Below are 144,179 nucleotides of genomic sequence, written 5' to 3' on the forward strand. Positions count from 1 at the left end.
ATGAGTAATCCCATTTTTCAGTTACTTGTATGATCCTGAGATTAAAGAACATTCAATGTTCATTACATTATTTTTCTGTCAACTTATACAAAAGATAGTTTCCTGGAAGTACAAAATGATCTTCACCATATCTCCCATTCACATATAAGTGATATGTGAGTAGGGATTATTTTATTCATTGCATTTATGTACCCAAATTTTAGTACAGTGAATATCATATATGATACAGAATGGAAAGAAACAATCATTTATTAAATGCTAACTATGTGCTGGGTACTATGTTAAATGATGTATAAAAATCATCTTATTTTAATCTCTTGGAACAATCTTGGAATGTAAGAGCTATTATAATCCCTATTTTAGAGTTGAGGACATTGAAACAGAGAGGTAGAGTGACACCCAGGCTCCCACAACTAGCAGTAGGTGTCTGAGGCCATATTTAAATTCAATTAACAAATGCCTTTTGACTGATAATCTGCTTGGCTAATATTTCTTTAGACATAGTAATACATGAAGGTTATGCTGTTAAACCTAGAGACAGAGTAATCTGGCTTCAAATATTACCACACATACTTGGCCATGGACCTTCAAGAAAATTGTATTAAGTCCCTCCCAGATTCAATTTTTCAGCTTATAAAATGGAAATAATACCCTGAAATACTTACCTTATAGATCCAGGTTCAAGAAGCATTTTGATCTGGCTTTACTATGATTTGTCAGTTTGAAAAACATTGACAATATTAATAGAGATATATTTCATGAGCTAGTAGGGGTTCTCAAACTAAGGCTGAGGGTTATGCCAAATGAGCTGAGGGGCAGAGACAGATCATGAGTTATTATTTTTACTATAGTTTGGCCCTCCCACAGTCTGAGGGACAGTGAATTGGCCCCTATTTAAAAAGTTTGAGGACCACTGAGCTAGATGGTCAGTGGATAGGGTACTGGTCCTTAAATCAGGAGAACCTGAGCTCAAGTCCAGCTGTAGACACTTAACAGTTATTAAGTATGTGACTCTAGGCAATTCACTTAACTCCAAATGCTTTGCAGAGAGAGAAAGAAACATTAAGATTCACAAATAATTTATTCACAACAACTGTATGAGCTTAGTGTACAAGAATTAATCATTTTATTCTGCTTGATTTCTTTTGGAGAAGACTGGAACTTTGGTTGAAAAAAAAAAACTAGTAAAAACTCTCTCTACCAAAGTATATTTGTTCCTGCTTTGGAACTTATTGCCTTAGCCAGTAATCTGGGTCACCCAGAAATTAAAGGATTTGCTTGGATCATATTCATGACTTGAAACCAGGTTATTTTCTGGAGCTACTTTTCTATTTACTACAACATTCTGTCTCTTGTGTCCATTTGAATATTGAAGAAACTAAGACCATAAAAATAGTTCCAAAGATCAATAGTACAGTATTTAAATCTACCTCATCTAACTCCAAGTCTAGCATTAATCACACCACCTCTCTTTAATGAATGTTAGGCAATCAATAGGATTCTAACAACATGAATTTGAAAATATATAAACAAAAAACTCACCCTTCCAAGATGAATCAAATTCAAATTGATACCAAACATAGACTAAAAGCTACAGGAAATGAGGATGACTGCTCAGAGCTATTCAAATGGTCATCCTGAATGCTGTAAAGATAATTTTCTGTAGAAAAGTAGCACCTGGGGACCAAACCAGCACTTTCATCGCTATAGGGAAATTTCATGGGAGACAAGTGCCTCCTACAATCTAAGTTAACATTTAAAGGCCATTCCCAGAGCCATTCAGTTAGGGTCAGAAGTAGAGTTTTTGGCTTTGAGGCTGGACAATTCTTCATTATAATGCAATACTTCTCTTTCTTTCTATAGAAAAATATATATTCTTTCTTTAGAAAATAGATATTCCTAAACAGGATCAGAGAATTAGAAGCAGCACAATGTAATGTTCAGGTTCAAAATACTTATAAGCTTTCCGTGGCAATTTAATCTATATGAGTGTAAATTTCCTTTTATATGAAAGGCAATGAGAATACATGCATTGTTTGTGTCATATTTGTTTTAAGGAAAGTGCTTTGCATGTCTTATAGCCCAGTTTCTTAAATTGTGATTTGCAGCTCCATAACTGAATGTGGGGTTGTGAAATTATGATTTATTATCAATAAATGTTTAGTTTGTATACCTGTTTTATATATTCATATGCAGGATCATGTAAAAAATTTTCAGGTAAAAAGGAGGTGTGAGTGGGAAAAGTTTAAGAAATTAAAGCACCAAATTAATTTTGGGTATGAATATGAATTATTCCAATGGGTTCATACTGATGAGAAGAATATCCCTCTTAAAACAGAATCCTAGGAATGGAGGAAAATTACTTGATTGACATTTTCTGTCCTGTGATCTAGAAAGGATAGTCTCACTATTACAAGAAGAGATTTGTTCTGAGTTGACTTGTAACCTGAGCAGAGATGGCAATATAGCCATGTTGAGAATTTGTGTATGCATCTGTGAGAACAGGCAGAAGGAAAAAAGATTAGATAAACATATTATCTATTACAAGGTGAACTCTAATGGCTGAGGAGGGAATCTCTACTGGTAAGCAATGTATAACTTCTGTCTCCCAACAAGATGTGCTGCTGACAGGCAGGGAGGTCTTGTGGACTGTAGGTAGCAGGGTTGATGTGTCATGAAACCACTGAGACATCAAGAGCAACACACAAGGACTCTGAAGAGCTGCTTGTGGTTGGGTGTTTATTTTTAGACTTTTGATAGAATTTTTTGTGTTTGTTTGTACTTGCCACTGCATTAAAGGCAAAGACTTGGATTTTATGTCTCTCTACTCTAGCTGCCAAGGAAGAACAAACAGATGCGGTTTCTTGAAATTGTATCAGTGAAATGGAAAGACTGGGGTGTATGCCCAGGGCATAAAAACCAGGCTGCAGCTTCCTAATTTCCATCTATCATCTCTCCTCCCCCTCCCCAAAGCTCCTAAGATTTACTGTCTACTATTCTGTAAAAGTCTGTTTTTTTTTCCCTTTTCTAAGAGTTTTGTTATTTTCCAAGTTTTAAGGAAAAACTTGACCTCACTTGGATTGTCCAATTCTCCATGTGTGAACACATGCTATTCTTCCTCATTTTCTTTGAAGTCAAATTTGCTAAACTCCTATAAAAGCATGGAAATTGCTTTTCTCAAACTGTATAGTTCACTCAGATTGCACTATTAGCTATTTCTCAAGTGTGTCACTTCATCTCCAGCCTTTGAGCATATGTACATGCCCTCACTTCATGCTTCTGGCCTCATCTGCATCTCCCAGAATCCTTGTCTTCTTTAAAGGAGTCATATCATTTATAAAGCTCTCTCCCAATTATCAGTGCTTTCTGAAGCTTCAATTTTTACTGTTCTGTATTTATTTGTGTTACATGGGCCAGATACATGAATATATAGCATCCCCTCTGGAAAACTCCTTCTATTCACACTTACATGCTCAGATTGAATTCCAAAAGGATTGTTGCTACTATGAGATCCAAGGGCAGGGGTAGGCTTTGGATACTCACAAATCAATCAATAATCAATAAATCAAATTAGCATTTATTAAGCATCCACTATGTGCCAGGCACATATTATCTCATAAAATGTTATCTCAAAAGGCAATACCTGCTTCAAGGAGCTTACCATTTAATAGAGGAATCAACATGCAAACACACACACACACACACACACACACACACACACACACACACACACACGATGATTGATTATTTTTGAGTGTAGTTCCAAATTGCTCTCCAGAATGGCTTGATCTGCTTACAATTCCCCCAACAATGTATTAGTGTCCCGATTTTTACTCAATCAAAGGAAGACATTAGAATTTAGAGGGGTTGGGGAAGTCTTCCAGTAGGAGATTTTATTTGATACTTAAAAGGAAGCCATGGAAGTCACAAGGCAGAGCACAAGAAGGACTGTGTTCCAGATATGGAAGCCAGCCAGAACAAATGCTGGGAGCTGGGAGGTGGAGTATCTTGTTCATGGGATAGACAGGAGCCAGCATCACTGGATTGAAGGGCATGCTATGGGAAGGAAGGAGTACAAAGACTGAAAATATAGATAGATGGACTGGGTTATGAAGATCTTTGAAAGCCAAACAGAATTTTGTATTTGCTCCTAAAGGAAATAGGGAGCCACAAGGGTTATTAAATGAGATTTGTATGTGATGTAATCAGACCTGTATCCTTCATTGATGTGTTTCTTCTTGCCTGTTGGTCAATAGACTCAATTAACTCTTAGCAAAGGAATTTACTAAGTTGGGAAAACAAAATAGTAGCTACAGAACATATTTTTAATTCTACCACAAATATACCCAGTATTTGAATTAAAGTAGGACAATGAGTCACATTTGAAATAAACATGTGACCCAAGGAACCCAAAATTCCTCTAGTAAAGGGCTGACACTTCCTTTCTTTCTTTGTATGGTCCTTTGAAATTTTCCCTTAGGGGCAACATATTTTCTGGTTCATTCAACTGAACTCCCAGAATTCACCTTTCAGGTCCCTAGCCAGCAAGCTGCTCCTTAAAGCTGCTTCCTCCATCAGGAGTCAGTTGCTCTGTATCTACATCTGTTTGGAATGTGCATCTCTAAAATGCAAATTAAGACAACTCTGAGATACCACTTCACACTTCTCAGATTGGCTAAGATAACAGGAAAAGATAATTATGAATATTGGAGGGGATGTGGGAAAATTGGGACACTAATACATTGTTGGTGGAATTGTGAGCAGATCCAGCCATTCTGGAGAGCAGTTTGGAACTACACTCAAAAGCTTATCAAACTATGCATACCCTTTGATCCAACAGTCTTTCTACTGGGTTTATATTCCAAAGAGATCTTAAAGAAGGGAAAGGGACTCAGGGACTCACAAGTACAAAAAAATGTTTGTGACAACCCTTTTTGTAGTGGCAAGAAACTGGAAACTGAGTGGATGCTCAGTTGTAGAGTGACTGAATAAGTGATGGTATATGAATGTTATGGAATATTATTGTTCTGTAAGAAATGATCAGCAGGATGATTTCAGAGAGGCCTGGAGAGACTTACATGAACTGATGTTGAGTGAAATAAGATCATTGTACACAATAACAGCAAGATTATACAATGATCAATTCTGATGGATGTAGCTTTTCTCAACAATGAGAGGATTTAGGCCAGTTCCAATAATCTTGTAATGAAGAGAGCCATCTGCACTCTGAGAGAAAACTGTGGGAACTGACTATGGATCACAACATAACATTTTAACTCTCTTTGTTGTTTTTTGCTTGCATTTTGTTTCTTAGTTTTTTACTTCCTTCTTGATCTGATTTTTCTTCAAGTTAACACTATAAATATGTATACATATATTGGATTTAACATCTATTTTAACATTCAACATGTATTGGACTACCTGCCATCTAGGGGAGAGGATAGGGGGAAGGAGGGGAAAATTTGGAACAAAAGGTTTTGCAAGAATCAATGTTGAAAAAATTACCCATGCATATGTGTTGGAAATAAAAAGCTTTAATAAAAAAAAAGTCAAGTTATGAAAAAAAAAAAAAAACATATATCTCCCCCGCCCACACCCAAAAAAAGCTCTCAAGAAAAAATAAACTTAAAAAAAAAGAGTATGCTTCAATTTGCAGTTCTTTCTCTGGGTATGAATAACATTTTTCATGATAAATTCTTCAGAATAATTATGGATCATTGTATTGCTGAGAATAATAGTGTGAGAAAGCTTCCTAATGATAAGGACTGCCCAGAAGTGAATTAGGTTCTAGATAAACAAACTTGCATATTCCTTAACTTGACAAACAGCATGTTTGTCTTCACTGGACATCTTCAGACTGGAGGCCAAATGACCTAGTATGGGCCACTAAAAAAAAGGATTTCTGGGTAGCACAAATCACTCTCTTTTTATATACAAAACTCTTGGTTCTATGATTTATGTCTAAATGTCCCACCACTTCAGCAGCCTTGCTCTATATTAGCCAATTTTCCCAGCTTTTCCCTTTTAGCTTATAGCAACTTAATTTCCCTAGTCCCCTAGGCTCAAAATACTGGAGGCATCTTTATCTCTTGCTTTAGTCTTCTTACCTATCTAGTCATTTTTTAAACACCCATTGTTTCTACCTGCAATCAAGGTCACTTGAGTCCATCCTTAACCTCCTTTGCATACCTTGGCCTTCCTTGACTTCAGACTCTTGTGAACATGGAGAGCTGTTTGTACATGCTGTATCTCATTTCTCACTTTCACTATGGAGTAGATGAATAAGGTATCTTTCCCCCATTTTTCAGATGCACAGAATGAGATTTAGAGCTATTGACCAATTGCCTAAAGTTAACTGACTGATGAGTGGAAATTAGAATCCATTTCTAATGTGTAACCTTTAAAGTGTCTTCTTTCATAGATTGTTTCTTACACTGATGAAGGATTGGAATTTTAAGAATATAAACACATAATATGCATGTATATATACACAAACATATATATGTGTACACACATATATATGTATACATACACATATATATCATCATGGTGATATACATAAATTCATATAAATATAAACAAAGGTTAGAGATAAGATTAAAATTATCATTTAAATTGAAAGTAGAATTAATAATAAATAAAATAAACATATAAATAAATATAAATATATAAATAAAACAAATAAATAATAAATTAAACTATAATATTATACTTATTTATATTTAAGTGGGTTTTTTACATTTTTATAGGAAAATGATATAAAATGGGATCATTTGATGTTGGTCTTCCATCATACAATCGCATCATAAAAATGTCAAGTGGGTCATTTCTTTTTCTCCTTTTGAATGATTTCTAGATTTGTGAAATGTTCAAAATATATTATAGCTTGATTTCAGCAAATTATTTGACAGAAATGACTCTTTTGTCTTTATGGATAGTTCAATTAGATGGATATGCAATCAGATGGAATATTGGCAGCATCGCACAGCGAAAGGAAATAAGATTTAGAGTTCTAGGACTATTTAATGATATGATGTCTCAGGTTATAGACTTCTAGACTTAGAGTCAAGAAAACACAATTTGGCCTTAGACACTTAAGAGCTGAATAATCCTGAGTAAATTACTTATCCTCTCTTTGCCTCAGTTTTCTCATTTGTAGTATAGCTAGAATAATCATAACTGCCTTCCAGGATTGGTGTGATAAAATAAGATAATATTGTAAATCATTTTATAAACCTTAAAGTGTTATATAAATGCTGGCTATTCATATTATTAAATCCCAATTCTGTCACTTATTTTGGGTATCATCTCATTTTTCTGGGTTTCTGTTTCCCCATTTATGTAATGAGAGAATTGAAATATATCACATCGAAAGTCCTTTCTAGCTCAAAATCTATGCTTTTATTCACAGTGTTGATTGATGTTTTGTATCGATGGTGACTTGAAGTGTGAGGTCTCTAGTGACATGTTGCAGGACTGTGTTCTTGGCCCTGTTTTGCTTTTTATCAATGACATGATTAAAAGCCCAGAAGGTAGCCTTATCAGACTTGAAAATGATACCAAGCTAGGATGGATAGATAATATTGTAGATGAAAGGACAAGACCTAAAAACCTCAGGTTGTTACAAGAGTTGGGAATGACAATTGAAATTGATAGGGATACATAAAAATCTTGAAAACATAGACTTCTATAGATTGGTTTAACAGCAATTTATTTGGGGGGAAATACATGAATTTTAACAATATCCTATCCATTTGTGCAGTTATAATTTAGTTGTTAAAATAGCTAATGTGATATTAGCCTAATGGAAATGTCATTTCCTTCCCTATCTTAGGATATGATTATACCACTATTTTCTGTATTGGTTACATTATAGCCATGGTATAATGTTGTTTTGAATGCCATGCTTTAAAAGGAATATTGGTGACAAAACACAAATAATATATTGCTGAGACGTCTGAAATGCCATCAGGAGGAACTGCCCATTGATATTTAACATGAAGAATAAGAAAACATCCAGCTATAAGTAGACAGTTATTAAATAACATCTATGTGTCAGACATCACTGTGTAGGGTGCTCTGGGTGGTAGGTGAGAACAAAGAAAGAAAAAGTTGGAGAGCGAGAATGGGGATAGAAAGTAATCCTTACTTTTAGGGAACAAATATAGCATAAACAGGAATGCTTTTTTCATTTTCATTTTTTGTTTATTTATTTTTTGCTGAGGCAATTGAGGTTAAATGACTTACCCAGTGTCACACAGCTAGGAAAGTGTTAAGTGTTTGAGACTAGATTTGAACTCATGTTCTCTTGACTTCAGAGCTGGTGCTTTATCCACTGCCACCTAGCTGCCCCAGAAATGCTTTTACTAATATTTGGTAGAAAGAACTGACTTGGTATATTTTAATCTTGAGGCATTAGTTTCAGAAAACTGGACCAATGACTGGAGGTAAATTTGGGTTTACTATAAGATAGGACATTAGACCAATTGAATTTTTCAACAATAGAACAAATTGTTTCATGAACTAATCAAGCAACATGCATTTATTAAGTGCCTATTGTGTCACAACTAAAATCCTACTTTCTGCAAGAAAATTTTCCTGATCATTCTTAATTTTAATGCATTTATTGAAATCTCTAATTTATCCTGTCTATAACTTATTTTTATATCATCATTTACATGTTGCAGCCTGTTTTCCTTGCAGCAGGATATGTTCATATAGTAGATAATTAACAAATACTTATTTACTCACTAATTGGGTGTGTAAACACAATAAGAAATATAATTTCATGGTACTCTTCATCATCTTTTTCTTGCAGTGATTATTTATGAGTATAAGGAAAAGAAGCATGATGAAGATTTTCTTGGCTTAACCAGCAAACATTAATATACCATGTAGGATGAAAAGGTAGAGAACTTCTATAAAAAAATCAGGATCTTTCAAGTAAAATTAACATGAACTTAACAAAATTCTTGTTTGCTACTCTATATAATGATTAAAAGATAGTCCAAAATAAAGAATAAAAGACAATTGTACAAAAAATCATTAGCCTTTGTTGTGTTCAGGTTTTAAGGATGTATATTAATTTTCCTCAATAGTATTTTATTTTTTCAAATGTACACAAAGATAGCTTCCAGCACCTACCCCTGCAAGATTCTATGTTCCAAACTTCCCTCCCTTCCTCTCCTCCCCCACAAAAAAGCAAGTAATCTGACACAGATTAAACATATACAATCCTTTAAAACCTACTTCCATATTTGTCAATGCAGATTAAATTTAAACAAATATTAAGAAAATTGTCTTATTTGTGGTATCTTTTGAATATCTTTTTCTGATGCTTTCATGTTTTCCTGGTGCTCTTTTCCTCCCTCCTTCCCTCCCCTTCTCTGTCTCTGTGTATCTGTCTATCACTGTATCTTTGTCTTTTTATATCTATTTCTGTGTCTTTCTCTTTCTCTGTCTCTTATCTCTCCATCTCTCTCTATTTCTGTTTCTTTGTGTCTCTGTCTCAGTGCCTCAGTCTCTGTTTGTCTCTATCTCTGCCCCTTTCCCTCTTCTCCTCCTTCTCTCTTTTCCTCTCCCTCTCCTTTTCCTTTCCTTTCTATCTCCCCCTTCCTCTTCCTCTCCCTTTATTTTCTTTCCTCCTTCCCTCTCTCTCCCCCCTCCTTCCTTTCCTCCCTCCTTCCCCATCTCTTTCTCTTCTCCTCCATTTCTTCACTTCCTACTAACTCATCAATCCTACAATTAGGAGACTTTCCATAAAATAAAAAAAATATGGTCACTGTACCTCATCCTGTCATCCCAGCAGTGCTAATAATTATAGTTTGTTACAACTTCTGCAGAAAGGTAGGAAGAGAAGTACCCACCACATAAAGATTAATCTGATATGATATAGGTAATTCATACTCATAAGAAAAAAAAATTCCATAAAAATAGAACATACATAACAGAATGATTAGAACAAAAGTAAGTAACTTACACAACTGCCTTCAATCAGTTATGGGGCTAAGAAGAAAGAAAATGAATACTTAGAAAAAATAAAATTTAAGAAATATTGTAAAAAAGGAATAGAAGATGGACAAAAGCATGCTTTAAAATAACTTAAGTATAAGAAATGAAAGAAGCCAACAACTTGTAAATCACTCAAAAATTTCATTTTTACATGTAATGAACAAATTTTTAAGCATTGGAAAGCATGGGATATTGTGTATTTTTTTTTTAAAGCAAAGCAAAGCTTTGAAGAAAATGACCAAATTCTGATGTATAGTCAGGCCCTAAAATAGTTAGAGTAAAGGTACAGATCAACTTCAAATGAGAAAAAGTATGTTGACATCACTGCATACAATGACAACAGTCCCCTTTATTTATTTGAACAAGTTGTTGATGTCAAAATGAGGAGTTACAACAACAAAAAGCTAAAATTGGATTTGAAGATCAACAATTGCAAAAAATTAATTTATGCAAAGCAATCATCCTAAAAAAGAAGTTAAAATTAAAAGCCTCATACTGTCTTAGTCAGCAAACATTTGATCTTGCCAAGTGGAGAACTATAGCAATGTAGGCAGAATTGAACTCATGTATTTATTATTCATTTTAAAAAGACCACAGAAGACTGTGGCTGAAAATTATAAGTAATACCCACCTGTAAAAGTATTCTGTAGAGGGCCACAGATAGTGGGGGACCTCTGGGTAATGTATAAGACCATTTAACCCAGAGGAAACCTGTTGACAATATATAGTTTGATTCCTTATTTCCCTTGGTGTTCACACTTTTTTCCTGAGAAGTCAGAGAGGGTGTGACCACCAGTGTTCTACCTGAAGCAAAGATACTTACAGCAGGATGGTAACCCAGTGTGATTGATGAGATGATGGTTCTCTAGTTCACATATATTTAGTACTTAGCATGGTGATGTAATAGTTCTACCCTTGATACATACTCAGCATGCTGTAACGATGTAATTGTAATAGGGTATTTAAGGGCGGAGAGAACTGGGGACAAAGTCAAACTCAGACTGAGACTGATTGAGACTTCTGGAGAGACAGACAGCCTGTAAAAGAGCAAAAAATCATGTAAAACTAAAAGCAACTTTATAAAATTGGGTCTTGAAGTGATGAAAATTGGCTCTGGAATTCAGACAACCTGGTTGGTGTCCTGGATCCACTGGTTACAATTAATATAATTGTGGCTAAGTTACTATATATTTTGAGGTGTCAACTTCTTCATCTCTATGGAGTTCATTGGAATAGTATGAAGACTGAGCAATGATGTGCATAAATATTGGTAAACGTTGATTACAGTGTTTCCCTGATACACTTGAAAATTAGGACAATGTAACATTTAGGAAACAAAGTTTACTTGTTTAACTTTTTCTTGATGAAACCATCAAAGCTTCTTCTGATCACTATTTCTTTTTGGAGTGTGCTAATCTGTTGTGACCCTAGATATCTTAGAATCAGCTGGAATCAGGATAAGCAAAAGTCTTTATTCTTGGTCTTTTGGGGTCACCATCGGGGGATTAGATATAGGAATCTACACACCTTCTTTCTCTCCACCACCAAAGAATGATCCTGCTTGTCCTACTCCACCCTCTGATCTCTCTCACCCTTCTCTGTCCACACCCACAGATCTAGCCAGAGTAGTTGAGTAGGGTCATCCTCCAACCATATGTTAATAGAGCATTGTCCAGTTGGTAATTAGCCTTAAGTGCTAGTTTGTCTAAGTGCATCTGCTCAGAGTTTCAGCCCTTTACACTAATCATTTTTAAAATGATATGCTCTAGAATTTTGCCAAGAATTGAATGGCAGATCACTGTAAATATTGTACCTCCTTTTTGTAGATCAGGACTAAAAAGAACCTTCTTCATGTTTAAGCCATTTTTCCAATTCTCTATGATCTTTCAAACATCTCTAACCACTCAATTAATACACCTGCCAGGTTTTTGTTTGGTTCTCTGAGACATATTTTGATGACTTGATCTTGTCAAGAACAACTATATTACAGATTATTTAATCATTTCCTTACTTGCTTTGAATTTTAATTCTCTACTAATCATTTTTCTCTTTCAAGATCAAAGATTTTTCTTCATACAGCTTATATAATATTAAATTATTTAACTATAGTTTTATAGTTGATAGTATTAAACCAATAATAAAATTAAAATAGTATTCAAGAGGCAGTTACATAGCACAGTGGATAGAGCACTGTCCCTGGAGTTAGGTAGAGCTGAGTTCAAATCCAGCTTCAGATATTTAATATTTACCATCTGTGGGATGCTGGACAAGTCATTTAACCACAACTGCATCACACACACCCCCCCCAAAATAAATATAGTATTCTGTAGAGGGCCACAGATAGTGGGGGACCTCTGGGTAATGTATAAGACCATTTAACCCAGAGGAAACCTGTTGACAATATATAGTTTGATTCTCTATTTCCCTTGGTGTTCACACCTTTTCCTGAGAAGTCAGAGAGGGTGTGACCACCAGTGTTCTACCTGAAGCAAAGATACTTACAGCAGGATGGTAACCCAGTGTGATTGATGAGATGATGGTTCTCTAGTTCACATATATTTAGTACTTAGCATGGTGATGTAATAGTTCTACCCTTGATACATACTCAGCATGCTGTAACGATGTAATTGTAATAGGGTATTTAAGGGCGGAGAGAACTGGGGACAAAGTCAAACTCAGACTGAGACTGATTGAGACTTCTGGAGACAGACAGTCAGACTGGGACAAACTGAGACTGTGACAGACTGAAACTGAGTCAGACTGTGATAGACTGTGAAGGAGACAATAAAGACTTTGGACTCTATTCCTAATCATTCTCGTGGTGTCTATCCTTCTGAGATCAAGGCCAGTCCGGAGGACCTCGAGAAAGCTAGCCCAGATATTACAGTATTCAAGCAGTTCTTAATTCTCCCCACCATCCATTATCATTGTCCTATGAACACTAGATGATAATCCCATTCCTTTTTTGACCTTTCTCTTGTACACTAAGAAAAATTATTTGTTTTACTAGCATTTCTCACCAACTGAATATTAGCCCCTTCAGCATGGAAACTAGTTTCCTTTTTGTCTTTGTATCTGTAGTTCCTTGCATAGTGATTTGAAAATAGTAGATCGTCAACAAATGCTCCTTGAATTTGGATTGTATGGCATTTTGTGTTAGCAATCCTAATATCAGCTGTATAGCAACATGACATGATTCTTCCCCATTTCCTGACTCCTTTCCCCATCTTCTATATTTCTGTCTTAAGAAGCTAGGTTAGTTAGTGAACAATCTGAGTATATTATTTCTTTACTCCTAATCCAATGTCCTTTCTCATATACCATAATGCCCATGATTTCTTTTAAAGATCTCAATCTTCTCCCTGACACAAAAACCTGTTTTTATGATTCTGATAATCTTTTAATGATGACATTTGACCAAGAGTCATTAAATATTAGACTGAACAAGTGAAATTGAAAATTACTCAAAAAGTAATAGGAAGATAGAAGTATGTTGAGTCTGAAAAGACTGCAATATGCAAGAGACTATGAATTATGGAGGAGAAAATTTTAAAAAATGAGTTGTTATAGATGTACATGCCTATAAAATTCTATGTGGTTCACTGATACCCTTCTGCTATCAAGATAACTCAAAGAAGTACACTGGGGAGATCACCTATGAAATATCTGTGGATGACAAAAAGGTTTTAAATTGTACATATTCTTCGACCCAGTGAAATTGCTTATATATCTGGTACCCCAAAGAGAGTAAAGGAGAAATGGACCCATATGCACAAAGATATTTGCAATAGATCTTTTTGTGGTGGTGGTAAATAATTAGAAACTGATGGAGTGCCCATCAATTGGAGAATGGCTGAACAAGCTATGATATATAAATGTGACAGAATATTGATGTGCTAAAAGAAATAATGAAAGGAATGGTTTCAGAAGAATCTGAGAAAACTTATATGAACTGATGCAAAGTGAAGTGAACACAATCAGAACAGTTTATACAATGACAATAATAATGTAAAATTAAAAAAAAAAAAACTTTGAAAGACTTAGAGACTGTGATCAATACTATGACTAATCATAATACCAAAACACTGATTATGAAACATACTCTCTACTTCTAGAGAAAGAAAGAATGCTGGTGGACTCAGAGTATAGATTGATATATTTTCCCCTTTCCCTTTCTTTCCTTTCCCTTCTGTTCCTTTTCTCTTCCCTCCTTTCCTTTTTGAAATGGTTAATGTGAAAATTTGTTTTACTTGATTATATATATTTGTAATTGATTTTGTTTTTCTTATCTGTAAAATTCAGAAATAAAAATGAAATTGTTTTTTAAAATATTTTATTAAAAAAGACATTTATATGAAGAGATGGGAAAAAATCACAGTTGTTGATAGACATGGATATCATTTGGGTCAGTGGAGGGAATACTCATATCAATGAGATCACAGATCCATTTATGTATCTGTTAGAAAAAATGATAGTACAGAAGGAAGAAATTTATTGTCAAAGAAGAACTAGAGAACATTATGAAATGAAAAATGGATAATGTTGATCACATTAAATTAAAAAGTTTTTGCACCAACAAAACCAATGCAACCAAGATTAGAAGGGAAACAGAAATCTGGAAAACAATTTTTACAGTCAGTGTTTCTGATAAAGATCTCATTTCTAAAATATGTAAATTGATTCAAATTTATAAGAGTATAAGACATTGCTCAGTTGACAATTGCTCAAAGGATATTAGTAGACAATTTTCAGATTAAGAAATTAAAGAGATACCACTTTATGCCTTTCAGTACTAAGATGACAGGAAAAGAAAATTACAAATGTTGGAAGAGATGTGGGAAAACTGGGCCACTAATGCATTGTTGGTAAAATTATGAAATCATCCAACCATTCTGGAGAGCAATTTAGAACTTTACCTGAAAGACCACAAAACTATGCATACTCTTTGATACAGCAGTGTCACTATTGGGTCTGTATCCCAAAGAAATCATAAAAGGGAGAAAAAGACCCACATGTGAAAAAAATGCTTGTAGAAATTGAATGGATGCCATCACTTGAGGATATATGAATGGAATGGAATATTATTGTTCTATAAGAAATGATGAACAGACTGATTTCAGAAAACCTGAAAAGATTTACATGAATTAATCCTGAGTGAAGTGAGCAGGTCCAGGAGAACATTGAACACAGTAGCAACAAGATTATCTGATGATCACCTGTAGGAGTCTTGACTTATTTCTTAGTTAGCCTTGATCACTGATTGGGCTTTGCCTCAGTTAAACTAAATTATGTTAAAGATCTTAATTTATAAAGGTCAAAATCTCTTACTGCATTGGGGGCCATTTCAAGTCATCCTGATGTATATCTGGCCACTGGAGGAGAAAGTAAGGCTGGTGACCTTGTATAATATTCTCACTTAAATTCACTTGCTTGCCATGGAATCACTTTCCTTATGTGATGTTCTTTTTTGAGAACAAAAGACAAACAACAACAAATGAGCAAGTTACTTTTAGTATTGTGGATAATTAACTACTCAAAGGTTATTAATCTAGAGTTAGTAAATTTGGGCTTAAAATGCTAAATATATTGTAATGTAATCAGTTTTCTTTATAATCTTACTTATTTTACATAAAAGTAATATTGAGGAGCTCAAGACACACACAAAGATTAAGAACTTCTATGAGATTGGAAGTTGCAAAGAAGATGCCAATTCACAGTGGTAAAATGAATTTCCACACCTGGAAGTTCCCTAGATTAATGAAATAATAGGTTTGCTCTCAATCTTTTTCTTTTCTTCTTATTTTATAGATGTTAAAATATGTACCACCAGAAGAAAAGAGGTCACAAAGGAATACATGAAAGAAAACAGTAATTTTTAAAGGATCATTTCTATTGTTTACAACAACTTAAAAATACAAATTGTCAATTATAATTGTCAATTAAAATGATAGTTTTATGTGCAATCTTTAAAAAAAAATTTAAAAGGATTTAAATGTTTCTGTCTATGCTTAGTAAGTTTAGAAGGTAAAAACCTAAGAAGAGAGAATTGTGATGTGTCCTTTGACTTTTGGAAGTTGTCCTTCATCCCATAACATATTTCAGGAATCATCTCTTTATCTTGTATCAACACACCTTGTCTCATATGTTAGACCACCTCTCTCCTCTCTGGGATCCTAAATGGATACTTTCACCTGCTTAGATATCTCTTTAAAATACACACATATGTATGTGCACATATAAACACAGCATCACTGAAAAGGGAAACTCATTAAATCTGTACCAGATGTGCAAATGCACTTTGAGATGGATATATTGTAGATACAGAGCTGTCACTGTGCACCTAATAACCCCCTTTCATTGACCGTTCTCTCATGTGCTGGCCATCTGTGACATGGTGACAATAGAGCAGTAGAATGTTGTCAGATGCTAGACTTGTTCCATAATATTGTTTCTCCTATAGTCTTTGAGACCAAGGGTTGTCCTTGTAGAACACCCTGACTCTCCCAGGCTCCAATGAGGATTAAGCAAAGCAAAGCATAAGGCATCCTCTTAGAAGTAGGAGTTCTGGACAGTTAAGTCTGGGAAGAAAATGAAAAGACCACTGGGTTCCCTGTTCCTTTGTTTTCATTACAGAAATCAATGAATTGCTCAACAAATAGGTAAAAGGGACCTGCTTTATCCTAATCACTGTGACAGTTCCTAGCACAATTGCAACTGGCATAGAGTACCATAGGCTCATAGCTATAGTCCTACCCTTCATTCCTTGAAATTGTGAAAAAATATACACATATCTAACAGTATCTATATCTACTTCCATATATTGTACATTGATATTATTATTATATTATATCTTTGCATATGTATACATCTATTTCTCCCTCTTTTAGAATAGAAATTCATGGAGGATAGGGATTGTCTATTTTTGTATTTACATCCACAAGGTTTAGCTAAATCAAATTAAGACACGTTAATACTTACTATGTGTCAAACGTTGTTGTAAGCACTGGGATTACAAATATGAATACAAGTTAAAAAATAAACAAGTTATTAAAAAGAGACTTAGCCCACAAAGAGAGTCCATTCAGATAAATGGAGACAACATGAAAGGAAGCCAAAAATCAAGGATGAGGGAGGGATCTGTAATGAAGCTTGAAAGCAATAAAGATGTGGGTGATTTAGATATATTAAAATTAATATTTAGGAAGGAATCAATCATAAGAAAAGAGCCCATACAGTCAGAATGAACTTTGCACATAACAAATGCCTAATAAATGTTCATCGTTCATCCATTCATGAATGTGTATCTTAGATGAGGTCTGTAATATGACAACCACATCAAACCCATATTCTTCTACCTTTCTGGGATGATTCACTTGTCCTTAAACATACCTTCACATTGGCAGGTCTAGAGAGTTTTCTGAAAGTATTGTATGAGTGATGATGGAGGGCAGTCATCAATAAAATTATCTATCCTAGAGATAATTGTGATATGCATGGGAAGGGAAGAATGCTGATATTCTTACTGCTCATCACTGTCTCTTCTGGGCCCTTATAGGGCCCTATATCTTGCTACTGGACTCAGATGGCTCTGGAGGAGAAAATAAAGCAAGTGACCTTGCACAACCCTTCCTCACTTAAATCCAATTCACTTATATATAAAAATATCACTTCTCTGACATCATTGAATGAAAAACAAACAATAAGAGATTTTCAGAAAATCAGTCACAATAACAATATTAACTCACATACAAAATATTTATTAAATAATACAGGAAAAGCAAGAATAATCAAAACATTATTCATTAGAAGACTAAAATAAGAATAGTCAAAACATCATAGTCAACCCAAAAACTTAGGCCATATTCTGCCATCAATGCATACATTCATGAGAATGTCCTGAAATGTGTGTGTTTGAAGGAGGAATACACATGCTTATATAAACCTAACAGGGAAGTATAAGAAGTAAGAACATCCATGTATCCAAGAGAACTTATGAATTTAGACTGTAGGTTTTCACATCTCTTGATCTCTTTAGGAAATAGTCTGGCTCATTTATACTATGCTGGGTCAAAATGCTTCTCTCCAATCTACTTTCTTACTGATCCTCATAACTTTCCTGTTTGGTAAATTTGCTTCTGAGGTACTCTTACACTGCTAAAGCAGTGTCTATCACTTCTAGAACACAACTAACCTTATTAGGTTACAAAGTGTTAGACAACATATATCAGTATAGCTCCTAAAAGTAGATGCAAAATCTTTCTTTTTTCTCTCTCAAGTTCTATGAGGCAGTAAAGGGCAAGATAGATATTTTTGGAAGGTTTATCCTCTAAACCTAAGCAAGTTTCAGATAGATTTCCTTCTTTCTTTCAATAAGATACCTGAAGTTACAATGGTCTCCCCAAGTCAACAGCTGTAAACCCTGCCTATCATCTTTGCTTAACTCATATCTTCTCATTTTTGTAAATAGCTTTTCTTGTTACTTGAGTCCTCTGTCTCCAGCTTTCTCTGACTGCTCTTCTGCTAAAGTTCTTCTCATCTCTAGATTTCTATCTTTTCCTATTGCTTTGGATTCTCAAACCAGGCATGTATTTAGTGATTAATTTCCCCCTTATGGTATAAAATTCCAAAAAGTCACCTTTCTGTCAGGTATGACCCCAACAGTCCTTATATTACCAATTTTATATTCCCCAAAGAGCTGTTTGATTTAGAATTTCCCTGTTATAATTTTCAAAACTTTGAAGAAAGTCATATGCAATTGAATTGATGGACCACAGTGCCTTCCAGGAATCTTTATCTCTGTGCACTGCTTTTGTGTAGATTTTCTCAGAATATTATTTTAAGGATAATTTCCCCTCTAGTCTTCAGAACAATCTGTGTCTCTTCTCAAACATTTTTAAATTATGTGGATTGTGCTTCTTTGATTTTTTCAGTGTTCCTCACAAAATTGTCTTTTTTTCTCTGTCTTCCTGCGACCAAGACATTAATATACCAGTCATCATTTTTATGCCTTCTTCCCTCCCTTCCTCCCTCCTTCTCTTCTTCCCTCTCTTCTCTCCTTCTCTACTTCCCTTCCTTCTTTTTTCTCTCCCTCCCTTCTTTCCTCCTTTATTTCCTTTCCTCCTTTTATCTTTCAATTCTTCTTTTCTTCCTTCATTCCTTCTTTTCTTCCTTCTTCTTTCCTTTTTCTTTCTTTCTTCCTTCCCTCCCTTCTTCCTTCCCTTCCTTCTTTATTTCCTTTCTTCTTTCCTTGGCTCCCTCCTTTTCTTCCTTTTTTCCCTTTCTTCATTCTTCCTTTCCTTCCCTCCTTTTTTCTTTCTTCCTTCCTTCCCTCTTTCTTCTTTTCTCTTCCTCCCTCCCCCCTCCCTTCCTTCCCTTTTCCTTCATTTAAGTGCCAGACTTCTTGAATCAATACTATATACTAATAACTTCCACTTCTTCAATATCTAATCACATTGTAAACTCTTGGCTTCTCTCCATGATGCCTGGTACCTATTAAACCCTTAATATTTTCTTCTCTCTAAGTTTTATTGTCTCATAAACATTTTTTCTTTTAAATTCAGTGTCTTTAAGCACTCCTGTCTCTTTTTACTCTCCTCTCCTCTCTTTTCCTCAAGTTGTCTGCCTTCATTATTTCATCTATTGCCACATCTTAAACTATTATTTCTGTACTGATGATTGCTAAATCTACATCTTGATTCTAATGAGCCCTAAACTCATTACTTGATCCTTCAATTTTCGTAGACCAACAGAATATCATTTCTAGCTTTGCCTTGGGATATTTATATAATTTTTATAAAACTTTTTGTCACTTATTCTTTTATAAATTAATTTTATTTTTCCAATTAGCAAAAATCTTTTTTTTCTTTCTCCTGTTTTCCCCACTCGAACTGAAAGAAAAACAAAATCCTTGCAATAAATAAGTATGGTCAAGGAAAACAATTGCCTCATTAGCATAGTTAAGAAAAAATGGATAGATAGACTGACACAGATAGACAAGACAGATAGATAAATCTGCCTTCTTAGTCAATCACCTGTTTCTTAAAAAGAAGATAGAATGTTTCACTCTGAGACAATTGTAATTTTGATTGATCATGACATTGATCAGAGTTCATAAGTTTTCTAAAGTTGATTGTCTTTGCAATATTGTTTTTATTATAAAAATAAAAAGTTCTGGTTCTGCTCACTTTATTCTGCATTAGTTCATAGAAGTCTTCCCAGGTTTCTCTGAAACCATCCCCTTCATCATTTCTTATGCCACAATAGTATTCCTCATATTTATATTCTGTAACTTGTTCATCCATTCCCCAAATGATGGGACTTGCCTCTGTTCTTATTTTCCACTGAAAAATGTATTTTTGTTCATATGGGCTTTTTTCATTTTTATTTTATTTCCTTGGAATATAGGCATGAAAAATTTACCACTTATTCTTATGAGAGTATAGCAGAGTCAGAAGAGACCCTTAAAGAATTATCTATTAATAATAATTGCACAACCTACACCAACCCAAAATCTCTACCTCAACTTCTCCAATGGGATCATCTCACTTCACCTGAAGACTATCCGTAAGAAATATCAATTGCTACCTCTGGGTCAGCCCTTTCTATTTTTGGCTGTCATTTACATTCACGAATATTGTCCCGTGAATTCACAGAGCTAAAATTTACCTTCTTCTGCCTTCTACCTATTGCTTCTGATTCTGTCTTCTAAGGACAATCAAATTATGAATCAGAAGAGTAACTAATCCTTTCTTCATGTCAACTATAAGATCATTTCGAAGTTTTGCTTATTTAAACTAAACATCTCTAATTCCTTTAGTCTTTTTTGAATCCTGTGGAGATTTCCCATTCTCTATTCATATTCTTACCATGATCAATGACAGCAGATTGATAATCACATTGGAGGCAGCCTGGGGAAGTCTAGAGAGAATTAAACTTAAAGTCATAGGAACTGAGGTTGAATGCTGAGGCATTCTTATTTAAATGAGGTTGAGCAAGAAATAAAACAAAAATAATGTAAAACAACTCTGAGCTTCATTTTTGTTATTTTTTAAAATGTTGCATTTAGACAAGATAGACTATTAATTCTTTTTAGCTCCAGATCTATGATGTCCCTGTCTTTTCATTGTTCTAGGATGTGGTTCTCCCAGAGTTTGTAATTTAAACTCATTAAAAGCAGCTAGGTATTCTTTCACTATTCCTTTCCTTTTCTTGGTTTTCAGCTTCTTAGTCATTTTTGCCTCTTCTTTTCTGTTTAAAATCAAATTCCCTTGGGGGAAAAAGAGGCGAAATAAGAGGAAAAAAGTTTTGTCCTCTATTAGGTCATTCAAAGTTCTAGTATGCTCTTGACATTACTCTTTGGGATGAAGCCAGGTTTTTCAATTCATCTTATTACTTATTCAATTGTCCATATCCTGTACAAATTAGATTTAAAAAGCTAAGGTAGTAAATGAATTTCCTGTGTACCCATGGCATTCTCTTTTGAAAACTCCTGCTTTTCTTCCTCAATAGAATTGCCTCTGTTCACATGTTTAGAATTTAATTCCCTAGAGGTTTACCACCCTCTTGGACTGAATTTTGCTATGCAATTTTTTTTCTATAAGATTTTTCTCTCTCTGAAATTCCCTGAACAATGTAAATAATATTTATTCATTTTAATATTTTGATTTTTAATGTTCTTTGTTTTATAACAAACTTATCCTTAGTCATAGACATTTCAAAAATTATACACTATAACATCAAAGCATTAGGACAAGGAATTAATCTTGTCTACAAATATATGAGATAGCATTGTAGTCGCCTTTTATATAGTGATTATGTACCAAAAAAGAGAGAAATAAAAAATGGAACAGATATTGACACACTGATAAACTACTTCCTCAAATAATTTAACCATTGTAAATTAATTCCAAGAGTAATATAGAACAAAGATATCTAGAACTGCCTCTTTCACTGAAGAATTTTTCTTTTTGATAATCAGGGATATATGGCAGCTAACGGTAAGAATGGTTGAGAAGATATGCTCATTTTTATAATGTTAAAAGTATAGGAGACAATTTTAAAGCAATAACATATCATGAAATATTAAAAAGAAATAGTGGGGGAGATGAATATATGTGTTTACAAAAATGATGATGAGGGGAAAAGCTAAATGCAATTCCTATTGAGTACATTTAAGGAAGAAATTAGAAGGAGTCAAAGAATAAACAAAAACTGAATATTTCTCCAACAAATTTTTCTCTGTCAAGAACATTGTGACTCTAACATCACAATCCCCAATATCGTATGTGAGAAAGTTAATATGTCACTAAAGCAAAGAAGAAAAACAAGCGTTAGACCAATTATGCACAGAACAGGTCCATGCTGGAGGCAACACAGTTAAGATGAGATGGAACTACCTAAGAGGAAAAGGAAACCAAATACTTGAGGGATAGAGAATGATCCTTATCATTAACAAAGGCAATTTAAAATTACAGACCCAAATTCCCCAATATCTTTATAGCTACAAAATTGATTGAATGATATGCTTATTGTTTCTAAATTATGATTTTAGAGAGAAAAAATGTCATCTTAAAGATTTTTCTTCAATGAGAAGAGGAGCATGGCTTGGTGGATGCAGATAGATTTGGTCTTGGATTACATGCTGCTGCTTCATTTTCACTAACTTTATAAACATTATCACAACTTCTCATTTTCCTTATTTATAAAGTAAGGCTAACAATATCTGGCTTACCTGCATCAAAGGCCTGTTTTAAGGATCGAGGGCAAAAATAATGAACTCAAAGCACTATACAAACTTTAAAGCACTATCTAAATGTCAGTTTTGATTATTGAACCAGATGTCTTCTGTACATATGTTAAAATCATAGAAAGTTCTTTGAAAGATGAAAAACTGGAGTTGTTTGAAAAAACATTAACAAAGAATGATCCATAAAACAGGAAGCCAAACACCTTGCCAAGTTTTTTTTTTTTTTTTTTTTTTTTTTTTTTTTTTTTTTTTTTTTTGCTGTCGTCAATGAAGATATTCTACTCAATGCCCAGATAGAAACAAGATTCCACAAACTTGATAAAGCCCCTCAAATTATTTCTATTTGTGGATGACACTTTTCTATTCCCTTGATATATGGGAGAATTCTATTATGAATTCTATAATCACTCAAAATAAGTTGGCCTAAATGTCCATTAAGGAATAAAGAAAAGTAGATGGTGATGTATGGTTGTACTGTCTAATGAGTTAGTGAATATCTTTTATACATATTGTGGATGGATAATGAACTGGATCAAGAGTTGAATAGAAGAGCAAGTTAGATTGCTTTCAGGAAACTGTCCTATTCTTAGACTGACCCTGAGGATCTCTCTGAGACAGGAGTCCAACTTGTTCATGAGAATGTTCATAGGAAAATAGATTGTGTTCTGGAAAGAACTTTAAAGGCCATGTAGTTCAGTCTCTTCATTTTTCTAGATAAATGAAATTAAGACTGAGTGTGGTTAAATGACTTGACCAGCATTGCATAGCTAGTGTCCAGGGAAATATTTGAATTAAAGTCTTCTTGGTTTAAAAAAAAAACATTTTATCTTAAATAGTTATTGTTCCATTTAGTTACCTCATTCTTCTGATGATGCTGTATGGCTTCAAGACATAGAATACTATTGTCTTTGATGATTTAAGACTGTATATTATTCCAAGAGCAGAAGAGAGAGATTCATAATACACATGAGGAGGATGCAACATATTCCCTACAAAAATTTGTACAGAAATGGCATACATACATCATCATCATCATCATCATCATCATCATCATCATCATCATCATGGTTGTCAAAGAAATATATGAACAGAAAAAAGTATAAGTTTGTCATGTATAGAGATCAACAGATAATAGTTGCTAAAGAGACCTAAAGAAGGTCCAAGTTCCAGAATGTGGATGGATCTCAACAGGAAGTTTCATGGGAAAACATGGAAAAGACTAAAATAAGAGAGAAACATTGTAGATGAGCTGCCATATGCTTTTCTAAAGGAAGTGCTTGGGAGATAACATGCTGTAGTAAATAGAGCACTCTTTTTGGAGTCAGGTGGACACGAGTTCAAATATTTCTTCAGAAAATTATAAATTCTGTGACCCTGTAAAAATTATTCAAACTATGTAGAAATCAGTGTTCTTATTGATAAAAAGAAAAGAATTGGATTCATGGTCTCTAAATCTCTGATCCTATGACTCAGATTACTAAGATTACATATCCATCAAAGTATCACTGTAGAGGGCTGTGGAAGATTTGTAGTTCATATAGTGACTGTAATCCTAGACTCCTAGATTCTTCCTTCAAAACAACTCATTTTCCACATACCACAAGCTTTTCCCAGTTCCCTGTGACTTTCTTAAATATAGAAGATTACTTAGACTACAAGAAATGTCATAAAAGCACTGCCAATATTTTTCTATCCAGTCTAGGTTAAAATATAAAAACCTTTATTATGAGGAAGGTGGTGGGGTAGCTCAGGATTGGGACAGGGTTCTGCATATAGCCAGGCAATTTAATATTAATGGAACCTCAGTGAATCTCTTAGTGCAGGGAGCTGAGGCTCAGGGTTAGCTTTGGTGAATGGAGCTACCACTTCAGGCAGCTGCTCTTAGACTCTGATGATTCTGGAGGAGTGAGGTTGCATGGTTCTACCTCAATTAAGTCCAATTTACTCACAAGTCAAGAGATCATCCTCCTGATGTCATTCGCTCTCTTCAAGAGTGAAGGATGAGGGCCAACTAGGTGGCACAGTGAATAGAGCATCAGCCTGTTGTCAGGAGGACCAGAGTTCAAATCTGATCTCAGACATTTAACATGTCCTAGCTGTGTGACCCTGGGCAAGTCACTTAACCCCAATTGCCTCAGCAAAAAAGCAAAAAAAAAAAAAAAAGAATAAAGGATGAACAGTAACAATATCATTCCTATCTGATCTTCTTGTTATTCAGTCATTCCATCAGGTTCAAAACTGTGTAATGTTATGGACCATAGCACACCTTTCTATCCCCCACCACTACCTCTTACTGACAAAACATGTAAGTTGTCTTTGGTGTCTCTGGGCTTAGAGGTCTAGAAACCACCAGTGCTACTATTGATTCAGAGGTCCTGCTTCACTGCCTAGTGAAGCACTATGCCTTCACTATGCCTAGACTGCCCTGGCATAGTGTACACTGAGTTTACATGCTGGACTCTTTTTTGTTGACCTTTTATGTTCTCCTTAGTGTCTCTGGGCTGAAAGGTCTGAAAGCCACCACTGATTCAGATTTCCCTCAACCCAGTCCTGCCTTACTAGGGCTAGGGCTGCCTGCTAGACTCCCACCCTAGTGACACAAAGTTTTCCTGTTGACCTTGTAAATTGTCTAGCTGGAAAATGTTCTACTCTATCTTTTGGGGGTTCTAATGTTCTAAAATTTGTTTAGAGTCAATATTTAAAGGAATTTTAGGAATGGTTTGGGAGAGAGTTCAGTGAGTTCTTGCTATTACTCCACTTGCCATTACTCCACTTCCTTCACTTCCTTCCCCACTATCTCTCAACATCTAACCAAATTGATGGTTGTTGCTTCCATGACACTATCACTCTATCTCATCCTATGACTTCTTTTCTTTTTGCTTTCAATCTTTCCCAACACCAGGGTCTTCTGCAATGAAATTTTAAAAGGCACTGGGGCATTAATTTAGATAGGCAAAAGGAACCCAGATAATATATGGTCTTAGAGAATCAAGTTTTGACTTGAAATTTTAAAATTCAACTTCAGAATTTCATCTTCCAGTCAATAGTCTGAATCAGTTTCTTTAAGTATTCACTGAATTGATCTCCATACTGTCCAGGGACTCAAAAGTTTTCTCCAGCAAAATTTGAAAACATCAATTCTATAGCACTAAGTTTTCCTTATAGCTCAAATCTCACAGCCATTTATTGCTACTAGGAAATTTATATTTTTGTCTATATAGAACTTTGTCGGCAAGGTGATGTCTCTGCTTTTCAGATTGCTCTCCACATTCACCATAACTTTCCTTCCAAGGAGAAAGGAATTTTTAATTTTGCGACTTTAATTGCTGTCTGCAGTGATCTTTGAGCTCGATAATAGAAAATCTGACACTGCTTAAAATGATGAGACCAGTTGCCAAGATCTAAGGGTTGGTTTTTTTTTTTTTACATCGTTTCAAGCCAGCTTTTACACTTTCTTTTTTCATTCTCATCAAGAGATTTATTCATTCTTCTTCATCCTCTGCCATCAGAGTGATAGCATCTGCCTATCTGAGATCATCTGCATAATCTGAGCAACTTTAATTCTGGCTTTTGATTTATTAATCCTGACATTTTGCACGGTACTCTGCATATAAGAGAAATAAGGCAACAATATACAGCCTTGTCATATTTTTTTTTCCAATCTTAAACCAACTAGTTGTTTCACATTCAGTTTTAACTATTGTTTCTTGGCTCATATACAAGTTCTACAGGAGACAACATCTTTTCATTTCAACTTTTTCTGAGTGTTCTAATGCTTGTATATAACCTCCCTAAAGGGGTATAGATAGCAAACAGATTGTGACTTCATTGGGATAGCAATTTCTAAAAGAGAGAAAGTCTCTCTATCAAGATAAGCAAGCATATTTTCTATAATTTATCCTTTCTGAGAATTGCCTAGAGAACTGAAAGTATAAGTGATTAGTCCGGAATTACATGATCAATAGTTTTTTTTTGTTAATAATAGGACATAAACCCTGCTCTTCCTGATTTCAAGAATGACTCAATATCTTTCTAAAATGAAGCTTTCTTCATGACACTAGTCAAGTCACTTAACTCTGATTTCCTCAAAAAAAAAAATAGAAAAAAATGAAGATTTTTTTTCTTTCTTTTTTTTCTTTCTTTTTTTCTGAGGCTGGGGTTAAGAAACTTGTCCAGGGTCACACAGCTAGGAAGTGTTAATTGTCTGAGACCAGATTTGAACTCGGGTCTTCCTGAATTCAAGGCTGGTGCTCAAGATTTATTTTTTGTTAGCTCTATAATAAGTTGCATCCAGCTACTTAATAACGTGATTCATTTGGTCTTGTAGTTCTGAATGATGTTTTGTACCTGGTTAGGCTCAGAATTCTGCTTTCTATTCTAGCTATTTCATCCCCCTTTCCCCCTATACCCCAACTGCACCTCTGTCTGGTTCTCATCTCATTCCTCTCCCATCCACCAGGCATAAACATTTTTTTTTTTCCCCTTGCTTACTTGCTGCTGTCCCAACTGGTACCAACTCTTTACCCCACTGCAGCTGGAATTGAGTGTTTGCAAGTGGCTCTCTGCTGCCCTCTCCTGATACTCATAAGCCCTCCCTCATCAATTCAAAGCCTAGTCTTCAACTCCTTGTTAAGCCCATTTGTCCAAGACTCCAAGAGACTATGATGGGCAGAACTGCAAGTAGGATCATTGCAGACCAGCCACCTGATACTATGTCAAACTTATGTCAATATATCCATGTCAAAAGGCCTGTGACCTCATCATTGTGAGTGTCCTTTTCTCCTCAGTACCTAACTATATAGTATTTATGGCAGGAACTTAAAAAAAAAATCACAACTAGGAGCTCAAAGGGAAATAGAGCTAGGGCTATTTTTGTTGTTTAGTTCTTTTCAATTATATCAGGCTCTTTATCATCCTATTTGGGGTTTTCTTGGCAAAGACACTGGAAGGGGTTAACATTTCCCTCTCCACCCCATTTTACAGATAAAGAAACTGACAAAAATAGGGTTAATGTACTTGCCCAGGATTACACAGCTAGTAAATGTCTGAGGCCAGATTTGAACACAGAAAGATGTCTTCCTGATTCTAGGCATTGTGCTCTCTCCACATCACCACCTGTGGTGTACTGTGGTGTACATAGTAATAACATCATAGCAGGAAAATGGTACTGAAGAATCATCTAGTCCTAAACCCCCAGTTAATGGTGAGGAATCTAAAATCCAGAAAGGGAAAGTACTTTATTCAGGTTCAGACAGTGACAAAGACAGGATTTGAAGCCAAATCCTATGATATCAATACTGGAAATCTTTCCAATGTTTTACTCTTATCTTCTCTTTTTGAGAATGAGAACCTTAGAACTTGGCTGAGTTAAGACAAATATCTCTATCTCTATATCTTATAGTAGTCTTCTATAACAAAGAGTCCTGGATTTAGAGTCAGGGGACCTGGAGTCAAATCATGTTTCTATTTTTCTTAGTTATGTGAACATTGCTTAGTTGTGTGTATTCTCTGGGTCTGAGTTTAATACAAATAATATAATAATGAAGGAATTGGAAAAGCTGTTCTTTAAAATCCCTTTCAGGTCAAGGGAGTTTTTTTTTAAATTTAATTTTTATTTTATTTTATAATCATAACTTTTTTTTGACAGTACATATGCATGGGTAATTTTTTACAACATTATCCCTTGCACTTACTTATTCAGATTTTTTCCCTTCTTCCCCCAACCCCCTCCCACAGATGGCAGGCAGTCTTATACATGTTAAATATATTACAGTATATTCTAGAAACAATATATGTGTGTAGAACCGAATTTTTTGTTGCACAGGAAGAATTGGATTCAGAAGGTAAAAATAACAGTTTACACTCATTTCCCAGTGTTCTTTTTCTGGATGTAGCTGATTCTGTCCATCCTTGATCAATTGGAATTGGATTAGCTCTTCTCTATGTTGAAGATATCCACTTCCATCAGCATACATCCTTGTACAGTATCATTGTTGAAGTGTATAATGATCTTCTGGTTCTGCTTGTTTCACTTAGCATCAGTTGATGTAAGTCTCTCCAAGCCTCTCTGTATTCCTCCTGTTGGTCATTTCTTACAGAACAATAATATTCCATAACATTCATATACCATAATTTACTCAACCATTCTCCAATTGATGGACATCCATTCATCTTCCAGCTTCTAGCCACTATGAAAAGAGCTGCCACAAACATTTTGGCACACACAGGTCCCTTTCCCTTCTTTAGTATTTCCTTGGGATATAAGCCCAGTAGTAATATGGCTGGTAAGTATAGTGATGATGTGATCTATCTCTCTATTATAGCCAGAATTAGTTTGGTATTTAAATTTTTTCATTCCTAATCCATTCCTAATTTTCCATTTTTATTACACTTTATTCCCTTACACGTACTCTATGATTGAGCAATATCAGCCTATATGTCATTCCTCAAATATGACATTGTACTTCTATTTCTGTGAATTTTTACTGGCTTACTTCATTGGTGGAATATTCTGCTTCTTTTTTCTTTTTCCTCTTCACATACCTGGCTTCCTTCTGGACTCAGCTCAAATACCATAATAAGACGAGATCTTTTTTAGTCCTCATAGACACTTTATTCAATTTAGTTGCCTTCCTTTTGATATGTATTTATTTTGTATGTGTATTTTTATTCATGATGGCCAGCAGAGGTCCTAGTGTAGAATAGCTAGAATACCCTGCTCTTTGGGAGAAAGAGAAGAATTGTTCATATGTGACCTCTACCCATTAGAGAATGATTGAGGACATAACCTTTTCTTGAAGTCTCATTTCCATATACCTACTCTTCCTCTACCAACCCCTCACTTGAGAAGGAAAGAGAAAAATCCAGAAATTCCTGGTGACTTGGTTTCTGGGAGATAATTACATTAGTCCATGGTGATTTTAGTTGAGAGCATAAGTCCCAGTTGCTTTTCCTGCAAAGCTAGAAAGCTTAAAATATTAAATTCTCTGAGCTCTCAGGCAGTGTTTTGATGAGTAAGATGGGAGGGTGAACTCACAGGCAGTTGAATTTGGTGTAATTAATCATCCATAGGTAGGTTTCCATTATCTTCCCCCTCCTCTTACCACATTTTCTAAAGAAAAAAAAAAAAAGAAACATCAAGATGAAAACAAAATTAACTTTAGGAAACCAAAGACAGAAATTCAAATAATCATTAAACAAAATTTAAAATAGCTGAAAAACATTTATTAATGAATTATGTCAGCAGTAGCATGAAGCAATAAGACAGGAGAAACAGAGTTAAGTAAATTTATCATTGCTCTTAAACTTTCTCCAAATAACCATATTTTAGTCAATTCTTGCTTAAATTTTTAATTATTTAGTAATTTATATTCATTATAAATACTCCTTATAATAGTTTAATGCCTTGATTTAATCATTAGTTAACGCTATTTTTTTTTCAACAAATCCAGGTATGAAGCTAAGGAAAAAGGTCCAGCAGCTGCTAGGTTTAGAGTCTCCTAGAGAGCATTATCATTTTGCTGCCACTGGAAATGTGCCTGAAGCTGCTTTCTCTCTTTCTTTCCAACTCTCTCTCTCTAGAGCAATTAAAAGACTATAACTTTAAAAAAATCTACCACCCAGTTCCAAAACCTTTTTCTTCCAAGATTGGGAAAAATACAACTTTAAAAGTGCTTTGAGTATTAGGCTTTCTTGAAAAGCAGAAAGTTTCCAGGGTGACTGTTGCAGTTACATGTAGGGTACCCCAGTAGAACATAAGTTCCTTAAGAGTAGGAATTGTTTTTGTGATTTTGACTTTATTAGCACAAAGAAAGAATGATGCTTTTTGAGCGATTCCATCAATTCAGAAGTTCCCTTTCATAATTGAGATCCCTATTCATTGATTGATTCATGTCCTTGGTGAGTGTTTCTTAAACATGTTCTCCCATAAGTTTTCCATAAGAAAGGGGGAGAAGATTCACACAATATGTAAAAGACCTTCTTGATTTATTTATGATGCCAGGAAAATGTCAGTGAAGCACTTTGGCCAACTATCTATCCCTAACCTTGAAATATGATCAGTCTATAGTCCTTTGTCATATATTATTTGTTTTACTCATGACCTTCTGGGACTATGCAATATAACTTTCAGGGTAACAGCAAAGGATTTTATTTCTTTGTGAGTTAGGATATGACCACCATCACCAATCCTATTTTGCAGACATATTGTAAACTAGTTGCATATATTTACATGTTTGTTTGCATGTTGTTTCTCTCAACAAAATAAGATCCCTCAAGAACAGCGATGCTTTGCATACAACCTCACACAACATATAGTAGAAACTTAATGAATTCTGGTTGATTGATAAATGGATTGCTATAAAAGCCAGTGAATTTTTTTTTTCCCACAAAGGGAGAAAATATTACCTCCTAAAGAGAGGAAGAGATACACAAAAATAATGAATAAATGTTTTAAAATATTTCTTCTCCTCAGGAATTACATTAAGCTGAGTAGGCCTCTATGTTAAAATTACAAATCCAAACTCGATTGATATTGTTGTCAAAAACTTGCCTTTTTAAAAGTCCAGAAGATGATTGATTGTACTATAAAGTGCTAAATCAACCTTCTATATTGTGATTTATTTTTGGTTCATAGATAAGTTTCCCTTCTCCAATATTTTTCAGCTTGAAATGAGGAAGGGGGAAAGAAAAATCTAGTGGAATCATAGAAAGAGAAGAAAAAGTACTCACTTGGAAGTCCTGCATTAAAGTCCTGGCTCCGATATTTACTTTACTTTGAGAGGTTGCTTTCAGTTTAATTGTTTTTGTCATGTTTTAAATAGAAATGGATGCTATATTTTGTCAAAAGCTTTTTTTGTTTCTACTGAGATTATCATATTATTTCTTTTGGTATTTTATTGATATGGTCGATTACAATAATAGTTTTCCTGATATTGAATCAGCCCTCCATTCCTGGTATAAATCCCATTTGGTCATAGTGTATTAACCTACTAATAAATTGATATAATCTCTTTGTTAATATTTTATTCAAAATTTTTTCATCAGTATTCATTAGGGAGATTGGTCTGTAATTTTCTTTCTCTGTTTTGGCTTTTTCTGGTTTAGGTATCAGAACCATATTTGTGTCATAGAAGGAATTTGGAAGTATTTCTGCTTTACCTATTTTTCTAAATAGTTTACTTAGTATGGGAATTAATTGTTCTTTAAATGTTTGGTAGAATTCCCTTGTGAATCTATCTGGCCCTGGAGATTTTTTCTTAGGGACTTTATTGATGGCTTGTTCAATTTCATTTTCTAAAATGGGACTATTGAAGTAATTTATTTCTTCTGTTAATCTAGGCAATTTATATTTTTGTCAATATTTATTCATTTCAGCTGGTTAGACTTGCTGCTTTACAGTTGGGCAAAATAGCTCCTAAATATTGCTTTAATTTCTTTTTAATTGGTGGTAAATTCAACCTTTTTACTTTTGATGCTGGTCATTTGTTTTGTTTGTTTTTCTTTTTTTCCTAATTAAATTAATCAAAAGTTTATCTATTTTGTTGTTTTTTTTTCATACAAACAAGTCTTAGTTTAATTTATAGTTTTCTTCATTTCAATGTTATTAATCTTTCCTTTGAGTTTCAGGGTTTCTAGTTTAGTATTTAATTGGGAGTTCTCAATTTGTTCTTTTTCTAGCTTTTATAGTTACATGCCCGGTTCATTCATCCCCTCTTTCTCTATTTTATTCCTGTAGCTATTTAAATATATAAAATTTTCCCTAATAATTTCTTTGACTGAAATTTTGATCAGTCAGGTTTTGTCTCATTATTGTCATTCTCTTGGATGAAATTATGGATTGTTTCTGTGATTTGTTGTTTGACCCACTCATTTTTTAGAATTAGATTATTAATTTCTAATTGGTTCTTAGTTTATCTTCCCTTGCCCCTTTATGGAATGTATTTTTATTGCATTGTGGTCTGAAAAGAAAGCATTTACTATTTCTGCCTTTCTGCCTTTGATTGTGATTATGCCTTAATACATGGTCAATTTTTTGTGAAGGTGTCACATAATGTGGAGAAAAAGATGTTTTCCTTTCTGTTCCTATTCAATTTTTTCCAAAGGTCTATCATATCTAGGTTTTCTAGATTAATCTCCCTAGGTTCTTTCTTGTTAATTTTGTGGTTAGATTTGTCTGATTCTGAGAAGGGAAAGTTGAGGTTCCCCCACTAATATACTCTTCCTTCCTATTTCTTCCTGTAAATTGACATAAAATCTTCTCTAGGAATTTGGCTGCTCTACTACTTGGTGCATTCACATTTAGTATCTTTACTACTTCAAGCTCTATGGTACCCTTTATCAATATGTAATCCCCTTCCTTATCTCTTTTAATAAGATCTAGTTTTACTTTTGCTTTATCTGAGATCAGAATTGCTACCCCTGCTTTTTTTTTTTTTTTTACTTCAGCTGAAGCACAATAAATTCTATTCCAGCCTTTTATCTTTACTCTGTGTATATCTCTCTGTGTCAAATGTGTTTCTTTTAAACAACATATTGTAATATTCTATTTTTTAACTCACTCTTTCATTTGTTTCCATATTATGGAAGAGTTTCATCCCATTCACATTCAAAATTATGATTACCAACTCTGTATTTCCCGCTATCCTATTTTCTCCTTTGTATATTCTTTTTCTCTCTCTTTCTAATTTGTCCTTAGTGCTATTTTTTTTTTTTACCAATCCCATCCATAATCTTAACTTCTATAATCCTTTTCCCTTCTCTTTAGAATAATGTTTTTTTTTAACCCATTCACCCACTACCTTATCTTTTATCAACCCTTTCCCCTTTTCTCTTACTTTTTCCCCTAGTGTTTCTGCCCTTCCTTCTTTCCTGTCCCTCCCATTTCCTTCCTCTTTCTCCTCCTACTTCTTTATAGGGTTATATGCAACTGAATGATTAAGTTTTTCACTTTTAGAACCAAAACTGATGAGATCAATCTTCAGACAATACTTGTTTCCCTCCCTTTCCCCTCTCAATTGTAGTAAGTCTTTTGCTCCTCTTAGTATGAACTAGTTGTCTCATTTATCTTTCCTTTCCTTTTTTTTCCATCCTTAATATTTTTTCTTTGTCATTACATCAGAGTCCATTTAGAACTATACTCTTCCATGTGATGCCCCTTTCTGTCTACCTCAGTGACAGATATAGTTCTAAAGAATTACAGATATCATTTTCCCATTTAAGGATATAAACAATTTAATTTCTAAATAATATATTTTCTCCCATTTACCTTTCTATGCTTTTCTTGAGTCCTGTGTTTGTAGATTAAAATTTATGTTTAGTTCTGCTATTTTTAAAAATAAATTATTGAAAGTTTCTTACTTCATTGAAGTTCTATTGCTTTTCCTGAAAGATGATGCTGAGTCTAACTGAGTAGTTAATTCTTGGTTATAACTCCAGGTCCTTTGCCTTACAGAATATGGGATTCCAGGCCTTCCAATTTTTTATTGTAGAAGCTGCCAGATTTTGGGTAATCCTTACTGTTGCTCCTTGATACTTGAATTCTTTTTGTCTGACATCTTGCAGTATATTTTATTTGAGGTTGATGGGGTTTTCCTTGTGGGATCTCTTTCCAAAGTTGATTGATGGATTCATTCAATGAGTATTTTCCCCTCTGTTCCTAGAATATCAAGGCAATTTTCCTTAATGATCTCTTGAAGAATACTATCCAGACTCTTTTTTCTTGTCATGGCCCTCAGGTAGGCCAATAATTTTTAAATTATCCCTTCTGGATCTATTTTCCAGTTTGGCTATTTTTCCAATGAGGTATTTTATATTTTCTTCCATTTTTTTCATTTTTAAAAGTTTATTTGACTGATTCTTGCTGCTGATAGAGTAATTAGCTTCCATTTGCCTGTTCTAGTTTTTAATGTCTGATTTTTTTCAGTTAGTTTTTGACTCTCTTTTTCCATTTGGTTAATTCTCCTTTTGAAGGTACCGTTTTCTTCAGATAATTTTTTCCCTTCCTTTTTCTAGCTGTTGACTCTCTCATGCACACTTCTCATTTCCTTTTTCATTTTTTTTCTATGTCTCTTTTTTCACTTTTAAAAGTTTTTAAGAGCACTTCCAAGAAGCTTCTTTGGGCTTCAGACCAATTCAGATTACTCCTTAAGATTTCTTCTGTGCACATTTTGTCCTCATCTGAGTTTGTGTTTTGGTTTGCTCTGTAACCATAGTACCTTTCTTTGGTTTAGCTTCTTTTCTGTTTCTTGCTCATTTTCTTTCCTTTTCTTTTGGTATTTCTTCTTTTTTTAAAAAAATTTAAATGGTTGACCTCTGCTTCTGGAGTAAAGGGAGCACTGTTCCACGCTTCCTGCACAGCTTTGAGCTTGGCTTTGAGCACAGGAGCTCCTTGTGTTTTGCAGGGGGTAATTTTGCCTGCTATTTTCAAGAAACAGCCTGATTTCCCAGAGTTTACCTTTTGAGCTGAGACTGGAAACTCTTCCCACTCCTATTTACTCCTCTATTAATCCAGGACTGAGGGTCTTAGTTATTGATTTGCTATGATTAAAACCCTCTCACTGGCTTTCCCAGAATCTTTCTGAGTTGATCTGAACACCCTTTTCAGTCTCACCCAATGAGACTGATCTTTCTTGAATTTTTTCCAGTCTCTCATGAGCTGGAGATTGGTTTCATTCAGACTCTGTTTAGAGGCTTGGTTTTATGTGATTTTTGAGGGAAACTGCTTGAGCTCTCCTGGCTTCACTCTGCCATCTTAGTTCCATGCTCGGAACTGATAGTGTCAGAATGCTAAGGATGCATATAGATCCTTCATTTCATCAAAGGAAATAGAGTTAGTGATTCCTATCCCAGTTAAATCATGGAGCAATCAAGCAACTTTGATGAGTTTGGGGAATCATAAACTAGGGGGGCCCTCTCAAAAGGTAAAAGGAAAAGGTGATGGGGCACCTTCTAGTGGTAGTAGGTCTTCCTGTGCCCAATCATCTAGCCTGCATAAGTGCTAATCAGCTTCACTGAGTGGTTGACTTATAGTTACTGAATTTTTTTTGATTAAAGGAAAATGAAATTATATACTGAGATGTGGTAGGACTGCAGTCTCCTTAAGTGAAAGCAGTATCTAGAGTCATTAAATCATCTATTTTCAAGTTTTAAGGAGGTTTTACTCTGACTCTTTTTTTTTTTGCATTTTTTCTAATGTGATGGAGGTGTTTTATAATTTCTATATTATTTGTTTTTCTCACTTGCATTGGGATTTTTCTCACTGAATGTAATTAGTGAGAAATATCCAAGTGTAACATTCAAGTTTGTTTGTTTGTTTTAAAGCCAAATTTGGAAGCACACAGCATGAGTAAAAAGGCCACAGTGATCGCTGAATATAAGAGTTGAAAGAGACTCTAGTAGACTTCTACTGAAACCCTAAATCAAAAATAGAATATACTCTACAAAATGAGAGTTGTAGCTTTCATGAATAAGGACATAATAGTTTTACAACATTACAACAATGACATTTGGATTATTGGAAAATTCTTTTATGAAAATTATGATTTAGGAAAAATTTGATAAGCATTTAAAGAATCCAAAGGAAGTCATGTAAGAGGTGAAAGGCCTCAAACTAATACTATTTGATCATGTGAAAGAAGAAGACATTTATCCTACAGCAAATATGATAGAAAGAATAGTAAGGAACTCAATCTTTCTGCAAAAACAAGTTGCCCAAGTTACTCTACTTCTCAAAAGAAATCCTGCTATAAAGGCCAAAATTCCCATTTTCCTACTAGTGGAGTCTTAATAGCAATGATGCTCCAATTCCCTTAATTTTTCCTTTATCATGAATCAGCAACATTCATTGAACCTTAACCTGACCCTAAGTTCAGGTTCCCTTCTCTTACTTTTTAGGTCCTTACCCTGCTTTACCCAGAAAAGAAGTCTATAAAAAACCTATTAGGCAATATTGTTTTGGGTGCCCACTTCCACCTACCTAGCAGGTGAATCTGCCTTATTTTTTTCATCCCTAATTACCTTTTTTATTATGAGTATTTTCCTCTAATAAAGATGGTTTTCTTTACTTTCTCTTTTTTGTTTCTCATCTGGTGCTTTGATCCTTCTTGTGGTGCTTCCTTGTGTTATATATTGGAATCATGAATCTCATTAAAACTACATGAAGATCACATGATAACTGTCTTAACATATTTGAAGGGCTGTTACATGGAAGAGGAATTAAATTTGTTCTATATGGCCCTAGAATGCAGAAATTGAAGCCATGGGTAAAAGTTGCAAAGAGATCAATGTAGTTGTTCAGGCAACAAATGTCCATTAAATTCCTTTTAAGTGCTAGCTACACAAGTTTAACATTAGGCGCTATGTTAAAATCTGAAGAATCAAAGAAAAGCAAAAGCAGATCCTGCAATCAAGAAGTTCAGATTCAACAGGGAGAGATAACTAGATTTGAAGAGGATCAGAGTTCAAATCATGCCTTTGATGTTTCCTTTTTTAACCTTGGGCAAATCACTATACCCTTGACTCCATTGCCTCCTCTATAAAATGGAATTAGACTGGATGTCTTCTAAAATTCCTTCTAACTCTAAATTTATAATTGTATAAAGCACTGTACAGATAAATGGTACTGTGGCTACATTATAGCCCATAGCTGAGAAGACTCATATTCCTGAGTTCAAATTCAGCCTCAGATACTTATTAGTTGTATTACTATGAGCAAGTCATTTAACTCTGTTTGCCTTAGTTTCCTCATCTTGTAAAATGAGCTAAAGATGGAAATGGCAAACCACTCCAGTATCTTTGCCAAGAAAACATGAAGAGTTAAATATGATTGAATGACAAGCACACATGCACACACACACATACATATTCTCTCATTATATATTGGCAATAGACTTAGTAAGTAGATTCTAATATCTAATATTATCCATGATAAAACATCCTTGGTCATCAGTTTCCTTATCCCTAAAATAAAAGGGTTAGACTAATGGCCTCTTCTAGCTGTATACCATAATCTGGTGAAATTAGAGATAATAGAAATTAAGAATATTTTCAATCTCCCCTAGCCAATGTTTGAGGGGGAATTCAAAAGCATGGCTTTCTGCCTCCAGACCCAGAGAGAGTCCTTTCCAGTGTACCATACTTCCAATAACTACAAGCTAGGTTGATTTAGGAAATGGTGACTATTCAGGACTAATCAAGAAGACCTCAATTGTTAGGGCAAGGGCATAGAATCTTTGTGGGAGCAATAAGTAGGTCCACTTGATGCTAAGCTGAGTCATGGTTTTTTCTATTCCCCTAGCATCAGGGTCAGAGTGAGCCTAAGGCCTGGAGAACAGGAAGTGGATCCAGGTATAGTGATGAGATGGTCTGAAGCCTGGTGAGTCATTTTGGAAGGTCTGGAATTGATGGTGATTCATGTTTGAGAATCCACATTTCTTATTTCCTTTGCACAAACACAACAGACTTGGAGTAGCCCTCCCACTCCACACCCTTCTGCTTCTCTATACACCCATTCTCTTCTTCCATTGAATAGTAGTTAACAATCAGATCCACATGACTTCTTTTTAACATATATCTATATCTATCTACATCTGTCTATCCAGTTATCTATCTATCTATCTGCAGCTTTGCACTGACAAAAACACATGCTGGGGGGAAAATCAGGAATTTCCCCCATTTCCAAAGGAAGCCAGGCACTATTTCCATATGTGGGCACTGACTTCAGATTGGGTGTATGTCAACATCTGTTGTGAAGGGAGGAGGGGACACTGAATCCAAGTTCCCTGCCTCCCAGGGCTTGGAGAGAGTAATTCTGGGGGCAAATAAGTTTCAAATGGTTGAAAGAATATTTACATGTAGACCAACACATGTGGATTACACTATTATTGGATGATTATCTGTGGCAAATTTTTGATCCCAAACTGGCCTCCCCAGCAAACGTATTCTTAGCCAACTTCCCCCTTCCCCTTGCTGTCTTTTCAGGGAGTGATCAAGGAATTCAAACTGAGCTTGTATTAGCCTAAGCAAAATAGAATTCAGGGAAATAAGTCTGCTTCCAAGAGAAATGATGCAATGAATTTCTAACATGAATGCAAATTACTTTGTTTCTATCAGAATGGAAAAAGGAAGCCTGGTGTCATGTAAAGATGATAATCTTAAAGTCAATCAGAAAGGCATGTGTTCAAATTTCACCTCCCACCCAGAGTAACCCAGACAAATGTGTATCTCTAGGACAGAGGATAGAGGGAGGGAAGAAAAAAAAATACTTGATAACTTTATTACGTATTAATAAGGAATAGGAAATTGTATATATTTGTAATTTCATGAATAATCAGCTTTTATTATTCTACTGTTTATTTCATAAATTAAAAATAAAACAAAGAAAATTTAAAAAATAAAAAAGAATGCAAGTTGCAGTGCCAAAACCATGAAGTACTGGTATAAAGAGTTTACTCACCAAGAGTTCCCTGCATCAGTGAAATCTCAAATTAAGATAAAAAATACAAAATAAAATCAGCTAAAAGCATCCTGGCAGTCAAGAGAATTGGGTATGACTTTTGGTTCTTCCACTAACTAGCTGTGCTAACTTTGAAAAATCAATTAACTGCTATTGGCCTCAGTCTTTTAATTTTTTTTTAAATGGTGGGGGTGAGGGTGGGCAAGGAGATCCCTCCTAACATTTATTTCTAATAAGGGATATGCTGGTAAATGTTAAACCTGATTTGAAAAAAAATATGTATAACACACTTTTAATACTAATAAGTAAAACTAATCAGTAAACAACTTATCAAGTCTAGATAATCAACCAAAAAATTAATTAAGCCCAGATTTGTAGCAATTGATAGTTTCTAAGGTATAAATGCTGATGCTGAAAATTTAACAATTGGCAGGAACCCATTAACCTCACTAAGCTAATACCGGAACACCTCTGCCAAATATCACATTCTAGGAGACATTCCATTGTTCTTTTCCCTTAGCATAGATAAGCTGGAATGTTCTAAGCTGACTTTTTATACTTATTATTTTTTTATGAGCTGATGATATCTTTGCACTTTATCAATAAATCTTGTATCATCTTGATATATTCATGAAAAATTCTTGTTTCAGAAGAGACTTAAAGCTATATTTTGCTTTAAGTCTAATCCATTTTTAAAACTGTAAAATAATAAAAAAACTATGACAATTATAGTTTTGAGATGATTTGCAAGAAAGGAAGAATGGAATTTAATTCCATGGAATCCGTGGAATTAAATTCATTAAGAAAGGTTTAAATTAAGTGCTAATTCCAAAGGAATGGGGATTATTAACGATAGTGATAGTAGCAACAAGAGACTATATAAAATGCTTTAAGATTTTCAAAATACTTAGTATATATTATTGAATGACATATTGAACCTAGGTGTAAGAATAGGTGTATTAGACCTTGGTTTGTTGAGAAAATGAGTGGGAGAAAGCAGCAACAAGATGTGGTACCGAAGCTGTGCTCAGAAAGCTTCAGAGGAAAACAGATCCTTATTCCCTGAGCAAGTCTAATAGCCTCAGTAGAACCTTGGGCATTGTGGATCTTTGAATAGTTAGGGACAAAACAGGGAGACCAGGGGTGATTTAAGAATAAAAGGAGAGACAATAAACTGACTTTATAGCCTTTCTTCTCAGATGTTTTACCTAGTAGCAACACTGCTGGGTGGGAGGAGGCTGTGTACCAAGACCTAAATGTCCATCAAACATTTCCATCAGACCCCAAGAACCATTCCTAAAAAAATTCCTTTGGTTGTAGTCAAACATTTTCTCTAGGTTTTAGTCACCGTCCTTTCACTCTATTGTTCTCCATCTATCCCTGCTCCAGTTCAGTTAACTCTAATTGTAAAAAATAAATAGTTCTGAGTTCATCTCCTTTCTTCACCACACCCAATCTAATTTTCTGCTGCTCCAGGGACCATTTATATCCTGGTGAACTGAAATAAACCCAGGGAATGGCCAGCACCTGCTTGCTACTTAGCTAATCCCCCCATCTTCTCAACCTCTTCCTTCACTACTGACCCCAGAGCATCCCCAGTCCATGAGGCAATATGTGGTCTGGCACCAATCCCAGACTGGGATAGAAGTGAAATTGGTAGGTGAGAAGAATGCTTATATATATATATATATATATATATATATATATATATATAAAAAGAGAATGAAAACATGCTAAATTTGCAAACAAGGTCAAGATAAATCAGAATTTGCATCTTGCATTACACTTTGAAGCATGCTCTTTTGTTTTGACTTTTTGGCTCTAGTTCCTATTTCTTCACCATCTAATGACTCCTCTTGAATAAATTCATTGGTTCAGGCTTTTTTGTATTATTATAGGATAACCTACTTTGGAATCCATGACTAAAGATAATTTTTAAAAAAAAGAAAGAAAGATATCAGCAAGTGAATGAAGAATTCCAGACAATCTCAAGGAAAGATAAGAAGGTATTCTTAAATGAGTAATGCAAAGAAATAGAAGAAAACAAAAGAATAGGGAAGACAAGGAATTTTCTTCAAGGATATTATTGTTACAAAGGAAACATTTCATGTTAAAAATGATGATAAAAGACAAAAAAATGGTAGGGATTTAGCAGGAGTAGAAGAAATTAAGAAGAGGTTTATATAAGAACTATATAAGAAAGATCTTAACATCACCAATATTCATGACGATATGGTTACTAATCTAGAGTCAGACATTCTGGAGTAGGAAGACAAATAGACCTTAGGAATCAATGCTAACAATAAGGGTAGTGGAAATAATGGGATTATAGCTAAACTATTTAAAATTCAAAAGATAATACTGTTAAAGTGCTTCACTCAATGTGCCAGAATATTTGGAAAACAACCATTTTTAAATTTTAGTTCCTAATCCCAGAGAACAATGCCAAAGAATATTCAAATTACTCAAAAAAAAATTCACATTTCTTTCTTTTTTTTTTTTTTTAAACATCAAACCTACTTTATATTTCCATATTTGGGGAACTACTTCTGTTCTTCCAAAATATATCATCCCAACTTGTGCCTAGGTTGTTTTATATAAATACTAAAAAAACAAATGTAAAATAGACTCCCTTTATATCATTTCAAAAATTATGTTAATGATAATGGTGATGAGGAAGAGAATGCTAATGATAATTTTTATTATTTTATTTTATATTTTTAATACTTTATTTTTTATTAATTTTATAATTATATATTTTTGGCAGTAGATATGCATTGGGTAATTTTTTACATTACCCCTTGCACTCACTTTTATTCCAAAAAAATATTCACATTTCAACAAAGTTACGCTTAAGATTCTGCAAGCTAAATATCAGTGATAGGTGAAATATAAGAATTGACAGAAGACAGGTTAGTTTTAGAAGAAGCAGAAAATTTGGAGGCCAAATTGTCAACATTTGCTGGATTATAGAGAAAGAAAGTAGTTTTGAGAAAGTAACTCTTCTAGCTTTATTGACTACATACATAAAAGCCATTGACTGTTTAAATAACAACAAAATTTGGCAAGCCTTCAAAGAAATGGGAGTACCAGATCATCCTACTTATTTTCTGAGGAACTAAACAGAGGGTCATAGTTTCTATGATGAATGTTTAAGATATGATTCCAAGACCTATTGAATTAAGCTAAACCTCATTCTACTTTTGCTTTTTAACCACTTATAAGCCTAAAAAAAATGAATGAGGACCAGAAATGTTCAATTGCCAGCATCTCATTCTGAGAAGTGAATAATCTCAAAAGCCTCTATCAATTCACATTATAACGTTGTGAGATAAGTAACATAACCTATATTATCTCCATTTTAACAGAGGAGAAAATTGAGGCTTAGGAAAGTTAAATGTACAGCATCTCACAGTCAAATCAACAAATATTTAATAGGCAGCTATTATGTGCCATGCACAGGGGATATAAAAAAAAGGCATATGTCTGCTTTCAAGGAGGTCAGAGTCTAATGGGGAAGGCGGAATACAAATAACTAACTACAAAGTACATGCAAAAGATGACTGAAGAAAGGCTTCTTATAGAAAGTGGCATTTTAGCATAGGTGGTATGGTGGATAGAATAGTGCTCTTGGAGTCAAGAAAACCTGAAATCAAATCTGGACTCAGACACTAACTGTACAAACCTGGGCAAATCACTTAGCCATGTTTACCTCATTTTCCTTGTCGGTTAAATAAGCTAGAGAATGAATGAGAAACCACTCCAGTATCTTTGACAGATAATGTCAAAAATCAGCAAAAGCAAAAACAAAAAATAGGGTCACAAAAAGTCAGACATGACTGAAAAACAATTGAAAAATAAGAGGTTTCAAATTCAAGTCTTCCAGCTCTTGCAGCGCTAATCACTATGTCCATATTGCCTGATTGCTGAAATGCATTCCAATAGCATTTTAGATAAATATTAAACAATTTGAGTTGCAAAGTTGAAAGTTCAACAGATATACAGGACAATGTGATTTCCAGAGTTTCCTTTTCTTGGGATATACTTCCAAATATATAAAAAATTCAAAAGCAGCTGGTTTAGGAGTTAGATACTTCCAACTACATAAATGAATTATAGCCACAAAGATCATGCCCTTTCCCTGACTGTCTTCTTTTATGCTACACTCAGTGCCTGGATTGAGAAAACTAGATTAAAATTAATCCAGTTTCATCATCTGCATAAATTGCAGAAGATAAATTGAAGTCAGGAGTTGCAGCCATGCATAAATCCATATGAATGCTAATTTTCTTGACCATTGGCCTTGCATTGGAAAACATGGAACTTAATGATGCATTGGTGATAACCAAAACATTTTAATTTTTCAATAGGGAATTAGTTAAGTCCAGTCGTATAGGTACATAGCACTGAACTAAGTCTAAATCTGCTCTACTTTTTCCAAAAAAAGGAAAGAAAAGAATACTCATCTCATAGAAAACAGACATGGAAAAGTCCCAAGGAACTGGCCAGAGAGCCAAGGCTTCTACTGTGAATGTTTAAGATATGATTCTAAAGCCTATTGAATTAAGCTGAATCTCATTCTACTTTTGTTTTTTAAGTACGTATAAGCCTAAATAAAGAAATAAATGAGGACTGGAAATGTTCAGCTGGCACCCTTTCTTTCTGGGAAACTCCAAAAAAATCTTACAAACTGTGCCAATACTGTTTCCACTGGACCATCACACTCCAACTTTACTTTCGAAGGGTGTTGCTGTTTTCACTTGACTTAGTGGGGGTACTGGTGACATCTTCACAATGTCCTTTCTGAAGCTTCCAGAGTTGGATGTGACTCATGGCAGTTGTTCAAAGAGTGACTCTGGGCAACTTGGCTATAAGCTTGTTAGGAAACCATTGCATAGAGATATAAAGATGCTGGATGGCCAGAGTTGTAATGGGTAGAATTGTTTTTTTCTGGTTTCTCTTCCATCAGGGCCTCCAAAGTGCTCTGAGAACCATAATCTCAGCCAAGGCTTTGTTGATATCAGGTTCCCTTCTCCTTGGAAGCAACATAGTTGCTGGCAAGTCTGCATTTTCTGTCAGATCAATTTGGGGAACGGTCTTGGGAAGAAGTACATGTGTGTGGCTTTAAATCAGTAACACCTAATTTATATGTGAATATATACAGATATATTATATATGTTCATATATACACAAATAGGTAGAGATTATGTGCATACACAAAGATGTAGTGAAATTTCAATTTTTCACACAAAATGAGAGAGCTTAATGGCATAGTTGATCCAAATAGCATATTTTACCATTCATTTTATGTATATGTATGTATGTATGGCTATGACTGAGTCTGTGTCTATATCATACATATTTCTTTGGTATTTGAGTGTGTGCATGTAGCTGTATATATTGGCTAATAAGTGTATTTGAATATACATACACACGTATATATATATATATATATTTCTGTATATCTATATCTATGTACAGTATAAAGAAAAACACCATATGGATCTGGAATGAAATAATCTGTATTTATGTCCTGTTCCTGTCACTTGCTACCTTTACACCACCCTGGACAAATCACAATCTCTGTAGGGTCTCAGTTTCCTCAATAATGAGAGTGAGCAGGGATGATTTGACCTTTTAAGGTTTCATCTAATTCAAAATCTATTGCTGGTTTAGGATAGATGTTATATTGTAATGAAAGAGTACTGGTCTTGGAGTTAGTAAACCTGGGTCTAAATCTAAATCTGCCACTTATTATTCTTGACTCAGTCACTTAACTATTTGAATTCTATTTTTCTATTGGTGAAACAGGAATAATAATAGATCACCTAATTAAGAGAATTATTGAAAGGATTGCATTGAGGTATATAAAGTATTTTATAAAATTTAAACTATTATATCTATTGTCAAGGATTATTATTAAGATGTGTTGATCAAAGAGAATTTAAATCAATAAGTAATACTTTTGAAAAAAGTCCAATTAAATACTATTTATTTCATTTCTACAGTATATAAACAGTCCTATGTCAGGTTTTTCAACAGGGAAATAAATCAGAACTGTTGCATTACTTGGGTTGTTTTTTCTCCTCATGAGAAGAATGTGTGGTGAGAAGAATGTATCTAGAGTTATATTGTGTTCCTTAGGTCTCATTGGTCTTTTGTAATACTGGTGGATTCACTGAAATTAAGAACATCGCCATTTCCCCCTCATTTCTGCTCCTCCCAATATAGCACATAATCATCCTGATTTTGTTAGCATCTGTCACTATTGTCATAATCCTCAAAATGGTACTGTTGGATTATTTGCTTTTTAAAAGAGGAAAAACAGTTTTATTGATATATTTTTAATTTTATATCATAACCATTTCTGGACTATCATTTGCACTGCTCCCAAATCTCAGTCCAGAGCCTTCTCTAATAAAAAAGAAAAACAATTATGCATTATATTATATTAGCCCTTATGTTAGATAGTATTTGCCACATTCTGTATTTGTGGTTTTCTATCTCTACTAAGATGAAGAAATTTCTATTACTTATCTTTTGGGTGATATTACATAGGGTATTTAATCTCTTTGTCCTTGATTTTCTTATCTATAAAATATAAAAATCAGATTCAAAAGTAATGAAGGATATTTTGGCATTAAATCTGTGATCTAATGAAGTGATGTCAAATACAAGTTGAAATGAGAACCACTAAATCACACAGAAATGCTCCTGTGTGCTACATATTGACTTTAAAAAATAATAGATTAACATTATCTTTGTTCAGTTTTATTTTTACTTAATTTGTTAAATGTTTTCAGTTACATTTTAATTTGGATCAGTCATGAGATATGTTTCACACCTCTGATCTAATGTTCCAATGATATGTTAAATGATAAAAGTTGTTAAATGAAAGAGTTAGCCAGGAAACTACAATGTAGCAATATGGAGTATAACTGATATTTGTGGTCAAGAGGGCTTCCTTTATGGTGAGTCAGGAATCACTATGTAAATTTTACCCAGGAAATGGAATCCTAATGTTTTCCCAGATAATCCTGAAGCTTGCTTTCCAAGGATGGGTTTTAGAAATCAGTCATGTATATTTTTCTTTTTCCCTATTAAGAAACCATTAGCTACACAATTTTATTATAGCTTGAAGGAAAAAGAGGAACCCAGAAAACTTCACAAATTACTTGTTTTCTTATATAAAAAAAGCTTTATTCCTTCATGTTTTTTCATGAATTGTTAGTCCAAGACCCACATAAAGAACTTTTCTATTTCTCATAGTTATGACTATTCCAAAAAAGAGCACCATGTGTATATATGCACCAATAGAATTATTTGAGTCGAGTGTAACAACTGACAGGCAAGAGGGAAGTTCCCATTCCTAAGACATTTGGCTTTGGAAGACTGAGCTACATATCTCTCAATTATTTTTATAGTTGAATTCATCTTATGTAGCACAAATAGGCAAAAAGAGACCTGTTTCAGGGGCAAACACTACCTTATTTGATTTCATTTTATATATTCCCAGAAGTTGTATAAGAAGGGGGGAGTAGTGTAGAGCTCCTACAAAAAAAAATTGTGATGAAAGGTCCAGGGAGCTGTATTCAATCAATCAAAGAAAAACATAAACTAATTATATTGAAGTCCTTAATCAATTTGAGAGAAATAATTTATTTTGACTTTTGGGTGAAGATGGATAATACTACATAAAAAAAATCTCATGATTAACTGAATTATGTTTTTGCCTTATATAACTTGGAGTTTATATACAGCAAGCTAATTCAGATCCAGTTAGTTAATTGGTAGTTGAATTCAATGGTAAAATATTTTTGCTAAGAAATTGTCCATTTCAGGAAGAGAGAAATCTCTCTCTCTCTCTCTCTCTCTCTCTCTCTCTCTCTCTCTCTCTCTCTCTCTCTCTCTCTCTCTCTCTCTCTCTCTGTGTGTGTGTGTGTGTGTGTGTGTGTTTTCTGACTATCTGTCTCTTTCCCCCCTATCTTCTCCCAATTTACTTTTAAAAGTTAGAATATTTGGAGATCCCATCAGCATTGGTTATATGGGTCTTCACAGTACCAGTAACTAAAGTGACATTTATTTCAGAAGCTATAAGACACACCAAAATAAGAGAACTTCCGGGATAATGACCACTCATAATATAAAGGTCAGATATGAACCCTAGCAAAGATACCAATTACTTCTGGAGATCAGCCAAGAACTACTCCTAAAGTGAATTTTGTGAAACTTATACAAAGGGGAACCAAATTTCCTAAGAACTAGGAATTATGAAGAACTGAGATTGTGAGAACACATTCCTACTTTTCACATAGATGTCTCACTATTTTTGTAGGTTTTTGGGGGGTTATGAGGTTTGGGGGTTTTTAGACCCCATTCTACTTAGGGACCTTATAAAAAGAAATTATTTTTGTGTTAACTGTTCTTACTCTATGTTCTTAATAATTACTTTTTCCCTAAATGCTAATAGAAGCTATTGGTTGACTATCAATGCAAAGCACATGATACTAGAAAACCCAATCTCTTTGGGGGTTTTTCTAGGACCATGAGTAAAGTCATTGCCTTTAAGGAATCAATCTAATTGTGAGTTTGGGAAGTGACCTTATAAGCAATGTTTATACATGCATGCATACATACACACACACATATATATGTGTGTGTTTATTGTATGTAAGTATTAACATATGTATGTGTGCTCATACACACACATATATATATATATACACACATATATGTATATAATGTATTTTGCTGTTTTAAACAGATATTATGTCCTACCCAAGCATCTTAAATCTAGTTCTATGAATATCATAGTTTCTAAGCATTTCTATTGTGGTTAAAACTCTGAATTCTTGAAATGTGACAGTTTTCTCATACATAAAATAAAGGAACTTGACAATCTATGATCACATTGGAACAAATATTACTGTGGCCACAATGATTTAAAAATTTGATTCTCAATGGTCAAAGTTAAAAATGAACTTAAAAGTTTCACTGATCTAGTATTAGAAAGTTATATTATCTTATTAATATGTATTTTACCTCAAGGAGGGTCCTCTTTGACATATGATAATGATGACATTCTCTTGACATTTAAGGGCATTAGTTTTAGTAAGGACACAGGATAGCCATTGAGTTTTCTCTCATTCCCCCAGAGGGAAGAAAGGGAAATGAATTTTGGAAAAAAATCACTGTGATGATATTTTATCCAATAGCAAATTTTCATATTTCTAAAGCATTTTACATTTTGAAAATAGTTTTCTCCACAATAACTTTATGAGGTAGTGCAATTAATAGCAGCAGCAGCAGTAGTAATGGTGGTGGTAATAAAAGGAGGAGGAAAAAGAAGAAAAATGAAAAGGAGGAGAAAAGAGAGGGACAAATACATTTCCCACACTTGTGTTTTCATTGATGCAGGATGCTCTTAGTAAAGAAATTCTGCTGCTAATGCAGATCATCATTCACATAGTCTGTGCTAGAAGTAGGACTTGAACTCAGCTTGTCTAAATTGTCTCTCTTATCTGCGAGTCCACTCTGTATCTTGGTCCAAGAATTGTCATCCTTGATTTTACATGAGGAAACTGAGACTCAAATGTAGTGAAGTGATGGGTCTTTGATTCAACAGCAGATAGGAGCTTAGGTGAGACTGGAACCTAAGTCCTTTGGTAGCAACTCCAGTAAGTTAAACACTATACCACCTTGCCTTGCTTGAGCCATCCAATCTAGTCAGGAGATAATTATGCCTTCTGAATGGCATAAAACACTTGATCTCTCAGGGCCACAGATTTCTTATCTGTTATGGGAGAGGGCTTGGACTTGATCCCCTTAGAATTTCTTCTAAGTTCTATATCCTATGATCCTATTATAGTCCTGTTGCTTTTAAAAATCAAATCTTAGGAAACATTGATCACCTAATCATGCTTAACTTCACATCTCTCTGTTCTGAAAAAAATTTCAAGGTTGCCAAACATCTAAAAAGCAAACCAAAAGAAACTTATTTGACTAAGAGGACATGGAGAGCAATATAGTTTGAGATTACAAAGTATGAACACTCCACTATCCATTATGAAGAAAATAAAGGCTTAACAGGGATTTTGTATATTTGGCATGAATTCATACATAGTAACCACTTTTTAAACAAAGACTGTATGTAACCTATAAAATTAGATTGGAATAAGAAAATATTTTTGAGAAAAATAATCTAGTCCCAACCTCCCATTTTATAGTCACTTAACTCTTCCTGCCTTAGTTTATTCATCTGTAAAATGGAGATAATGATGATATCTACCTTTTAGGGTTGCTCAACTGAGATACTTTATAAAGAGCTCGGTACATCTTAAAGCACTATAGAATTACTAATTATAATTATAATAATTATTATTACTAATACTACTACTGAAGAAAACCGAGACTCCCCTCCAAAGGGAAGAAATTTTCTGAGCTAATTAAAGGGGGATTTATTAGGAGGGTTAAACTTGGATCTTTTGGACTGTTTCTAAGTCACTCTCCACTAGACCCAGCTGCCTTTAATTTTTAAAAGTTCTGACTGCTCCTAGGAGTAAATGTTTCATGTTCTCCCATGGCTTTTGTGGTTGATTTAAGGAGTATATGCTTTATGGGGCAGAAGTAAAACACCAGTATTTATATTTTCCATTTAGAAAGTTGGATCCAGTGGCCTCTGTGGTTGTGTTTTTGCATCAAAACCAACCCAATTGTCAACAAGCAATAAATTGACCAAATGGATTCCAGACCCAGACAAAAGCTTAAAGAAAAGGGTAGATGTATATCCTGCCCTGTAGCCAACTGTCTGAAACTTTGTTATCCTGAAAAGGAAAATAACTGCAAAGAACCACCTGCCTTTTTGACTGTCTCCCTAATAGAAATGATCTTACTGGATTGCTGGCATTCATACTTGATCCTATTCCTAGACACATTCATGAATGCATATTTGCAAACTGGATATAGCTAGAACTCTCACCAATATTCTGTTATATCAAGTTCATTCAAATAAATTCTGCATATATTTATCAATCCCCTATTCTGTATAAGACTACAGTTGGACTGGGAATTTCAAAGAAGAAATTGAAATAATTTTGCCATTTGAAGAAATTATATTATAATCAGTGATTGGAGAAGGGTATGCATGTAGAAAAGTAAATACAAAGAATAGATTTTTTTACCTAGCTGTGTGACCCTGGGCAAGTCATTTAACCCCAATTGCCTCAGCAAAACAAAACAAAACAAAACAAAACAAACAAAAATATAAAGAATAGATTTGGTGGAGTTTACATTTCAATGAATGGATGAAAGATAGATAACACATTTCTTAAGTGTCTACTGTGTACCAAGTCTTGTTCTTTCAGAAGAAGAGAGCACTACAAATCAGAGGGAGGGGATCAGGAAAGATCCCACAGAAATTGTGCTGGTGATACCCAGCAAGTAATTGGTAATATGGAGTGGAAGTTCAGGAGAGAGATTAGAATTGGATGTATAGATCTGAGAGTCATTTCCACAGATATGAGAGTTTGAAACAATACACATTGTTGAGATGATTAAAAGACAGATCATAAAGAGAAGAGAAAAGGGGGCTTAGGACAGAATCTTGTGCATACTTAGAAGAATAATGATTCTGAAAATGAAAATGAGAAGAACAGAAAGATGCACAGGAGAAGCTAGAAGCGAAAGCATGTTAGGACAGCTAAGGAAGCTGGGATAGCACCCAGAAAGAAGGAGTAGTTCACAGCATCTCTAGATTTCACTCGAGTGTCTTGTTATCCATTTAGTGAGAATTGCTCATAATTAACCTGACCCAGACCCACCACGATGTTGTTCTTTTGTCGTATTCATTCCATACCATCCCTACCTTTTATTTTATCTCCTCCTTACTTTCTACCTCCAGCTTTGGGAATAGTGAATCATTTTAATGAATTATTTCATGCTCATTTACTATCCCTGAAAATTTGCAGACCAAATAATTATAATGTTTAGATTTCTTTTTCATTCTAAGATTCTGCAATTCAATCTTGAATTTTGGTGATGGAATAGCCATTAATTCATTGACTTTTAGAAAGGCAGCATGATAATTTGGATAGATAGAAGACAAATCCAAAGAGCACTAAATCAGGAGCCCTCAGATCTCATTCTATGTCAACACATTCCAATGTACCCTTTGGGGGAACATCTTTGTCTCCACAGATCCTATTTTTCTTCATCTCCAAAATGATCTGTCACTCCTAATATTCCAATATTCTATGATTCAATCTTCTTAAGTCAAAGAAATTCACCAAATGCCAAAAACTCAGCTAAATTAGCAAACACTCTAGACAATGTGGAAAGCATTTCCTCTACCACAAAAGAGGATCACTGCAATTGAATCATTAAAAGTTTGGTTTTTTAGTGCATGCTATGAATTGTGAACAGTAGTAAGACATTTTTAACTCATTTCTCTCTAGCGTATTTAATCTTACAGAAGACACTATATCTATTGCTGATTCAATGAGCCAGAAAAGTCCCTTTAGTTGCTATTTCTCAAAACAAAATGTAATCCATTTATGCTTCTTCACACCTTATTTTGGCCCTCCTTCCAAAATTAGTTTTAGGCACTTGGCAAAGTTAAAAACAGCTCCACAATTTTCCAAGGATTTTTTTGTGATTTAATAATAATGTCATACCGATTAGGGTTTTAATATTTGAAAAAATGTTTTACATACTTTATCTCATTTTAACCTTACATATGATATGATGTGAAGCATCAATGAGGAAAGAAGTCAGGGAGATGACTGGCTCATCACTGATCAGGTCAGAGGTAGAATTTGAATTCTAAGTTCTACATGATAACACATTCATTCTTTGCAAAATACTTTTTTTTTTTTCATGCCAACCTGTGGAACAAGAAGTAAAAAAAATTTAACTCTATTTTATGCACAAAGAAATATTGCTTGAGAAAGACTAGGTTACTTGTCTCTAGTTACACAGCCAATAAATGTCTGTCCACCCCAGGTTTTCTTACACTAAGGCCTTTCTTACACCTCTTTTCCATAAACCATATTTCTTGTCTAAATTCTCTAAGGGCTTTGGGCCCAGAACATCTTTGCCAGATGGCAAGAATCTCTCAAACAAATTCTACTTTGAAGATTTGAATTTAATAAAAGATCTGACAACAGCAAAGCTAACAAAACTTTAAATGCATCAAGAACTTGTGGTTTAGTAAAAATGTGGCTAGCCTCCTATGATTTTTCTCCTGCTTAACTCCACTTTGTATACACTTTTGATCATGACATAGAGCTAAGAAAGCTTTTCTGCCCTGAGATGAGGTGTGCCAAAGAAAGAATTTATCTGAATACTTTGATTTATAGTGAACATGAGAAAAAATTATTTTAAAACCACTGTTGTTATACCTAGCCTAAATGAGTCGAGGATTGCTTGATTCATTTGAACTAATTAACATCATGAAAATATGCTGGAGGTTTGGAATGATCAATCCTAACAATACTATTCATGATTTGCCAGTCCAGTTCTTCAAGGGTCATAATAGAATTGACTTTATACCTGAAGAGAAAGTGAGAAAGCTAAAAACCATCTATTGTAAAAGAGACAAATTCAAGATCTCACTTGCAAAGAAAATGTGGTTTGAATTCTTTGAACAAAACAGGTTTATAAAATAATTTATCTATTTTGATGGGTCATCTGCAAAAAAGCAATCCTTGAATAAAACCAGAATGGGTGAAACACATGATTGCTAACTTTCTCCTCCTCCATTTCTAGAGAAGAAAAATTGAAACCTCAAAAAGAAATTGAAAAAAGATGCTAGTGATTTGTCATAAAATTCATAGTACAGAAAAATAATATGGATTCTTACAAACCAATCATAGTATTTAAGGTTTATAAAGGGTTATGTCTGATATCTCTCTTCAGTTGAAGGATAACAGAGAGCAAACCTGTACTTATGTAAATGCTTTAATTGGTTCACATAGATCTTTCAGGACTTAATGTACAGAATAGATAAAATATCCCTGTCTTCTAGAAATACTGAGCTCCATAGTCACAAAGCTCATCCTGTCCTCATCCCGTTTCCCAGGAGTTTCTTCTCCATTTTTTGCCAGATGCCACTCATAGAGTGATCAAAAATGTGCTGATTCTATTACTCCTTATTGTCATTATATGATTATTGACATTTTGGTCAGAGTTCCTGTAATGCTCTGTCAAAGCAAAAAGGGATAAATTCAAAGAGTTCAAGCCATTCTTCAATTGATAAATGGTCAAATAATAGGAAGAGACAATTTTCAGATGGAGAAATTAAAACCATTTCTAATCATATGAAACTGCTCTAAATCCCTATTGATCAGAGAAATGCAAATTAAGGCAACTCTGAGATACCACTACATACTTCTCATATTGGCTAAGATGACAGAAAATATATTGAGGAATGTTGGAGGGGACGTAGGAAAACTGGAACACTAATACAACATTGTTGGTGGAACTGTGAAATGGATCCAGCCATTCTGGAAAGCAATTTGGAACTATGCTCAAATAGTTATGAAACTGTGCATAGCCTTTGATCCAGCAGAGTTTCTATTGGGCTTATATCCCAAAGAGATCTTAATGAAGGAAAGGAACCCACATGTGCAAAAACGTTTGTGGCAGCCCTTTCTGTAGTGGTTAGAACCCGGAAACTGAGTGGATGCCCCTCAGTTGGGGGATGGCTGAATAAGTTATGGTATAAGAAACTACCAGCAGGATGATTTTAGAGAGGACTGGAGATACTTATATGAACTGATGTTAAGTGAAATTAGCAGAACCAAGAGATCATTGTACATGGCCACATCAGTATTATACAATGATAGGTGTCCTCAATGAATAGATCATAAGCCTTCATGAGGAATATCCCATAGGTCATATCTTTGTCATGAAGCAATTGATTAATTTTTCCCTGTCCTTTGTTGGCTGAATTAAAAAGCTTTTGAGGCAGTATAATCTTTTGCAAATTGAATGGAATTAAATCTAACTTGTGCAGTTAAAGAAAACATGGAAGCATGTAGCACAATTTAGCAGGGTCATAGGATCATTCATTTGAATTTCCATTTTCATTTGGCCAACTGTGTACTTTTTAAGAATTTGTTTTCTGCAATGGATTTTTGTATCTGCTTTTCCATTTAGCCAATTTTACTTTGTAAGCAGTTGTTTTCTTTTTCCAAGCTGTTAACTTTTTTCATAATTATCTTTCATCTATCTCATTTCTTTTCTCAATTTTTCTTCTACCTTTCTTATATAATTATAAGCTATGTGTTAGAGTCCTTCCTATCCCACGATTCATCCTACACTTTCCATTTCTGAATTTACAAGATGACAATAAAACAATACTAAAAGTTCTTTATTTTACCTGCTATTTATTATAGTCCACACATAATGCTTTAGAATTTTTAATCCAATTTTTTAGTCCAAAATCTTTTTTTTTTATTTGCTTTTATTCCACTAAGGAACATATAGATTCTACCCAAATACTTTCTGGATTTTTCTCATTTGTAACCCTCTGGTCTTAATTTCGGGGCATTCATCTGCAAAATGAATAGGAGAGGAAAATGGCAAATCACTGCTATGTATTTTCCAAGAAAATCCCAAATGGGGTTATGAAAAGTTGGACACACTTAAATAACTAAGAACAACAACAACAACAACATCAACAATAACAACAACCGTAATTCCTCCCTTGGATTTTGACCTCTTTCATTACTCTATAATCATTTTGATCCAAAGGTTTAGATCATCCAACTGCTGACTGGGGGAAATTTTTTTATTGCATTAAGAGTAGGTACTTCTTTTGCTGACTGCTTTATGGATTTTGTGGTTTTCTTTGTTTTCTCAGCATGAAGCACATTAGTGCTTAATAAACATTTTTTAATTAGTTCTAAGGGAAAAAAACTGTGATGTTTGGCACATAAAGATTGGAAGAGAGCCAGTCACATTCCTAATAAATAGGAAAGATTTTTGGGATGACCAGGGCTGTACCAACAGTATTTCACCAAAGTCATAACTATGGGTGCCTTTACAAAAATGTGTCTTAGATGAAATGTAAGTAGTTTATCATCTGTAACAGAACTAGATAATGAATCCAATATTATGAGGCCCATTGAGCTGTCCTCTAAGTCTATCTACAACTTCCTCCCAAGCTTTATAGGGGAGAATCAAGCAGGTTTCATAGAACTAATGTGCTGTTTGGAAAGGACATTCTCCTTTCCCTCTATAAAACCAATTCCTAATTACAGGTAGTAAAATAATGTGGTAAAACTCATTCAAACTAAGGAGGTGATAAAAATCACTCATGTCTCTCCCCTTACATTTGAAAAGGAAGAAAGAGAGAACATCCAAGTTGAATGGATACAGACAGCTCTTTCCTGTTATAGGACTTTAGCATAATTCTAACCAAGACTACATAAAGGTTACAGAAATTTAAATTATAAATAAATAGCATGTTGCTATTTTAATTCAATACTTTAATGAATCTCTTAATTCACTGATGAGGCTACTTTATCTGTCAGTGGATATTTCAACTCATCCTTAGTCAAGATCAGCACCTTTCTCTTGGTCTATGACAAAATCCTCTTAACTGTTATTTTGCTGCTCATCTCGTCAATCTGCCTGCCAAAATAACTACCCAAGTCATCCATCAAAGGCCCATAACCGACCTGGTCACTCATCTGCTCAAAAGTCTTCAAAGATTCTTGGGGGGGCTTAATATAACATAAAATAGACATTACCCGACATCTCACCACTATCTGCCTCTAACTTGAATTCTCATTGTTCTTTTAAATATTCTATACTTCAGCCAGACTGTATTCACTCACTCTGGGTTCTCGCAATTTTGTTCATTTAGAACAAATTCTCATACCTGGAACATACCTCTGATTCATATTAACTTGCAAAAATCCTTCTTTTCTTTCAAGTACATATTCATATCACCTTCTCCATGAGATCTCTCCTGCCTCTATTACTTCAGTCTAATTTCTTCCTTACCAAATTTTCCTCAAATACTTTGATTTTATTTTCCCTATCCTCCAAGCATTTTAAGTTGTTTTTTTGCTTGTGTCCTACTCTCCATGATTCCAATAGAGTTTTTATGATAAGAGATATTGGAGTGCTTATCATTTCCTTTTTCAGCTCATTTTACAGATGAGGAAACTGAGACAGATAGGGTAAAGTGACTTGTCCAAGTTTATGCAGCTGGTAGGTATCTAAGTTGAGATTTGAATTTAGGAAGATGAGTCTTCTGGACTTCAGGCCTGGCACTCTATCCACTGTATTACCTAGCTTCACCATGCCATATTACATTCTATCTTAAACCATGCTTCTCTACATTTATACTTACGTCTTTTAGCAGACCACAGGCATCTATATTCCCAGTTGTAGTTGTTTTTTATCACAGAATTCAACACATATTCAAATGCTAAAATGGATCTTTGAATGTCCCCTCCAATGGTGCTGTTCTTGGTATGTGCATATCAGAGCAGTCATTTATCTAGCATGCTGGGAGGCAGCTATTTTCATCCTTCTCTTGATTTCACAATTATTAAATGCACTGTCTAATTAACAATTCTTGTTTTTGATTCACAAGAAGTCCATCTCCAACTTTATTCAGACATTTTTTATGACCTCATTTATTCTAGTGCTTTTCCAGTTACTATATAAAATAGGAACTATAGAGTCCATCTCTAAGATGAAATGCTTAAATTCAATGACTATCCAGGGCTCTAAAAGAAAGTTTTATGATCATTATCTATCTATATCTATTTCTATCTAGATATAGGATAGATAGATAGATCAAAGACATCTGTTTGAGGGTGTCCTCAAGGAATAGATCGTAGGCCTTCATGAGGAATATTCCATAGATCATATCTTTGTCATGAAGGAATTGATTAATTTTTCCCTGTATTTTGTTGGCTGATTTAAAAAGAGCTTTTAAGGCAGTATAATCTTTTGCAAGCTAGGTCTTAATGTTTGTCAAATTGAATGGAATTAAATCTAACTTGTGCAGTTAAAGAAAACATGGAAGTATGTAGCACAATTTAGCAGGGTCATAGGATCATTCATTTGAATTGAGAATTTGCTTTAGAAATTGCCTAGTTCAGACATTTCATTCTATAGACAGGAAAAATGATAGGCAAAATTATTTTTTTAAAAATGTGTTGGGGCTCAAACTAGAAAACTGAACACCATATTGAATGGAGAAAAATTGTACTTTTGCTTTCACAGTATACATTATTCAAGGAGACAGACAAAACTTTATTCTACTGTGACTATTTTTAACCAAAGAGCATTTTTATCAAAATATTTGGTAATTAGGGTATTAGTTTTCTCTAAAATGAAATAGATAGACCTTCCTGTCTCCAAAAGAGAGTAAAAATTATATATTTTGAATGTTGACCAAAGTAATCTTATTGAGCATCTCATTCACTTTTTCTCCTTTAATTAGCATCTTTCCTCCCACTGAGTCCCTGTAGGCAGCCTTGGATGTCCTCCAGAGGAAAAACAAAAAGAAAGTGTAAATCTCCAGCTAACATATTTGCTGTCATGAACTGTTTGTGTTTTCTGACACTTGCAAGTGAAATACTCTCAGCAAAGCAACATATAATTAAAGTTAGGTGAAATACAGACCTTGTATAGAAAACATTATTTTAAAATTCCATTAATAGCTAAGAGTGCTTAAGAAAAAAAAAAACATCTCTTCAGTTGGTAACTGGCCCCATATTCTATCTAAATCAGCCACGGCTTAGTCACAAAAAACATTCTAGAAGAAATAGAAATAAAAACATTAAAAATTAGTACTTTTATGATTTTTTTATTAAATAACAAAGAAAAGTGTAAAGGTCCTATCGTCTCTAAGTTATAATCCTTCTCTGGGAGGAGAATCACTTTGTAATCCTAACAGAAAAGCATGGAAACTTTAAATCTCAGAACACTTTAGAAAGGCCATCTTTGTCTCTTTTCTGGACTATTATGATTGCCTCCTAATTGGCCTCCTTGCATTCATTCTATCTTCTCCACATGGCTGCCAAATATTATTTCTAAAACATCGATGTGTTCATGTTACTCCCCCAATCAAAACAATTTCTGATGACTTTCTATAAATTACTTCTAGCATAAAATATAAAATTTTCAGCCTAGCATGGATAACCCTTTGTAATCAGTTTCCCACCTATTTACTATCTTATTTCATATTAATGCTATTCTTGTACTCTCCTATTGGACTTTCTAGTCTCATTTCATAACAATGCTATTCAGTGATATTCCTGTAGTTTCCATTCACTCCAGTTGGATTGTTAATGCCTCCTATACTTGACATTTCACCTCCTGCCTCCATGTCTTTGCACAAGTGTGCCTTCATATTTGGAACATCCTCTCTCTACTACCTCTTAGAATTCTTAATGTTCTTCAAAACATATCTCAGGTTCCATCTGCTTGAGACATTTTCTTATCTCCTCATTTTTGTGTTTTCTCCCTCTTCTATCTACTTTCTCCTAGTTTTACCCTCTGGGTTTAATATATCTAATCTCTTTCACAAGACAGACCACCAAATACTTTGTGATAATTAGCATTTCAATAGAACTTTAAAGTTTGCAAAGTGCTTTGCAAATGTTATTTCATTTTATCCTCACAAAACTTTGGGACATAGAGATGATTATTATCTACATTGTATAGCTGAGAAAACTGAAGCAGACATAAGTTAAGTTACTTGTCCAGAGTCACAAAGCCAGTAAATGTCTAAAGCATAAATTGAACTTGAATCTTCTTGACTCCATGTCTATCATTCTATACATATTGCTATGATTGACAATGTAAAATTTATATTTATTTATAATTGTCTCATTGATTCTGTTTATGATATTAAAGTGAGATTAGGGCTAGGAAAACCTACATGCATGAGGCTCAGGGTCACCTACTAGTGTCAATAAGTTTGGGTATCAATAAAATAAATAATGAGTCCCTCTCTTTAAGACATGGGCTTAATACTCTCAACTCTTGCTCTCTATGTTCTCTAATCTGGGGGATTTCTGGAGCTATCAGGAGATTTAGAGTCCTATCCCAGGTAAGGAATTGTAAGCATAGGGCATCCCAGTGCAATATCAGAAGTCAGGTATATGAAGGACAACTCTTTTGAATGCTTTGGAAATACCTTTAGGATGGTGCCATAAAAACTTCAGAGGCAGGATGTGGGTAAAAAAAAAAAAAAAAAGCAAGCAGATTTTTTCAGCATGGATAAGATTGGGGAGGGCAAGAAGGCCTATATATGGTCCAAAATAGGATTACAGTAGGACCCCCTTTCCATGTTCCTTAATTGAAGAGTTGGTTAGAGACCAAATCCACTTCACAGAAGTACTTCTCAGATGTACAGGACTGTGAGCTTGGTTCTTCATAAACCAATTAAGAAACCCTAAACTTCCCTTAGCAGGGAAGCATCTCATTAGTCAGGGTGCTGAGCCATTATGAATATTGCACAAGTGACCTCAAGTCACTAAATGTTGTTCTCTAATTTTGGTCAAAATGTAAACTCCCTAAAAACAAGGATTTTTGGGGACTTTAACTTCTAGAATATGATGGGTGCTGAATTGAATGACTTTAACGATCATTTTGGTCAATGTATACTTGACCATTAATACCTTTTATACCCTCCCTCACAAGTGGTTAGTCATACTTTATTGAACTAATTCCATTCATAGAGAATGGACTCTATTCTCTTCCAAAACTGTCCATTTACTCTTCTATCAAGCTGAAATCTGTATCTTTGCATGCAGTTCTTTCATCTGTAACCAAGCAAAGCAAATTTAATTCCTCTTTCATGTGAAAGATTTTTAAAAACTTGAAGATAATAATTATGTACTCTCAGTCAAATCCTTCAATAACAAATGAAATGACAATAAAAATCTTTATATAATGGGAGGAATATCTGAACATTGATAACTATGGGTGAAGACACACTCATCTTGGAAATAACCAGAAACCAAAGCTTGGTAAAAAGAGGGAGAATTGCAAATGAATATTTTTGTTCTTTAAGTCATCAGAAATAAACATTTGAGGAAAAATTGTCATTGTCATGAAAAGAACAAAACAGACTATTCGCTGTACAAAAATATTGATTGAAGGGAATTGGCAACACTTTCTCTAGGATGATATTTCTAAAGTTCCTGGCACATTAACAGGTATTTAATAAATTAATTGTTTGGCCAATAGGAATGATGGCCATATCTCATTAGCATGACAGGCTTATTACTTTGCATCAGAATCTCTGAAACTGTTTATGTGGAACTCAATGATCTATGTCATTTAAAATTTGAATGATATTTTCCATTTAAAATATTCCAGAAAAAATATATATCTACATAACCATAAATCTCTCTCTTTCTCTCTCTCTCTCTCTCTCTGTGTATATACATATATATACATATATACATATATATATTATATATATATATATATATATACACACATACACATACACACAACAACACAAACTTGTCACGTGGCTATTTTCAATATGATGCTTACTTTTCTCTATTTTACTAAAACAAAAATCAAAGTCCTGATGCTCCCTTCAACTCCTTCCTTTTTATCTCAGAGCTAATTCCCATTGCTATCTGGGCAATTTGGGATGGATCATTTCACTTCTCTGTAGATTTTATATTCTTTATCTACAAAATGAATGAATTTGGATTAGCTGGTTTCCCAAGATCCAATTCTAAAGTTCTTTGATTATTTTAAAGATCAGAGGGGAAGAGACTGAAAGACATGAAGCCTATTTTACATTGACATCACACTATAAAGTTTGCAAAATACTTAGTATATACTATCTGAATAAGGATTGGATCCTTAAGGTAATTCTGTGATATCTGCATTGTTGTCATTATTCCCATTTTATACATGAAGGAACCCGACTAAGCAAGACTGAATGACTTGTCCCAAGATAAGACAACAAAGAAAAGTCTAAAGCAGAATTCAAAGATAGATCTTCCTAAAGTTAAACCTTCCACCCCATCTGCTGAGTGATTGAGCTACCTCAAATGATTAATTGCAGAGTATTATCTGTGTGATCTTGAAAGGTCATTTAAGTCATCTGGGACTCAGTTTCCTCAATCCATCTATCAACAAGTATTTATTAAGTGCCTAAAAGTGCCAAATAGGGCAGAAATTTCCAAGACAAAAATGAAATAGTCCCTGATCTCATTCTATAGGGGGAGACACTATGTACATATTTAAGTGTATACAAAGGTAATGTGGTGTGTGTCCAAGAAAGGGCTTGCTTGACAGAGATGGTAATCCCTGAGCTGATCTGTGAAAGAAACTGGAATTCTCAGAAGTAGAGATGAGGAAGGAGTGATCTGGATTGGACCAGATGATCTCTGACATATCATCTGTAAGAAACAAAGTTTCTTACCAGGAACAGGAACTCCACTGACTCACTGATGTATACAGGAAAGATTTATTTTACTTTCTTGCAAGAATGGGTGTCTAGGTGAATAGACACACCTTTGAAACTCCAAAGGCAGCATGTTATTTCCCATCCTGAAGCATAAGTTCCTCCCCTGATGCCCCACTAATTGGATGTTACATAAGTTACAAGTCATGAATCTCCATCCCTCATTACATAGCCAGTGCCTATCCCAAAGAAGCTTCCATTTAGAAGGAGGGAAGCTGACTGAGGAGGGCCCAGGGCAGGGAACAAAACAAATCTCACGCCATCAACCCCTATTACAAAAGTCCCCTGCCCTCAGGGAGTTTCCATTCTTTTGGGGGAAGAATAATTATTAATTATTATTGATATTAATTATAAATTATTATGAATTCCCCCCTTGATTATCCCTTGATGACCTTGTGGGTTTCAGTTTTCTAATTTGTTTGATTTCTCCCAATTTAATTTTCATTAACTTCATGTGGAAACCAAAACCAATTCTCACACTTCCAACCACAAAAGTCAATGTTACAATGCTGTCTCATCCCCTTTTAAATAGTCATTTTTGCTCATGAAAGCTGTAGGGACTTTTCAGAAATGTGAAAAAGACAGAAACTGAGCTGTTCATTCTGCACTCCTCTTATCAGAGTCCCCTCAGTGTTTGTTGTTCCACCTCTAGTTGGACAATCTGATCTCCCAAGATACTCTTTCTTTTCCAAAGGCATGGAATGGAGGGGTGGATCTGGCTGCAGTGGAAAAGTGCCAAATATTTGCTCTTTAGGGCAGCCGGTAATGAAGGAGGAACTCTAGGGGTTTCAACTTCATAAACAAAAGGACAGACTGGAGCCAAGCTGAAAGAGACAAATGAGAGGAAAGGTCAAATAGTCTTCCCTCTGGGGAGAGAATTACAACAGATCCAGGCCTGGCTGGGCCTCTGGGCTTGGGAGGGCAGGGGAGGTAAGAGAGGTTCCCAATTGGTCCCAGGACAAAACATCAATTTACATGTTAAAACAAACTGCAGCTATTACCAGGTATTCAAATAACAGAGAAAGAAAAACAGCTACCACTCCCTGTAGATTGTTTCTAGGAAGCAAAAAAGCCCTCTCCCAAAGTAGAATTTCTTCAGTTGTTCTGGGCCTAAGCTGTCAGAGAACATTTTCTTACCTCTGCAAATGAGATAGTGAATGGAAGGTTCATTGCAAACTCTAAGCCTTGGCTATGTCAGATATTAGGAGTATTTCTTGGCAAATTAAGACAGCTTAGTGAAAAGTACTCTGGGAGTTCCATGATGCACTACTTTCAGATAATACCTCTGCCATAGACTCTACCTGAGTGTGTGGCTTTGAGCAAATAGACCCAGTTTTCTCATCCATGAAATGAGGGGATTCATAACTCCACTCAAGAAGTTCTAAAATCCCTTTCAATCCTAAATCTATGATTCCTTGAACTGTGCTCTTACTATTCTAGCTAAAAACAGGGAAATGACTGGCAGAAAATGATTAATAAAATTGTTAATATAATGGCAGAGATTATTAATACCTATGTTTAATGTGGACTGCCAATTCCTTAAATGAGCCTTGTAATGTCAGAATTTCAGAAATGTTCTTTCATTCCGGCTCAGAAAATATTCTTGGTTAGGCTGTGCTGAAACATATCCTAGGTTCCTCCATCAAGGGATTGCCTTGTTAGAGAGCCTAGCTCTAGCTAGAAATCTTAGTTTCTAGTGCCCTTGCCCATTCCATTGGAATTCATGATAAGAAGGGCAAATCAGTCAGAATGAAGCAACTTTCCCTGCTCAGATTGTCAAGGATCCCCTGGATCTCATGACCAGATCTCGTTACCTCATATTGCCTCCTGCCCCTTTCCTCCTGAAAATATAAGAAGTTTTTGCATGGGTCTTAGAGTTTAGAAATCCATTGGACAATCTTCAAGGTGGCAGGTTTGCTGCTGTTATCTCAATTAATGATGCTTTATTCCTTACCTCATGGCTTTAATTTATTGAGGACTTGATAGATCTTACAAAGCATTCAGTTTTCCTTATTCTGGTGAGACTGAAAAGACCAATCAAAAAAAAAAAAAAAAAAAACAAAAACAGGTCTTTCTGTGGATGGAGGGAGTGTAGATTTTGTGGATTGACAGTTACAAAGATAATTAACAGACCTCAAAGTTTTTAATTGTGCCTCTCAGACTTGATTATACAAAGAGATTTCCTGAGATAGTGATTTGCACTACAAAAATTTCATTCACCCAGGGAGATAGCCTCCTACCTGCCATGGATGGATAGATCCTAAGATTTGGAAACAAGAGTTTTGAAACTGGGAGGTACCTTAGACATAGTCTAGCTCAACCCTCTTATTTTCCAATGAGGAAACTGAGCCCCAGAGAGACAGTTTACCTCCTTATCAAAACAACCTAGGTATTAACATCAGCGAATTTTATTTGAATGTTTCTATTTTAAATGTGAGATTTTTGACTAAAATACTGACTTTTCCTTTAAGGCCCTTCTCATATGGAACAGTTTAATCTTATAAAGGGCAGAAAAAGTATTTTTGTGTAAAGAAAACAATTTAAATCAACAGTTGGATGATGTAATCTATTGCTGCTGTTATAGATGAACATTTTCATGCTTGAAGAGTTTTAAAACTAATAGCTAGAATTCATGTAGAATTTTGAGGTTCACAAAGCATCTTACATGTATTGCCTCATTTGATCCTCTTAACAACTCTAGAAAATGAGTGCTTTTATTTTCCAAATTTTTCAGATGAGGAAACAGACTGGGCAATGTCACACAGCTAATAAGAAGTTTGAAGTAGGATCTGAATTCGGGTCTTTCTGAGTCAAGCTTTCTAGTAGTCTTCTACTCGTGTCCACAAAGAAACAGTTTTTCAATGTGATTAGAACAGCTTTGTGAAGGAAATGATACCCTTGTCCAATGATTCAGCACTTTATGCAAGTGCTGAATCATATCAACCAAAAGGAAGCAAGTTGCAATTAAATTAAAGGAGATCCTTCTTAGACAATCAAAGAAATGAATCATCATAATCAGTTTTATTGTGTGCCTAAAGTCTACAAGAAATATATTTCATGCAACATTTGATTATTATGTATAGCAACACTAAAAAGATGACCATGAAAAAACAAACTGCAATTTGGAATAACATGCCAACAGTTGCTAAAGATAAAATGGTAGAGAGATTCTACAAAGAACTTAAGACTCTCTAAATCAAATCAACACATAGATTTCCATGCAAAAATAAGAGAGAAAGATGGAACAGAAGGATGGGAATATATGAATCAAGAGAAGGAAATGAGAGAGACTAGAGACCCAGATTATATAAAAACTTCACATCTGTATTTTGAATACTTTCCCACCCCTTCAAAAATTTGATAGACACTAGATGAAGTAAGCAACAAAAAACAGCATTAAGAGTGAAACAGATTACATTGTGATAGTCAGGCAAGGCTTTTAAATTCCTTTATCCCTGATTTAATTGTTTCTGTACAAATTTATAAGTTCTTAAATTTCACCAAAAAAAGAAAAGAGGAAAAGAAATGAAATGCAATTAAGATTTCTTAACCCAGAATAACTTAAGTTATTAAAAATAAAAAAGTAGGAAATTAATGAGAGGAAACAATGACATTGATCAAAGTAATTTTACCTAGAATTTTAATCCATCATGAATTAATCGCCACTTCAAGAGAGAACAATTTCCCCCAACAAAAAAATTATCTTCAGTAGCAAATATCTGACTTATTTGACAAATTGAGAGAGATGGCTGCCACTGACATTCATTTGATCCTTATAACAATCTTCTGAGGTTGGTTTTATTATTACCTGTATTTTGCAATTAGAGATCTTAAGACAGACAATAATTAAGTGACTTGATTAGAGTTACACAGCTGGTAAAGGTCTGAGATTAAACTTGAACTTCCTGACTTACATGCACAGTACTTCATTCACCAAATCACCTAACTACCTCTAAATAGAGGAGTAATTTCTACTCACCTGACATGCTCAAGCTGAGGCTTATGTACAGAATTGACTGAATGATTTCAGAAGTCCTGTTCAAATCTGACTCAGTAAGATTAAGCACAGTAAACTTTCTTAATTAATTCTGTGTTACTTCAGAATAGCATTCCAGGCAAGCAGAGAGCAAGGTAGGGCATTGGATAGGGGTTTAACTTTGCTCTAATACTTCCTCAGATATATACTTAGTTGGGTGATGGAGTAATATTCATTCTTAGCTTCAGTTTCCCCATCTGTAAAATGGGGATAATAATAGTACCTACTTCTTAGAGATTTTGTGATGATCAAATGAGAACTATATAAAGAGCATTGCAGACCTTAAAGTTCTATTTAAATGCCAACTGTTTTTCTTCTTCAACTACAATTCTTTCCCAATAAACTATATATGTCCTACAATGCTTTGAAAGATACCAAGAAACTATTTTGTGCAGTACATAATATTTCTATCTAGAATAATTTACTATACCATTTGTATGCCACCAGGGCAGGATACTAAAATGAAATCTTAGAAAATCCTTGGTTATGTTCAAGTTTTTAAAAAATTCTTTTTCTTACTTCTAGAAATATAGTAAAATAATGAAAAAAAAAAGTCTTGAAATCAAAGCCAGAAGAAATGGGAGTGAAAACAAGTGTGTGTGTGACCTTGGTTAGGTAACTTCTCTCTAGGTTTCAGTTCCCTAAATTGTAAAGTGAGTCAAATTGGAAGAGATGATCTCTAAGGTTTCTCTTGATACCAATTCCTATAATCCCTGAAGTAAAAATGCTTAATGCTAAACTTGAAGTCCCTGATAAATGTTTTTGCCTTAATCATTTTACTCTCAGCTGAACCACTAACCCTGAAATTCAGGTCTCTCTCTCTCTCCAAGGCCAGTCCATTAACTGTTCTATCACCAGTGTTAACAAATTCAACAGGAAGAGGTAGGAGTGTAAACCTACCAAGCGAGAAGCTGTTCAGGCCTCCTGTCTTTGGGTTCTGAGCCAAGTCCAAATCAACAGGTTCAAGGTCACTTGCTTCACATTTAGCAAATAGAAACTTCTTTTTGCTCTGAACAGTTAAACAAGCTCCCTAGGCAATTTGAAGTTCAGATAAGTATGTATAATACTACAGTTGAATGAGTTAAGAATAAATGAATCACAACCACACAGATTAAATTTCCTTCTAGTGCAAGTACACCTGGTTTTAAACTTTCAAGGAGAATTACACTTAGTAAAAGGAAGCTTGACTTTGTCCTAGCCAAATTTTAAAGAAAAAAATACAACTTTTTTTTTGTAGCCTAGAGTATTAGAAAAGAACATATAAACTCAGTAGATCTGAGTTCAAATTCCAATATTGCTACTTATTTGGAAAGGGGCATTAGTGGAAAAATCAACTGATTTTGGTACTCTGTAAAATGGAGATGGGCTTGATGGTCACTAAGAATCCTTCCAGATCTGATGCTATAATTCTATGACTTAGCCCTATCAATGTACTAACTCTATATTGCATATTTCCTTAATCAGAAGTTCTTCACCTTCTGGGTGTGTGGGTGTCATCGAGCTCTTTTGGCTGTCTAATGAAACTTATAGATCCCTTTCTCAGAATAATATTTTAAGTGATAAAAACATCAAATTACAGTGTAAATCCATGATATTGGAATACAATTGTCATGATATTTTCATTAAATAGTTCAAGAAGTTCTGTTTTTTATTAAGATAAGGACTATATTTGTATAGGTTCAGATTCCCTGGATTATACCAAACACCATTCCTTGTAGCCCAAATGTTGCCACTTATTAGGTAAGTACTGTGGTTGCCAGAGCTTATTGGTATGAGCTGGACATAAAGCATATGAAGTGCTTTGATGTCAAGGATTCCTTTGTAAAAGGAGAAGCTGGAGGAAGATTAAACAACTATGGGCATCAGGATGGTGACTTGTAACACTGGGTTCCATTACCAGGAAGTCATTTCTCCAGGTTTGTCTGGACCATGCCATGACAGTGTAAGCTTGGTGGAGGCAAGAGTAGGAGTAGGCTTTAACTGTTAGCTGAGTTTCTTCTGGATAATTTATTCATATGACTTTAAAGCTTCCCAGAGCCAGTAATGAGATTTCCAGTATGCTCCAAGAGCTTCAGTAAGGTTCCCTGCCAACTATCATGAGAAACTGAGCTATTCCCCCTTTCCTTACAAGGAAAGAAAAAGGATATTACAAGCTAGGATGAATTGGACATCACTGCAACACATGTTATGGGACAGGAAGTACCTTAGCAACAGATTACTATTATGACACAATAAATAGGCTAGAATTAGAATCAGGAAGATTTGAGTTCAAATCCTAACTACAAAATATACTAGCTATTTGTCACTAGGCAACTCATTTAGTTTCTCTCCTCAGTTTCTTCATCTTAAAAATGGAGATAACAATAGTACTTACTTCACCATGTTGTCGTAAAGATCAGATGAGATAATGACTAGATAATATTTAAAACATTTAAATCCTGGGCATTATTATTGTTGCTGCTATTACATATATATTGACATTGCCTATTCATGGGAAAACTACCCAGGCTCCCTGTTTTATGGAGTGAAAAGGACACAAGAGGAGATCAATATAGGATTCAATGACAAGCAGGGAACTGCTTTATTGCCTGGCTTTCTGTGGAAGAGTAGCTCAGTGCCCAAGTAGAGAAAATGTTCCATTGAATCTATTTTGCTTTAAACTAGTAGTCTTTTGATCAAATCTGATTAGAGGAACATTGATGGGGGCTTTTGAAAGATGATTTTGAATGGATGCTGACCCAAAATGTGCTTTGAATTTGGAATAGCTTTGAGGGGTTCCAAAACTAAGGTGGACCTGTTCTGGATATTTAAAGTCAATGTCATATTACATTATCTATAATAATTTAAATAAGCTTTGGCTTTTAGATGGTGTTTAGTATTACATGAATAACACAGGGTCATTCAAAATATGGGAGATGTTGCCAAGGAGATTAAAATGGAATATGTAAGAAATTCCTCTGGGTCAGATGGGGCTGAGCTGCTTCAGGGTTCAAATCCTACCTCAGACACTTTATATTTATAGATCTCTGGCAAAGTCATTTAAACTTTCAGTCTAGGTTTCTTCATTTATACAATAGAGATAATAATAATACCTTGCTCCCAATGTAATTATAAGGATCAAATGAGAAAAAGAATGAATATAAAGCTTTTTGTAAACCTTAAAGTACTATAAATTGTTAGTTATTATTAATGGTCATTATAATTATTATTATTAGTAATAGTAATACATAAATTAGCAGAAAGTCAGAAGGAAATTAAAATTATATTTGAGGGAGAATTTTACAGCAGAAAAAAAAATTGAAGTCCATAGAATGTAAGTGACTTGTTTAAGTAACATGGATAGCAAATGAGAAAGAAAAGCCCAAAACATTTCCTCTCAGTTAAAATTCTTGCATTACATACCAGTATCTAGTAATAACCTAAATTCCTCAGGGATTCTCTATTTTATGAGATCAGACTGGAACTACTGTGACTTATTTAAGATTGTGAATGACAAAGTTCAAGCGTACTTACTTTTGGAACAACAATACTACATCTTGTAAAAATAACATTTTACAACCTGCCAAATGCCTTCCTAATGACAGGATGGTCAGAGTTGGGAGTTTATAGATGAGAAAACTGAGGCTGAGTGGTCAGATGATTTACCTATGGTCACATGGCTGATAATAGCAGAGCCAAGATTCGAATCAGGTTTTCTGAGTATGTCTAACTTTCTAGAATATATTGAAACATGCAATTGCTGTGGTAAGCTTAAGGGTGAAATCATGTCAACTTCTGTTAATATACTTCTAGTTTTAGAGATTAAAGGCAAAGGGACCCTAGAAACAAACAAACAAAAAAAATCCTATAAACCTCTTCTGAACACTATAACCATTGTTTTCAGAAATATCTATGGGTTGAATATTTACTTATTTTCAAAGAGCTGGTTGAGAGTCTGGAAAATGATTGTGGAAATCAATATTTAATACATTACCCAGCTCACTCTTATAGGGATAATCAGAGTTCATATGTTTATAATTCTTCTGGGAGGTATTTACAACTGATAAAAGGTACAAAGAGGTCTTTTATTTTACCTAATATCACACAGAGAGCAAGATCAGTAATAGAAAATGAAAAATTTAGTATTTTAGACCTGGAAGACATCTGCCTAGTCAACTGCCTTAATTTGAAGAATGAAGAAAATGAAACCCAGGGGAAATAAATGACATGTCCAAAGTCAGGCTTCTTAATTCCCTAATGCAGCACATTTTCCATCTTGTTATCCTAAATCCAACTTTTCAAGCATATATTATGGTCTTCTTTTCTTATAGATGAGCTGAGAACTTTGAGCTTGGGGTAGAGAGATGGTAAGCTAATATATTCTCACTACATCTGAGACTGCCCCACATAGTCCCCTTTGAGGTGAGATAATTTGTAAATCAGTCAGTCAATAAATATTTATTAAGAATCTCATGTGCCAGGCACTATGCTAAGCACCAAGATATGGGATAAAAAATGGTAAAAGATCATTCATTCTTTTAAGGAACTTAACCAGCTCATGATGGAGACAACATAAAAAAATACTAAAGCAATATGGATATAGGGTGACTTGGAAAATAATTTCAGAGAAAAGATACTATCATTAAAGGGAGCATAAAAGGCTTTCTTTAACAAAGTGATATCTTAGCTGAGATTGGAAGGATGTCAAAGAAGAAAAGAAAGAGAGAAAAAGAGGGAGAGAAATTCAGATGGATACAGCCAGTGAAAATGAATGGGGATCAGGACACTGAGTGTTCTATCTAAAGAGTATCTGCTAATGTCACTGAATAGCAGAATTCATGGGGGAGGTGAGTATGAGAACATTAGAAAGGTGGGAGAAGACATAAGATGGGGTATATTTAGCCATACACTGGAATAATTTTTTTTTGGTATATAAGAACTGATAGAATGAAAGCTCTTTAAGGCCAGAAAGAAAAGAAATTAACCAAACCAAATGAGTGGAGTGTCAACTGCCCAAAGAATAGTTGTTAATAACACAACCTAAAAATCCTGTATGGGAGGAAGGGGCTAAGCAGGCATTACAAAAGTCACTTGAGATTCTCTAAGGAAACTGAACTGTGGTGTTTGCCTACAGTGTGTGGGTGGTCCTCCTTATGTGTAATGGCTTTCTGTTTTAAGACCCATCTTCTTTTAAGAGACTAAAACAAAACAAAAGGGCCTTGGCACATGGGCCTCGTGGACCATTTGGGGAGAAGCTGGTGGTCTGCTGATAAATAAGTTGTTATCTTACTGAATGTCAAGGGTCAACTGCCCTCCTAAGAGACATTTAATTTCCTGGTCAGTATTTCCATTCACTGGGTGGAGTGGAAGGAATTCTGCTTCATTATCCTCATCTTCTCCATTCTCATGAAGATCAGGTCGTCAAAATCCTTGTGTTTTTTAGGTAATTATAAAACTAGTTCCAAAGGATACAAAATGCAATAGGAGGAGAATGGTTCAAAACTATTGTGGTATTGTATCTGATAGTTTATCATCTCAGGAAGGGGAAAGAGGAAGGAGAGAGAAAGGGAGGAAGAGATAGAATTTGGAATGTAAAACTTTAAAAAATGTTAAAAAATATGTTAACATGTAAATGAGGGAAATCTATCTGTCTATATGTATATATCTATATATGTGTGTTTGTGTATATGTACACATATACATATACACAGATTAATATATAGTATCTCTGTATGTATGTATATGTATATATACATATATAGTCTGTGTATATTATATATATATGTATATATATATATATATACATATATATATATATATGTGGTGTGTTACACAAATATAAGGAGATGCTCCACTGAGTTAAGACCAATGTATGTAAGAAATACTAAGAGATCTGTAAAAACTTTTATGAAATAATGTAAAATTAAATAAAAAGAACCAGAAGATTACTGTACAAGCTAACTGATCAGATTAAAAAGAAGAGTGAATGAGAATGAATGAATAAAGAACAATGATGAGGACTTAGAAGGATGGAGTGAAAAAAAAAAGTACTTCATGAAATGAATTTAATTTATTTAAATGTAAACAGTTCAAAGCAAGTTTAATTGGTTATGTGAATGTTAAATGTTAAATTTTTAACAAAATGTTTACTAATATAAAGCATTTAGAGTTACATGGTAAAGGCAGGGCATGAGCTTTAATTTTGGAATTTTGGTATCAACATTGCGCATTGTCTTTGGCCAGGTGATTTTCCCTCCATTCCATGTTGTCTTTATTTACATTGTTATAATCAGTGTCTGTCAAAGTTAAAGCTCATGCCCCGCCTTTCTGTTACCCTCAGTGACTAAAAAATAGGAACAGCCATAATAAGTGGTCTTTATCAGTCACAATCACTATTAGATGACTTCTTGTAACTTTGGGGTAGGAGGCTGAGGGTGGGGGTATAGAAATATACTTCTGTAGTAATTACCCCAGAGCAATGAGGTGGTTCTGGAGGCCATGAAGACAACACCCCTAGTCCTAATTCCTGAGAGGTACAGAAATTCTGGTGACACAGTATGTAGGGAGAGCAAGTACTTTAGACTCTTCAATGATACAAATGCCCCCATAGTAACTTCAGCCTTTATCACCAAACTCAATCTGCTAGAAACCAGCAAGATAAGAATTTCCTTCCCTTTTTTACCAGTAACCAACTCTTTGCTAGAGGCACATTATACAGCAGAAATGAGGCTGGATTTGATGTCAAAAGGCCAGGGTTTAAATTCAGCTTCTACAGTTTGCCATACTTAGAGTCTTCCCATCCCTCTTCTGTCTCTCTCCTATGCAGTGATTCTATTTGTTATTTCCTTCATTGTTACACTTTTCCTTCTTGATTTCTGTTCCTCTGTGTGTCTGTGTGTGTATCTACCTCTCATTCTAGCATATTGTTTCCTTCTGTTATACTTTCTTTTTTTGCTACTCCATTTTGCTATTTTCTTTCATTCTCCCTCCTTCCTTCCCTCCCTCCCTCCCTCTCTGTCTCTTTCTGATTATGTGGGTGCCTCTCTGTCTCTGTCTTTCTTTTTCTCTGTTTCTTTCTCTGTGTGTCTCACTCTGTCCCCCTCTCTGTCTCTCTGACTCTCCCTCTGTCTTTGTCTCTCTTTGTGTGCCTCTGTCTGTGTCTGTATCTCTCTCTCTCTGTTTCTTTGTGATTATGTGTCTCTCTGTCTGTCTTTATCTCTCTCTATTTCTCTCCATGTGACTCTCTGGCCCCCCCTGATCGAGGCCCTCACCTCATCTTTCTCTTCTCTCTGTCTCTGTCTCCTCTTCTCTCTCGTCTCTCTCTCTCTCTTCTCTTCTCTCTCTCTCTCTGTCTCTCTCTGCGTCCTCTCTGTCTCTCCTCTGTCTCTCTCTCTCTCAGGTCTCTCCTCTCTCGTCTCTCGCTCTCTCTCTCTCTCTCTCTCGTCTCTCTCTCTCTCTCTCTCTCTCTCCTCTCGTCTTCTCTCTCTCTCCTCTCTCGGTCTCTCTCTCCTCTCTGTCTCTCTCTGTCCTCTCTCTCTCTCTCTCTCTCTCTCTCTCTTTGTCTCTCTATCTCTCTGTCTCTCTCTCTGTCACGCTCTCTCTCTCTGTCTCTCTCTCTGTCTCCCCCCCCCCCCCACCAAAAACTCTCTTTTAAACCTTAATCTCAGTTTTCTCATCTGACAAATGAGGGAATCAAGTTCAATTATTTCTAAAGTCCTTTGCTTTTTCTTTAAGAAAATTTTAAAGAGAATTGCCCTCTATGACATCAGCAGAAGAAAAAAAATGAAACCCAAGGGCTGTGTTTAATTGACTTCCCAGCATCTTTTTTTTAGTGTCCTGCATTGACACACAATGGGCTTTGGACACAGCAGTCATTCGGATGGCTGTTGAGTGAGGGAGGTGGCTCACAAATAGGACACATCAAAGAATGTGCAGTGTTTTCCAGGAACTTACATTAGGGCCATTAGCCTTTGTCAGAGACAAATAGACTCCATGTCATTAGTACATAAAAAGGCACTCTTGACTCATCTTCAGCAAAGAAGCGACCCAGTGGAATCTGGGTGTTCAGCAATGGCAGCTAATTATTACCATGGAACTGTGTCAAGTCACTTAAAAGCAGAGGTAAACCCAGGATTTAGGGTCAGAATAGAAGGCCACGTGACTCAGGTTGTTATGCATGAATTCCAGAACAGGAGTGATCTTTTTCTCTCTGTCTCTTAATAAGAAAAAAAAAAAACAACCTTTAGACCATGCAAAGATGAATGTAGTTATCCTTCAATACACCTTATCTGGATTTGAAAGGTTGGCCTTGTGTTTGCTACCTGTTTTGCACCCCCTTGCAATTTAAGCAATTGTCTATAAAGCTTGTTGATTCAATGTACTAGTCACTATAGAGGTCAACTAATTTTTTTTTTTCCTGTCATAAAATTCAACCAGGTTTGCTGAATGCTCATGCTGATGGTTTTCAGAGGTACCCCTAGGGAAGCTGGCTATTGCAACTCTCCTCCCTCTTCCCTCCCTTCCTCCTTCCTTCCTTTCCTTCTTCCTTCCTTCCTTCCTTCCTTCCTTCTTCCTTCCTTCCTTCCTTCCTTCCTTCCTTCCTTCCTTCCTTCCTTCCTTCTTTCCTTCCTTCTTCTTTCCTTCTTCTTCTTTCTTCCTTCTTCTTTCTTCTTTTCTTTCTTTCTTTCTTTCTTTCTTTCTTTCTTTCTTTCTTTCTTTCTTTCTTTCTTTCTTTCTTTCTTTCTTTCTTTCTTTCTTTTCTTTTCTTTCTTTCTTTCTTTCTTTTCTTCTTTCTTCTTTCTTTTCTTTCTTTCTTTCTTTCTTTCTTTCTTTCTTTCTTCTTCATCTCTCTCTGTTCTCTCTCCTTCCTTCCTTCCTTCCTTCCTTCCTTCCTTCCTTCCTTCCTTCCTTTCCTTCCTTCTTCCTTCCTTCCTTCCTTCCTTCCTTCCTCTTCTTTCTTTCTTTCTTTCTTCTTTCTTTCTTTCTTTCTTTCTTTCTTTCTTTCTCTTTGTCTCTCTCTGTCCTTTGTCTGTCTGTCTCTCCCCTTATTGTTTGGATAAAATGATCAAATAGATTCTGTGATTAGTACCTAAAAAATCCACAAAGATTTGAGGAATTTATAGTTCCAGATCTCCTTTCCTAATATATTCAAAATTTTTTATTGTCATGGAAAGGCACTGCACTAAGTTCTATCCACAGATCAGCTCTATGACTTTAAGCAAGTCACAACAGTTCTTTAGACCTCTATTTTTTCATCTACAAAATGGGGCTGATGCCTGCTCTCATAGTTTTTGTGAGAATCAAATCAGATAATTTCTGGAAAATATTTTATAAAACATATGAAGAAACCAGCTCATATTATTTAAAAAATATTAGTAATAAAGAACTTCCTAGGTTTTTTTTATTTAAATTGAATACTAACTCTTATCTCCATCTATCTATGACTGCCATTCTCTGGGAAATTGGATCCATTTTTCTCTAGGAAGAAGTTCATGATTTACCTCTTCTTAGTTTAGTAAAGATTTTTCCCACCTAGACTTCTAACAACATGTACTCTTCTTATGTATTTAACACAACATAAATATTATGGCTCTTTGTATATATCATATTCCCTGAATGACTATAAATTCTTTAAGGGTAGGGAATGTGTCTTGCCAATATTTAGTTTCATTCCCAGCATTTAATATTATGCTTAAAACAAGAAATGTTAACAAATATTTGTTAATTAAATGAATGAGCCATAAAAGTAAATGAAACCAGAGTGAAGAAAGATAAAGTGAAGAAAGAAACCTGAATATGAGATTAGGAAGAGAAGAGATGGAATTCTGAGCAAAAATCTTAATTTTTTTCTGTAAATTATGAGTTAAGTTTTGTTGAGAGGCTGAAAGGAGGGGCTACTGTGGGAGGCTTAAGGAGAGAAGTTTTGGATAGCTACTGTGGGAAGCAGGAAAGTCAATTTATTAGAGAGGAATAAAAATGTTTTCCTTGCTGCAGGCAAGGCCCAATTGAGATAAGTTAATCTGAATTTGTAGTTGACCCAAGTGATTCAGTTTTGTGATTTTTAAAAATTCCAGCTCTATGCAGAAGCACATGAAAAGACACAAAGGAGAAAGACAGTGGGAATGCCCCAGGATTGGGGCTTGACAAGGTATGATCAATGAAAGCACAAGGGCACAAGGGATTTGAGAGTGAATGATAACATAGAATTGAGTTGGTTTACCAAGGAACTGAGAAAGGGAAGAGAGGAAAGAGTAGGCTGTTCACACTGCTGGCTTGGCAAAGAACTGAGGGATAGAGGGAATAGAGTTACGATGATAAGGAACAGGGTTAGGCATGGGGGAATATGGATTGATATAATATTATGCTCAGATAAATTTCTGAGTCTGTGAACAAGAAAGTGGAATAATTGCAATAGATAGCAGGATTTGGAGTATGACTATCCCTGTATATAGCTGATTTGAAAGGGAAGAGCAAGAGGAATTAAGTAAAACTAATAAGTCAAAATAGTTGATGAAGCATCAGCAGTTATGTTGAAATTCTCCAAAGATGAGGAAGGGAGAAATACCTGTCTCACCTAAACTCACAGTGGAAGGAAAAAAAAATATCTTAGTTATCAAAATGTAACAATTACCAATATCTGGACTAGGTGATCAATTTGGATGGTGTGGACCTTACTAGAGGAGAGGTTACTTAATGAAATTGGTATGGCAATAATCTGTCAGCAAAGGTGGATATCAATGAGTGCTCTTTTAAAAAATAATAATAAATTTTTAAATAAAAAATAATAACTTTTTATTTTCAAAATATATGCAAATAGTTTTCAACATTCACCCCTGCAAAAATCTTGTTCCAAATTTTTCTCCCTCCTTTCCTCCACCCTCTTTCATAGACAGCAAATAGTCCAATATATGTTAAATGTGCAGTTCTTCTATACATATCTCCACATTTCTCAAACTGCACAAAGAAAAACAGATCAAAAAGGAAAAAAATGAGAAAGAAAAAAAAAAACAAGTAAACACAACAACAAAAAACCCAATCTGTATTGTGATCCACACTCAGTCCCCACAGTACCCTCTCTGGATGCAGATGGCTCTCTCCATCACAAGTCTAATGGAATTGGCTTGAATCATCCTATGGTTGAAAAGAGCCATGTCCATAAGAGTTGATCATCAAATAATCTTGTTTTTACTGTGTACAATGTTCTCTTGGTTCTACTCACTTCACTTAGCACCAGTTCATATAAGGCTTAAGTGAGGATTCTTAAAGAAAGGGTGGCCAGAACTGGAAATGATAGCCAGGAAACTGTCACCAGGAGGGAGCTATGAGTCACCTTGAATACTATGCTAGTATTACTGAGCATCTATGTTAAAATGGCAGCAGGATTTTTTTTGCTCTAGTTTGTTCATTAGATAGATATTGTTTTGGTTCAGGTAAGTCAGACTTGCAGGCTTCAGCACTTCTCATTTGCAGCTCTGAGGTAATACAGCCAAGTTTTTACCACCTCCTGTGAATGAATGGGCCATTCCCCCTCCCACTGTGTTGGGAGAAAGAAGAGTTATTTGAGCTGTGGAAAAATTGCTTGAAAACTGCCTGGAACCTCTCCTGTTGTGAAAAGAAGCAACTGAAGGGGACGTGGTCTGAACTTCTAACCTTAAGGTTAGGAGAAAATCTCACCTAGGGTGATGCTGACCATGCTGGCTATTAATGTGTTTTCCTGATTCTATACTTTTCTGTTTTGAGTAATTTGTCCTGTTCAACCATGGCAAAATGATATCATGTGATTAATCACTGACTAATCATGGTGAACATATCCAGGGGAAATAGTATGGGGATTCTGAGATGGGTTTTGTAAATACTAGTTCATTTAAATTTATACCAGCAGGGAGAGATTAAAAGACGAATTTAATGTTGCTAAAAATCATGAAAAATATTAATCATTTTAATCAAATTTTAAAAAAATATTAGATGAAAAGTGCTTTGTTATGTGTTGGAGGTAGACATACAAAATCAAAATAACCCCTTCCTTAAAGAGCTTTAATTCTCCTTCAGGTGTACAAAAATGCAAAAGAATCATAGATGAGTGTGGGAGAAAGTGGATAGTCAAGAAGATGACATGGATGAAATCTGATATAATTCTCTAGGAAAAGGTAAGGAGGTGGAGAATGTTATGAAATAGCTGTTTCATGGAAGATTTTAAGAAACTGGAAGAATCTGAGCTAAAACTTCAAAATAAATAAAGATCTATAAACGAAAATATCAGAAAGAGATGCATTCCAAGAAAGAGGGATAGCTTAGGTGCATTCATGGAGGCAAAAGATGAAATGTTGATCTTGGAGAAGGCCAAAATTTTACTGGAATATAGGGTACATAAGTGAGTGTAATATAAATAAGGCTAGAATGGTACTTTGGACTTAAATGACGAAGGTCCCTAAATGTAACCTTGATTCCTAACAAAATAAGTCCTTATCCTTATGAATGGAAGGAGTTATTTTATTTTAATGATAGAAGAGAATAACCAAAGATTTTGGTGTCAACATTCAGAAATGTGCAAAATCAGAGAAAACAAGTGTTCTCTATTCTTAATTAAAACTAGTTAAGAAAAGAATTAACATAGTAGAAGGTGGAATTTATAAAGACATTTTTTTAAATGACAAAAATACTCAGAGCATAGTTCTTCTGATAAGATGAGAACTCCTAGTAGAGGAAATTTGATAAGTGGTGAACATAAAAGCTTGTTGCTCTGGGAAGAATACTGAAGGCTGGATCTCTTTGTAGTTAGGTAACTTGAATTCAAATCGTGGATCTAACAAGGTGACTTATATAACTTCAGAAATGTCACTGACTAGGCTCAATGTATTTTTTTTTACATTTTACATATGTAAAATGAGAGTGTATTTCTAGCTCACAATCTGCAAGCTCATGTAAGGAATAGAATTGGAGGACAAATTGAAATCTCAGGTTTATTGGAGTTATCAGAAAATTTGTTGGGGGGATGAATAATATAATAGAATAGTTCCATGATATCAAAATATAAGCTGAAAATATAAAATCACAGAACTTTTATAAGGAGAAAATGAAAATCTAAATGAGTCTGGTATATTATCTTAGCAATGAAGCAATAATTATAAGTTATTTAGGGTAGCTTGGATAATTCTGATAAAAGATATTGGAAGCAGTAAAGGTGCTTTTTCCAAAGGAGGATATATGACATATCAAGATAAAATGATTAACAAGGAATTGAAAATCAGAAAATAGGTAGTGATAAATGCCCCTACTATAATTGTTCTCAAAGAATATAAATCATTTGTCCTATTACCCACATACCTCACAATCATCCCTCCAACCCCTCCTCCCCCCAAAAAACTTGCTGTTCATCCAAATGCTTCTGTTTCTCTTGCTGGTATCATAGTTAACATTGCTGTCATCATAGTTAACATTGCTGTCATCATCATCATCATCAAATAATAATAGCTAAAATTTATATGGCACTTAATATGTATTATGTACTATGCTCAGTATTTTTTACATTTCTCATTTGATCCTCAAGAAAATGCTGAAATAAAAGATAAAAAAATATAAAAAAAGAAAATGCTGAAAGATAGATGCTGTTATTATCTCCATTTTACTGAGAAGAAGAAACTGAGGAAGATATAAGATAACTGAGCTGGATTTGAATAAAATTTTCCTGATTCTTGGACTGATGCTTAGACTATGTTGTCTAGCTGTATCTATTTGGCTCTTTAAGGTTTGCAAAGTGTTTTTACAAATATTATCTAATTTCCTGATAATGATCTAGGAGGGGTACTATTATTCCCATTTTTCAGATGAGGAAAATAAGGTTGGGAGATTAAATGTCTTGCCCATAATCACATAGTTTATTTTTGAGGCCAGTTTTGAATTCAGGTCTTCCTTGACTTCAGATAGAGCAGTCTACTCACTGAACTCCTATCTAAAGATTGTAACTACAGAGTCATTCAGGCTATTGCTTCTTTGTCAACCTTCTGTCATGTCCAATCAACTGCTAAATATTATTAGTTCTATCTCATATTTTGCATCAATTCCCTCCTGATTTGTTTCATTTCAGTTTTATCACTAAGGCCTAGTAGTGTCTGATACATACTAGGTGTTTAAGAAATGCTCAACTCACATAATCATAACTCAAATTCAAGCCCTTATCAATTTTCTTGCCTTGTATTGTATTATTCTCATAATTGTCAAATGATAATTTTAACACATCTGATAATGCAGTTTCCCAAGTATTATTATTATCGTTTGGGTAGATTGAGTAAAGATGGGAAATGGAAAGTTGAAGACCAAAATTTTATAGCAAATCTCCAAGCTGATATCAATGATCTGTAGTCATCAAACTCATATGAACACTATTCCCAAATATTAATAAAATAATTGTATGTGATTACAGGACATTTGTATGCCATCTCTGAATAATTATGTAGAATAATAAAGGATTGTAAAAGGGGAATGTCTCAATTTGTGTGGGGGGGGTTCCAGAAAAGGAGAGATGATATAATTCAAAACTCCAAGTGGATGAATCAGACCTAGAAATATTCTTGGATAGACATTTCAAAGAAAGAGTTCGACAATGAAAAGGAAAACTTTTAAATAATTTGAATTATTCAAAAGCAGAATTACCTCCTTCTAAAAGTACTAACATCTCCCACATTGGAATTCCTTCCTGTGAAGATGCGATGACTCCTTGTTGCAAACATAATAGAGTAGATTCCTAGTTATATATGGGTTAGACCAGATATCTGAGATGGTGCAAACTCAAATTTCTGTGCTCCTGCCATCATCACACTGAAAAACTCAATGACAAAGGAAAAAATCCTTAACATTGCTAAAATGGAAAAAAATCATCATTTATACTTATGCATTCATTTAAGTCTACTTTTCAGATTTTCTTTTATGAACCAACTTAAGAAATTAGAATCTGACATATATAAAATACAAATGAGGGGAGTGTATTATTCTTGACTTTAGTTTCTGAACAAATCTATGCATTACTCTAAAAAAACCACTAGTACAATTCCAATGAAGACTTTAAAATTGTGCATGCAAATACACACAAACACACACATGCACATGCACATGCACACATGCACACCTAAAATAAATTTTGAAAAGCACTTTGGGGTGAACGTAAAACAATTCAGGAATCAAAAATGGACAATTTAAGAGGAAAAAACATGTAAGGGACAAGTTTCAAAAAGGAAAAAAAAGTAATTCAGAATTTATCATAGCAAACTTGACTAATGGTTGGTTTTGTATCATCAGTGGAAAGATGCTATTGACTTTATGAAAGAGATTACATAAAGCATATATATATATATATACTAGGCACTGTACTACTGTACTAGGTATTGGAGATTCAGTGACACAACAAACAAGTTTCTGACCTCAAGTAGTTTATTTATGCATGGGAAAGCAGCATATACATAAATTTAAAAAATTAAATACAATACATACTAGATAATATGTCATTAGAGGAGATACTAGCAAAAATTACATCTTGCTTAATTAAAGGTGCCTTGAAAAAAAGGTAGCATCTAAATTTTGAATATGTACATACCAAAATAATTGAATATATAAGTACCAAAAATTAAATTTTAAATAAAAATCTCAAAACCTTTCAAGAAAGAATAAATGTAAAAGTATTATCAGTGGAAAATTTCAACATCTCACTATCAGACTATGGCATATCAAACAAAAAGATAAATAAGAAGTTAAAGATTAAGAGATTACCAAAGAAATTATAAATAATAGATATGTGGAAGTGGCTTAATGGAAAAAGTGGAGAGATATATCCAAATATACAAAGAATAGTCATGCCCATTGATCATGTTTCAGGTCATAGAGAAGTCATTGGTAAATTTAGAAAGGCAGAAATAATTTATGAACCATAATGCAGTAAAAGTAGAAATAAACGTTGTTAATGTGATCAAAAGATATAGGGCCACATTGACATTTTTAAAATTATTTGTTAAACACTGTTTTTACAAAGAAATTATAGAAAGAATAACAGATAATCTCAAAGATAGCAACAATATAAATACGACTTATCAAAATTTATGGGATGCCCTCAAAGAAGTACTTAGAGGCAAATTTATAACATGAAATGACTGTATTAATGATGGAAAAGAAACTCTGAGATGAATATGTGTTTAAATAAATTAGAAAATAAAATAAATCATGTATCAAAGAAATGTTGGGATAGAGAGAAGATGAAAAACTCAAATAAAATTTAGAAGCAAAAAAGGTAGATCTCAGTAAATGCAAAAAGAAATTAAGAAAAATATCAAAGACTACCATCTATAACTTTGTAAAATCAACAGTTTATAGACTAAAAGATGACTATCTGAATGAAAATAAAACATCTAGACTGACAAGATAGGAAATTGAGAAGCTAAATAAGACAGTACAAGAAAGAAAAATCTAAAAATTTGTGAACTATTATAAGAAAAAGTCATTTGAGACAAATTCAAAAATAAATTTTCTAGCCCTTCACTAAATATGGAATCCTTATGCTATATTTTATTTCATTATAAAATAAAGATATTTATTTAAAGAAAAAAACAGTACTACACCCAAGTCTTCTTATGGGGGAAACATGATTTTAATCCTCAAACCTGGCAAAGATAAGGCAGAGAGATAAAACTAGATAATATTAAATAGCAAGAAAATAATTTTTTAAAAATAACAAATACTATAATAATATAATTATAAATTATTATTGAAGTTTATCTTAGGAATGGATAAAATGACCAGAATGATAATATGATAAAATCATATAAATAGATATAGAAAATTTTGATAAAATATAGCAATTACTATGTCAAAATATTTTAAAGTACAAAAGTAGAAGACTATTTCCTTAACACAATAAAATATAATTGTTTAAAACTTAGAAGTAGCATCAAATTAACTAGCAGCATTTGAGATAAATATGGTTAAAATATGATTTGCCACTGTCTCTCCTACAAATAGTAGGACTTGTGATTAGAACCATTAGCTATAGCAACATAACTAATTTAGTCCATGCTCTGAAGTTACTACCTTAATTTGCATTTTTAGTGATGAGTTGGGTCTCCCAGTGTGACAAAAAAGATTTCCCTACAAATAGTGTCCCATTTTGTTATGTAACAACTTAGGAGTTAGATGCTATTATCATTTCCATTTTACAGATGTGGAAACTAAATAGGATAGAAGTCATCTGATTTGCTAAGGGTCACAAGAGTTCAAGAGTTAGTGAGTGCCTAAGACTGGATCTGAATTCATATCTCCCTGACTACAAGGCTAGCACTCGATTTACTTTGCTATCTAACATTTTAAAGAACCAGGTTCTTAAAAAAACAAACAAACAACAACAACAAAAAAAAAAAACACTGAGGGGGCACAATAGCTGTCTTTCAGTTTTTTAATGTCTGAAATTTGGAAGAGAATATGCTTGGCCCCAGAGGATGAAAGTAAGAGCAATTATAGAAATTTCAAAGAGGAAAATTAAGATCTGATATGAAGGAGGGGGAACCTTCCTAGCCATCATAATTATCCAAAAGACAAGTAGAATGGCTCAAGAGGCTGTGAATTTTCCTTCATTTGAAAATTTCAAGGAAAGATGAAGTAGTTGGACAATATGGCCAATTGCTCCTACTTTCATCAGCAGTGCCTGTCTTCTTGGATCTAGAGGATTCTATGATATAGTGAAATCATGTATAGAGACAAGTTGGACTTCCAAAGTCCAACTGGAGTTTCGATTATATGACAGAGAAATCCTCTGCACCATGTCCTTTTTGGCGCCCCCGTTGGGCGCCAAATGTTGTCTCTAAATGTAAATGTCTCTAAAATGTAATGTTCTCTGTTGAGGTTTTCTCAGGGTCTCTGGAGGGTAGCCTTCATTTCAGTTCAGTAATTACCATCCAGGTAGCCAGGAATTAAAGTCAAAATCCTTTATTGTCTCTTTCTAAGTCTTGTCTCCTTTCCTGGGGCCCGGTTAGCTTTCTTATAGTCCATATCCTTTATTTTCTCCTTCCTGGGGCTGGGCAGCTTTTTTTTTAGTCTGGCCTTGGTCTTAGTGGGAGAAGTGCAGGAGTCCAAACCAGCCACCAGGAAGTTCGAAGATCGAATTGAATTTCTCCCCTTAGTTCTGAGAGCTTTAGCTCCTGCCGCTAGTCCTTTGCCTTCTCTCTGAATATCTCTGAATTGCTTCTAGCTTACATGCTCCACACTAAGAACAAACCAATCATTATATCACTAGGAAACCATTATTTTTTTTCCTCTACCACTCTCATTTGATTGTGATTTTTATGTCTTTTTTTCAGCTCTTCTAGAAATGCTTGTTGGGCTTGTGCTCAATGTGCAATTTTTTTTTTTTTTTTTTGAGGCTTTGCTTATAGATGTTTGTTGTCAAAATTGTCATATTCTGTATTTGTGTCTTGATCTCCCTTATACCTTTTATATAACTATTGTCATTTTTATAATCAAGTTGTTTTTCTTTTTTATCTTTTTCCTATCTATTCTTTGACTTAGGAATTTATGTCAGAATCAAGCTTTGCTCACCTCTGAGTGGTCTTTTTACTTTCATAGCTCAAGGGGATCTGTAAGTTTTCAAAAGAAGTGTGATCCAGAAAAGGTCTGCTCACTGTCCTCCTGGTTTTTATTACAAAAGTAAGACTCCTACTCCTTCTCCTTCTCAGTTGTAATCACTCTTATCGTGGAGTTATGACTTGGAACTGGAAGTGACACAGCTATAAAATGATGCCCAGTTCTGTTCCCAGTGCTAGAAAAGCAGTTCCATTGTATCTCTTTTTATAGGTGTTCAGATTTCTTACTGTTCTGGGCATTGGGCTGTTCTCCACAAATGCTGTCACCTTCCCAGTGTTACTGCAACCACTCACCTTCCACTGGGATAAACTTCTGGTCAACTCTCACTTCAGTGATTGTAGATTTTTCAATCTTTCTACAGTGGAAAAATAATTCACTGTGTTTCATTTTTTTTTCTTTGTTTTTTTTGCTTTCAAAATGATAATTTGGTTTGGTACATTTTCTTTGGTCATTTTAAAAGAAGTTTGTGAGAAAATCTGGTAATTATGACCTTTTACTCTACCATCTTGCCTTGTACTCTCCAATTATGTTCTTAAAGTATTTAAGCCATTTGGAGTTTGTGGCTAATTTCAGATTTTATTTTTAACTTTTTGTTCATTTTGTTTTCTTTTTTTTTCTTGCTTTTCAAAGTTGATAACTTTTGAAAAGTCACCATTAATGATTCATAGCTAGGGAGGAGAATGAATGTTCTTCAATATATCCCTTTACTTCTTAGTCCTGGCACTTAGTGCAGTGAGAACTGTTTCTCTACCTGCTTTAATCTCAAGCAATATCCTGGGGAACCAATCCCAAGAAAAACTGAACATGGCAGCTCCTTTTATATGTACTATAGTTCTGTTTGCTCAGTCACTATGGCCAATAAAGATTTGGAAAAGGACATTTTGTCTACCAAAGTCTTTGACCATCATTATTGTAGAAGGATATAATTTTACTAAACCCTCTATAAAAGATACTTTACTATTTGCTTTGCTGCTGCAAACTAAGCCATTTTCACCTGACTTGATGCTGAAATCTCCTATATATGGTTAATAGAATATGAGTTCTTTGAAAACAAGGACTATCTTGCTTTTCTATTTGTGTCCTCAGTGCTTAGCATAGTACTTTACACATAGCAGGTACATGTTAGGTTCTTACTAAGTGCTAATGAGATAATGAGATACTAGGTTCTTACTAAGTGCTAAATCGGTACTTAACAATTCTCTAGTTCCAGCCTTTAAGGGGAGTTTTACCCATTTGAACTTCTGGGGAGGAGCTTACATGTTTAAGAGGAGCAAGTTCATTGGTTGAAGTATTTCTCCCACAAGCCCCTGAGTTATTCCACGCCCATTCTCTGGGAGGATAAAAGAAGTTAGAGTCTAGAAAGTCAGTTCTGGATTGGATCAAGAAGACGTCCTGTGGATTCGCAAGTGAAGAGGACAGAAGGGGAGGAGGTTTCTTTTCTCTGTGAATCTTTTTCTCTAGAAAACTAAAGGCCTGAACTAGAGAATTGTCAAGTACCAATTTAGCACTTAGTAAGAACCTAATATCTCATTATCTCATTAGCACTTAGTAAGAACCTAATATCTCATTATCTCATTAGCACTTAGTAAGAAGCTAACAGGTACTAAATAATTTTTTTTCATTATTTCATTTTTAAATTCTATTTTATTTTTCTATTATATTCAACCAATTTTTTTCAGTTACTTTAAAATAAGATCAATAGGGGCTAGTGAGGAGGAACCTACCATTGTAATTACCATGACCCATCTGTTTACAGGGATAACTCTTGTTTTAAGAACATAGAGATGAAGGGAAAGTATTTTTAAGCTCCCTAACTGTGAAGGTCCCTGGGTCTCATCAGGCATTAGGCTTAAATCCAGTAAATTTAGTGAATAATTCAACTCTGTTGCGCAAAGATTTTGTCACTGAAGAAACATAAAGAGATAGTCCTTTCCTGAGTTTAGTCTGAGGTTTCAAATAAGGTTTTTCTATTCCAATATAGGATTGGGCAACTTAAAAAAAAAAGCCTGTGAAATACAAAATAATGGTCTCCATTGTCTAACTTCACATGGCTTTCCTCACTTTGGCTTTATCTCCCACTCTTCAGACTGTCAGTAACATGTTCAAGTAAGTTTTATTTACTGAAACTCTGGCTCCCAAGTTTCCCTAGAAAAGCAAAGAGTTTGGTGTCTCCTCATATTAACTGAGATGTGGGAAAGCCATATCATGTCTCTGAGCCTCAGTTTCTTCATTTTCAAAATGACATGATTTTGCTAGATTATTTCTAGGACTTCTGAATCTCTTTTCTGTAGCCATAGACACTCAAAAGTCATTTTTCCAATTGAATTACTGCTTTGGCTATTCTTTAGGGATTTTCTCACTTCTTCTCTGTGCTAAGAATAAAAACAGCTGAATTAGAATTTAATTCAGGCATTTACAACCATATGCCCATCCTTTAGACCATCCTGGGAAGTCCAGGAGCCCTCATACTACAGGGCAAACCAGAATTCAAAACAGTCTCAAATCCAAATCTAATCCAACCCAATCTTATTCAATGTAATTATTTTTTATTAATTTATAATTATACATTTTTGACAGTATATATGCATGAGTAATTTTTTATAACATATCCCTTGTATTCATTTTTCCAGATTTTCTGCTCCCTCCCTCTACTCCCTCCCCTAGATGACTATGTTACCCACCCCCTGATCTCCAGTGACCTCCAGTGGTTCCCTATTACTTCCAGAATCAAATATAGTATACTCACTTTGACATTTAATACTTTTTAACTTGGCCCCTTCCTATTTTTCCAGTTTTCTTACACCTCAATCCCCTCCTTACCAAATCCTGATATTCTAGACTACTTATAATTTCTCAAAAGTTTAATGACACTCATCTTCATTCCTTTGCCCTGTTTTTCATGCCCAGAATTATCTATCTCTTTCCTTCAAGACAGCTCAAATTTTGCCTTCTATAGGACATTCTGTCTTCTACTCCTATCAGCTATAAGTACCTTTCCATCTACTTTCAGAAGACTAACTACTCTTTCCCCCCATCTACTCTTGATCTTGAGAGACAGAACTTCAGAAGCAATTTTGCTTGATGATCTTCTAACTATTAATATAAAAGTATTGGCCAAAAAAAAAAGAAAAGAAAAAGACCCAGAACTCAGAGTAAGTATGATATTTATATGAAGATTAAGTGAGTCTGTTTCTGGAAGTGCATGACGGAGAAGCCTTTCCTGCCTCACTTTAGAGAATCTACAGATATCCTATTTCCCTTTGGCTTACTGCACAGTGATGAAAAATCTTTATGGTGTCTGCTGAGATAGAACCAAATGCACATATAAAAGCTTCAAACAGGCAAAATTTGTCTTTCCTGACACTGAGCAAGATGAGAATTGTTGAGAAGGACCTCAGGTCCCCTCTCTCCATGTGACCATGAACTTATGGCATTGCTGTTAGTTTTACATCAAAGTTTTCTTTCTTAACTTCAAGTGAATGGGTATCAGAAAAAGAATGGACTTCATTAATGAATGAGCTTCCAAAGTCAAACAATTGATACTGATGACTGTGGCAGTAGCTGCAGTATTGCCAAGTCTGGTGAGAAGCCAGACTTGAACAGACTTATTTGACTTAGCTCATTATTAAAAAAAATAATTTGTGGAAAAGACCCAAACAATCCAATAATACAATACAATAAAAAAGATTATTGCACATGAAACTGCAAATATATTATGCACAATTTACTATAACTTTCAAATATATAACAAAATTATATGTATTTATTTTGTCTTCCCTCCTCCACCGTAGAGATGGCTACCATTTGACACAAATATGTACATATATGTAAAATTATTCTAGATATCCTTCTATTTATTATTTTTGCTCTGTATGCAGATAGCATATTTTTCATATATTATTTAGTTAATTTGGATATTTATAATATTGAAGTCTTCTTAAAAACAGAATTGCTATCCTTATAGACAATGTCTCTTGGTTCTGCTCCTTTCATTCTTTGCTATTTTGTACAAGTCTTTCCATGTTTTTCTAACATCATTGAATTAGTAGTTCATTGTTTCTTATAGCACAGTAGTATTCATCACACTCTTATACCACTACTTGTTCAGCCATTGCCTAATTGATGGATTTCCTTGTAGTTTTCCATTGTTTGCCATCACAAAGGGAGATACTTTTTAGAACATATAAGTTATTTTCCTTCTTCCCTGATTATCATTAGAAAGAGACTAAGTAGTGGTATGTTGGGTCAGTCAAAAGATCGACTAGCCTTTTACTCATGCCATACCTAAAAGTAAACTTGCTGTGGGGAAATGTTTTATAGCAACTAATCTTAGTAGGATCTTAGGATTCTTGTAGACCACTGTGGTAGAAGAGAGAGTGTTCCATATTTTGAAGGCCATTGTATTTTGGATTTTGCTTTGTCTTCTTAATAAATAATAAATAGTAAAGATAATTGGGCAGCAATATAGCTTGTAGCTAGAGTTCCAGGCTTTGAATCAGGAAAACTCATCTTTATGAGTTCAAATCTGGCCTTGGATACTTACTAGCCTCAGATATAACCTTGGCCAAGTCACTTAATCCTTTTTTTCCTTAGTTTCTTCATCTGTAAAATGAGCTGGAGAAGGAAATGTATTGGCAAAACATTCCAATGTTTTTGCCAAAAAAAACCCCAAAAAACAAAAAAAAAACAAAAAAAAGGGTCTCCAAGAGTTGGACATGACTGAAATGACTGAAGGAAAAAAAAAACTTAAGAGGAATTAAATTCAGAAAGGGGGTCAACTTACAAAGGAATTTTATTTTAGGATAGCTAGGTGGCATAGTGAGTACTGAACCTGGAGTCAGGAATATCTGAGTTTAAATCTGGCCTCAGTCATTTATCAGCTGTGTGACCCTGAGCAAGTCACTTCATCCTGTATTCCTCAGTTTCCTCTTCTGTAAAATGAGCTAGAGAAGAAAAGGCAAGCAAAGAAAATTCTATAGACAAGTATTGACGTGCTCTGGTCCACAGGATCACTAAGAGTCAGACAGGACAAAATGACAACAATAAAAGTCAACATAAATGATGTCAATTAGTTAAAAAATGTGGGCTGGGTTGCAGATATTAATTGACATTTGATATTGGGGAACCACACTAAGTGGACACTTATGAATGATATCATTAGAAACACCAGTCTCACTAGACCTTTAGCCTATGAAGATTACTCCTAGAGTGCTGAAAGACAAAGAGCATCAGTTGAAGGAACCTGCCCTGATGTCTGAGCATGGATTGGGAGAACATATGCATTACATTAATATTAATTTAGGCATAAACAGGGAGATGCATTCTCACCAAAGTGTTTGTCATTGTCAGGGGAAATGTCTAGTCCAGAGTACAAATGAAAAAGTATTCTTGATCTATGATGAAGCTCCTCAGATAGTGCTATGTGGATTACATTGTCACATCAAGTGTTGAAATATTGCAGAACTTCCTAAGTGAAAATTATAATCACTGAAAAGTGTTTGGCCTAACTAACCATACAGGAAAAAAAGTGGATTAAAAAGCAAATTGCCTAAACAGTGTTAAGAATTTGGATGAACAAACCATAGAACTAATCAATTTTAGACAGGTTCTATAAATGGACAATGGTCTGGTCCCAAATTGAGAGGAAAATAAAAGCAAGTTAGATTGCCTTTGGGAAATCACATACTGTGGTTAAGAGCCCCCACACTTCTTTCTGAAACAAGTAATCATCTTTTAAACTTTATTATTTTTCCAATGATGTTGAAAGACTGTGAGTAATAGAATGCTATAGATTTATGAAAAATTAAAGTTGGATATGACTCAAAGGGTAAAGGAAAGGAGCATGATGGAATAAGGATGCTGTGACTTTTTACCAATGAAGAATCAGACAGGAAGTGTTATTTCAAAGGATGTTGTTAGAAAGTACTGACAAGTAAAAAAAAGTAAACTGGTTTTATTTCAAGAACAAACAACTTCTCAGTAGCTCTAAGGTTGCATTTATATCCATGTAACATTTTTTTTAATCTAGAGGGAAACTCCCAGCATGTTGTGTAGGAAAGATTTATGAGTAGATATGATACAAAGCCATATAGAAAGACAAAGTGTGAATAGACTTTGATGAGACCACAGATCCTTCAAAATATTAAAGTATCAATAATTTCAGCTTTCTTATGAACAAATTATATTAGATAAAGTTTTCTTCACTAGATTTTTCTTTGAGTACATTTTCTTGATGTAGAGGTGTAACTGTGGAGGTGATCCTGGATACATAAAAATTATTCCTGTAGAATATGAGGTCTGAGACCTGGAGATGATGGAGAGCTATCAAATAAGGAATGATTAACAGGTCATGTGTCTCATTGAAAAGTCATCCTAACAAAGTTTAGAGTATATTTTCAACCAGGATATTGATCACTATTGGGTGGTGGTGATGATGATGAAGATGATGATGAAGAGGCAGAACAGGAGGAAAAGGAGGAAGAGGAGCAGGAAGAGAAGGAAGAAGTAGAACAGGAAGTGGAACAAGAAGAGGATTGGTCTGGAGAAATTCACCATGTTATTTAAGATATGAAGAAAGTAACAATTTATTTCATTTTAAAAATCTGTACTCCTAATACCTAGCACAGTGTGTAGCAAATATAAGTATTGCTAAATATTTGACATTTGACTAATATTATTGAACAGGAGTTCTAGATAGAAAAAAAAATGGATTTTTGAAGACTTAAAGTTAGGATAACTTCACTCTAGGTAAAAGGGATTATCCCAATTGTTTGTTACCACTTGTACAAGATCTCATTCTCAACATCCTATAATGGAGAGAGAAGGCAACAAGCATTTTGAGTACTTATCCTGTGCCAAGTAGGCACTATATTAAGGGTTTTACAAAGCCTATGTAATTTGATCCTTACAATAACCCCAAGGGAAGATGCAGTTTTTATCTTCATTTTTGAATTGAGGAAACTGAGATGAAAAGATGTTAAATGACCCGCCCAGAATAACACAGCTGTTAATTCTCTGGGGTGGGATCTCAGGTCTTCCTGACTCCAGTTCCAATGCTCTATCCCTTAACTACCTCATCTAGCTACCCAAATCAAATTATTTTCCCAGTTTATACTAATAGCTTTATTTGGAGTTCTGTCAAAGTTTGCAGACTTGCTGCTTTCTTAAGTCAAAAACTGAATCACTCTGGCTGTCCTCTTCCAGTGATGGTTCAAGACTGAGCAATGGAATGATACTGAATCAGAATATGAGAGGTGATATTTATTGTAATTCACTTAATTCTATGATTATTATCTGTCCAATCTGGAAGACCTACTTATAAGTCAGGCACATTTCTTTATTTCTTCCTTTTCCTGTCTCTGAATTGACACTGCTTACTTTAGGAACACTTATGTGGGATAAGGGAAGGCTTACCCCTCCTATCTGCAACTAATAGGCATACTCAGCATAGATGACAGGATAATGGAGAAGTGTTTATAAGCTCTGTCATCTATCAAACCAAGATCTATCGGTTGTACTGGCTTCTCCCAACAACTTTCAAAGTAGTTGTTTTTTTTAAATCATGTTTTGAACATTAAAAAAGTCAAAACAATATAAAATTAAATCACGATAGCTCCTCATTTATTTGTTGAATGAGAAGACTGAACAAAAAGGCTCTAAAGTGTCTACAGCCTCTACATCTATGCAGGTATTGTAAAAATGAGGCTTCATCCATATTATCAAACAACTGATTGCCCAGAATATATGAGATTTTAAGGTATTTTCCCATAATTTCATCAGAATATGTAGATAAATTCTTAATGATTTTGAAAGGTCCAAAAGTTCCAAAGGATGGAAAATGGCCAAAGCCACATGGAAATATTTGGTTGAGATCACATCATACTTTTGGGTCTACTTATAAAAAACAGCAAGTCAGGGCAACACTAAGTTAGTCTAGTGGTAGTTCTTGAAGAATTAGAGCCAAGCCCTTGAGAGAAAATCAACATGAGAGTTGGGGAAGGAGAGGTTCTCTCTTTTTCTTCTTCCACCCTCTCCCTCCCCACAACTTTATTGAAGAAAATGAGCCTGCAGAGAAACACGTCCGGATGAGAGCAGAAGGAGATGGGCCAAGGGCAAACAGAAATTTCCTAGGAAAAGGAAAAAATTACATCATTGTCCTCACACTTTATCTCAGAAAGATTGCAAGTATAAAGGCTGAAGTCCTCAGAAATCAGAAGGTAAATAGTGGGGTCTGACTAGTTTTCCATATTGCCACAGTATGTATGAATAGAAAGGGGCTCTGTTTCTCTTTTTGTGTTAATTCTTTCCTACTCTGAGGTGAATGAGTTTTCTAAGATGGAGACATCCATATGACCTGGTAGACTCAAAAGATCCAATGGTCCTAACAGTTATCCCAATGATGACTGAAGCCAGTAGCAGTGACTAACAGAAAAAACTCCCATGGATAAATGTAGGAGGACAGTGACAGTCACCTAAAATCTATGAAAACTTCAGTGAGTGAGACCCTTCCTACATATATATATATATATATATGGAATTCCATGAAGACCTACCTACAAAGGGAGAAAAGGAGAAACCAGATTCTGGGACATACCCATCTACCCCATGACTTGTCTACACAAGAGCCTCACTTCTGTTCTTTTCAAAGTGTAGGCTTGAGTGGAACCAAGATATCAGAGTAAAGGAAGGAATTTATCCAGTCTCTCCTCTAAATTGCTCCACATTCCTTTAAATAATAACTAAACACATTTTCAAGTATCAGAATATCCAAAAAATGTAGTAAAATATTTTCCAGTTGAAACTTAGAAACTCAGCAGAATAGATCTGTGATAATGTGGGACACGTGCAGTCCCTATGCAGCCCCAGACTCAGCACCAATCCCAGCCCGCGTCTGGCCTCTGAATTAGCAGCAATACTGGTGGCTTCCAGACCTCTCAGCCCAGAGACACTAAAGAGGACCTGGAAGGTCAGCAGAAAAGTTCTGTGGAACCAGAGTGTACAGCCACAGCCCTGGGCCAGCCCCAGCTCCCACCCAGACTGCAGTGGCAGCAAGGTGTGATCTCTGAATCAGCCTGCACCCAGAGAGAGGACTGTGGAAATTGAGCGAGGATCACAACATAGTATTTTTTATCTTTTTGTTGTTATTTGCTTGCAATTTGTTTTCTTTCTCAATTTTTCCTTTTTGATCTGATTTTTCTTGTACAGCATGATAATTGTGGAAATATGTATAGAAGAATTATATATGTTTAACATATGTTGGATGATTTGCCAGCTTGGGGGAGGGAGGAAAGGGGAAAAATTTGGAACACAAGATTTTATAGGGGTGAATGTTGAAGATTAGCCATGTATGTGTTCTAAAAATTAAAAAAAAAAGCTTTAATAAAAAATTCAGAACAATTTTATCTGATGGAATATTATTATTCTCTGAAAATAAGTAGGAAGCTCTCAGAAAACAAACAAACCTGAAAAGTCTTTCAAGAACAAAGTGAAATATACTGTATACAAATTAAAAACAATGTTCTGAAATGACCAATTATAGATGACATCGTTATCCTCAGTAGTACAATCATCCACAATTATTGTGAAGGACTTATGATGAAAAATCCTATCCATATCCAGAGAAGAAATTGATTATGTCTGATTACAGATTGAAGAATTCTATGTCCTTCTCTGTCTTTCTCTTTGTTTTTAACATAATTTTTCTTGAGGATTTTTTATTTTCATTAGCGTGAGAGGTTTATGTTTTCTTTTACAACTTGACTTTTATGGAAATATTTTGTATAAACTAACATGTGTTTCTTCATTGTGAGTGGGGATAAGGGAGAGAACCTAAAACTCAAAAATCTTAAAAACAATATAAGAAAATAAAGTGGAGGCCCACTCTCCCAAGGACCTTGTGTGTTCAGAGGTAAAGTCGACCCACAGTTTAGAGAGAAATTTTGTACAACTAAACCAATTGTTCCCAATGTTCTTATTATATCTTTTTGGTAAATATCCTTTTCAAAAAAGCTAATTAATCCTGACTGATAATTAATGAGGAGCACACTGGGGTAGCCTTATAAATCCCTGCCCCTCAGAATTACCTCTAGAGTTCTGATTTAAGAAGTAATCAGTCATGATCTGGAGATCTGTCCCACCAATCCAAGTGGGAATTGGAGAAGTAGTGCAGAAATGTGTGCACTTTGTTATGAATGTGTATATACACATACAGACATGTATAGTATATACATACACATATGCATTTATAATTTTCTCTCATAATTAGTCAATTAGTCATTTTCATTGCAGTTTTTTGCTCTAGAGAATCCCACCACAGAACTCTATGAATTCAGGTCTCCTTTCATATAGACTCATTGACTTTTACTTTTTATACAATATGTCCTTTCAGTAGAGACTTAAGGGCCAGAAATCTTCCATTATAATTTAATCATATTAAGCTACAACAAATGCAACTTATATAATTGCAACTATTTTTCTAATGACATTCTCTGTGGCAGGTCTTTTTTCAAATATTTTATTTATTTTTTCTAATTACATGTAAATTTTTTTTTAACATTTAAAAAAATTTTGAGTTCAAAATCATCTTTCTCTGTCCCTTACCTTCTCATCAAAAAGCCAGATAATTTGAAATAGATTATATATGTTCAGTCAAGCAAAACACATTTCCATATGTTGTCATGATATGAAACAAAATATAGACTGCCCCCCCAAAACATATACATACATATACACATGCAAGAAAAGAACCATTTTTTAAAGTATGTTTCAATCTGCTGCTTTATCTCTGGAAATGGATAGTATTTTTCTCTCTAAGTCCTTCAGAATTGTCGTAGATCCTTGTTTTACCTAGAATATCTATGTAAATTATAGTTAATCATTATACAATATTGCTGTGACTTTGTTCAATATTCTCTTGGTTCTGTTCACTTCATTCTGCATCAGTCCATGTAAGTCCTCCCAATTTTTCTGATACCATTTTGCTCATTATTTGTTGTAGCACAATAGTATTCCATCACAATAGTATGTATAATAGTATTCCATCACAATAGTATGTATAATAGTATCACAATAGTATACCACTATTTGTTCAATCATTTCCCAAATGATGGGCATTCCCTCAATTTCCAATTTTTCATCACCACAGAAAGAGCTGTAAGAAATATTTTTGTACATCTAGATCCTTTACCTTTTGAAAAAATATATTTAGGATACACACCTAATAGTGTGGTATTGATGAGTCAAAGGTTACATACACATAGTTTTGTAGTTCTTGAGCAAATTGCAAATCATTCTCCAGAATGGTCTGATCAGTCCATAATTCTACCAACAGTGCATTAATATCCTGATTTTCCCACATCACTCCCAACATTTGTCAATTTCCTGTTTTGCCATTAATTAACCTAATAGGTATGAGGTAGTTGGCATTTCAGAGCTGTTTGCATTTGTATTTCTCTGATTTATAGTGATTTAGAGCATTTTTTCATGTAACTAGAAATATTTTGACATATTTATATAAAAACTGCCTGATCAGTCTTTTTTTGATTCCATAACATTTACCCATATCCTGGAAATAGGTACTGAGCCAGAAGACCTGGATTTGAAGAAACATTGCAGCTTACTCCTTGTATGATTTGAGGCAAGCTATTTAATCTTTCTAAAACTGTTTTCTAATCTTTAAAATGAAGGGGTTGGATTGGATGGCCCCAGGACGGCCTTTACTGTCAAATCTGTTATCCTCTTAATTTTTGCTCTTTCCTGATCCCTTTAGTTTTGTCCTTTCCCTACTAGCTCTCCCTTATATTCTGAGCTTCATACCCTTTCTTCTAGTGATTCCATCTCTGTAACATTGCCCTTACCAGCTTCTGTTGGCCTCTGATGCCCTCTGTTGTTCCTGTTGTAAAAACACAGGCTCTTAATCTTTTTATCCAGAGTCCTGTTATTTCTACCAGGATCTATTTCACTTTTGTTTATGGATAATACAGAGTAATGGTTTTGAGGTATATAGGTGGTACAGTGGTTAGAGTCTCAGACTTAGAATGAGGAGGATCTCAATTCAAATCTGGCTTCAGACTGACTAGCTGCTGAACAAATCACTTTACTGAATTTGCCTCAGTTTTCTCATCTATAAAATGAGCTGGAGAAGGAAATTGAAAATTCCTTCAGTATTTTTAACAAGAGAATCCAACATGGGTTGCCAAAGAGTCAGGGCTAGCTGAAATGACTGAACCAAATTGATATCCACGACTTCATGGTTTCTTTCCTAGTTTTAACGGCTGAAAATGTTGAGATATACAAGGAAATCATGATTCTGCAAAGATAAATAAGACAAGGGCTGGATTAAAATTAGTTCCACAAGTCTCACACACTCTCTCTATAACTATTGGTCTTCCATCATAATCCTGTGATTTTCATTGTCTTCTCAAGGAAACTCTCTATAAGGATAGAGGAACTCCTGTTTTATTAACCCACAATGGCTTTTTATGTACCTTCTAAAAGATACATAAAGGTAAATTATCATATATCTGTATACCCTTGGATTGCCGAGACTGAGGGTAGCAGACTTTATAAAATAAGATCAAGTAACTTTGGATATTAATGCTTTATTTTTAAGATGACTTTAAAAAATCAGGAACTAACATTTTGAGGAAAACTGGTTTGTTAAATGGCCTTTGGATTTCAATGACCTTGGGGCATCATATGAAATGGCAGCACCAGAGGAGTGAAGGCAGGTGCTTGGCAGAGGAGTATCCTGTAGCTGAGACCTGGGTTAACCAGCAGCTGTTGACACTTGGTGACAATTGATAAGAACAAGCTGAGTCAGCAAGCCCAATCATATAAACAAGGATATATTAAGTACTTACTAAGTGCCAGATGCTGTGTTAAGTGCAAAGAATACAAATAGAAGCAAAATAGAGACAGCCCCTTCCTTGAAGGAGCCTACATTCCAATAGGGGAAGAGATCACATAAAAGGAAACTGGAAACTGAGGGGTAGCAGGACAGGAACATGAAAGTGTGATGGAAAAAGGAAGTTTAGAGAATCGGGGTAGAATTTAGAGAGAGGAATGAAGTGGGGAATATGGCTAGCTTAAGCCCTTTCTTAAAATAGAGATTTCAACTGGGATTGACTAATCAGTGAAAGAGGCTGCAAGGGCAGAGAGAGCTTCTAGTATAAGGTCACAGGGTGTGTGGGATTTCCCAAAGAGAGAAGGCTACTGAACCATAACGCAAAAAAGAATTCTAGAATTAGGAGTGAGATCCAGAACTCTTATTTCCTTTACTTTTCCAGATCAAAGAGACGTGGCTACAACTCCTATTGAAACATTATATAGGAATAGGGGAAGGAATTTAAACTATAATTTCATTGGTATAGGCAACTGCCAACATGAGACTGTAGCTTCTTTGCAACTTAACAGAACTAGAGAGTTGTCTGGAGCAGTGAGAGATTTACTTTCTTTTCTTATTTTATTTTTGATTTATAGAATAAATACAAGCTTTTTCATAACATAGTATAATTTTTAAAAGATGACTACACATGACATTGCAAATTTATTATTTATAACTTGTATTGCTTTTAAATATACAACAAAGTTATGATGTAAATTCCTTTTTTTTCTTTTTTCTTTTTTTCTTCCCTCTCTCATACACTGGAGATGGCTACCATTATCCACACATATATACACATCTATGTATATATGTATGTATACATGTGTGTTGTGAAATTATTCTGTATATACTTCTATTTATCAGTTATTTCTCTGGATATAGAAAGCATTTTTCTTCATATATATTTTATAGTTAACTTGGGTGTATATGTGTGTATGTAAATATGTATATATATATGTACATATATATATATATATATATATATATATATATATATATCCACAATACACATATATATATGTGTGTGTGGGTAAAAACAATACATACATATATACAATAACTTATTCACTCAGTTTTTCTTTAAATAATATCGACATTATTGTATACAATGTTTCTTTAGTTCAGCTCATTTATTTTTCATTTTTTCCAAGCAGGTCTTTTCATGTTTTTAAATGATCATTAAGCTCATCATTTCTTATAGTACAGTAGTATTTCATCAAAATTATATATCGCAGCTTATTCAGTCATTTTCCAATCAATGGGCTTCTCTGCAATTTCCAGTACTTTGTGACAACATAGCAAGTTATTATAAACATTTTAAAATATAGGTTCTTTTCTTTTTCCCTAATTTTCCTTGGAAATAGCACTAGTAGTGGTATTATTGGATAAAAAGATATAGGTATTTTTAAGAACTCTTTGAGTATGACTCCAGACTGTTTTCCAAAATGAAAGGAGTATTTCACAATTCCACTAATAGCGGATTGATGTCCTAATTTTTCCACATCTCCTCCAATTTTTTTCCTTTGATTGTTTTAGCCAATCTAATAAGTATAAAATGATATCTCAAGATAATTTTAATTTGTATTTTTTTAATCAATAATGATTTAGAACACTTTATATGGCTTTTTTTGATTTCTTAATTGGAAAACTGATCACATCCTTTGAATATTTATCAATTGGGAAATGTCTCGTTTTTAGAGATTTTACAAAGTTCTTTATACATATTTAGATATGAGACCCGATTTTCTGTTTTCCTCCTGACCTTGAATACATTTTATTTTATTTGTACAAAAATATTTAATTTGGAGGATTCTGGGAAGATGAAGAAATAGTTGGTACATTTCAAGCTCTTCCAATTTCCCCACAAATAGAACAAATTTGCACCTCATGCAGAACATAGACTTGTGAAAAGACAAGAAGATTTGGAGCAGAACAGGGGTGCTCCAGATAGAACTGGACAAGATCTGAAGAAAGACCCCAAACCAGAATTAGCTTGTCTGAGATACAAACACCTCCAAGCTAGCTCCTCAGAAACTCAAGTGAGAATCCCTTGGGCTAACTGGGTGTGACTGGAGCCTCAGCAGGAACCACATACACTTTTACCTCCTAGACTGTTGAGTCCCGGTCTGAGTTTAAGAAGACAGAGTGAACCTCAGCTGATTGGGGAAAAAAAAACAGGATATGTACAAAGTTGCTGTTTGTCCTTGAATTTCAAGCAGGACAAATGGCAACAGGGAACGATAGCTTGACTTGTTTGTGAATTGGATTCAAGTGAATTAGAATTGTACAATCATCAGCCTTAATCTATTCTACAGCTATTGAAGTTCAGAGTTAGGGCAAAAGTCAAGATACTGTCTTTGGCCTGCAATCCAGTGAATGATCTTGGTGTCATCCACCCATATTTCAATGCTCCCTTGTACTCGCTTCAACTACCATCATAGCCATTGGAAAAAAAATTGTTCCCCTACATCCTTTGACTTTACCTTTTGGGGATAGACATCCTCCTAGCTTGCTGATGGATCTCAGATATGTTGATTTCCCTCAGCTTAGTTTAGCCCATCTTCCAAGACAAGCTTCTAAGACAAGACAGATTCTTGAAGCTGCATGTAGATTCAAGGTGACCTTAGGGGAAAGAGGTATTATCAGTTGGTAGAATTGGACAAAGCCTCATATAATCAAAGATTTAGAAAGAAAAGGGACCACAGAGTGAATTGAATCTAATCCTTTCATTTTATAGGTAAGGAAAGTAAGGCACAAACAATTTATGTGTTTTGCCCATGGTTACACAGCTAATAAATGTTTAAGGCAGGATTTGAACTAAGATCTTCTAACTCTACTCACCATCCACTACACCAGTGAATTTGTATATTTGGATTTTCCCTTATTTCCCCAGAATATTATTGTTTGCATTGCTAAACATCTTATTAGACATTTATTGCTTTTTAATAAGAATAATTCATTTGAAAGCCATAAACCTTTGATTTCGCTTATAGATTCAGCATTATTTTCTTTGGACCATCACTTTTGTAGTCAGTCTAGTACCATTTTTGAATGCTAAATATACACCTGTCAAAAAAGACTATTTTAAGGAGAACTTAAACAGGGCAAATGTTCACAAGGTGGTCAGAAAAAGGTCACTCTCAAGATCTCCCTGAAGAACTTTTGGGGCTGATTATATGACATGGGAGACACTGGCACAGACCTGCCTAGCATGGCGTGCCCTCATCAGGGAAGGTTCTGTGCTCTATGAGCAAAGCAGAATTGAAGTAGCTCAGAAGGAATGCAAGATATTGCAAAGATAAAAAATCCACCTCAAATATTCATGGGGACTATTTGTATCCAACATATACAGAATATTTTGAGCTGGTATTGATCTGATTAGCCATAGTTGGACATATTAAATCAACTCTAACATGGTGATGTCATTTTGGTCTTCTTAGAGAACTGAGAACAAAAGCCAACCAATCACATTTAGCATTTTCAATGTCTTCTCATCCTGTGTGGATCTTGTCCATATTGTCCCAGAGTATGTGCTCATACTGTTGGAGGTCCTCCTTGAGTCCATCTGTGTTTGTGGGTGCCTTTAGACTGTCTATGTTAGCTGACTGCCCATTTTCTTATATTTAAACATATCCTTGAGAGTGATTTGAATCCATCTCTTTTCTGCCTCTTTACACATTTACTCTATTTAATGCTCATATTCCCCGTCCCTCTCCTCATGTTTCTTTTCCATAGCTCTATGGGGTCAACTAATTTCAATTATTTTACAATTGTGGAACACAATGATTTGTAGCCAAATACCCTCAGAAGAGAAATGCTTGTTCGAAAGATGAATTTTGTCAAGAAATAAGTTGTGGTCTAAAAAGCCATATAGATGACTTGAGGAAATTATGTGTTATAGAATAGTAGACCTGAAATCAGGAAGTTCTGTGGCCACAGACACTGGTTGTTGGAACCTGAGCAAGCCCCTTAACCCCTGCCTCAGCGAGGATACTAATAGCACCTTGCACTCAAGGTTGTCATGGGGACAGAATGAAATAATATTTGTAAAGCACTTAACATAGTTTCTGGCACATAGCAGGTATTATATAAATGTTTATTTCTTTCCCTTCCTTCTTATTGAATTGTTGAACACATGATCCTAGGCCATGGAAAAGTTTGAGGAAGTGAAATATGTAGGTTCTTAATGCAGATATTTGAGAAGTCTGTGTTGATTTCAAATGAAATCCTGATGAGGAGACTAGGTTGTTTTACATATGGAATGTTGTGAAATGTAAGAATGATGTTATGGAATATAAGGTATTACACGTCAGATCTAAAGTGCTCTCGAAAAATATGAGATTAGCTACATACATGAACATCTAAAATATCAGAACTCTCTCCATGATTTCTATTACCACTTTCCTTCATTCTTGTCATAGATCCTGGGCAGGTGTTTTTAAAACCTCTCAGCCTCAGTTTTTCCCCTATAAAATGGGACTAAGTAGTAGCATTAACTCATAGGACTTTTTGCAATGATCAAACCATGTAAGATAAATAAAGAGCTTTTGTGAAGTTTAAAGTGCTTTATAAATGTTTGCCAATGTTGTAATTATTATTGTTATTACAAGTGAAAAACATTACTAAATATATAGGAAAAGTGAAAGAGTGTCTTTGAGGGATTCAAGGAAAGAAGTAACATTTTGAGTTGGGAGGCTCATATCCCTCTTTCTATTCCTACTACACTACATACATACTCTCCCACTGGAATTAAACCTTGATTTTTGGAAATTTTCCAGCCATGGTTGTGAGGCTTCAACTATCCCAAGTGGAAAAAGGGCTTGGTTTATGGGGTAAGAATGAGTTCACGCTCTTTAGGGAATCCTCTTCTAATGACCTTTTCCAGGATCCCCCATAGGATCTCAGTATCCAGCAAACATTTTTTTTCTTCAAAGATCCAGATAAGGCAAAGCTTTTCACTCTAAAAGTGTGAAAAAGCAAAGCATGTGCTATACTTACAAGTGTTTCCTTGAGTGTTTATGCCTTGAGAGATGTAGGAAATACTATTCCCAAGAACAGCAGGTGTTTCTCATCTTCTTTTCAGAGAAACTAAAGAAAGTTAAAAATGAAAATTCATGAAAAGATTACATCTTCCCCCCCAAAAAATCTCACAAATGAAAGTCACATATATACAAAATTTCAAGTCTCATAAATACTTTCTTCACATCCCGCTAACCCCCCTCTATAAATGGGTCATTTAAAAATTATTGTTCCCATTTTAGAGATAAAGGAACTGAGAAAGACATGACAAGATTACATGGGTAGTGACAGAGCAGGGATCTGGACCTATTTCATTTTATTACAAGGTTGAGTGATTTTTTTAAAGTTCATTGAATTGAAGAGTTTAAAAGTATCATCAGATCGCATCTGTTCTGAAACCTGCTCAAGCAAGAGTTCTTCAAATGTCACTGATAGTAGATCATCTAGATCAGGTCTTCTTAACTATTTTTGTGTTATAAAATCCTCTGGCAGTAAGGTAAATATCTTTGACCTCTGTCTCCAAATAATGTTTTAAACAGAGAGAACTGTTTATATTGAAATGCACTTACCAACTTATCTATATGTTTATTTATTATTATAGAAGCTGGATGGCTCATTGGGTAGAATGCTGGGACTGGAGTCAGGAAGAGTCATTGATGTGACTTCAATTATGCCCTCAAATGTTTACTAGCTGTTTGACCCTGGACAAATCACTTAATCCCTTCCCTCAATTTCCCCATCTGTAAAATGAACTAAAAAAGGAAATAGCAAACCACTCCAGTTTCTTTGTCAGAAAACCTCAAAAGGGAACCCAAATAATTACACAATTGAAGCAACTGAACAACATCCCCTCTACTTAAATCATTATTCAAATCCATAATCCTCTCAAGGAAATACTAAAGAAGGGAAAGGGACCTGTATGTGCCAAAATGTTTGTGGCAGCCCTTTTTGTAGCTACTAGAAACTGGAAAATGAACGGATGCCCATCAATTGGAGAATGGTTGGGTAAATTATGGTATATGAATGTTATGGAATATTATTTTTCTGTAAGAAATGACCAACCGGATGAAAACAGAAAGGCTTGGAGAGACTTACATGAACTGATGCTGAGTGAAACGAGCAGAACTAGGAGATCATTATACACTTCGACAACTATACTGTATGAGGATGTATTCTGATGGAAGTGTTTATCTTCACTATAGAGAAGAGCTAATCCAATTCCAATTGATCAATGATGGACAGAATCAGCTACACCCAGAAAAGGAACACTGGGAAATCAGTGTAAACTGAGAGCATTTTTTTTGTTTTTCTCCCCAGGTTATTTTTTACCTTCCAAATCCAATTCTTCCTTTGCAACAACAACAACAACAAAATTTGGTTCTTCTGCACATATATATTGTACCTAGGATATACTATAATATATTTAATATGTATGGGAATTCCTGCCATCTAGGAGAGGGGGTGGAGGGAAGGAGGGGAAAATTCGGAACAGAAGGGAGTACAAGGGATAATGTTGTAAAAAATGTTATAATTATAAAATTAATTAAAAAAAACAGACATAAGGTCCTGTAAGCAATTTGAAAAGACTAAAACAAAAAAAAATCCATAATCATATTCTTCACTGTCTATGTAAATATCCATATCCATTTCTATCTATTTATCTAGCTATTTAGGTATCTGTCTAGCTACCCATCTCTCTATTTACAAGTTCAGAGGACCCTGATTAAGAACCGCTATTCTAAACTCTGCTTAAAGAATTGCCATCAATAAGGAATTCATTACCTCCTAAATAAAGTAACATGATATAATAGAAAGAACACTTTATTAGAGTAAGAAATACCAGAGTTCTAATCCTGCCTCAAACGAATGTTAGCCATGCGACCAGTTAACATCTCTGTGCCTTAGTCTCTCTAGGTGTAAAATGGTTCAATTCAGCTTAATGATCTCTTCTCCCCATTTCCATCTCTCTCCCTTCTAAATCCATGATCCTAGTACCTTTAAAGTCAGCCCATTCCAATTTTGGTGAGTTCTACTTCTGAGGAAATATATTTACACCTCCTTGAGACTTCCATGTTTTGCTCTTAGCTACGCCCTCTGGTAGACCTTATGAAATAAACATAATTCTATATCAGACCTTCAAAGACTTGGGCAGAGTTATCACACTCTTTTTATCTTTCCCTCTTCAGTCTAAACAGTGCTAGGCTTTTCAATCAATAATTGCATATTTCGATCTAAGTCATTCTATTCTAGAAGCATGTAAGCATTATCCTCAAAATATAAAGTCTAATACTACATTATTCCTGATATCAGACCAGAACAGAATAATGTTGAATTCTGTATATTGGCAAGATCACAGGATTTGTTCAGAAGATTTAGGTTCCAATCCATGCTTTGACTTTCTACTTTTATGATCTTGATGAAATCTCAGTAACTCATTTTACTCCTTTTAAGTGAGAAAGTCTCACTAGTCTGTCATAAAAGATTCTTCCAGTTCTAACCCCTATTATCATATTTATATAAATATCACCTAACTGATATTGGGTGCCATGCTTCTGTGAAAGCACCCAAGTCTTAATTCATCAAAATGCAAATGCATTAAAATCTATGTTCTTAAAAATTTGGTGTATTCAAATATCTTCAATTTCCTGATATCTTATTTAGCTTGAAGCACTAAAGAAAAACTCTCTTCTACTTGAATACCATATTTTACTACAAAGACCCATAGTTTGGTCTCACTGTATTATACTGTCTCCCTAGAGAGTGTGCCATGATCTCCAGATAGTTAGCATTTCATGGATTGATTAGTTTAAGCTGTGGACTAAAGGTTCAGGAAGAGGATACCAAGAAGTATGGATGGAAAGATAGTTTTGTGTCATTCAAAAGACAAGCCATCTCTAATAGCTATACAATGATCTCTTAAAAGAAAAGCTCTCAATTATAGTATGACATTTGGGCTTAACCACAATTTCATTCTCCCTAAAGATGCAAAGAAACCCCAACCTATAAGAGGAACACGGGAACAGGAAAGGGTCACAGAGAAACAAATTAATCTATCCTTTGAGAAGAGAATATAATTACCTATACTTGTATTGACCACTAAATCAAAACTAGAATTCCTTTGTGAGTGCAAATTTTGAGATCAGATGGGTAATCTCAAGGAGAACAGCTTTCTCTGAGGATGGTTCTTTCTTAAGTCTCATTTCAAGATGGCTACAAGCTAGCTTTTATAAATTTCTAGGAAGGTCACCTTAATGCCAGACCTTTGGGGAAGTATAATCCAGTTGCATTTCTTTATATATTGGATGGATGGATGGATGGCTTTTTATAATTTCTATGATGAGCAATTTTAGCATGAAATTAAGTTGTATTTTAGCTCATCTTTTTTTGACCTGAAATTTTTCTCAATATGTTCAATGTTCATTTAAATATGCACAATTGACAAATATGTCATATTTATTTAAAGAAGAAATGTCTATGAGATTCATCTGAGTGTAACTAAACTGCTGTTGCCAAAGCATAAGGCTTTGGCTTTGGAAGACTGAGAAATCTTGGGAACAACACATAGAGTAAAATATCAATTACCCAGAACATAACTAAGTGGAACTCTCAATTAACTTAATCTAATTCTCTCCTTGTCTTCCACTCCCAACATTCCTTGTTTAATGAGAGAAGGGCAAACGTGAGTTCATATCAGAGGTTTAGTTACACATATGCATACATATGAGACAAACAAAAAATGTTCTTTATCAGTTAAGTTCAGAAAATAAAATTTCTTAAACTATTCCTTGAGAGTTCCATTTAATTGTGGTTTCCTTACTTATTTATAATGTGATTTCATGTTGTAGGTTCCCCTTCTTTTTGCCAGTGCCGGCTGTGACCATTCTATTTCTAATTAGCTGGTTTTCAGGGTTCACACTTTCAGAAGATCACATTTTTTCCATCTTGGTAATGGATCTCTTTGAAGTTATCAACTGGTCCTCAGTCAATAGAAATATTTTTACCTGTGGTGCCTTAAAGAACATTCAAATTATGGATATAGTAAGACTAGGATGTAGTAAGACTCCACAGGAGTTGAGGGATGATTTGGATAAAGGGTAACCTGTCATCAATACTCTAGGCATAACCAATGTTCCATGTGGTGACAAAGGCTGACAAGGGATATAAAGCAAAGCATGGAACAGGTAGTCTCCAAAGACAGTCTTTCTTGCCTTCTTCAAAAGGAAGTTGAGGTTCAAGATGTCAGCACTTTAGACAAATCTTCTTTCACTTTAAGCTAGTTTCAGTTCTGAAACATGGATCTGGCATAATCTTTAACAACCCAGCATCACCTCCATGATACACTGAGACATTTGAGAAACACTTTATTTTTATTTAGATTTTAAATAGCTAAATATTATTCAAAAGAAATGAGGAAAGAATAAAAACTACCATCTACATTGTTTCATATCACAGTTCTTGGTTGGGAGGGGAGAATAATTTTGTTTTAATCCTCAACTTAATTTCTCAGGAATTATAGGAAATATTAATTATGCTTTACCAGAGTGATCCCATTTTCTTATACATTATATCAGTATAGTATAAGATCTTATTGTTCAAACTGGAGAGGTTTCAAAAGCAAGGTCCATCCAAAAACTAGGCCAGCTAAATGCAAAGAGACTCATGATAAGCATGGCGATCAGGTGAGAGATTTAGCTCTTGCTCTGATGACTACTCTAATATAGGTCCAGACAAATAGTGATGACGCCAAACATCTTAAATGAAGATGAACATGGTGTCAAAGCTAGTTAGCTATCGCACTAATGGTGAAATCTTCAACTTGAAAAGGCTACAAGCCAAAATTAAAGTGGAGGGGGTGCTGGTGCAGATGATTGCTTCTTCAATACAGCCTTCAAAGCTAACACATGGCAAGTGCTCACAAGGTGGTCAGAAAATGTCACATAAGAACAATCTCAGAATATGACATAGCAGCTATTGGCACAGGACCACCTAGCCTGAACTGCCATCCTCGGAGAAGGTACCCTATGAGCAATGTAGAACTGAACTGGTTCAAAAGAAAAGTGAGACATGCAAAGTCAAAGAAGCCACCCCAAATGTTCATGGGGACTATTTGTGTCCAAATTGTGGCAGAGCTTTCTGAGATCATATTGGTCTGATCAGCCATTGTCAGATAATTGTAACTTGAGTCTAACATAATGGTATCGTTTTGATGCTCTTCAAGAGCGAAGGGCAACTGAAGCTGAGATATAACAAAGTATGGGTTGATTCTCTGGTGCTTGTGCTAATTTTGGCCAAACAATTAACAAGAAAACACAGCTGCTCCGTGAGTCAACAGCATGTGATTTCTATGTGGAACCATCAGTTACAGCAAATGGAGAAATTCTGAATATTGTGGATAAGTTCACTTACCCGAGCAGATACTTTCTAATGATGTACACATTGATAATGAAACTGATACACATATACACACATTTTCAGGTTGTATACTTTTCTCCTTTATGTTTAGATACAGACCTTCTCCTATACAATATAGAGATTTCTGTATGTTTTATTTAATCTTTCTGTTCCCCTTGCTTGAGAGGCAGCTTGGTGGAGAACCTGTCTTGAAGTTAGGAAAATCTGCCTTTAAGTACTACAACTGCTATCTATAGGCTAAGTGCTTCTGGTAAGTCATTTAATCTTGGAGCTGTAGAAAATCCTAATACTGTAGATTGAAGAGAAAAGTGGCAGCTTGTTTTGTTAGAAGGATTGTCTTTATGTGGGAGTTTCTTAAATCAATGAAATCACACTGCCAGTCACTATCCCTATTACATTGTTGTATGAATGAGCAATGGAGAGCCAGCAGGCATTCTCTACTTGTTTTCTCTAGAATAGGCTTGACTTCTCAAATACTTAGTTAAATATGAGTATGGAGGAGAGAGGAGGTGTGTGTGTGTGTGTGTGTGTGTGTGTGTATGTGTGTATCTGTATATGTGTGTGTGTATATAAATGCGTATGTGTCTGTGTGTGAGAATATAAGTGTCTGTGTCTGTGAGTGTGAGTGTGTTTGTCTATCTGATGTCTCTGTATTTGTACAGAATTGTCAGGCTCTTTGTGCCAGCTGCCAGTTGAAACTAAATGGGGGAAGAGTGGGTCCCAGCTACAACCATTAAAAATGGGTCCAAATTTTAAGATTCTTACCATTCACTACCTTCTCTTTAAGTTTCTTTCTTTCCCCACAGATTGGCCTCGGTCTCTGTAGATCTCTATCCCTATGTTCAATATCAGTAAGATTTTTTTGTTTTGTTTTGTTTTTACTTTGTTGGATGTGTTTCTCAGTAAATGCTAGCTTTGGTTGAGTTGTTTCAATTGTATCTATCCTTCATGACTTCATTTAGTGTTTTGTTGATAAAGATGCTGGAGTGGTTTATCATTTCCTTCTCCAACTCTTTGTTACAGATGAGAAATGGAAGCAAATAGAGTTAAATAACTTGCCCAGAGTCACACAGATAGTTTTTTTCCTGAATCAAGTGCTGATACTCTATTCATTGTGCTATCTACTGTCTGCAGATGACAGTTTTTTTGAAAGCTGATTCCAGGTTAGTTAACCTCAGGTATGAAGCATGATAACTTCTACAGTATAAATTAGGAGAAACCAAAAGAATTTTTTTCCCATCCCTGTTTGAGAAGGTATGAATTTTCAGAGGAATCTGAATGGTAATTGAATCTAATAGAATTGTGTAGAACTGAAATATTCAATTGCTATCATTCCAAATCTAAATGTCATTACTCAAAAGGTATCTTGCAGAGATGCTCCAGGGGAAGTTAGAATTATGGGAAGTTTTCATGTCTAATTCCTATTTATTTTCATGGGCACAACCTACGCTGTGTAGGCCTGAAGCTGCATTTTCTCAGGAGCACAAAGAGTTAAATTTTAAAAGACTGCATGACAAATGAAACCACTGGGAATTATTCTTTCATTTGTCTCTCCACAGTTGGCTTTTTGGCAGTTGAGGGATTCAGTCTGCACATTTTGGCTGAAATGGGCTTTAGTCTGGGACTCCTCTGCTTTGTATCAGACAAGCTTTCCAAAATAGATCATTTTGATTTCTAAGAGGGAAATAAAATGTTCTGTAAACTAAAAGAACTGAGATGGCTGAATCATTGTCAATGTGTGCTTCTTTCATCCTGGCTTTCAGGACATTCCCCAGTGTAAATAGTGACATCATCTTGAATTCTGATGGACAGATGTGATGGCATATGCTTGTTAACTAATGTTCACTTCTACCCAAAATGCACTAGTGAATTGCTACTCTAATCTCTGATGAAAAGATGGGTATTCTCTTTGCCAGAGACAACCTCTCTGTTTGGGAGCTTGATTCTATCCCTTCTGGGACCCTTTTCTTTGGATAATTATTTCTTTTTTTTTTTTAATTTTACCTTCAAATTAATTTTTATCCATTGAATCTTTCACAGCTATTCGCTAACATGCATGCCTAAATTTCTCTATTCTTAAAACAAAATAAGCTAAAAGACAAAAAAAAACCCTTTTAATTTTACCTTCCTAATTACCTTAGCTATCACAAATCAGTCAATCAACAAGCATTTATTAAACATTTACTGTTTGCCAGTTACTGGGGATACAAATGTAAAGCGTGAAGTTATTCCTATTCAATAGGAGCTTAGCTGTATTCTCATTTTTTTCACCCAGCCAAACTCTTAGAAAGAATTAGCTATGGTCATTAACTTATTTTTCATTTACTTCTTGATCCCCTCATATGGATACTTCCATTCTCAATACAGAAAATGCTTTGCCCAAGCATAGCTTTGATCTCTTAACTGCCAAATTCAATTGCCTTTTCTCACTCATCATTCTATATACTTTGTAGTACTGTCAACTAAACCCTTTTCCTGAAAACTCTGTTCTCCCTTATCTTTTATAACATAGTCTTTTGTAATGCTTGGCTCTCCAGTTATATGTTTGACTATATAGTTTTCTTTATTGTATTATCATCTGGTTCCCACTCACTAGTAATCAGGGACCCCCCAAGCTCTGTACTACATCCCACTTTCTTCTATCTTTACACTCTGTCCCTCGATCAGCTCCCAGGGATTTAATTATCAGATGATTAAGAAATCTATATACTCAATTATATATTGTTTCCTACCTTTCAATTCAACCATGCCAGCTTCATGATTAAGTTGGATGTCTCATAGATATCTTATACTCAACATTTCCAAAAGATAATTAATCATTTTTTTTCACATGCCATTTTGTATCCACATTTGTCCTCCAAACTTCTCAAAGTTTGACTTCAATACCATCCTTTTATTGAGATAGATTTGCAATCTTTTCATTATCTCTGATATTTTTCTTTCCTATTGCCTTCTAAAACTTAGCAATTATCATCTTGGAAGTTTTTCCTCCCTATAATCTATTCCATCTTTTCTTTCTTCACTTATAAGCCTCTGTTCTAACTTTAAAAAACATTATTTTCACCTGGATGAACTAAAATAGGCTCACAATTGGAATTTCTAACTAAAATTTGAACTCTTATCAAGCCATCTTCTACAAAGCCAGCAAACTGATATTCTGAAAATATAAATCTAATTGTATCATCTTACCCCCAAGCAACAGCAGCAGCAGCAACAACAACAAAACCTTTAAAACATATTTATTATGTCTAGGATAAAATGTAAAATCCTCAACATGACATTTAATGCCCACCATGATATGATTCCAGTTGCCTCTTTAATTATTTATAATTGCTCTCTCTCTCATACTCTCCATTCCAATCAAAATAATCTAATAGTTGTTCCTTATGTATTACATTTTCTCTCTGGCTCTGTGTCTTTTGCATAGACAAGCTGTCTCCCAGGCTTGGAATATAATCCCTCCTCTTCTCCTTTTCTTAGAATCTATAACTCTTTTTAGAGCATAATTTGGGAATCATCTTCAACATGAGAGTTTAGCTTATCCCCCTATAATTAGTACTTATACCGCTAGTAATTGTCCTTTTTGACAATGCATTGGGGAACTCTATGCTTATGTCATATTTCCTTATATGTGTACATATTATACTGCTTTTATAAAATGTAGGTTCCTTGAGTGTAGGAATATATATATATATATGTATATATATGTACATATATATACATATATATATATTTTTAAGTTTTATCATTATATACCCAACCCTTGAACATAGGAGGTGCTTAAAAAATGTTAACTGAATAAAATGGAAATAAAACATGGAATTTTGGAAGTATCATAATTTGATTTTGTATTAGTTGTCTGAAAAAGGTTTCATCAGGATGTGCTTTCTAAAAATCAGATATCAAAAAGATTGACACAGAAACCAAGGCCCATGTGAATGAAACAACATGGCTAAGGTCACAGAGTGAACTGGGTGACAAAGTTAGGATTAAAATCCAATCCTATGAATTTAGAGATATGTGCCCCTTCCCCCCCATTAATACCATATTATTTATAGAATGAATGGTGTCCATATTTTCTAGTACTATACAGAAATTCCTCTAAAACTGTTTCTCTTTCCTTCCTACCCAGTGGTGGTTTTTATCTTATTTGGTTGAAATTAGCCAAAATTAGGCACAATTTTAATCACAAACAGTCATCAAATATACACACACATATGCTTGTTTCTAGAGTGAAACTCAACACAAAGATTTTGAAACATTAATAGAAACAGTTATTGCACTGATCTTGCCCTCTCCCGCTCCCCAGGAAGGCTTAGGGGTATGTAGAACATCTGTAATCAGAATTCTCAGCATCTATTTATATTTTGAGGGTCATGTCTCATGAATAGAATGGAAAGACAGCTAGTTTGAGTCTCAGAGAACCTAGTTATTTACTGTATGGTCTTGTATTAGGAGATCATCTTCTTAACCATCTTTTTCAATATTATAATTACAACGGAAGCAAAATGTTCTAACTATTTGGAAGGAGAGGTATGAGTGGGATTATTTGATCTTTCTCCCACTTGACTCCAGTCAGAGTAAATAGGGTTTTTTTTGGTAAGTGACCTCAGCAAGTTAAATGATCATAGAGATAATTTAGTTTTTAACAAGATTGGTTTTCCTAGATTCAAAAGTCATCGGTTTGTCAGAAAAGAACAATGTTGCGCCCAATGTTTTACTTTTGCCAGAACAATTAGTAATAAGAAAACATTTATATAAATTACAAAGGCAATTTTCTTTTGTTAATACTTGAAGCCTTGCCTGATTCAAAACAGTTTTTTATCTTTTAAAAGGTATAAATCTGATAGTTCAAAAGGCATATAATACAGACAATATATTGGTAGACCTTAAGATACACTGACATTAGATGTTCTTAATCTATAAGAGAGAAGGGTAATAGGGGTATAGTTAGACTAGGTTAGTTGTAGTGAATGAGCCTTTAAAATATCTGTGGGTTCTCTTTCTGAGGCAAAGCATTAAGTAACAAGTAATCCACAAATATTTATTAACCATTTAATATATATCAGCATTATGCTAGGTTCTCAGGATGCAAATATAATGAACAAATGAGCATTTACTCTCAAAGAGCTTTCATTCTAATGGGGAAAGACACCCAGGACACAAAATAAAGCTTAAGACAATAAATATAAAATGGTGAAATATGAGGTAGTTTGATGTCTGTTCTTTTCTTTCCATTATGGACTTGTAATGGACAAGTCTTGACTCAGGTCTGTCTATGTTGGTTCAACTTCAGAATTAAAACAATGTGAGATACTTGGAGACCATGTAGTAGTTAATAAAAAGGACAATTGCTCAGTCATAAAATAGAAATGATACTTAGAAAGGATATTGCATCAATTCTCCTGGACACAGCTTCTCTAACTCTATGAAGGCCAGTCTGGTGCACTGATCAGGAGCAGGTCTCAGGCCTGAGGTTAAAGGTAAACCTCAGGTAGTTACTGTCCCTCTGCTGGCTTTTATTCATAGGTTGCTTAGTCCCCTGGAAAGATAATTAAACCATTTTTATATAAAAATTAGCCTAAACTATAAAATAGATATCTTAATATATTTTACTCTATCAAAAGGATATCTTTAGTTATATAAAAGTTTTTCCTTTTGAATCCTTCTTGGAAAGGAAAGCAGTAAATGGCTCTTCCCATTGCTTCTTTATATCTAAACCCCCGTTCTTTGTCCTTTCCTTTCCTCTTTCTTCTATTTATCCTTTCCTCTTCTCTCTTCTTCTCTCATCTCTTTTCCTCACCTCTCCTTTCCTCCTCTTACCTCTTATCTCCTCTTTTTTCTTCTCTTTTCCTCACCTCTTCTCCTATCCTGACTTCCCATGCTTGCGCTCTCGCTCTCTCTCTCTCTCTCTCTCTCTCTCTCTCTCTCTCTCTCTCTCTCTCTCTGTCTTTGTCTCTGTCTCTGTCTCTTTCTCTTTATCTCTATCTGTCTCTGTCTTTGTCTCTGTCTCTCTCTCTTTCTCTTTATCTCTGTCTGTCTCTCTGTCTGTCTCTCTCTCTCTCTCTCTCTCTTTCTCTCTCTCTCTCTCTCTCTGTCTCTCTCTCTTTGCATATGTATGGATGTCTCTCTCTTTCCTTCCTTCCTTCCCCTCCTCCTCTTTCTGTGATATTTTGGGAAGGTTATGTGACTACATATCAGGAAAGGAAACATTAGGTCCAGAAAGAGTTATTTGATAATATCTTCCCTACAGGGACATGTGTTACTCTTTTTTTTTTTAGGGTGGGTTTGTATATTTATCCTGAACTAGACATTCCTTTCCCAAATCCATTTGTTTTTCAACTCTCATTGACTACTTTGTTTCTCTTATGAAACAAAATTATCTGTTTAATCAGTGAGTTTATCTTGCCAACCAGTTCTCTCAGCAGAAGTCAGTACCTACTTTATTAAGAAAACCAAAGTTTATTATGAAAATCACTTGAAATGATATATGTAAAGCACTTTGTTAACCACAGAGCAATATATGATGGTGAACTCATAGTTTTCAATGACAAAAATATAGACAATTAAAGTTGTAGGTATAGGTTTGTTAAAAATAAGGCACAGATAAAGATTGATCTAAGAGCAAGGAACACAGAGGAAGTACTTTCCAATTTATAAGAGAAAAAAGAGTGCCAGGAGAATGGCATCTAACTAAACTGGAGGTACTAAATAAGAATGAAAGATACCTGAAGTCTCTACTCCCTGGGTTGTCACTTTGAAGAGGCTTTTGTTGCTTATTTTCATATTCGCTCTTTAGATTTCTCCATATTCTCCCAGAATATCAGCTTGTTTGGTCTTCTTTCATCTCTCTTATTAGCCTGGACCTCATAGTCAATAATTATATATAATTTCACTGTAGACTCCCTCACCTCTATTGAGACTTTCTGCTATTTTGATCCTGCTAATGAGCCAATTGGATAAGGGAATCCCTTCTCTCTTGCTTTCTTGATTCCTGCTTTCATTTCTAGGCTAGAAAGAGAAAGTTAATGATTTCATTCATTATACATCTTTACAATATAATTTGTCTAGAGAACTGATATCTAAATGAGGAAAGGAGATATAAGTTCAATTTTTATCTCTAATACTTAATGATTGTGTGATCCTTGATAAGCCATTCAAGTTCTCAGGGTCCTAAGTGACTCTCTGAGACTTCAGTCAGTCTTCATTGATATAGGAAGTTTTCCCATTGGGTGCTTCTCTTATTATAAAAATAAAAATTCCAGGCATTCCTCTTTCTCTAAAGCAAAACAAAACAAAGCAACCAACCAACCAAACAAAACAGAAAGCACTTTGATTGGCTTCTCATTGTTGTATGACAATGCTTCCATTCGACATTTATTTACTCTTTACTGAATCCTTGGCAAAATTCATCCAACACCATTTCTTTTCTCCTTGAATCTTGAATCTTGAGGCTCTACAATTTTCAACAGATGACTTTGGCTTTTTGACTATTTAGCAAATTTATATTCTTAACTATTTAGATCATCCAGAATCCAGCAGGAGCTCCCTGGATACTCTTTTTTTTTTCACTCCTTAATTTTTCCTATCCTTTCATCAATCCTGCTCACTTTCCTTCCTGTCTCAGAAGATCATAGGTATACTCAGTAATTTTGTCCTATATAGTATCTCCTAGAACTTTTTTTCCATCAAATATTGATCACTTCACTCTTGGGTGCCTCCAATCCTTCTCCATTGTCTTTTCCTTTCCTACTTACAAACACAATTGATTTCTTTCTATATTAAAATAACAACACTACCATAATTAAACAACCTTCTTTTTACTCTACTACTCCTGTTGAGGTCTATTTTATTCTTTTTTCCTGCCAAACTGTTTGAAAGAGAATCATTATCTTCGCTTCTTCATTCTCAAACCCTTTGCAGTCTGGTTTCTGTTCCCATTATTTACTGAAACTTTTTTTTTCTCTAGGTCACCCCATAACTTCCATATATAACTGCTCTTTCTCAATCATCATAATTAATCATTCAGAAGTACTTGGCACTGGTCAAAACTTGAGGATCTCTAAGGTAATCTAGTCTAATTTTCAGATTAAGCAGAATTTTCTTTCAATCAGGATCAGTCTGGAGATCTCCAGAGAAATGACAGCTCCTTCATGCTGAGGTATCTTGTTCCCTATTTTTGTACTATTTTTTAGAAAGTTTTTGTTTAAACTTATCTCTTTGTAACTTTCACATATTTTTCCTAATTGTGAAGTCATCAAAAACAAGTTTCTCTTCCACATTAAAACTCTACAAAACCATGAAGGTAACTACCATACCATACCACACCCTAAATATTTTCTAAGATGACTATTTCCCCAAATCCTTTCATTTATCATTATTTTCAATTGTTTATATCTCTCTGGTTGCTGTCTTTTAGTGCTCCAATTTTTTTTTCTAAAAGTGTTACTCACAGCTGACTTAAATATTGAAACAGGAGAAGAATAGAGCAGTTATTCCTCCCCATTGATGGGCCTCTACCTTTCTTAGTGCAGTCTAATATGATTTTAACTTTTTTGATTGTCATACCACAATGTAAACTCATTCTGAACCTACATCCTACTAAAACCTGAACTGGTGGATATGATTACATAATTCAATAATTATATCTAATAATTCTTTCATTTCCTATCCTTTAGGAATATAGCAATATATCAAGGAAAACTCACAGTTTTCAATGACAAAAATCTTTACACACATAACATTGTCGGTTACAGTTCTGCAAGAAAAGAAAAAGATGAGGTAAATAAGGATTGACCTAAGAAAGAAATACAGATGGTCTGATCTACAAGAGAAAAGAATAGCAGCCTTGGGAAATCATATGTAGTCCAAGTATTCTCACTAAAAGTAATACAGTGTGTCCTTACCATTATCCCTTTTTTGTAGATTTCAACTCCCTGATAACTATTTTCCCTTATCCTAGCAAAACTGAAGATAAATATTCCTGGCAGAGGAAACAGAAGCAAAATAATGGTTATATTTGTTTTCTTTTTTTTTTTCTTAATAACACATTATCTTCCAACCATCTCCATGAAGAGGTTTTAGACTTTTCATATTTCTTATTTTCCTAAGATATCACAGAATGTCCCTACACTTGTCCTTAGTCCTTATTCCTAGTGTGCCTAACTATTCCAACAAGACTTTAAAGTAAAAGCTTTGACGTCCATCCCTGGTTATTCATTTTCATTTCTCACTTTCATAGTTTCTCATTTTCATATATTCTGACTTTATAGATAAGTTTGTTAGCAATTCTTGAAATAGTCACATTGTTCTTGCCAGTCATCCTCCTTTTACTTTTCACTTGAACCATTGCTATCTGTATTATTAAAAAAACTTGATTTGTGAGAGCTTTCTATCACTTTTGAGATGAGCTGCCCTGTAAAATGTTGACAATGTAATACATCCTAATACAATAGTATAGAGTGCTAACTTCAGAACTGCTAAGATACAAGATCAAATGCTGCTGAGACTTATCCTGATTCAATGACCCTGGATTAGTCATTTTTCTACCCAAGCATATTTCTAAGATACTAAATTGCAGAACAATTGATCCTCAATACTATGTAGAGTGTATTGCCACTTTGGCATTTCTGATACTTGTGAAATTTCTTGATCTTGAAAAAAATCTAGTCTTTTTTTTTTTGAAATATTAACTACCAAAATCTGTAATTCATATGAAACTATGTCTGGTTTTCTTCTCATTTGAGAGTCTGAATTTTATTATGGTATAGTCATTCCACCATCTCCTCCCCACCCATCTTCCCAAGAATCCCATGATTTCTATTATAGCAATCAGCAACCAATCTTCTTCTTAGTCAGAATCAGTTAGAAAATATCATCTTCCCTTGTTGTTTCCTTTACTTTCTGAAAAATGAAATTATCATCTATTGTCTTTTCTTGGCAAAGGGAAACCTATGCAGCAGATGTCTAGATAGCTGAAGTCCCTAATCGCTGCTAAATCATAGGCCTGTGCCAGATTTGTAATGTTTCCCTAACTCCTCATCTACTTCCTCCTTTTGTCCAGGTGGTCTGCAGTGCATTCACATAACATAATTTTTGTTTCTCCCTTCCAATAATCCATAGCATTCTGCTTTAGACAGATAACATCTGGGATACTGTGCTCAAATCTGGGTGCCATATTTTGGGATGGACATTAATCAGTTGAAGAACATCAAAAGAAGAGTAACTAGGATGGTGGGGGGCCTTCAGTTTTTACTGAACGTGAATCATTTGAAGAAACTGGGAATGTTTCACCTGGAGAATAGAAGATTTAAGGGTATGTGAGAACAATAACTATTTTAAAGTACTTAAAGGACTATAGACTTCCTTCCAGATGGCACAATTTCATGATAAGATTAGAGCCTGTGATATCAGATGCAATTGATGATAGCAAAGTTCTCAATTCCTCAAACTTGAAAATTCTTAGACTGGACAGGACAGAGAGCTATGTGATTGGAGGCAAAGAGATTTGTCTTATTTTCAATCAGATTCAGAAAGATAACTTCCAATGTGCTTTTATGAGGAAGAAGATAATGGTAAATTGTGAGAAGACTCTGGAGATTTTTCTTCCATAGGTGATTGCTATTATTTACAAAATCTCAATGTATGCATTACCAATATTATAAATCAGAATTAATATTTGTATAGCTTTGATGGAAATTTTATCTGTGAACTAAAGATGTTTTGTGTGCTACTCAGAAATTAAAGATAAATAGGAGGTGCAAAGGTAATAGCAAAAATCCTGCTAATTTGGAAGAAGTATTATTAGAAGTATTGTTGCTGTTGGAGGAAGAGAAATGACTTTAGGGTTGTGGTAAAAGAAAAGATGAGAGCCTAAGAGCCAGCCTTTGCCTTGCTTTGCCTTTTCTCTCTTTGGATTTCTCCTCCCTCTTATCATAAACAAGTTTAGGGCTGGAAAAAGCATGATGGCTTCTTCCTAGAGAAAATCATTTACAATGCTAAATAACACTATTCTCTGGAATAACAATGAGTGAGGATGAGAAGAGGTTTGCTAGCTGTTTAACTTCATCTTACTGCAGTACAAGATAATGGGGAAAATCTTCCTGCACTTTGCTCCTCTCCACATATTTTGCAATCCAGTAACAATTGCCTCCTTTCTGTTCTATAATATGACATGCCATCTCCCAATTCTGTACATTTACATTGACACTTCCCATATTTGAAATTCTTTTTACTCTCATTTCTGCCTCCTAATTTCTCTGATTACTTCAACTTCCAGTGATAACCCCACCTTCTACAAAAAGCTTTTCCTAATTCCCCTTAATTTTAGAATCTTCCCTTTATGATGATCTCTGATCTATCATATATCAATAAATACATACATAAATAAAAATGTATAATTTTTTCACATTTCCTGCCACATAACCTCCTTGAAAATAAGGATTATTTTTACCTTTCTTTATACCCCAAGCACTTAGCAAGGTACCTAATATGTAGTAGGTGAATAACAAATGCTTGCCTTGACTGCATTACAGAAAAGGACTTCAATTTCTTTTCCTTGATTCAAAGATGGAAGAATGACAACCCATGAGCAGGAGATGAAGTGGAAATTGTACAATGGATTTAATGTATGGAAAACTTTCTAACCATCAAAGCTATCTAAAAATAGAATGAGTTGTCTTGGATGATTTTTGGTCCCTTTTTTCTGGAGATCTTTAAGTAGAGATCATAACACTGCTTTGGGGTTATATAGTAGAGGATTCTAGTTTCAGAATTGATTGAACCACATGGATTAAGGTCCCTTCTAAATCTGTGATGTTTTAATTCTATGATCTTTACCCATATTTCTCTATCATGCTGCTCCCCTAAAAGGCTAGATTTATTCACGTCTAGCAAGACTCAACAAAGTTTTATATTTTATGTTGCTATTGGTTAAGATATATAAGATTCCAAAGCCATATTTCAATCACAAGTCATATCCCATAAAGTTTTAGAAATATTCATCTTTGAACTTCTTTTCTTCATTTTTTTCTTTTTTATTTTTTTTTGAATTTACCTCTTTTTAAGAGAATATATTACTTACCTTTTTTATAAGTCACACTTGGAAGCATTTGGTTATGGAAATTTAAATACATAGATTTTATTTCTGTCTTTCTTTTTAGATTTTGTTTTCTTTTAATTTCTGATTCTTTCTATTCCTTTAATTCTTTAATATTGTCCCTGCTATGTGTGTGAAAGCTTAGATGATAAAGTGATGCATTTGATCTCTCTTCCCTTCTTGAGCAAATAATCCTTCTTATCAACTCATATCATAGAATCATAGAATTGTAGATTTAAAAACGAATGGAGCTTTAATAGTTGACCTTAAATAGAATATGGAATTAACAATGTTTATTTGATAAATGAATGAATGTGTGATGTAATACTGAGTCTCTTAAATAGGATTATTAATCAAATCAATTAAATGTGATTTCCTTAAGTCATTAAGGTTTTGTGTTTTTTTTTTTTTTTTTTTTTTTTTTTTTTTTTTTTTTTTAGTTTTTGAAGTTATATGTTTAGATGTAAAAAAAAATCTAGGGAAGTTAAATAATTCCTTAACAACTAATTGAATTCTTAGTACAGACAAGAAGAAAGCAAAAGAGAAAGGGAGGAAGACATTTAAGATGAAGAGAAATGAACGAGATAACAAGAGGAAAAGAGGCTTTGAGAAATAAAGTGTGTGGAGTAGAAAGGAAGGAACAGAGAAATAGAGACAGGGGGAAAGGGATAGGGTAGAAAGAGATAAACAGAGAGATAAAGAGAGAAAGAAAGACATATATATAAATAGAGTCAGACAGAGAGAAAAAAAAAAAAAAGATGTCTGGTATCCTGTGAACCTTCCCTTAATGTGTCTGTGTCCATTGTGAAATATGTATATGCAGAGAAGTCTTGTTGCCAAATAGCCTGAGATCTTCTGCACAAAGAATTCTAAATAGCTTAGTAGTGAGCTATGGTATAATTTCAATGACAGCTGTCTATTTCAAAATGCTTTTTCAGCAATTTTTTGGTCTCTGAAGTATGCCTGTGAAAGAAATTAAGGGACTCCGACAAGAAGATGCTGAAAGGGAGCATTGGATGGTCATGAAGAATAATATTGCCTATGTTCAAATTTTGCTTAAGCCTAGACTTGCAAATGAATAAGTAAAATTCCTATATTTGAATAAATATTCAACCAGTTTTCCCCAAATATATTATTTATAATCACATGTCAAATTTAACATTCATTTAAAAATTTTTTGAATTCCAAATTTATCTTCCTTCTGACCTCCCCTTACCCTTTTCTGAGCCAGTAAGCAATTGATGTAATTAATTCAATTGCAATCCTGCAAAACAAAGAAGAGGAAGAAGAAGTAGGAGGAGGAGGAGAAGAAAGAGGAGGAGGAGAAAGGAGAAAGAGTAATAGAAACAGGAGGAGGGGTGGAGAAGAGGAGGAGGTAGAGAAGGAGGAGCAGGAGGTGGTGGAGAAGGAAGAGGGGGAGAAGAAGGGGTAAGAGGAGGAGGAGCTGGAAGAGCAAGAAAAAGAAGGAGAAGAAGGAGGAAGAGGAGAAAGAAGAGGAAAAAGGGGAAGAGGAGGAGGAGGAGGAGATTTTTTTAAAGCAATCTAAAGGCTCCAACAGTTCTGTCTCTGTTAATCATAGTTAATTCTTGGGCAATTTTATTAAATGTACAATGTTCTCTTGGTTCTGCTCAGTTCAGTCAATTTTTCCAGATTTTTCTGAGAGCAAAGTGCTTGTCATTAGTTATAGCACAGAAGTATTCTTCACAATTTGCTCAACCATCACCCAATTGATAGGCAAACCCTCAATTTCCAATCCTTTGCCACCAACAAAAGAGCTACTAGAAATATTTTTGTACAGAGAAATCCTTCTTTTTCCTTTTTTTCCCTCTTTGGCATATTGGTCTAATAGTGGAATTGCTTGATCAAAGATGATGCACAGTTTTATGATCGTTGGGTATGATTCCAAATTACAGAGTTGTTGCATCAATTCATAACTCCACCAACCATATCCCAGTTTTTCCAATACCCATATTAATCATTTCCCTTTTTCATATTAGTCAATTGGATATGCGTAAGGTAGTACTTCATAGTGGTTTTACTTTGAATTTCTCTAATCAATAGGTATATAGAATATTTTATATGACTAGAAATAACTGTTTTCTTCTTCTGAAAATTGCCTGGTCATATCCTTTTATATTCTTATAAATTTTATTCCATTTTCTATATTTTGAGAAATTATGCCTTTATCATAGAAACATGATATAATCTGCCCCTGCATCCCCAGTTTCCTGCTTTCCTTCAAACATTGGAGGCATTTACTTTGTTTGTGAATTTTTTTTAATTTAATGTAATCAGAACTATCCATTTTCTATCCCACAATGTTCTCTATATATTTTGATCATAACTTCTTCCTTTATCCATAGATCTGACAGAAAAAGTATTCCATACTCCACTGATTTGCTTATGATATCACTCATGTCTAAATCATGAATCCATTTTTATCTTATCCTAATATATAGTTTAAGATATTGCTCTATATCTAGTTTCTGCCAAATCACTTTTCAATTTTCCCAGCAGTTTTTGTTAAAGAGTACTTATCCCAAAATTTGAATCTTTGGTTTTTATCAAAAACTTAACTATGGTCATTTGTTACTGCACACTATGTACCCAATGTCTTTCACTGATTTACCACTATATTTCTATATTGTTTTTGATTATTACTGCTTTGTAATACACTTTGAGGTCTGGTATGGCTAGTCAACTTTCCTTTAGATTTATTTTTCATTGATTTCCTTGACATTTTTGACCTTTTATTCTTCCAGATACATTTTGTTGTTAGTTTTTCTAGCTCTATAAAATGATTTGGTAAGTTCATTGATATGGCACTGAATAAATTTATTTAGATAGAATTAGCATATTTGTTATATTAGTTTGACTTACCAATGAACAATTAATATTTCAAAATTATTTAGATATGACTTTACAAATATTTTGTCTACTGTTATTTTCAATAGAAGTACTCTTCCTTTTTCTTTCTAATGAACTTTATTGGTAATACATTAAAATGCTGATGATTTATGCGGGTTTATTCTACATCCTGCTATTTTGTTAAAGTTGTTAATTATTTAAACTAGTTTTTAAAATTGATTTTCTAGATTTCTTTAAGTATACTATCATATCATTTACAAAGAGTGATAGTTTTATTTCTTCATTGTTTATTCTAATTCCTTCTTCTCTTATTGCTATTGCTAGCTTTTCTACCACATTATTGAATAATGGCTGTAATGATGGAAGATTTTTTTGTTTGTTTTGTTACCTCTGATTTTATTGGAAAGGCTTTTGGCTTATCCTTTTTACAGATTATGCTTGTTGATGGTTTTATATTGATATTCATTTACATTTTAAGGAAAGCTTAATTCATTCCTATGCTTTCTAATGTTTTTAATAGCAATGAGTATTGTATTTTATCAACAGTTTTTTTTCTGCTTCCAAAGAGACTAATCATATGATTTCTGTGGGTTTTGTTATAGATCTACTCAATTATGCTGAGAATATTTCTAATTTTTTAACCAGTCTTGTACTTCTTGTATAAACTCCATACGGTCATGGTGTTTGATCAATTTCCTTTTCCCCAAAAATGTGATTATTTAAATGTCTTATTTTCTTTTCTGTTAATTTGGGCAATTTATATTTTTGTAAATATTCACCCATTTCACTTAGATTGTCAAATTTATTCTATATACATACAGTTGGGCAAAATAGCTTCTAATTATTGATTTAATTTGACCTTCATTGGTGGTAAATTCACCCTTTTTCTTCTTGAGACCAGTAATCTGTTTTTCTTCTTTGTTCATTCTAATCAAATTAACAAAAAAAATTTATCTTATTAATACTCCACTGTAAAAAATAAATTATCTCACATAAAAGAGGCATAAATAATCTTACTCTACCTCTTCCTTCCAACTTCTTTCATTTTATGCTTTTTCCTTATCTCAATTTAATTTTTTTTAATTTCATCCTATGAGCCAATTCATATCTGTTCTCTGCTTCTTTCTAACTGCCTGAATAAAGATACAGTTTTTAGGAGGTCCAACTATCATCTTTCCATAGAATATAAAGTTTAAACATAGCAAGTTACTTATGATTTATTTTCCTGTTTACTTGTATATGCTTGTTTTGATTCTTGTATCTGAAAGTCAGATTTTCTATTCAGCTCTAGTATTCTTTTTATATAGTATTTTATTTTTCCAACTACATGTAAAGATTGTTTTCAACATTCATTTTTGTAAGACTTTGTGTTCTGAACTTTTTCCCTTCTCTTCTTTATTTTCTTTCTTCCCAAGTTTGCAAAACATATAAATTAAATATGTACAATCCTTTTAAACATATTTCTATATTTGTCATGCTGTGCCAAAATAATCAGACAAAAAGGGAAAAAATACCATAAGAAAAAAAAAAAACAATAGCAACGAAAGGTGAGAATATCATTCCTCAATCCACATTCAATGTCTTTCTATGCATTTTCCATCCCAGTCTATAAGAATTTCCCTAAATCATCATATTGTTGAGGAGCAACTCCAATCTTTTTCATCAGGAATGTTTGAAAGTCTTACATTTTATTAAACATCAATTTTTTTTTTCTCCTCGATTATACTGTTTTGCTGGGTAAGTGATACTTAGTTGTAATCTTCATTCTTCTGTTCTCCAGAATATCATATTCTAAAACCTCTAGTTCTTTAATATAGAAACTGCTAGATCTCATGTTATCCTGACTATGACTCCACAATATTTGAATTGCTTCTTTCTGTCTACTTGAAATATTTTCTGGCTATTCTGGAAGTTCTGGAATTAGAATATAATATGTCAGGGAATTTTGATTTTGGGACTTCCTTTAAGAGCTCACCTGTGGATTCTTTCCATTTCTTTTTTTTTCCCCTGAGGCTGGGGTTAAGTGACTTACCCAGGGTCACACAGTTAGGAAGTGTTAAGTGTCTGAGACCAGATTTGAACTTGGGTCCTCCTGAATTCAAGGCTGGTGCTCTATCCACTGTGCCCCTAGCTGCCCCTCCATTTCTTTTTTAACCCCTGATTCTAGGATGTCAAGTAAGTTTTCATTGATAATTTCTTGAAAAATGATATCTAGGCTCTTTTCTTTGATAGTGTATTTCAGGCAGTCCAATAATTTTAAAAATTATTTCACCTTGATCTATTTTCCAGGTCTATTGTTTTTCCAATAAAATATTTCACACTATTTTTTATTCTTTGGATTTTGTTTTATTGTTGCTTGATGTCTCATGGAGTCATTAGTTTCCATTTGCCAAATTCTAATTTTTAAGGAATTTTCTTCAGTAAATTTTTGCATCTGCATTTTTGTTTGACCAACTCTACTTTTAAAGTTTTTTTTCATTGTATTTTTCTTTATTCCATTTGACCTATTCTGTTTTTAAAAATATATTATTTTCTTAGTATTTTTTGTCTTCTTTATGAAATTGTTGACTTTTTATGGTTTTCTTGCATCGATTTAATTTTTTACCAAATTTGTCACTCCTTGCCTTATTTGATTTTTAAAATCCTTTGTGAAGTCTTTTAGGAATTCTTTTGGGCCTTTAGACTGATTCACATTTTTTTTTTTGAGGCTATGGATGCAGCTGCTTTGATTTTGTGTTTTCTTCTGAGTTTGTGTTTTAATCTTCTTCCCTGTCTACTCTGACATTTTTTTCTTGTTTGCTATTTTTTATTGTCTGATTTTTCCAGCCTATTTAACTTTAAGTTAAAGTTGGGCTTTGCTCCCAGGGTGAAGGGGACAAGCTTTTGGGTTTTTATACTGCTATTTTCACAACTACTTCTGCAGGTCTATAATTTTTCAGTTCTACTAAAATGTTATGAACTAAAGAAATGTGTGGCACTGCTCTCCTTGAATTCTACTCTGAGATTAACTGTAAATATTCTTTAAATACTGAAACTGTGACCAGATTGCCTACTCCTGCTAATATTCCCCAATCTTGAACTGTGACCCAGAACCAAGCATTGTCATTGTAATAAAATCTTTTTCCAGTGACAGCAATCAGTCCCCTTTAATTTCCTTTCCACCAGTTGTCATATTCCTTTACCATCTGTGATCTCAGAGCTTCAGAAACCACTGCCACCAATTTAATTGCCCTGAAGGCCTGCTCCTGGGGCCTGTACTGTTCTTCACTTGACCCTCATATTTTCCAGACATATCTTTCTTACCTATCTTCCAAGTTTTCTTGGGTTAGAAAATTGTTACCCCTAAACTTTTGTTTTTTTTCTGCCACTCTGGAATTTTAGATGTATTATTTTAATTTTTGGAGAGAGCTCAGGTGAATCCTTGCCTTTACTATGCCATCTTGGCTCCTCTCATTTTCATAAATACTCAATCTTGAGACATATGAAGGCTAAGCCATAATTATTTGTTATTTTTTCCCTGGAAACTGACCAAAAGATAAAAGGATACTTTGCTGAATTCAAAAGACATAAATTTAATGATATTTTGTGAGAAAATAAAAACTAATATGTGGATTAGCATGGCTGTCAGATGAAGTATAGATATAAAGAGCTTCTTGGTCTTCTATAGTCTCCCAGATTTTCAGTACTAGAGCAACTCAACTTATATGAAGTATTCCCATAAAACAAGAAGAGAGAGAGATATTCTGAGATGAGGCTTTTTAAAGAAGGTGTGGGATGCCATGGAAGAGGAAGCAGTAACAAGAAAAAAGCAAATTATAAACTATGAATATGGCCCATTGATTCCTTCTTGCTGCAGAGGCTAGTTGGGTACTGATGTAGTTCTAGCAGATTTGATCACTACTCTTTATGCATAACTTTGTATTGTTAATTGACCTTCTCCGTCTAGCAACTAGAATAGCAATCACAGTTTATAGGACAAATGGTGTATGATTGTGCATCAAGATTCAGCACATTCTCAAGTCATCTGACAAAGCATAGCATCAATAGCTTTATAGCTAGAAGGAATCTTAGAGATCAAGTAATATAGCCTATGTAAATAAAAAGTAAGAGGTAGAGAGATTGTGTCCATAGTCATATACTGGAGCAAGTTATTTTCAAACTATATCATATTCCTCAGGACCTCAGGCTCAGATCCATGGAGATTTTCAACTTTCTCTTCTTAGACATTTGAAGAGGGGAGTGAAGACTTCTCTTAGGTTGTAAGTGTTTTTTTTTTTTTTTTTTTAATATTCGTGTATGTATTTTTCTTATTTGATCTTGCCTTTCTATTTTAAATAAATCATCCCATTTTATCACTACTGTATTATTTAGTCAGTAAAACAGCTCATCCTTCAACACAAAGTGGGAAGGTTAGAGGACTTGGGGGCTTTTGAGTATTAAATTTATCCATGGATTTCTTAAATAACCCATATATCCTAAGGGCTGGAGACACAAAACTAAAAGGTAAATAATCTCTTTCCTCAAGGGGCTTACATTCTATTGAATTGATTGAGCTTGGACCAAATATTAAAAGCTTGGGAGTAGCTAGCATACATGGTGAGGGAAAAGGTTTGCATCCACAGGCCAACAGAAAACAGTGTCCTGTGTTAAAAAAAATTATTAAGAAACCTCCAAGGAGCTCCCTAATTGAACATGTATGATATACAACTCTCTAACCAGAGCTACACTTGGTCTATATGACTGCTAGTTAATCCAGAATCAATGGATAAATTTATACTTGTATTTTTCCCCACATAATTTGATATGTGGCATATATATATATGTATATATGCATATATATACATATATATATCTGCAAAAAGAATTTTAGTGGAGAAAATGAAAACTGAGATATTCATATATTTAAGCTTCTTTATAGAATTCACAGATTCTTGGAATTAGAAGGAAACCGAGAGCTGTGGCATAATAATTATTTTTTAAAATCTCTAGGTGAGGTTACACTAACCCTATGAGAGGGGAATGGATAAGCTGTTTTCTCTATTGCTAACATCTTATTTTTTCCCTTTATTGAACATTTTCTGGCCAAAACATTTTAATTTCCTGTTTTTAAGACAAATATTTTATAAAAATGGATCCACAAGCTCTCAAATTGTCTTAAAGAGCCCACTAGGACTTCCATATGTCCAATTACTTGCAAAATGATATCATTAATCATATAAGAATAACTAAAAGATTTACTAAAAGAAAAATGACTTTTTGATAGGAAGAAAAATGACTTTTTGATAGGTTCTATTTATAGGAAAACTAGTCCTCCAAATGAAATCTATGAATGAAAATGACTTGAACCAGGAGTGAAAGCAATACACTGATAGAGTCATTAAATGAATTACTAAAGAGCAAAAACACTTTCAACCATTAAACTGAACTTTTTCACATTCAACTATTAGTTTGTTACATTTTGTTTTCCAGAAAAATGGAGAGTTTTACCCTGAATTTTTGTTGTTCCTGAGACAAATATGGGAGCTTATATATAATTAATCATAAGGGGAGAAGAAGCAGTTATAGAAGCATATCTTAAGTTATCACTAGATTTCTTCTTTATCACAAGGCTACCTCTCTTGGAATAGAAGTAATAATCCATAGGCAAGTCATTAAATTCCTTTGGACTTTAGTTTCATAATGATCAAAATAAGGATTGATTTCTAAAGTGCCCTAAAAGCTCTATGTTTCTATGAATCTGAATTTTCCCATTGTCACAAAATGATCAATTAACAATATTTATTAAGAAGGGAAGTAGTGAAGTGATTTAATCCAATTCCAATAGATGTGATGGAGAGAGCCAGGTGTATTCAGAGAGAAAACTGTGGGGACTAAGGGTGTATCACAACATAGTATTTGCACATTTTTGATGTTATTTGTTTGCTTTTTTTCTTTCTCATCTTTTTTCTTTTTGATCTGATTTTTATTGTGCAAAAAGATAATTGTGGAAATAAATATAGAAGAGTTGAACAGGTTTACCATTTATTGGATTGCTTTCTGTTTAGCAGAAAGGAATGGGGGAATGGAGAGGAAAAATCTTGGAACACAGGGTTTTGCAAAGGTGAATGTTGAAAACTATCTCTGCATGTATTTTGAAAGCTACAAGCTATTATTAAAATTTTTAGAAATTAAAAAGAAGTACTTACCAAACTTTGACTCTCAAATTTTAAAGAATGAATTAAGTGATATAATATATTGAGTTCACTTCAGAATCCCTGCCTGATATCTATCAGGCCTATTTTATTATGTCAAACACTAAACAATTTAAAATAAATTCCATAAACACATTTCAAAAACCTTCCATGTACAATGTAATTGACTAGGGATAAGGATGAAGGAGTGAATAGTGGGAAGAAGTAGGGGTGGAAAATGAAAAGATAAGTGACTGAGTCCCTACATTCAAGGAACTTACAATCTTACAATCTGTTCAAGAAGATAAGATTAGAACATAAGTGACTTAACAACACAATTCAAGATGATGTGTATGTATATATGTATGTATGTATAGCTATATATGTATGTACATTGTGTATATATACATATATACACATGATATATGTATATGTATACTTTTCATGTGCAAATATTTCATTCTAATTTATAATGCAGGTATTGTGCATACTTTACAAAAGTCCTCCTGCCGTAATTGGCTGTGATTTCATTAACAAGACTACGTCAGATGAGTTCAATCTTTAGTGCTTCCTACAAAAATGGAAGAGGGTAATTGATCATAGGGCTAAGACTGGAAAAGACCTTAAAAACCATGTAGTCCAAATGCTTACATTTTTAAGATGAAGGAACAGAGGCCCAGAGATATTAATTAAAAAGTGGAAAAGTAGAACTTGCCCTTAAGAAGCTCAAGAAGCTTCAAGATATTTTCAATATTTCAATTTTGGCCCCAGCGAAAATTCTATGGTGTATTTTATTTGAAAATTCCTTTCCCCTTACAACCTGTCATGGCGTTAAAGTCTTTATTTTAATTACCTGTTATTGGGTCCTTGATTCTGCCTTTCCCCATAGGTTGACAAGCCACATTTATGTTTTCCATGATTTGGGATGGGCCACATGCACTGTGCACATAGTCCCAGAGGTTTCTGGATTAGTCACACAGGGAAAATGTATTAGGAATATTCTTCTTAAGCCAAGTTTCTTTCTGAAACTTAATGGAAAAGTGCTTGGGAACAATATAAAGGGTAATTTGAAAACTTAAGTCATTCCCAAGCATTGTTGGGTTATCTCAGCCTTAATTTAAACATGATTTGCAAAGCATCTGGACTTTGTAGGGATGAAAACATGGTAAATAGCTAGCTTGAAGACACATTCATTAAGCATCTGGAGCTGGCAAAGTATCACAATTTCTCCCTTCACAGAAATCTATTCGTGGTGCATCATGGGAAAACTGGATATATTGTCTAGTGTGTCCTCTCCCCTCCCATTTGTACTTTCATGTGATTCACTTGTGTTATTTATTGAATCCTTCCAAAATTTCTCTAAGAAGACTATGGACAGAATTTTGTCATCTGCATTTGAAAGAAATGGAAACTGAGGCATCAAGTGGAATGTTGACTTCTCCATCACAATTCAGCACAATACTATTGGGATTCTAGAGATAACCAAAGTCTTCTGATCCTACATCAAGATTGTCTTTTCTTCTATCAAAATTATACACATAAGAAGGAAAATAGCATACAAATGATTTCCTCATAGAAATATGAGAAATAGATAGATTTCCCACCTGAGTATTGGGTTTCCTTTTTGTTCAGCAAACGACTGTGTTCTCAAATTAGCCCATGCATGAGTTTGGGTTTATAGAATGCAATAAACTTGACCATAAATCCACGTTAAATAAATATTAATAGAGATTAAGAAAAATCAGAAAGTGTCACCTCTAGTTGTTTAAAGACATCCTATGTCACTCCATCCTTCTTCCTCCAGTAAATGTCTGGATGGGCATTGTTCTGTGAAGATTCTATAAAGTCCCAAGCACAACAAACCCATCAATACTCAGGAGAGTTTCCTGGAGACTTTCCCCTCAGAATTCATTAAGTTTGCTCTCAGGGAAGTCTCTGAACTATAAATCTTATCAATTCATGAATTCTCTCTTGGATGTGGAGAAAGAGTTGAGGAGGTCCAATATCTCATTCCACTTTTTCTCAATTAGCTTGTGGTGGAGTTTTGGAGTGTTTAACCCTGAAAATATGTCTCCTGCAGTGATAGGTTAGATTTCCTCACAACCAAGACATTCTTTGAAAAACCTTGTCTGGAATTCCATTGTCCCAGATGGGCAATTGTTCTAAGATCTGCTGGACCTGTAACCACAAAGATAAAATCCCTGTCTTTTATTTTTATCCTAGTTGCTTGTAGAAACAGTTATGAAAAATCTGAAGGTCTGGATCTGGACGGCAGTGAAGCAGAAGCTGCATGCAGGACTGTTTGATGACTTACAATGGCATTTGGTTGAATGTGTTGATGCCACAGGAGAAGGCCATAAGGTCTAATGGGAAAAGGAAAGTCAGGAAGGAAAAAGGAAGAAATTGCATTTTATATAGCCCCTTCCACATGTCAAACACTGTGCTAAATGTTTTTTAATAACTATATTATTTGAGTTTTACAACAATTTTTTAAAGTAGATATTATCAATGGAGGTTAATTGACATTTCTCAGGTTTACATCATTAGTATATGAGGTCAGATTTGGATTAAATATCTTATTAAATCTAGGTCCAGGGCCTTATCTACTCAAAATACAGAGAACTAGGTTGAAGCCCATTCTCTGCTGTGATCTGAGAGTACTGTCTTTGCTATGATTCAGTTTTCTCCCCTGTAAAATGGATCCTACATTCCCTTCTAACTGTGATCTTGAATGATTTTATAGACAATTGAGCTGAATGCTGGCGACCATTGATGAAAGTGAGATGTTATGCATGATCATAGATGTTGAAAATGGCATAGACACAGAAGGTATGTAATAATAACTAACACATATGGTATCTTATTTTTTGAAACCCTATATGCCATCTCCCATCCCTCTGCCTTTCCCAGTCTATCTTATGTCCATGTGGTCATGCTTGAACATTTCCATTTACTGGACTCTCAATCTATTTTCAAAGTTCAGTTCATGTTTCAATTCTCCTTCTTGATCACTCTAGTTGTAAATACTGTCTTCTTCTCCAAAGCTATATATACACACATACATATGCATACACATATATATATATGTATATATATATATATATATATTTATACACAGATATGTATGCCTATGTATGTATATATTTACATATATATTTCTATATGCATATTATATAGATATAGAAAGAAGAGAAACAGAGAGGGAGAAGTTAAATATGTATACATGTTAAAATGATTATTCTTCAATAATTTTAAATACATATTTATATGTATGAGGTATGTATGTTTATGTGCATTTTTTACCTTGTGGCTGGGAAAGCTAATTCTTATATGTTAGTAAGTTTATTCTCCCTAATAGAAGGTAAGTCTCCTAGGGTAGGGAGTATGGCTCATTTTGCCTTTTTACTCCCAGTGCCCACAATAGGTCTTACATTTAGATGATATTTGATAAAGGTTTCATGTATTAGTCTCCTTACCTTCTGGGGTAAATACTAGGGGAATTTATTACTGCTATGTTATAATTGATAAAACAGACTCTGAGAGTTTGTGGTAATCATAATTATATCTAGTATCAGAAGTGGGAGAGAAACCAAGGTTTTTTTAGTCTGAGTTTGCTACTTTCTCCTTTACAGTATGCTGAATTGGGAAGAAATGGACAATGGAAATTGAGAAGAAAGGTCTCTCCCTCAATAAAATTCATTAATTCTCTTTGAAGTTTTGAAGTACTAGGGAACTTTTGCTGGTGTGTTCTATCCTAAAAAACCCTATAGTTGGCAACTCCTGGCTTTGTTGGCTGGAGGTAGGCATGCTTGCTGAAACTGAGTAGCAGGTGCCAGTTTAGGCCCACTCCTTCAGCTCTGGCTTCTGGCCTCACTTTGAAAATAGAACAAAAATGTGGTTGAAATGCATTCACTGCCAAAAGCCCAATGGGTCTCGAGGGGCTGGGGGTGGAGAACAACCTCAAGTCCAGGGCTTTCCCCCTTCACAGCTGTGACTCCATCAGGCAGGGCCAAAATGGGAAGCACACACTATCTGAAGCCCAAGAGGATCAGGAGAAGGTCAGAGCTGTGAGGAGAGCTGGGCTTATACTTTCCTATGTAAGTTATAATTTCCATTCAGGAGATCCAAAGAGAATAATTTCTCATTTCACTGGTGGCATCAAGTTCCATAGGAGATTTAAGCTCTGGCTCATAGAGTCTCAGAAGCTCAAAAGTGGAAGGCACCTCAGAGGCCATTTAGTCCAACTTAGACCTGGCAAAGAATCAATTTGTCAATAGCTCTGACAAATGGCTATCTAACCTCTGCTTAAATTCTTTACAAGGGGGAAAAACAGAAAATAGACTGGAAAAAGGTGGACACAGCCTCCGGAGTAGCTCAGTCCAGTTTGGAACAGTTCTTCTGGTTAAGATATTTTCCCTGGCTTTGAACTTGTGCGCTTTGTCTAATGCCAACTTTCACTCATTATTGTAGTTCTTCCTCTGGTTTCAAACAGAACAAGTGTAATCTCTCTTCCATAATAGTGCTGCTATTGGAAAACTTGTTTGAAAACTGTTCTTCTGACACTTAGTATAGTATCATGTATACATACAAATCAAATATGCATATGTATATATAGTGAGTTCATACACACACATATATACATATGCAAGCATGCATGTATATTTGCATGTGCACATATACATACATGCATATGAGCACACTGCACATGTAGGCACATACAAAACTACATGAATACACAAACATATATAATGTATATGTTTATATGTATACATATATGTATACACACATATATATGTATTAGAATATTCCCTTCCCTCCCTCAACCCCTTCTCTTTTTCCAACATCCCATTAGAATGCACACTCTTTTAAAAAAGAAAAAAAATGTTCTTTGAGGTTAAGGACAGTCTTGTTTGCTTTTGGAATATTTCTGACACTTAACATAATTACTAGAAGAGGAAGTGCTAGATAAATGAATGAGCTATCTATTTGTGTGTGTGTGTGTGTGTCTGTCTTTGCATCTTCGCCTGTGTCTCTCCCCCTTTCTCAGTTTATTTCTGTCTCTGTCTCTCTGTCTCTATGTCTCTATGTCTCTCTGCTCTTTTGTCTCTGTCTCTGTGTGTATCTCTCTGTTTCTGTTTCTCTGTGTATTTCTTTCTTTCTCTATTTCTTTGTCTCTATCTCTCTCTCTGTCTCTCTCTTTGTCGCTCTCTTTGTCTCTGTGTCTTTTCTCTCTGTATCTCGCTGCCTCTCCCTCTGTCTCTGTTTCTCCTCTTCTCTCTCTCTCTCTCTCTCTCTCTCTCTGTGTGTGTGTGTGTGTGTGTGTGTGTGTGTATGTGTGTGTGTGTGTGTGTCTTATAAAGGGCTGAAACTCTGAGTTGTTGCACTGAGGTCAGACAACCGAGCACTAAGGCTAATTAATGGAAATGGCCCTTCCTACTATTCTGTGCTGGTTCAATCTTTTGGTGTATACAGAGAATTGTGGGAAGGATTAGGGGATGGAGCAAGACAAGGCAGACTCACTTTGGCACTAGAGGAGGAAAAGGAAGGTCACAGAGATCCTATGTTCATTCCCTTCACTTCTACCCCTAAAGACCAAGAATAAAGACCAAGGACTTTTGCTTATTCTGACTCCAGCTGATTCTAAGGTATCCAGGGTGCTAACTCGGTCTTCATACTCTCTGTCTGTCTTGTTGTCTGTCTCTCTGTCTCTCTGCCCCTCTGTCTCTCTGCCCCTCTGTCTCTCTCTCTCTCTCTCTCTCTCTCTCTCTCTCTCTCTCTCTCTCTCTCTCTCTCACGCGCGCACACGCGCTTTGAGTTACATATGTAACAGCCATTATGTACTCCTTAAGGTAAACATAGAAAACTAATTCCTTCAACTAATTTTCATATTGAATGATCCAAGAATTTTCATCATTCTGATTGGCATCCTTTGTATTTTTCAAATTATCAATGTCCTTCCTAAATTGCAGTGGACAGACCAGAACATACTACACCCAATGGCCTGAGTTTTGCAGGATGATTACCATGTAGCCTAGAAATGATGCCTTTCACAGTATACCTTAAAACTGTATTACCCTGTTGCTATATTAAGCTTTGGGTTCATGAAAACCTTTAGACACTTTTTGTTTTACATTTGTATCATGAATTTAACAAATATCAATAGACACAAACATTTCCACATATAAAGTACAGAAAAAGCACAATGTGAATGAAATCACAAATCCATAAAATATACATTAAATAGACACTATAAAAATTATATACACAATTAAATATGTAAATAGTACATTAAAATAAATTATAAATTATAAAATCATAAAATATATATTAAATTTATATGTAATACTCTGCTGTCAAAGACCTCATCTTTCTTTTGCTTTTTTCTGTGTATTTCAAATGCTACACTTTTTCTCTTTTTCTTTGTGATCAATATTAATACCCCTTCCAAACTTTCCTGCAACTTTTTCTGAATTGAACAAATAAGTATATTTTAGTAAATAGATTTGCATACAAAGTGTGTCTGAAAAGATATGTTGCCTTTTGCACCTACAGTTCATTACCAACATGCCACAAGGAGGGAAACACACTTCAATAATTGTGCAACCCTCAGATCTTTTTCAGACTCACTAAAACCAAATTATGCCTCTGCTAACTCTGAGTTAGCAGCAGAAATCATTCTGATTATAATTTTCAGTTGAAACAATCAACCTACCTACCTACATAGTAGACTGGCAAAAGAGGTCTTAATGATTTTAGTTTCTCTGAATATACCATGTGGACACATTGATATTGTTGGTAGAAATCATAGGATTTTAGAGCTGAAAAGAAGCTTAGAAATAATCTTGTCCCACCTTCTTTTTAAAGACATTTATTACTCCTATTGATATCCTGCACCCCTTAGGTCACTCCAATCAAGCTCATGAATTACCCTTCCATCATTTTGTTAGAGTGCCCTAAAAGAACATCACTAAGGTATGCTAAGACTGGTGAGGAATCTAAGGGTCAATGCTCTGGAAATGAGTACACTGATCTATTCTATAACTTAGCATAGTGACTAGCATCTATTCAGTGCTTAATAAATGTTTACTTGATTCATTGGAGGAGGCCTTTCTTCATCCTGGGGGCTTTTGCTTTAGAGGTATCCTTGAATTAAAAAAAAAAAATAAACGTGTAAGTACCCAGAATGAAGTTGGAGAGGAAGGAGTTGGAGAAAGCAAAGGGAAGCAGGATATCTGTGGGTAGTAATAGTTCACACATAGTCAACAAGCATTGACTAAACACTTACCATGTGCCAGCCATATACTAAGTCCTGTGAATACAAAGAAAAGGAAAACAAAACAAAATAATCCATTTTCTCAAGAAGCTTATAGTACAATAGGATGGAAACTGTACAAACCAAGATTTGAAATTGGATAAAGCACAATTCATATCTAATTTTATTTAATTCTTGCAGCAATGCTAGAAGATAGAGATTACAAGTATTATTTCCTACAATTTAGATATGAGGAAACTATCATTCAAAAAGACTTAATAGCACAGCTACCAAGTTTCAGAAATAGAATTCAAATCTAGCAGGATTTAATATAACATATATATATATATATATATATATATATATATATATATATATATATATATATATATATATATATATATATATATATATATATATATATATATATATATATGAAATAAAATAAAGAAATAAAGTTTCTTCTAACTTTAGCATTGCTCATACTGTGCCACATAACTTTGCAGAACATGAAACATATTTTCTTCCTCTTTATATTATCCTTCAGCCTTTCCCCTCTCCAATAACCCACATCAAAATTTAATTTCACTGGAGACAAGTGATCTGATTTAAAGTCAGTGACATTTAGTATTTTTCATGTGAAAGTGTCCCAAATCTACAGGTCATTCATCATGGACCAATAATCTGGTACAAAATTACCAGTCATCTATTGTACAAATAGACCAGAAGGCTCTGTAATTCAGCCCTATCCTCATTCAGTGGATAGAGAAGAAAAAACACTGTAATATGTGTGAACTTGGGGAAATCATTCAACCCTTTCTATTCCATTTTCTTAACTTCAGAACGGGGCTGTGAGGAAAATAGTTTTGTAAATATAATGTTACTTAAATTTCTATTATTATTAGCATGGAAATGCTACTTGGGGAAAAGAATCAGTTTTCATCCCTTCCCTTCTAACTCCTTTAATTTTTCAAAACATAATCATAGTTCTTGGATTGGACAGGACCTTAGAAATTATCTAATCCAAACCCTGCATTTTCCTCTTGAAAAAAATTGAGACCAGAAAGTTGAAATGATTTTCCCAGTGTCACAGTAGAAATTCAAAATCACATCTCATTCATGTCTCACCCAATTCAATACATTTTGCTGTATGTTACCCATTTTTTCATAGTTCTTGAAGCACACAAAAATTTTTACTTTGTATATGGTGTTTAAGGATTAAATATTGCTTTACAGCCTTCTAACTAGTCTATGAAGAAATTCAAGATGTGCAGTTAGAGAGCCACCCCAAATATTCATAGGGACTATTTTTGTCTGACCTGTGGCAGATCATTCTGAGCTCATATTGGTCTGATCAGCCACTGTTAGATACACTGTAATTCAACTCTTAAAACAATGATGTCATTTTAGTCCTTTTCGAGAATGCAAGACAATAACCAATCAACAGAAATGTGTTATTATTATTTTTAATTCCCAGATTAAAGAAATTGTGACTAGGAAACATGTGATCAGGTTTTCTTAGCTCTCTGCCCAACAAAATTGTTAGCTTTCATTCTTGAAGAGGACCAAAAGGATATCACTACATATACTACAGCACATTGGCTCCCCAGATGACACATTTGCGATGTAGAACCAGTTTCACGTCAGCCACTCACTGAGGTCATGGTGAACCTTTGTTGAGATTTGCTTCCATCTCTTCTGTATCTCATCTGTACATAGTTTATTTGCTTGTTGTTGTCCCCATTAGCATGAGCCCTCCCTGAAGATAAGGAATATTTTGTGATTAAAGAATGGTGTTTGGCATATAGTAGGCTCTTAATAAATGCTTGTTGATCTTTGACTAGCAGAGATTGAAAAATGATAAAAGGATTGAATGTTTCCAAGAGAGCATATCGGTTGATTTAGATTCTGCTGCCTGGATTCTGCCAGCTCATCTGTTTGTGATTAACTTCCTTTAAAATAAAACTTTACTATTTTGTTCATTAAATCTTTATGGGTAAAAGAAAGAATTTGTTTTTTTTTCTCTTGATAGATGCCTTTACCATGGAGACCTTTCCTCCAAATGGGTCGGCATCACAGCCAGAGAGAATCACTGTCTCCTGGCTAGCAAGGAACTGTAACAAATGCTAGAATGTCAAGGAATTGATTGTATGATGGAGATAAAAAGGCGTGGTATTAATATGAAATCAATCCTTAAATGATCCTGACCTCAGCTCCTCCCTGTGTTTAGCTGAGTTGACTCAAGCCTGAAATGATCTCTCTTTCTATAACTTTACTTATTAAAAATCCCTTTTCCTTTAAAACCCAGCAGAGATGCTTTTTTTTGAAGTAGTTAAACAACATAGAATAATAAAGAAGGCATAAGTGTTGAAGTGAGAGGACCTGGATTTGAATCCCAGTCATACTTCTTATGATTTGTGTGTTATTGGTCAAATCATATAACCCCTCGAGTCCCAAATGATTTATCATTTGTAAAATAATTGAGTTAGATTAATTAATCTATGAAAGGGCCACTAAGTGACATAGTGAATAAGCACTGCCCCCAGAGTCATGAAGTCCTGGGTTCAACTTCAGCCTCAGACACTTACTGTGTGACTTTAGGCAAATCACGTAACCATTTTTGTCTCAGTTCCTCATCTGTAAAAAGAGCTAGAGAAGAAAATGGCAAGCCCCTCTAGTATCTTTACCAAAAAAGCCACAAATCAAGTCACAGTCAGACAAAAGTGAAATAACTCAACAAATTGATCTGTGAAGTTATTTCATGAAGCTATTATGATCCAAACTTTATTAACAGATAGAAATGGAGGCAATCTTATTTTTATTTAGGTTATATTACCTAGTTTTACCGGTCTCCCTAACTAAGAATGACCTTTCCTTTCTTGAAATTTCTTATACTCAAATTCTTAGATATTTCACAAGCATTCATATGTATGTATATGTATATGTGTATATGTATCAGTCAGTAAATAAATACCTACTCTGTCACAAGCACTGTGCTAAGTGCTAATAATATAGCAATATTTAATTGTCTTAGGAAGATTCTGAAGATCATCTAGCAGGATAAAATCCCAGACATTGAAGTCCTTTTTTAAATTAAACTGCCAAGTACTCCAAGTCTACCACAGAAAGGACAGCTCCATTGGGCTGGCCATATTGTTTGAATGCCAAATGAATGTTTGCCAAAAAGATTATTATGTGGAGAACTCACTCATACTAATCACTCACCACATGGTCAGAGAAAATTATTGAAGGACACTCCTAGGGTCCCTCTTAAGAACTTTAGAATTGATTGTATGGCATGGAAGACATTCACATAGGACTGCCCAGCATGGCAGAGAAGGTGCTGTGCTCTATAAGCAAAGCAGAATTGAATTATCTCAGAAAAAAAATGTGAGATATGCAAAGTAAGAGAATCCACCCCAAATTTTCATAAGGACTATTTGTATCTGACCTATGGCAGAGCATTCTGAGCTCATATTGGTCTGATCAGTGGGACACAGTGTAATTCAACTATAACATGTGATGTCATTTTACTTCTCTTTGAGAAAAAAGGACAACCAGCTAGTAATATAAAAAGAGGTGAAAGACAATCTCTATCCACCTAATGGATGTCATTCAGTCAACTGATCAAAAAAAGTATTTAGCAAGTCAAGCATCTCCTATGTGTCAGTGTAAGATATTGAGCATATCAACACAAAAGGAGGTCCTGCTTTGGGAAACCTTGCAGTCTGCTGGAGGAAGTGGGAGTAAGGAGTAGATATGAGAATGTCCCTCCCAATGAAATGATCACTTGAAATATTTTCATCAAGCTGTTTAACTCAGCTTGGATGTTGAATACTTTCCTGACTCCAAAGCCATTTCTCCTCTCTCATTAGAGGGTTGGAGGGTAGGGTACCTTTCCTTTATGGAGAGATTGGAATTTTGAATTTCTAGGTCACTCTTCTTCTTTCTAACAAGATAATACCTAATGTTCTCCCTTCCCCTTTCCAACTTCCTTTTGCGTTTTGTTTTCCCCCATTAAATGGCAATCTCATTGAGACAAGGAACTATCCTTTTCTTTTTCTTATTTGTATCTCTAATTCTTAGCCCAGTGACTGGCACATAGTAGGCACCTCATAAATATTTATGGAATTTAATTGAATGTCTGCAGATAAGCAAATTCAGGACAGACACAAAATAAATATGTAGTGCTGGGAAAGGGGAACACTGATAACTGGAAGAAACAGGAAATGCCTCTTGAAAATAGTGGCTCTTGAACTGATTTTTGAAGGGAAATAGGGGTTCCAAGAAGCACAGATGAGGTGGAATGCCATGCTAAGCTTGAGGCACAGCCAGTCACAAAGAAGAATATTGTGGACAAGGAGCACAAAATAGGGCAGCTTAGCTAGAGCAAAGCTTCTTAAACTGTGGGTCACAACCCTATATGGGATAATTGAATGTGGAGTCACAAAAAATTTAGCAATAGTAAATAATTTCTAAATGCAACAATCAAAAATTAATCCAAAATCAAAAGGGGAATGAATCCAAGGTGTTTCTGGCAGCACTTTCTTTATTATTATTATAGCTTTTTATTTACCAGATATATGCATGGGTAATTTTTTAGCATTGACAATTGTTTGTTCCAATTTTTTCCCTCCTTCCTCCCATGCTCTTCCCCAGACAGCAGGTAGACAAATGCATGTTAAATATGTTAAAGTATATGTTAAATACAATATACGTATGCATGTCCATACAGTTATTTTGCTACACAAGAAGAATTTTCATCAGATTTTGAAATAGTGTACAATTAGCCTATGAAGGAAATAAAAAAATGCAGGTGGACAAAAATAGAGGGATTGGGAATTCTGTGTAGTGGTTCACACTCATTTCCCTGAGTACTTTCACTGGGTGTAGCTGGTTCAATTCATTACTGTTCTATTGAACTGAATTGATTCATTTCATTGTTGAAAATGGCCACGTCCATCAGAATTGATCATCATAAAGTATTGTTGTTGAAGTGTATAATGATCTCCTGGTTCTGCTCATTTCACTCAGCATCAGTTCATGTAAGTCTCCCCAGACCTTTCTGAAATCCTCCTGCTGGTCATTTTTTACAGAACAACAATATTCCATAATATTCATATACCACAATTTATTCAGCCATTCTCCAGCTGAGGGGCATCCACTCAGTTTCCAGTTTCTAGCCACTACAAAGAGGGCCTGGCAGCACTTTCTTATGTTGCTTCAGGTAGTCTACTTCAGGTTTGGTTCTGAACACACAATATGGCCATTTTGCAGTGCACATGCACAAATACTGTCAAAAATATTTTAGCTCAAATTCTAGACAGGGCCAAATAAAAATGTCTTGTGAGTCAGAAAAGTTTAAGAAGTCCTAGGCTAGAACATAAGGTAAAGAGGAATAAGGCTTGAAATGATTGATAGGATGCAGATTGTGAAAATGTCACAATGAAAGTATGAAAGTGTGTTTTTAAGAATGTCACAATGAAAGTATGAAAGTGTGTTTTTAAAAGTCAAAGATGTTTATATTTTAGCCTAAGGGTAATAGGAAGCAGTTGAAGCTTCTTGAGCAGAGTAACCTTATTTCCTGTATTAGATTGTGTCTTGTCCATATTCTCCTTGTCCCTTCTATAGTTTTTGACACTTCCTTCTGAATATTCTCTCTTCCTTTAAATGCTTTTCTCTCCTGGATTCTCTTCCCACTTGCATAATTACACCGCATGTTCATCACCCCTATCATACTTCTACAGATGTTCCTCAAGGTTATGTCCAGGCACTTTTCATTACTTTATCCACTTTTCTTTAGTGATCACATATGCTCCCATCAATTCAATAATCATCTCTACATAGATGACTTCTAAATCTATTTAGCCCTAGTCTCCTTCTAGAACATAGTCCTATATAGCAAATTCCCTGCCTAACGTTGCCTAGATTTCCCATTTAAAATCAAATTCTAAGATGAATTGATTACTTTCCACCTCCCCATACCCACAGGTTCCTGACATTTCAAGTAGTTTTCCTTTGTTAGTGAGACTCACTCAAAATAGCTATTCCCTCTTTCATCCCTCTTTAGAGGGATGAAATTTCCATCAAGGTGATAACCCAAAGCTGTTCTGCTTTTGACACATACACACACAGAATCCCAGCAGATGTCTAATTAACTGTTTTCTCCTATCACTGCTATATTACATCTCCAGGCCAGGTTTGCGATCTGTTTTCCAAATATCTTATTTATTTCCCTTTTCTTTCTGGGTGGTCTGAGACACTTTCCAATGGTAACATTGTGTCTGCTCCTACCTTGGTTGATTTTCACCCAAATGCTTCCCACCATGCTTCCCCTCGCCGGTCCCTGGATTTCCTGACTGCAATATATCTGCTTAATATAAAGTGCCTTCCCTCCTTCCTGACCCCTTTCTGAACCAGACTTAGTTCTTCTGGATAAAACATATCCTTTTCAGAGCATTAACCTAGTTGTGATTCCTATCCCACCAAGTCTCAGTGATATCTACTCACTTAAGGATGCCTCCTCACATTTGGATTTGTAGTGCAAGTTCCTCATTCCTTATATTTTGTAGATTTGTCTTCATATTGATAAATTCCATCAGCTCTAAGAGTTTTATATTAAAAATCACCTAAGGACACCTAGGTGGCAAAGTAGAGAAAGTACCAGGCCTGGGGTCAAGGGGAATTTCAAGTGAAATCCAGCCTCAGATGCTTTACTAGTTATGTGACCCTGGACAAGTAACTTAACTGCAATTACCTTCTTAAGCAAATAAATAAATAGAACCATTCTGCTCCCACCTTTGCAGACTCCCAGGTGAAGCCATGTGATTTTCCTATTCTCCTGTAGATGTGTCTAGTGCTTTGGGCTTTGATGAGAACAGCCAGACTCTTACTTGGCCCTGTTCAGACAAGGCAGTCAGGCTATTGGCAAGTAGTCACCGATGCTACATGGAGTCTGTCATGTAACAGGAACTTAGAGAACAGAGGTTTAAAAAAAGGGCACACAGCCTCTGAGCCCATGGAATGAGAGAGCAAGAGGGAAGATAGAGCAGATGTAAAATTAATGGAACATTTTCCCAGTAACAGGGGACAGCCCATGCACTCTAGCTCCATAAGGAAGGATACCTCTATATCCTGTTGCTGAAGGACATGTAATCCCATCATGTGGAACAGGGCTAGGGGAAGGGTGAAGAGGATTAGATGATGGGTCATTGATACAGAAGGAAAAAGAGAAACAATTCTGTGTGTATGTATATGTGTTTCTGTGTTTCTCTCCCTTTCTCTGTTATCTCTAGATCTCAGTGTCTCTTTGCCTTCTTTTTTGTCTCTGTCAGTCTGCTCATCTGTCTTTATCTGTCTGTCTTGTCTGTCTCTCCATCTGTGAAGGACTTTCTTAGCTCACCCTTGGACTTCCAGAGAGATGGGAGATCTTTTTTCCTTCCTTCCCCTATAAACATGTCAACTTGCACATGGAAATAAGAGCTTTAGGTAAGTCAGTTAGTAATTTTTTTAAGTCAGTCAATTTTTAAAGAATCCAGTACTTTCCCATACTGTGCTAAGTCCTGGTAATACAAAGAAATATAAAAGATAGTTCCTGTCTTTAATGAGTTCACAGTCTAACAGGGAAAGACAATACATAAAAACAAGCTAAAAATTGGAGAAGGGGAGATGCTGAGGCAGGATGAAATCCAGAGGACCATAGACAGGAGAATGGGGAATGATGAGATGGATGCCCTGGGTGCTCTCTTTCAGTTGTGAGCCTGAGGAGAACTCTACACTCTCCAACCAGAGATAGGAGAGAAGAGTCCTAGAGGGTCTTAAGGATGTGTGAGTTTCTGAGGTGATATGATCTTATAGGATGATGAATTTCATGTACTACATGTGTACATTTCATACCACTTTAGTACATGAAATTCTAGGTAATCCTGAACCTGAATGTAAAGTTTCAAGCTATTTATTATTCTTTGTGTTTTTTGCACTGGGGATGGGTGACTGAAGAGTGATCCAGAAATAAATGCTCCTAACTTTGAGATATGGAGTCATGAAGAGGCCCAAATCTGGTTGTCCAGCAAGAGGTTCAAGTCATAGTGCCTAACTAGCTAGATGATCCAGGCCTAGAGTGAGCTGCTACTCAAACAGTTCAGACAATGGTGGAAGAACAATCTGCTCACTAG

Source organism: Sminthopsis crassicaudata, chromosome 2, assembly GCF_048593235.1.
Source record: "Sminthopsis crassicaudata isolate SCR6 chromosome 2, ASM4859323v1, whole genome shotgun sequence".
Classification (NCBI taxonomy): domain Eukaryota; kingdom Metazoa; phylum Chordata; class Mammalia; order Dasyuromorphia; family Dasyuridae; genus Sminthopsis; species Sminthopsis crassicaudata.